The following is a 144,179-nucleotide window of genomic DNA, read 5'->3' on the forward strand; positions in this document are numbered from 1 at the left end:
GTGGCGACCCGCTTTGCACAATTATCCTCAATTTCAATTTCATCCTGGACGACTTCTCGAACCTAGAATTCAAGTGTGATTGTTAACCGCTGTTTATCAATCCCATCTGTACTCCCGTGTCCGTTTGTGCCCCTTACCACCCGCTACTAGTCTGTGCACACTGCATCCCTCCTTGTCTCCACGTATATTCATTTGTGTGTGTGTGTGTGTGTGTGTGTGAACACAATGGTAGTCTCCTCGGTAATCTGTTTCTACTCAAGAACAACAGACCTTTTTTTCCCTGTGTCTGTCCCCGGGAGTGTGTGATGGGACGGTGTGGAGGGACAATCACTGCGTGTCTGACCCCGGGAGTGTGTGATGGAATGATGTGGCTCAATGCCGATATTCCTTCCTCCATCCCTATCGTCCTTGGGATCCAAGTGAAATCACATCTGACATTACAGTCGATTTTAGCTGTTTTAACGATTTTAACAGTTAGCCACGATGGGGGTAGGGTGGAGATGAGATCCTGGGCACCCAGACTCTGAGACGCTGCTTACCAGTGTGAGGAGCTCAGACCCATTATTGCAGTTCATCGGGTGCTGGGGGCAGCAGTAACCCCAGGTCACTGTTTCCCCTCTAAAGAGACTCCAGTCTGACACCAGGACGGAAAGTTACAGCCGTTTATTGATTTCATCATGACAAATGTAAATTAAACAATGTGTGAGCTGCTGACGTGCGGGAATAAATAAGCTGCTCCTGACTCAGTCACAGTCACACACAATTAACTGACCGGCGACAACGAGAGACAGGTTGAATAATCAGTCCAGATTCTCACCGTCACTCTGCATCGGGGATCCAATGATTATAAAATCACACTTCGGGGCCATCAGAGATCGCTGCAGATCCAGGGTTACTACTGAGGTATTTCTCAATTTAACATCATTATATTGGCCACACTGCCAAAAGCACCATCCGCAGCAAAGGGAGCAAAAGGATTCTCTCCCCAGATAATCCCACCCCGGGACACCGGTGTCCCAGACTGAGCTCTTCCTGTCCTTGTCTCACGTGGGGGAGTCTCGAACCCGCACATCCGGTGGAAACTTTGCCGCTGGATAACAGACGGAAATACATCACTGTGGAAACGCTCCGGATATCACAGAGCGTGATACTGGAGCCAGTTCTGTTAGAAACTTTGGGATTTACATCTCACGCGCAGCCATGAAAGGAGAGTGCTGGAATTAAAGGGGAGGGCGGGGAATCGGCCGGAAGTTTACATTTGTCAGATGTTCACAGGTTCACTCTCAGTCCGGGTCTGAATTCTTGCAGAGAGTTCAGTTCCTTCCCTCTGGTGTCACTAAACCGATTGTACCCCAGCCTGAAACAGATGGGAGAATAAAGATGAAATAAACAGATTACACAACAGTGTCAGTAACAGGGGACTGGGGTTAATGTTTCAACAACACTCACAGACAAATATCACCAGAACATTAACACAAACACTCACTTGATCCGCTCCAGACTCGGGAGGGTCAGTATGAGGCGGCGGAGAGTGGGGACAGATCGGTCTGTGAGCAAGTTTGATTCCAGGCTCAGCTCCGTCAGTGATGAGTTTGTACTGAGAGCGGAGGCGAGATCCTCAGCACCAGAATCTGTGAGACCGACATGAATCAGCCTGGAGATGAGAGAGAGTGAGGGTGAAGGACACAGAGAGACAGGAGACCGTACAAATCCCCAGTGTTTATCAGTGACAAAATTACTGATCACATTAATGTTCGTTGTCAGACACCCAGTGACTGTAAACACAATCTCCCACAGTCTGGTACTTACATCAGTTTCTGTATTTTACACTCCAGGTTCCTCAGAGCCGCAGACACCAGTTTCACTCCTGAATCTCCCAGTTTATTACCACTCAGGTCCAGCTCTGTCAGTGATGGGTTTGTACTGAGAGCGGAGGCGAGATCCTCGGCACCAGAATCTGTGAGACCGACACCCCTCAGCCTGGAGATGAGAGAGAGTGAGGGTGAAGGTCACAGAGAGACAGGAGACGGTACAAATCCCCAGTGTTTATCAGTAACACAATTACTGATCACATTAATGTTCAGTATCAGACACCCAGTGACTGTAAAAACAATCTCCCACAGTCTGGTACTTACTTCAGTTTCTGTATTTTACACTCCGGGTTCCTCAGAGCCGCAGACACAAGTTTCACTCCTGAATCTCCCAGTTCATTTCCCCCAAGTCTAAACACAGACAAATTGATGAACAAAGTAATTCAAACCGCGGGTCTGAGGGAATTTCTCTCACTCGGAAACATTAAACCCTTCAGAAAATCACTGATCGGAGTTCCCATCACTGTCAATGTCCCTCACTGACCAGCTCCAGGATATTCACCGAATGTCAGTAATTTAGTCTGTCGGTGTGATCCTGTAAACTCTACATATTCTGTCCCATTCCCCAATGGTTAGAAAACTGTTCCTGTCGTGACAGGGTTGGGAGGGGCAGGGATGAAGGATGGGAGAAAGTCCCACAGTGAGGAAGATTTGTGAATGGGAAAGTGTCGATGAGAGATGGTTAGAAGAGACCCCACCTGAGGAAAAGGGATAGGAAGAGAAAACCTGCAGGAGGAAGTTGATGGGCAAGATAGATCTCTCAGGAGGAAAGGGATAGGGATGAGAGATCCCACAGGATTAAGGGGATGGGGAAGAGTGGTCTCACAGGAGGAAGGGGAATGGGGATGAGTAGTCCCACAGTAGTATACCGATAGGAGAAGGTAATCCAATAAGATGAGATGATCCAGAAATAGATTGCAAGGGAGGGGTGTGTCTGAACTGAGGCCCACAATCGGGAGAGGAGATGTGCCCATGGGATCTGGGTATCTGGTAGTGAACACAGTCATACAGGTGGACTGATGGTGATAGTCACACACGGGGAAAGGCAGGGGAGGACAATCTCACAATGACATTTCTTTCCTTCTCACTGGGACAGTCTGCTGACGGTCTATTGTCCCTCACCGGGAAGGGAGAGTGAATCTCTGACCCACCTGCTGCAGTCAGTGTCGGTCTGGGTGTCAGTGACAGTGAGAAGGAACATTGTCAATGGACGTGTCACAGGCAGCGAGAAACACGGCCATTCCTGTGATTTACTACCATTAAACCAATGGCCGTTGTTCACTGATCTGATGAAGTCTCCAACATCCCTTCACAAGGAACCACAGAAAACTCGTGTCCTCCTGTCCTGTCCTTAGAGAATTGCTGATCTATCCCCTGCGCATTTGTCACAACTCTTTACAATCTGATTTAGTAGAGTTTAACACAAATTCCTTTACATTGAAACAACAAAATGGAACAATTTCACAGTTCAGAGTGAGAGATAAATCAAGTTACCTCAACTCCTGGCACTTGTGCAGCCCGGGTCCCAGCCGCTGGATTCCTTCACACTGAATGTTGCATCTCTCCAGGTCGAGGTGTTTTATTGTATCACAGAGTCCGATGACATGAGACAGGACCGTGCAGTCAATCGGGGTCAGTGTCATTCCACGGAATGAAAGTGTTTCCACAGATCCCAGTGCGGCCTGAGCCAGTCCACGATTCTGAGACTCAAACAGGTAGTGCAATGTGTTCAGGAGGCTCCTTTTACCAGCTTCACTCTCTGCGTTTCCACTCTGGCGTTTAACCTCCTCCTTCACCCAGTCAATCACTTGGCAGGTTGTTTGATTAGGAAATGGACCCAGAAACTCCTCCAGCCACCGAGCTGTCATTGGGTAGGAGAGACCAGCTACAAAACGGAGAAATACTTCAAATCGCCCATCTGTTGTGTTTTGGGCTTCAGTGAGGAATTTCAGGATATCCCCCGCATGTGGATTCAGGAACTGTGCGACTGCAGCTACAAACTCTTGGATGGTGAGGTGTGGGAATGTGTACACCACGCTCCGGGCAGAATCTTCTCTCTCCAAAAGCTCTATCAGGAACCCGGACAGGAACTGGGAAGGCTGCAGGTTATAGTTGATCAGATCTCCATCTGTAAACACAATCTTCCTCTCGGACACTCCTCTGAAGGCCATCTGACCAACCCTGAGTAACACATCACGGGGGTTCTCAATCTGACGGCCGTGGTTTTTCAGGATGTTGTAAATATAGTAGGAGTACAGTTGTGTGATGGTCTTCGGAACTCGCTGCGGGTCCCTGACTCTTTGTGTGAAGAAGGGGCCCAGTGCCAGAGCGAGGATCCAGCAGTAGGAGGGGTTATAGCTCATGGTGTACAGGATTTCATTCTCCTGCACGTGTTTGAAAACAGCTGCTGCCACCATCCGATCTTCGAAATACCTGATGAAATATTCCTTCCGTTCCTCACCAACAAATCCCAGGATTTCAGTCCAGATACTGATCTCAGCCTTTTTCAATAAATGTAACGCAGTGGGACGGGTGGTCACCAGCACTGAACACCCTGGGAGCAGCTTGCCCTGGATTAAACTGTACACAATGTCAGACACTTCACACCACCACTCGGGATCTGGGCACTGGTGTTTGGGTTCTGTTTCTCTCCGACTGTCAGCAAAATCGATTCTGTGCTTGAATTCATCTAAACCATCAAATATAAACAGCAATCCCTCTGGGTTCTTCCAGACCCCTCTCAGGAAATTCCCAAAGTAAGGATACTGATCCAGAATCAGTTCCCTCAGGTTTATCCTGCAGTTAATGGTGTTTAAATCCCGGAATTTGAAACTGAAGACAAACTGGAATTGTTGGTATATTTTCCCCGTGGCCCAGTCATAAACAATCTTTTGTACCATTGTTGTTTTCCCGATCCCTGGGACTCCGGCCACTGCTGCTGAACTCCTAGATTTGGTTTTACGCCTGGAATAGCTGCTCTGGAACAACTGATCAGTCCGGACTTTTTCCAGCTCTGCATGGAGATATTTATTTCTCCATTTTTCATGGGTTTTGCCTCTTGCCAGTAGTTCATGTTCCACCAGTCTCCGATCTCGAACTGTAGAAATGACCGTGAGCTCAGCGTATCGATCAACCAGCTGGAAAACCTTCACCTTCTCCCTCATCAGGATCGTGTTCACTCTCAGTGTTTCAGTTTGTGCACGCAGAGTCTCCTTGTGTTTCTGTTGAACATCTTAAATGGCAAAAGAAATAAAATGATCACCAGATTACACTTGTCAAAGACACAACTGGAAAACTGCAACCGGATCACTGTGCTGATATTGCAAGAATTCAACGTTCCTACGGCTGATGGTGTGGACAATAAAACCTGGTGCAGAGACCAAGAAAATATAAGACTTGTGCAATCTAATATTCAGCGATCACTGAAGCTGAAAGTTCCCACTCCTCATCGTTATCTCCTGGTACTCTAACCTGCCCAAACGCAAAAGCCCACATGTAACCTCTTCTCCTTCAGTTCAGCCATTCTGCCTCTTCACGCTCTCCAAATCTCCACTGATACCCCTGGATCTGAAATATAATATCCATTCCCTTTATTGTTGAATTTGTTATCCGGGGTATTGCACGCATAAATTGGGACAGAATGTGAAAAATATTGCTTAGATTCCCTGTGAAAATCCACATTGAATATGCTGGGCAACTATGCTCACTAGTTCACTGCAAAGGTTCCTGTTGCACTGCAAATATAGACGGATGTATTGCAATGTTATAAATGGAAAATGCTAAACAGGAAAAGAAACCGTCTTACAGACTGGAAAAATATTTTGGAGGCAGTTGAAACTATGTAGCAAGAGGAGGTCATAAGCATGGATGTCCCCCTGTCAATTAGGTTAACGGGACTGTGGTCAACCATGATAGGGTTGATAAAGGGATGTAAACAAATGGAGTTGTTGGGAAGTAAATGCACTTTCATAGATACTGGAGTCTGAGTGTGGCAAATATTGAATTGGATTTCTTCACTTGGACGCAGATTTCATTGGACCATGGCATGTTCTTATTCCCCTTCTGATTTCTGTCTCTGAAACTATACCTGGATCCATAATATCAGTGTTAACCAACGACAAGTTAGAAACATTGAATGCCTACAGCACAATACAGACTGTTCAGTCCACAAAGCTGTTCCGAACATGTCCTTACCTTCAAATTTACCTAGGGTTACCCATAGCCTTCGATTTTCCTAAGCTCCATGTACCTATCCAGCAGTCTCTTAAACAACCCTATCGTATCCGCCTCCAACACCGTCACCAGCAGCTCATTCCACGCACTCGCCACACTCTGCGTAAAATAACACACCACTGACATCTCCTCTGTACCTACTTCCAAGCATCTTAAAACTGTGCCCTCACATGTTAGCAATTTCAGCCAGGGAAAAAGCCTCTGACTATCCACATGATCAATGTCTCTCATCATCGTATACACTATCACGTCACCTCTCATCCTCTGTTGCTCAAAGGAGAAAAGGCCAAGTTCCCTCAACCTATTCTCATAAGGCATGCTCCACAATCCAGGCAACATCCTTGTTAATCTCCTCTGCACCCTTTCTAAATTTCCCACATCCTTCCAGTAGTGAGGCAACCAGAACTAAGCACAGTACTCCAAGTGGGGTCTGCCCAGGGTCCTATATAGCTGCAACATTACCCCTCGGCTCCTAAATTCAATTCCACAATTGATGAAGATCAATGCACCGAATGTTTTCTTAACCACAGTGTCAACCTACGCAGCAGCTTTGAGTGCCCTATGGACTCATACCCCAAGATCCCTCTGATCCTCCACGCTCCACTTCTGCCATCATATTTGACCTACGAAAATGAACCACCTCACACTTATCTGCGTTGAACTGCCATCTGCCACTTCTCAGCCCAGACATCCTATCAATGTCCCGTTGTAACCCTTGACAACCCTCCACACCATCCACAAAACCGCCAACCTTTGTGTCATCGGCCAATTTACGAACCCATCCCTCCACTTCCTCATCCAGGTCATTTATAAAATTCATGAAGAGTATGGGTTCCAGAACAGATCCCTGAGGCACACCACAGGTCACCAACCTCCATGCAGAATATGACCCGTCTACAAACACTCTTTGCCTTTTGTGGGCAAGCCAATTCTGGATCCACAAAGCAATGTCCCCTTGGATCCCATATGTCCTTACTCTCTCAATATGCCTTGCATGGTGTACCTTATCAAATGCCTTGCTGAAATCCATATACGCTACATCTACTGCTCTACCTTCATCAATGTGTTTAGCCACATCCTCAAAAAATTCAATCAGGCTCGTAAGGTACGATCTGCCATTCACAAAGCCATGTTGACTATTCCTAATCATATTATGCCTCTCCAAATGTTCATAAATCCTGCCTCTCAGGATCTTTTCCACCAACTTAAGAACCACTGAAGAAAGACTCACTTGTCTATAATTTCCTGGGTTATTTCTGCTCCCTTTCTTGAATAAGGGAACAACACCGCAACCCTAAAGTCCTCCGGAACCTCTCCCATCCCCATTGATGGAAAGATCATCGCCAGAGGCTCAGCAATCTCCTACCTCGCCTCCCACAGTAGCCTGGGGAACATCTCATCCGGTCCCGGTGACTTATCCAACTTGATGCTTTTCAAAAGCTCCAGCACATCCTCTTTCTTAATATATAAATGCTCAAGCTTTTCAGTCCGCTGTAAATTATCCCTGCAATTGCCAAGATCCTCCCCTGTAGTGAATACTGAAGCAAAGTATTCATTAAGTACCTCTGCTATCTCTTCCTGTTCAATACACAGTTTTCCACTGTCGCACTTGATTGGTCCTATTATTTGATGTCTTATCCTTTTGTTCTTCACAGACTTGTAGAACGCATTGGGGTTTTCCTTAATCCTGTTCACTGTGGCTTTCTCATGGCCCCTTCTGACTCTCCGAATTTCCTTAAGCTCCTTACTGCTAGCCTTATAACCTTCTAGATCTCTATCATTACCTACTTTTTTGAACCTTTGGTAAGCTTTTCTTTCCTTCTTCACTAGACTTATAGTAGCCTTTGTACACTGTCTCATTGGAATGTACCTATTGTTACGTACCCATGGGCATCTTGTACTTGTCACGTAATAGTGGTGTTGAAGCTATACTGGACTGAAGGTAGTGGTCTTGTGATGGTGGAGTGACGTCATTTTCCCGCCAGTAGAGGTCATGAGACAGGTTTTTTTTACACACAGTGTATAAAAGGAGGACCCCTCCCTGTGAGGAGGGGCAGTTCGTGGTTGGATTTGCCATTTTCACTCCATGCCACTGCATGGTCCAATATCATGACGCAGTTTGGTTGAAAGGTGGAGATTTATTTAATGCCTAAAGTTTAAAAGGTCATTGCCAGCAGTTTCTTTATAATACTGCCAGTTAAAAATCAGTGGAGAGTGAAAATCGAAGTTTGGGAGCTAAAAGATCGAGGAAAGTCGATTTCGACGGTGAAACAGGTTCGACCTTGTTTGATCCTCATTCGGAAGGAATTCGTTGGCTGTCCCTGTGGTAACCCCTGCAAATAATAGCAGCAAGGGTTGGGTACAGTTTTGTAAAGGAAAGGTCAGTGCCTTTAAGCCGTTTCATTTTCATCTTCATAAATTCTCCAGGAAAAGTATAGTTCGACTGGAAACCGCAACAACACGACGTGAAAGAGAATTTAAATCGTCTAAAAAGTCTCTCCTTTAATGGACTGTAAGCATTTTGAACTTTTGCAGTACTACTTTGAAGAACTGTTTTTGCAACATCACTTTAAGAACTGTTTTCGCTTTATTCCTTTAAGAACTGTTTAAGCTGCCGCACAGCAGCTGATTTCCGGTTACGTTAGTGGTTTGTTTACTTTTGGGGGTTTGTTTTTCAGTGTTTAATAAATGTTTTATTTGTTATAAAAACCCATGCCTCACTCATATATTTATTGTTGCTGAATCCGTAACAGTATACAGAGCTCCAGGAAAATATCTCCTGAACATTTGCCATATTTCTGCCGTACATTTCCCTAAGAACATCTGTTCCCAATTTATGCTTTCAAGTTACTGCCTGATTGACTCATATTTCCCCTTACCCCAATTAAATGCTTTCCTAACTTGCCTGTTCCTATCCCTCTCCATTGCTATGGTAAAAGAGATAAAATCGTGATAACCATCGCCAAAATGCTCTCCCACTGAGAAACCTGACACCAGGCCAGGATCATTTCCCAATAACAGATCAAGTACCCGCCTCTCCTCTTGTAGGCTTATCTACTTATTGTGTCAAGAAAGCTTCCTGAACACACCTAACAAACTCTACCCCATCTGAACCCCTTGCTGTAAGGAGATGCCAATTGATATTTTGGTAATTAAAGTCTCCCATCACGACAACCCTGCTGTTAATACACCTTTCCAGAATCTGTCTCCCTATATGCTCCTTGATGTCCCTGTTATTATTGGATGATCTAAAACAAAACACCCAGAAGAGCTATTGACCCCTTCCTATTCCTAACTTCCACCCACAGAGACTCCGTAGTCAATCCCTCCATGACTTCCTTCTTTCCTACAGCCGTGACACTATCTCTGATTAAGAGTGCCACACCCCCACATCTTTTACCTCCCGCCCTGTCCTTTCTGAAACATCTTAAGCCTGGCCCTCAGAGTAACCATTCCTGCCCCAAGCCATCCAAGTCTGTGTAATGGCCATAACATCAGAGCTCCGAGTAATGACCCAGGCTCTAAGCTCATCCGCTTTGTTCATAATACTCCTTGAATTAAAATAGACTCATCTCAAACCATCGGTCGGAGCGCGTTCCTTCTCTATCACCTGTCTATCCTCCCTCTCACACTGTCTCCAAACTTTCTCCATTTCTGAGCCAACCTCCCTTTCCTCCATCACATCAGTTCGATTCCCACCCCCCAGCAATTCTAGTTTAAACTCTCCCCAATAGCCTTAGCAAACCTCCCTGCCAGGATAATTGTCGCCCTGTGATTCAAATGCAACCCCTCCTTTTTATAGAGGTCACTCCTGCGCTAAAAGAGTTCCCAATGATCCATAAATCTGAATCCCTGCCCCCTGCTCCAATCCCTCAAACACACATTTATCCTCCACCTCATTCTATTCCTATACTCACTGTCTCATGGAACAGGCAGTAACCCCGAGATTAATACCTTTGAAGTCCTGCTTCTCAAATTCTTTCCTAACTCCCTTTGGCCTTTTCTCAGGGCTTCCTCCCTTTCCCTGCCTATGTCATTGCTACCAATATGTACCACGACCTCTGGCTGTTCTCCTTCCCACTTCAGGATATTGTGGACACGATTAGATTCATCCCGGACCCTGGAACCTGGGAGGCAAACTAAAATCCGCGTTTCTTTCCTGCATCCACAGAATCCTCTGTCTAACCTCGTATCTATAGAGTCCCCTATCATTGCTGCCATCCTCTTCCTTTCCCTTCTCTTCTGAGCCACAGGGCCAGACTCTGTGCCAGAGGCGTGACCACTGCTGCTTCCCCTAGGTAGGTCCCACCCCCCAGCAGTACTCAAGCAGGACTACTTATTGTTAACAGGGACAGCCACTGGGGTACTCTCTAGTATCTGACTCTTGCCCTTCCCTCTCCTGACTATTACCCACTTAACTATCTACCGAGGCCCCAGTGTAATTACCTGCCTATAGCTCCTATCTGTCAGCTCCTCACTCTCCCTGACCAGACAAAGGTCATCAAGCTGCATTGAAGTTAGATTCCCAACTCTTGTCCATTAACGTAATAAACAATACATCTGTTGAAGTAACAAATCTGAGATAAAATCTCAATCAAAACACCTACATTTTGAAGAGAATGTTCATCTCTTTAACAGTGAAATGAAAGCCAACTTATAAACAAACTCTGTCCCTTCCTTGCAGAAAGAGTGCAACCACTTCGATTCAGACATACCGCACACCGCTGAGCAGTTCTCAGGAGATACAGGAGTAGATAAATCATACAGAGCTGTTATGAATGACAGCGCCATCGTAGAAGTGGATTCCGACTTCCCTAAAAAGGAATCTGGATTGCCTTTACTAAGAGCTTGAAGAGGATATAAATTTTAAAGTGTGTTGAGGAGAGATCCTGTTATTTCATGTAGATAAAGCATTTTAAATATGGAAAATGAAGCTAAGCTTCATAGCAGTCATGGAAAGGAGAACAGATGGATTGGACATAGATATCCTGAAGTAGGAGAGGGATGATTTCGATTGTATACCACAGCACTGATTGAAGGTGATTCTTCACCCAGTAGGCTGGAGTCATTCAAAAGTGAACAGTGCGAGTTTGGTGCCAATGTGGGCAAGAAAAGAGTAAATTGTAAGGAACATTGAAAATCAAGGTATATCAATGGTTTTACTGATAAAAGGTGCTGTTCTCGGATTAAAGCATATATAAAAAAAACAAAGAAAATGTTCTGCGAAGAGTAGAGTAGAAGTACTTAAAATAAATTATGAGACCAGTACTGGACATGGCATGATGATGTTAATACAAAAGTGCTTTGTGAATATATTACAGACAAGAGAGGTTCAGTGTATCTGGACACAGCCAGGAGTACATTGGAGTTCACTGTATGAGGAAACCTCCAGGGGCGTATTCAGGGATCGACCATGTATTGGGAAACTCCAGGAAGTGCATGATGCTTCACAGTATGTTAAGATCCAGCCAGGGCTGTCTGCAGTTTTACAGTGCATCAACAAGCTGTCAGAGGTCTGTTCAGTCCATGGTCATAACGTGGAATAAATGAAGTATAGTTTAACATTGATGCGAATTGTGCTGAGTGGGACTCGGCCTGATGGAGCTGCTTCATTAATTGTAGAGATACAGCACAGTGACAGACCCTTCCAGTCCATGCGCCCACATGACCTAATTATACCGATGCGACCAATTAACCGACTGACCGGTAAATCTGGACATGGACCGACTGAGGATAGTTAGCATGGCTTCATGTGTGATAGGTCATGCCTAACCAAACTTCTTCGAGGAAGTTACCAGGAATGTTGATAAAGGCCAGGCAGTGGACGTTGTCTACATGGACTTTGGTAAGGCATTTGACAAGGTCTCGCATGGGAGCTTAGTCAAGAGGTTTCAGTTGCTCAGCATTCAAGATGAGGTGGTAAATTGGACTAGACACTGGCTTTGAGGGATAAGCCAGAGAGTTGCCTCTCTGACTCAAGACAGGTGACGTGTACTGCAGGAATTGGTGTTGGATCCATTGTTGTTTGTCGGCTATATCAAAGACCTGGATTATAATGTAGCTAACTGGATCAGCACATTTCCAATGACATCAATATTGGGGGTGTACTGGAGAGCTAGAAAGTCCATCATGACTTGCAGTGGGATCTGAAACGTTAGGGAAAATGGTTGAACATGGCATATGCAGACAAGTGCGTGATGTTGCACTTTGATATGGCCAACTAGGGTCTATAAAGTGAATGGTGGGTCACTGAAAAATGTGATAGAACAAAAAGATCTGGGTATACAGGTACATAATTAATTGAAAGTGATGTCACAGGTAGACAGGGTCATAAAGAAAGCGTTTGGCACATTGGCCTTCATAAATCAATGTACTGAGTACAGGAGATGGGATGCTATGTTAAAGTTGTATAAGGCAATGCTGAGGTTAGAGTATTGTGTGAAGTTTCGGTGACCTGCAGGAAAGATGGAAATACGGGTCAACGAGTTCAGTGAACATATTGCACGGACGGTGCCAGGTCTGGAAGACCTGAGTTATAACAAAAGTTTGATTAGATTAGGTCTGTAAACCTTGGAACGCAGAAAATCGAGAGGAGAATTGATAGAGGTATACAAAATTATGGGGGGTATAAATAGGAAAATTTTAAGCAAGCTTTTCCACTGACAATATGTGGGTCTACAACTAGAGGCCATGGTTAACTTTTTAAGGGGAATATATGGGGAAACCTCTTCACTCAGATGTTTGTCAGAGTGTGAAACACATTGCCAGCACAAGTGGTGCATTCAACCTCAATTTCAATATTTAAGAAGTTTGGATAGGTACATGGATGGAGGTCAGTTGGAGTAGGCAGATTAAGTGGTTCAGCAAGGAATAGATGGGCTAATGGGCCTGTTTCTGTGTTGTACTTATCTATGACTCCATCTTTAGAATGTGGGAAGAAATCTTTAAATCCAGAAGAAACCCGCACAGTCACGGAGAGACAGTACAAGCTCCTTACAGTCTGCAGCGGGAACTGAACCGAGATCACTGATGCTGAAAAGAAGCACTCTAACAGCAACTCTAGAATGTCGTCCTAACCGTGGAAGAAATTCCTGATTTTTCCGCTCTCAGACAATCTGGGATTTGCTGCTGTATCAACAACCAGCATTGTTGGAATTCACAACACATCGGCAGACTGCCAGCAATGTCTGGGTGTTTCTTGGGCAACACGACCTTGCTGGGTGTAGATGCCTGAGTGACTCTTATGGCTGAAAGGCCGAAATACTGAACAGAGTTATTTGCACAAAATGTCAGAAATGGTCTGAAGTGTTTCAACTCAGATACAAATTCACTGATAGTGATTTCCAGTCAAGACCATCCCTTTCCACAAACTATGACAGCTGGACTCCTACTTTCAGCAGTCTGTGAACAATCGCTGTACAACATCATTTCTGTCAAGTAATCAGTTTGAATCATTTATTTCATCACTCACCCTTCAGTTGCGAGGATAACTCACAAAAGCCTCGGCTGACATTCATATGTTCATATGGATCAGGACCTGTTGACATCAAAAAACTTCCATGAAATTGAATCCAACATGCATTGTTAAATCTGGAAAGTTTCAATCTGATTTAGGGCAGAGTGCGTTATTTCACGGTACCAAGTTCCTGGATTTCCTTCAGTATCCTTTCCAACTTTGGTAATTCCTTCCTCACTTCCACAAAGGATTTCCACATCACCCTCCGGGCCTGGGCGCCTTTCTCCATCACCAGGCTGAGGAAGAGTTTGGAACTCTCTGTCCAGTTTCCCCACTCAGCAAGCTTCTTGACTTCCTGTGAAGAACAACAGTGAAGATCGAACGGACAGACACAGAACGATGAGGAAAATATGCTCATTGATGGGATATTCAACTAGTCTCATTGCCCAAGAGCACCGGGACAACCACTGGTCTGTCTCCTGGTCCATTCTGTAAATCTATGGGGTCAGGAAATGGAACCGAAACACGAACTGAAGACAATTACAAGTCGGTATTATTGTCGCAGAGTGACAAATGAGTGCCACATTTCTTCATAACGCTTGTAGAGCTGTTACATGTTTTTGTTGGTGACGGCAACGTGAGGTAGGCATTGGCCATTAACCAGTGGATTATGGCTCATTACAACTCTACTGTTCCTGCACAATGCATTATCCGATGGACAAAGAGCTCTCTCTCTCGCTGTTCACTGGTCTGGGTCTGTCTCTTTCAGTGTGATGGAAGTGACATGGATATGCTCAGTGAGAACATTTCCTACCCACAAACACTTGGGCTGATGACCTCTGTTGGCCGATACCACAAGTTGGAAAAGTTGACTATGTTTGATTATATTGGATTGTGTCTTGACTGGTCTCTGGGATAACTCAGCAAATTCCTGTTCATGATATTAACTGTCCTAAAGGATCCTCCCGGGTGACCCGGGCTGATGTGGCCTGATCTAAAGTGAATCCCCTGAGTTAGTTATCAGATTCTATATCATGAGTACATTCATACTGTCCTGGAAAAATAGAGCTGGTGAGACACAGCGAAGCTTTACTGGCAGCAAAGAAAACTCTAAATACTCATTCAATAACACATTTCTGTACCACAATTATTGACACATTTTTCATTTGCAAGTTGTTATTTTTGAACCGACCTGGTGTATGTGTGGTGCTGTGGGGAAATTCGGCAAGCTGGAGTCTCGAGTGTACACTTCCGCCACTGTCATTGGTAATGAGAACTTGGGGCCAGATCAAAGTGGCAGGGAACGGGCCCGAAAGCGAGTAATCAGCCAATATTTGGTCGATATCAGTGCTAGACCAAATCAAAAAGGTTTTGATGCCGCAGCTGCATTAGTTTAGTTCACTGATTGGCGAAGTTTACTCACATCTGCGCTACTGGTCTGGGCTCAAGGACCGGCTTCAGTAGTGAATCTGGCTCGGTGGCCGTGGACTCACTTTCCACGTTGGTGGTCTCTGCGGTTCATATTCTCAGAGTTAATTACTTACTTTTAGTGTTCGGACAATCTGTTCTGTTTTTCAAACATTGGGTGTTTGGCGGCCTTTGTTATGTGAGTTTTTATTTTTTAAATGGGTTCTATTGTGTTTCTTCAATTTCTGTAAGAAAGTGAATCACAGGGTTGTATACTCTATACATATTTTGATAATAAGTGTTGTTTGAAACTATGAAATGCCAAAGATAATTCGAGAAACAGGTGATAGGAAAGCTTTAGGGTGATATGGCCCATTTTCCTGTTGTGTGATTCTAATTCTAGGGTCACGACAATTGGCGAAATTCCAGGTAACTGGCTGTGTTTGGGAGTAATGTGACCACTTCGATGTGGTAGCCAGGTGTCCTTCCACACACGGCAGCAGAGAACCGGACATTTGCATCATCCATGAGGAGAAATGAGATTCATCCCAATGTGACCAAAGGCCTTGATAGGTATTTTGATCAGGTTTTCATTTCTAATGCTGATTCATTGAATCACATTTCTCTCACCCCTGTGTTGAGCTCAGCCTATTTGGACTGATGAATTAAGTTTGAATCTGCAGTTCGGATTTTTCTAATTCACTGATTTTAACCCTGGTGCGAAGGTTTTGGTCACAAACTGCTCAGTGATCAATATCATCACTGCAGTGTACAGAAACAAGAGGATGAGCCAGCCTGACTGTTGTCTCTCATCCCTCCTTTCACTAAAATGAACGGTATCCCAACTGTTACTCCCAATCACCTCGTGTTCCTGTTCACTGAATTGTCCCTCCTGTCTCAACGTCCAGCTGAGTCCTTCTACCCATTCTTCAATCGCAGGTTTCAGTCTTTCTCGGTAGAAAGTAGTCAGGTGGAGCAGCTGATAGTCTTCACACTGTGTCAGGAAATCTGAGATCGTAGATTTGGAATCTGGGAATAGAAATATAAAAATGCAGTACTGTGCAACGTGGAGTGGAGAGCGAGTTGGTAAACATGATGGGGAGCAAATTATGTTGGAAAAGGTGATTATGGAGCATGCGCCGCAGGGAGATCATGAGACCCATGGCAAAGATGGTGTGAGGAGTGTGGGACAGGTAGCAGTAAAGGAGTGCCTGGGGTGGGGTGTAGTGAGAGCATGGACACATCCAGCCCTGAGACTCGAGACAAGGTCATTTGATTCCAAACAACTGGCTTATTGATCATTACAGAATATCTCTCTGGTGTTCTTTCCCTTCTCGTTTCCAAACCATGATTCCCCTCGCTCTGCCCTCTTCCAACTTTGTACACAATAAAGACCCATATCAGAGTCAGATTTATTATCACTCACAAGTCCCTTTTTTTTGTTTTGCAGCTGCAGTGCCATCCATTACATAAAATTACTACAGTGTTGCGCAGAAGTGTTGGGGCCATATATACAGCTAGGGTGCCAAAGATGCAGCCAGTTAGAATGCCTTGCATGGTACGTCTAGAAATTTATAGATGGCATTTAAGCTGTACTGGCTACAAAGTCCAATTATCCATAAATCTGATCCCTCCACTCCCGCCTCCCCCCCCCCCCGCAGCAGTTCCTTAGCGATGCATTCATCTGCCAAGTCATCGTATATTTACCCCCATGTTGGACGCCATGACAGTAATCCTGAAATTACTACCCTGGTGGTCCTGTTCTCTTCCTAGCTCCCTGAAATCTCTTACCAGAACCACCTCACCTTTACTACCTGTGCTGCTCACTACTCCCCCCTCCCCTTATTAAATGCTGTGGAACTGAACCGAGTCATCCTTGGCACCTGGGAGGCAACATAACATACGGGACTCTCCATCGTGCCCACAAAATCTCATCTCTGTTCCTCCGACTAAGGAATCTTCCATCATCACTACATCTCTGTTCTTTTCTGAGCCACAGCAGCAGAAACTGTTCGAGATATTCCTGTATTCTCTAGCTAAGCTCTTTTTTTACTGCATATGTAGAAGTGCCAGCAATGATCTTTCAGGAATTAATTGATTCTGGCATGGCTCACGAGGAATGGCAAATTCTAAATTTTGCTACTCTCTTCCATAATGGACTGAGTCAGAAGAAATGAAATTATAGGCTTGTTAGTCTGAACGCACTGGTTGCAAAGGTATAGATGTTGATTGTTAAGGGTACTTGATACCCTTAAGGGTACCAAGGGTAGTTGGTTTCAGGTACTTGGGGGCACATGATAAAAATACGCCGTGGTCAGCATGGATTCCTCAAGGAATAATTGTGCCTGACAAATCTGTTGGAATTCTTTGTAGAAATAACAAACAGGATAGACAAAGGAGAATTCGTGGATATTTTGTGCTTAGATTTTCAGAAGGTTTTTGACAAGTTGCCACCCAAGAGGCTGCTGAAAATGTTAAGTTGCCCACGGCGTTACAGGAAAAGTTCTAGCATGGATTAAGGATTGGCTGATTGGCAGTAGGCAAAGAGTGGGACAAAGGGTTTCCTTTTCTGGTTGGCTACTGGTGACTAGTCGTGTTCCATAGACATCTGTGTTGGGACCGTTATACGTCATTGATTTGGATAACAGAATTAAAGGCTTATTGGCCAGGTTTCCAGATGATATGAGGAGGGGAAGGTAGTTTTGAGGAAGTAGAGAGGCTATCCTCGGAACCCGGAAGAACTTGGACTAATTGGGAGAATGGGCGAAGATATGGCATGTTTAATACAATGTCGGGAAACGTCTGATCATTCACTTTGTTAGAAGGAATAAAAGGGTTGTCCTTTTACTGAATGTAATGAAAATTCAATAACCTGAGGTACAAAGGGACTTGGGAGTGCTTGTGCAGGAAGTCTTCAACGTTAATTTGCAAGTTGAGTCGGTGGTGAGAAAAGCAAATGCAATATTGGCATTTATTTCGAGTGGACTAAAATTTAAAAACAAGTATGTAATGTTGAGGCTTTATAAAGCACTGGTGAGGCCCCACCTTGAGTGATGTGAGGTTTTTGGGTTCCTTATCGAAAAAAAATGGTGTGTTGACATTGGAGAGGTTTCAAAGGAAGATCATGAGAATGTTTACGGGAATGAGTTTCCATATGAGGGGCATATGAGGAGCGTCTGACGGCTCTGGCCCTCTACACAGGAATTCAGGAGAATGAGGGTGACCTCATAGAAATCGGTCGAATTTTGAAAGGCCACGATATAATGGATGTGGAGAGGATGATTTGTATGGTGGAGGAGTCTAGGAACAGAGAACACAGAGTCAGAATACAGGGACTTCTGTTTACAACGGTGATGAGGATGAATATCATTCACCAGAGAGTGGTGAATCTGTGGAATTCGTTGCCATAGGCAGCTGTGGAAACTAAGTCATTCAGTACATTTAAGGAAGAGGTTGTTAGTATTCGTGATTTGTCAGGGCCTGAAGCGATAAGGCTAGAAGGCAGGAGACTGGGGCTGAAAGACAAAATTGATCAGGCATGATTAAATGCTGGAGTGTGCTCATTGAACCAAATGACCTAGTTCTACTATACCTTGTGGATCGATTCAAAGCAGATTAGTGTGAATTTATTCCCTATCGTGACTCCTTGAAATTCTCTTGCACAAACGGTTTATGACTGGAATCTAACACATTCAAAGCAGAAGTATGACAGATTCTAGAAAAAGATCAAAAAAGTCATGGCGAGGACAGGTTTCATTACTTGTGATCTTAATCAATTTGGAAGAGGGTCAGCAGCCATTTGCCCCTCCTAGTTCCTGCTTGCATTCACCCTAAATATTCAAACCCAGAAATGTCGAAAAGTACCCTTGGTTCTTGACAGAAATGCACTGCAGATAGTTGCTGGCCAGATCCCAACAGCATCTCTGAAACCCACAGTCTCAAAGATAACAAGTGCAACGCGTACAGCACTGCCGTCTGCACGAAACACCACTTGGAGAAATAGCCTTTCCTTCCGCATCACCGTCAAAGTTCTGAATCATCTTCGAAACTGCAGCGTTCTCGTGCGGTTTGTCTTGATTGGAACCAACAGCTCACTCACTGCGCAACTGACAGACAATACATGTCATCCTTACCGGAGACACAGATCCCTAAATATTTCAACACACAAAGTTCTGAGAAATAAAGCAAGAATGATCTGATATATATATATGCCAGAGATTCATCAAATGATAGACTCTGGAAGAACAAGGTTTAAGGAAACTGGGGTGGTTTCTTTGGAAATGTGGGATTCTTTGAAGGTATTATTTAGAGCAATTATTTTGAGGTATATGAATTCAGACATGCCAGGCAGAATAACTAGGTGTGAATATCCCTTGGCATTTTGGTCAAACAGCACGAATCGAGAGTTTCAGGCTTTAGTGGAAGGATTAACGAGAAGACGAATATTCTTACTTTCCATTCCTAGGGTAGTACAAGTTTACATCCCTCTCTTCCCAGAATAAACATTTTCTGTCTGATACACAACACACTACAAATGGGAATACATGTCCTATCTGACAGACACCACACTGTAGACGGGAGAACATTCCCTGTCTGACAGATACCACACAGTAGATGGGAGAACATTCACTTTCTGACAGACAGAACACTGTAGATTGGAGAATATACAATGCCCGACAGACACCACACTGTAGATGGGAGTATATACCCTGTCTAACAGACACCACACTGTAGATGGGAGAACAGACCCTGTCTGACAGATACCATGCTGTAGATGGGAGAACACTCTCTGTCTAACAGACACCACAATGTAGATGGGAGAAAAGACCCTGTCTGACAGATACCAAACTGTAGATGGTAGAACATTCCCTGTCTGAAAGATACCACAATACAGATGGAAGAACATTCCCTGTCTGACAGACACCATACTGTAGATGGCAGAACAGACCCTGTCTGACAGATACAAAACTGCACCTTCTCTATTTCCATTCGCTTTTACCCCTCTCACCTAATTTATCGCATCCCTCCGGTTCTCACCCACCTTTTTCTTTCTTCCATGGTCTTCTGTCATCTCCTATTAGATTTTCTCTCTCCAGTCTACCACCAAACGACTTCCCAACTCTTTACTTCCTCCATGCCCCCCGCCACCCGGTTTCACCTACCTCTTTGTGTTTCTCCAGTCATTTCCCCATCCCTCTAACTCTGGCTCCTCTTTTTTTTCCTTTTCTCCTGTCCTGCTGATGGGTCCTGGCCCAAAACTTCAACTGTACTTTTTCCCAAGTGGAGTATATATTGGCTTTCTGGGAGAAGTTAAGTGAGTGGTAGTACATGGTTGCCTCTCTGAGTGGAGGGCTGGGACTAGTGAAATGTCGCGGTAATCAGTTATGGGTCCTTTGTTGTTTGTCATCTGGATGAAAATGGGGTTAATTAGGGTCACAAATGAAAGCATCCTGACTGAATGCATCACTGCCTGGCATGGGAACTGTATTTCCTTCAATCAGAGGACACTGCAGAGTGTGGTGTGGACAGCCCAATGCATCTGTAGATGCGAACCTCCCACTATTAAGGACTTTGAAAGAAACAGGTGTGTAAAAAAGGCCCGAATGATCGTTGGGGACACGAGTCATCCCAATGACAAACTATTCCAGCTGCTACCATCCGTGAAACGGTACCGCAGCATAAAAGCTAGGACCAACAGGCTCCAGGACAGCTTCTTCCACCAGGCCATCAGCCTGATTAATTCATGCTGACACAACTGTATTTCTATGTTACATTGACTGTTCTACTGCACATACTATGTATAAATTACTATAAATTGCACTTTGAACATATAGACAGAGACGTAAAGTAAAGATTTTTACTCCATCTGGCGCATATGTCAAAGGACAAATTAGCACGTATTTTTTCTAATATTAATCCTATTTGTGATAGATTTAATATTGAGGTGGCTACTTTAACATTTATGTTATGCTCTTGTATCAAGTTAGATAATTTTTGGAAAGAAATCTTCAAAACTTTTTCAAAGGTTCTGAATTCAGATTTACAATCAAAATTATTTACAGCAATTTTTGAGATCATTCCTTCGGAAGCAGGAGATATTCCTGCTTCCGCTCAACGGATAATACCTTTTACAACTTTATTGGCTAGGAGAGCCATTTTGCTTAAATGGAAGGATTCTAATTCACTTACTGTTATTCATTGGCTTAACTCCATTATGTCCTGTTTAAGTTCAGAGAAAATAAGAAGCTGGTCATCTGATACATCCTCTAAATTTGAGGAAACTTGGCAACCTTGTATTCAATATTTTCAGATGCTCCGACTTATGGACCTTTCAGTTACCTTTTTGAAGTTCCGGATTTGATCAGAAAGTATTTGTTTTTTTTTTTTGTTTTGTTTTTGTTTTTGGCTTTCACTCTCAGTTTGAGCTGAACTGTTCTTTTCTTTTTTTCTTTTTTTTTGTGTTTTTGTTTTTTTTTCTGTTTATGTCAATTATAAAAGTTTCTTTATCTTTTTTTTCTTTTTATGTATAAGAGGAGAATCAATTACCTTTCTCTTTATTATATACTATTAGATTAATACTTTGTTTGATCCTGATAATGTTTATTTTTCATTTTATTCGAACTGTTATTGATATAGATATTTGTGATAATTCTCTTGCTTATATATATATGTGTGTGTGTGTGTGTGTGTGTGTGTGCGTGTGCGTGTGTGTGCGTACTTTCTTATTTAACTCATAAAAAGATTGATAAAGAAGAAGATTTTTACTCCTTATGCATTTTGAAATTCAGCTACAGATTGGCAAGAATGATGTTGTGACCATCTCTGAAACTTGTCAAAAGGATTTCTGCCATTGGGCGCTGAACATCCAAGGATATACGGTGCATCGGAAAGATAGGTTAGTAGGCAGAGCGGGTGATGAGGTCCTGTGTATAATATTATTTCATTAGAACGGGATGATATAGAATCGGAAGGTGCAGAGTTTCTATGGGTTGAGTTAAGAAATGGCAAGGGTAAAAGGACCTTAATGGCAGTTGTGTACAGGCTTCCAAACAGCAGCCGGGATGTGGATTACAAATTACAGCAGGAGATAGAAAAGGCGTGTAAGAAGGACAACCTCATGTTAATTGTTGAGGGTTTTAACATGAAAGTGGATTGGAAAAACCTGGCCAGCCTTGGACCTCAAGAAAGAGAATTTGTAGATGGCTTTTTAGGACAGCTTATTGTTGCGCCCACGAGGGCTATTCTGGATTGGGTGCTGTGCAATGAACTGGAGGTGATAAGAGAGCTTAAGTTTAAGGAACCCTTATGGAACAGGGATCACAACATGATCGAATTCACTTTGAAATTTGAGAAAGAGAAACTAAATTCCAATCGGTCGGTATTTCAGTGAATAAAGGAATTTACAATGCATGAGAGGGGAACTGGCCAAGGTTGACTGGAAAGGGACACGAGCAGGAAGGACAGCAGAGCAGAAATGGCTGCAGTTTCTGCGAAAAATGAGGTAGGTACAAAACAGATATATTCCAAGTAAGATGAAATTTTCGAATGGACGAAAAGACATCACCATGGTTGACATGTCAGAGCCAAAGTCAAAACAAAAGATAGAGGATTGGAAAGCTTTTAAAAACTTGCAGAAGGAAACTGAGAGGGTCATTAGGCAGGAAAAATTTGATTCCGAAAGGAAGCTGACAACTAATAGCAAAAAATATACTAAAATCTTTTTTAAGTATATAAACGATAAAAGAAAGTTGAGGGTAGATATAGGACCAAATGGAAAATGACGCTGCAGATATGGGAGAAGAACTGAAAGCGTATTTTACATTAGTCTACACAGCGGAAGACATTTGTAGTATACCGGATATTTAAGAGTGTCAGGGCAGTGAAGTTTGCGCAGTGAAAATTACAACTGAGATGGTGCTCAGTAAGCTTAATAGTCTGAGGGTGGATAAATCTCCTGGACCTGATGGAAGTACCCTCGGGTTCTGAAGGAAGTAGCTGGACAGATTGCGGAGGCATTAACTATGATCTTTCAAAATCGATAGATTCTGGCATTGTACCGGATGACTGGGAAATTGCAAACATTACTCCGCTATTTATGAAGGTTGGGAGGCAGCAGAAAGTAAACTATAGACCTGTTAGCCTGACATCAGTGGTTCGGAAGTCGTTGGAATCGATTGCTAAGGATGTGATTATGTAGTACCTGGAGGCACAAGGGAAAATAGGCCAAAGCCAGCATGGTTTCCTGAAAGGAAAATCCTGCCTGACTAACCTACTGCAATTTTTTTTTCTGCAAATTACCAGCAGGTTGGACAAATGAGATGCAGTGAATGTGGTGATCTTGGACTTTCAGAAGTACTTTGAAAGCCACACAGGAGCTGCTTCGCAATATGCAGGCATTCCACCCTGCAAAAACTCATTTCAGGGAGGTACCACCATTAAGTTGCGGGAGACTCCCGGAGGTTCCTGGAGAGTTGGGATGTCTGCTATGGAGTAGCTCCTTAGCAGCCAGCCAGCTAGTTTCAATAACGTTAGCTATGTTAATGAATGAATGACACCTGTTGAACTCATCTGAACATGTCTTTTACAGTCTTAACCCACCATGGGCAATAGAAAATTCAGTATTGCAAACAGTGCAGCGAGCAACACTGTCATTATTTTTGACCCCTATTAGGCAGGGGTCGACTCTAGTGTAGTCTGGTGTGCAGTACGTTTTATATTTTCTTTTTTTTTTGGAGATCTCTCTCTCTCTCTCTCTCTCTCTCTCTCTCTCTCTCTCTCTCTCTCTCTCTCTCTCTCTCTCTCTCTCTCTCTCTCTCTCTCTCTCTCTCTCTCTCTCTCTCTCTCTCTCTCTCTCTCTCTCTCCTCCCCCCCCCCCTCTCCCTCTATATATATAGATATATATATATCGATATCCAGGATATTGCAGATACTTTGTTGGCATCAGGGAGCCGCTGTCAAATTTTGGGAGACTTCCTGACATCGGTGGTGGGGAAAATGCTACAGTCGGTTATCAAAGATGTGATAACAGCACATTTGGAAAGAGGTGAAATCATCGGACAAAGTCAGCATGGATTTGTGAAAGGAAAATCATGTCTGACGAATCTTATAGAATTTTTTGAAGACGTAACTAGTAGAGTGGATAGGGGAGAGTCAGCGGATATGGTATATTTAGATTTTCAAAAGGCTTTTGACAAGGTCCCACACAGGAGATTAGTGTGCAAGCTTAAAGCACACGGTATTGGGGGTATGGTATTGATGTGGATAGAAAATTGGTTGGCAGACAGGAAGCAAAGAGTGGGAGTAAACGGGACCTTTTCAGAATGGCAGGCAGTGACTAGTGGGGTACCGCAAGTTTGTTTACAATATATATTAATGATTTAGAGGAGGGAATTAAATGCAGCATCTCCAGGTTTGCGGATGTCACGAAGCTGGGTGGCGGTGTTAGCTGTGAGGAGGATGCAGGGTGACTTGGACAGGTTAGGTGAGTGGGCAAATTCATGGCAGATGCAATTTAACATGGATAAATGTGAGGTTATCCATTTTGGTTGCAAGAACAGGAAAACAGATTATTATCTGAACGGTGGCCGATTAGGAAAAGGGGAGATGGAACAAGACTTGGTTGTCATTGTACACCAGTCATTGAAACTGGGCATGCAGGTACAGCAGGCGGTGAAAAAGGCAAATGGTGTGCTGGCATTCATAACCAGAGAATTTGAGTACAGGAGCAGGGAGGTTCTCCTGCAGTTGTACAAGGCCTTGGTGAGACCACACCTAGAATATTGTGTGCAGTTTTGGTCCCCTAATCTGAGGAAAGACATTCTTGCCATAGAGGGGGTACCGAGAAGGTTCACCAGATTGATTCCTGGGATGGCAAGACTTTCATATGAAGAAAGACTGGATCGACTAGGCTTATACTCACTGGAATTTAGAAGATTGAGGGGGGATCTTATTGAAACGTATAAAATTCTAAAGGGTTTGGACAGGCTAGATGCAGGAATATTGTTTCTGATGTTGGGGAAGTCCAGAACGTGGGGTCACAGTTTAAGGATAAAGGGTAAGCCTTTTAGGACCGAGATAAGGAAAAACTTCTTCTCCACAGAGAGTGGTGAATCCGTGGAATTCTCTGCCACAGGGAACAGTTGAGGCCGGTTCATTGGCTATATTTAAGAGGGAGTTAGATATGGCCGTTGTGGCTAAAGGGATCAGGGGATATGGAGAGAAAGCAGGTACAGGGTTCTGAGTTGGATGATCAGCCATGATCATACTGAATGGCGGTGCAGGCTCGAAGGGCCGAATGGCCCACTCCTGCACCTATTTTCTATGTTTCTCTGTTTCTATGTTTCCAGAACTTACGGAGAGGTGGGATGTCTGAATATGAGCCCATGGAATTACAGCGAAGCTGCTAGCAAGGGTGAACATTGGTTGATCGGCAGAAAGCAGAGAGTGGGAATAAATAGATCCTATTCTGGCTGACTGCCGGTTACCAGTGGAGTTCCACAGTGGTCGATGTTGGGCCCGCTGCTTTTTACGATGTATCAATGATTTGGACTATGGTATTAATGGATGTGTGGCTAAATTTGCCCATGATACAAACATAGGTGGAGGAGCCGGTAGTGTTGAGGGAAAAGAGAGCCTGCAGAGAGACTAGATAATTTAGGGGAATGGGCAAAGAAGTATAAAACGAAATACTATGTTGGAAAGTGTATGGTCATGCACTTTGGTGGAAGAAATAATCCGGCAGATTATTATTTAGATGGAGAGAGAATTCAAAATACAGAGATGCAAAGGGACTTGGGAGTTCTTCTCCAGATTGAGTCGGTAGTGAAAAAGGCAATGTTAGCATTCATTTCTAGAGGTATAGAATATAAGAGCAGGGATGTGATGTCGAGGCTTTACAAGGCATTGGTGAGACCACACAGGGTACTGTGTGCAGTTTTGGGCTCCTTATTTCAGAAAGGATATACTGACAATGGCGAGGGTTCCGAGAAGATTCAGAATGAATCCAGGAATGGAAGGGTTACCTTATGAAGAACGTCTGGTAGCTTTTGGGCTGTATTCCCTGGAGTTCTGGAGAATGAGAGGAGGATCTCATAGAAACATTCCGAATGTTAAAAGGTCTGAACAGATTAGGTATGGCAAAGTTATTTTCCATGGTGGGGCGTCTAGGACAAGAGGAAACGACTTTAGAACAAAGATGAAGATAAATTACTTTAGTCATAGGGTGGAAAATCTGTGGAATTAGTTGCTACGAGTGGCTGCGGAGACCACGTCATTGGGTGTATTTAAGGCAGAGATAGATAAGATCATGATTAGCCAGAGCATCAAAGGGTATGGGGTGAAAGCAGTGGAGTGGGGATGACTGGAAGAATTGAATCAGCCATGATTGAATGGCGGAGCAGACTCGATGGGCCGAATGGCCCACTTCTGCTCCTGTATTTGATGGTCTTATTATGAAGAATGTGAGTGATAAAGACAATTCCATTCAATCAGCAAACTTGTGGATAGCACAAAAACTGAAGTTGCAAAGGCTACCATGCCTTTCAGCAGCATGTGGACCAGCTGCGAAATGTGCTGAAAAATGGCAAACAGCATATTACACTTCGGTAGGACCAACTAATTTGAGCATAACTTACATGTCTCAGTATCGCAATGGAATAAAGGGGATTACAGAGATATGAGACAGGAGTTTGCTAAGGTGGTTTGGAGAAGGGTGACCGCAGAGCAGAGTTGGCTGAACTTCTGAAGTAGGCAACCGTGACTGACAAGGGAAGTTAAGGGCTGCATAAAAGCTAAGGAAAGAGTATATAAGATATCAAAGGTGAGTGGGAATTTGGATGACTGGGACGATTTTAAAGGTCCAACAAAGGACAACTCCAAAAGTTAGAGAAAGAGAAAAGATAAAACATGAGGACAAAAGTAGGATAATAAACAGTAAAAGGGAATTGAGAGTTGATACTGGACCACTGGAAAATGATGCTAGTGAGGAAGTAATTGGTGACAAAGAAATGGTAGAAGAATTTAATGGGTATTTTGCATCACTGTGGAAGTCACTAACAGTGTGCTTGAGGTCTGTGAGTGCCAAGAGGCAGGAGTGAGAACAATTGCTATCAAAAGCGGACAATCCCAGAGTCCCGAAAGATTGCCAATGTCACTCCACTCTTTCAGAAGGAGTGAAGGTAAATGAAAGGAAATTATCGGCCAGTTAGCCTAACTTCAGTGTTTAGGAAAGTGTTGGAGTCTATTATTAAGGATCAGGTTCCGGGGTACTTGCACTACTACTGATACGAGTACTACTGATAAAATAAGTCGAAGTCAGCATTGTTTCCCTTGAGCGAAATCTTGACTGACAAATCTGTTAGAATTAGTCAAGGAATTAAAACGTTGGGTGGATAAGGGAGAGGCAGTGGGTGTCGTTTACATGGATATTCAGAATGCGTTTGATAAGGTGCCACAAATGAAATCTTATGGCATGGCACGAAATATACTGGTATCGATTGAGGAATAGTTGACAGGCAGCAGGCAGCGACTGGTAATAAAAGTGGTCTTTTCTGGTTGGTTGCCAGAGACCATGTAGCTTTCCACAGGGGTTAGTATTGGGACCGTCACTTTTGACATTGTATGTCAATGATTTAGATCATGGAACTGATGCGTTTGTGGCAAAGTTTGCGGATGATATGAATAGCTGGAGTGGTAGGTAGTGCTCAGGAAACAATGCGATTGAGGCAGGACTTAGACAAATTGGAAGAATGAACCAAAAGGTGATAGATGGAATAGAGTGTTGGGAAATACATGATAATGCATGTTGGTAAAAGGGATAAAAGTCCAGACCATTATATAAATGGGAAGAAGGTCCAAACATCAGAGGTGCAGAGGGACGTAAGAGTCCTAGAGCCAGAATCCAAGAAAGTTAATTTATATGTTGAATCTGTGGTGAAGAAGGCAAATGCAATGCTGTCGTTTATGTCATGGGGCTACTGAATGTATAAAGGACTAGATAGGGTGGATGAGAGGATGATTCCTATGATCCAGAACATGTATCCAGAACTAGAAGCCATAGTCTAAAAATTGAGGGGCGACTTTCTGGAAAAGAGGCAAGGATGAATTTATTCAGCTAGAGAGTCGTGGAGCCCATGTATGCTGATTGTTGCAACAAGGTTTGAGGAGTCAGGGTATTTATAAAGCTTTGAAATTTGCATCACCTCGACTTTCCTAATGATAACTGTGAACAAGCCATAGCCCCAACAAGCTAATTAAGGTCTGACGCCTTGGTAGAAGTTATTTGAGAGCTCAAATCTTTAGGGGTGCCCAAACTTTTGCATGGTGCTTCTTTCCTTTTTTCACTCTAAAATTGTACAAAACAAAAATAATACCCTAATCCTGCTTCAAATGTTGACAAGAATGTGTGATCTTTAACTGTATGAAATTTGGAGATCAGTTCATCTTCTACTCACTTAACTATTCACACTAACAGAAATTTTGCATGCCACTGTATGGGGAGCTTAGGAAAATAGAGGGTTATGCTGTAGGGCAATCCTTGGTATTTTCTAGACTGAGTTACATGGCCAGCACAACATCGTGGGCGCAAGGACCTGTAATGTGCCGTAGATATCTACGTAATCTCTTTTCATGTTCCACAACATTCAATCAGATTTGATTTAATGTGTCTTTTTGACACTAAACAACGTAAAAATACTCTAAGTGAAAATATCTGTTTAAAGTGATCTAAAACAATTCCAAATATAAGTTTCAAAATAATTGATTGTATAAGTATTAAGCCACTTTATATATGACATCAAATCACCACTGCTGCAGCCAATTGGTTTTAGAAGTCACATGATTAGTTAAATGGAGATCTGTTTTTGGACACCTGTGTGCAGTCAAGGTGTTCCAATTGATTGTAGTAAAATACACCTGTATCTGGATGGTCCAACTGATGAAGTGTCAGTATCCTGGCAAAAACCTACACCTTGAAAACAAAAGAACACTGCAAGCAGCTCCGTTAAAGGACTATTGAAAAGCACAAGCCAGGATATTGATACAGGATAATTTCCAAGTTACTGAATATCCCTTGAAGTACAGATAAGTCAATGATCAATAAATGGAAATAATATAGCACAGCTGTAAATCTGCCTAGAGGAGCTATTCTCAAAAACTGAGAGACAGTGCAAGAAGAGGAATGAATTGAATAGAATGATCTTTATTGTCATTATACATAGGTACAACGAAACTCTGATTGGCTTCCTCTCAGGCAATCAAACAAAGCAGTAGGTAAAAATAAGACAGTAATAGAAAAACAGTATAAAATAGATAAGTCGCACAAAATAAGTTGCAGCAGCAGCAGAATATCACAGTAATGCACAAAGTGCCGTTAGTGCAAGTATTTGTCCTTGTGTGTGCTCACAGTTTCAGTCATTGCTCTGTGGGAGTGCTGTGATGGAGGCCACAGTTCTAGGGTAGAAGCTGTTCCTCAGTCTATTTGTCCTGGCTTTTATTATCCTGAACCTTTTGCTGGACGGCAGCGGGTCAAACAGGGAGTGGCCAGGGTAATAGGGCGATTAATGTCCGCCAATGCTTCAGATGTTGTATATGAGGTGTATATATTAGGAAATTCAATTAGCCACGACTGAGGGACAGAATCAAATGCTTTTTGATAGACAATATAACATTGGAAGATTTCTGCTTTCCCCGGGCCTTGAAAGAATTGCATAATCTATTATCAGTTGTTCCTTAAATCCGTTCATACCCAACAGTATTATTTCTGCTGTTCTGTAAGTATATTGAGGTTGTCTAAGTGAGTGGTTATTAGTTACTACATGCACAACGTTGTAATTTTAAACATAAAATTGTCTCATTATTATTAAGAGCTAATAATAACATAGATGGTGGCCATTCAATAGTCTTATAAATGCAGTATTAAAGCTGTCCTTTTGGCCGGCGGTACTTACATTCAGCCTTTTATATCTTCTGCCCCATGGGAGTATCAGAAGAGAGAATGTTTGAGAGACCCTGTTAACTTGATTATGTTCTTCCAGGAGGTGACAAATGTGATGGATAAAGTTACACATGGATATTTTCTACTTGGATGTTAGCCGTGTGTTTAGTCCCACATGGAAGGTTCATACAGAAACTTAACATGCTTGGGAACTGTGGTGAATTGCCTTTTGGATTCATAGACAGATGAATTCCCATAGCAGACAGGTGGTAATGTGGTTTAACCTGGCTGGTGCTCTTTGACCAGTGATGTTCCATAGGGAACTACACTGCCATCGGCCATGTATACACATATGCTCCTTTCCCCAAGAGTGGCCTCAAAACCTACCCAACAATACTCTGGAAATTACTTTGCCAGAAATCACCCCCTCCCACCCCACCGACAAACCTATTCCAATTTAGGATGGGAATAAATATTGGGACTGTCAATAAGGGACACTTCCGAGAGATGCTCTCTCCTTCCTGAGGAATACATTTCCCTTATTTCATATCCCGGAAATTCTTATCTGGACGGCTGCATTTCTCCAATACACGTCCTGAAAATAATTAGAGCAAGTAGTACATTTCCTGTAGTGGGGCAACGGGTGCCCCACTGCACACCATTTACCACACCCACAAGGAATCACCTTTACCCTCCTCCCTGCCACATTATGTGAACACATCACCCTCATATTTCACTTACCAACTCCTTGTTGGGGACTTGACAGTTCCGTTTTTAATGAGCTTCCGAGCCGACAGACAGTCGCCTCACTTGTGCTGGTTCCAGGCTCCTGTTCCGTGACTCTGACGCCACTGTCTCTGGGCTGACAGGCAGTCGCCTCACTTGTGCTGGTTCCAGGGTCCTGATCGGTGTCTATGACGTCACTGTCTCTGGGCTGACTTTGCTCCTCCTCCTCTGCGGCCGGACTGCATTCAACTGGGACATTGTCCTCAATCTGACTCTGCTTTGGTGCATTGTTTCCGGGGTGCCGACCATCTTCCCTCGGTGAGTTGCCTGGTGAAAACCCCTTGAGTAATTCCCGTAACCAATTTAATTTCCCACCTGAAATAATTAACGAATTACAAGTTGTACTAGAGTGATTTAGAGCTCATCAAAACAAGGATTCACAATGGGTGGCTACAATAAGATCATGAGTCGTAGGTGCAGAAGTAGGCCATTTGGCCCATTGAATCTGCTCAGCCATTCATTCCTGGCTGATACTTTCTTTCCTCTCCTCAACCCTATTTCCCGGCCTTCTTCCCGTAACATTTGATACCGTCTCCAATCAATAACCTACAGGTCTTTGCCTTAAATACACTCAATGACCCAGCCTCCACAGCTTCCTGTGGTAACAAATTCCACAAATTCGCCACCTTCTGGCTAAAGAAGTTTCTGTTTAAATGGATGATCCTCTATCTTGAGGCTGTGCCCTCTTACACTAGACTTCCCCACCATTGGAAACATCTTTCAACATCTACTCTGTCTAGGCAACTCAACATTCGAAAGGGTTCAATGATATCTCCCCTCCCTCATCTTTCTAAATTCCAGCGAGAACAGACACAGAGTAATCTAACAATGGAGCCTAGACTCCGGCTGACCAGATTTGGAGTGGAATTCTGCTGGTGAATGTGAACCACACTTCCTGCCAGGTGACCATCCCAATAAGCCGATGACCAGACACATCCACTCCCAGATACAGAACAGGATAGACACAATAATACTAATCACTGGCTTTGCAGTAGTTGAACACACTGATAACCAGGGGTCTTAATGAAATGGTGTCAATTGATACCGGAAAATATCAGTGGGATTATTTTCCACAAGCAAATTCTCCCTAGATCACAAACTGTTCCGTCATCAGCGTCACACACAGATCAGCCTCCGGATTACACACTGCCAGATCCCCTAAATCACATACTCTCCGTCTGCTGTGTCACAGTGTCCTGTCCCCTGGGTAACAGACTGACCATTACCTCGAGGCGCACGCTGTCCTGTCCCCGGGTCACAGACTGACCATTGCCTAGATACGCACGCTGTCCTGTCCCCTGGGTCACAGACTGACCATTACCTAGATACGCACACTGTCCCGTCCCCTGGGTCACAGACTGACCATTACCTCGAGGCGCACTGTCCCTTCCACAGGGTCACAGAGTGACCATTACCTCGAGGCGCACGCTGTCCTGTCCCCTGGGTCACAGACTGACCATTACCTAGATACGCACACTGTCCTTTCCACAGGGTCACAGACTGACAATTACCTAGATACGCACACTGCCCTGTCCCCTGGGTCACAGACTGACCATTACCTAGATACGCACGCTGTCCTTTCCACAGGGTCATACACAGATCAGCCACCGGATTGCAGGAGACAATGTGCCGAGTGGACATTCAGCAGGTTTGCCATCATTAGCTGCAGAGCAGAATACAGACGCAGAGATCTCTTGTGACAAGGTTATTATCTGTTGGTTGGACCAGTTCTGGTACCAATACTACAGGAAGGATGTATTAGTACTTGACAGATTGCAGATTGAATATTCTATTTACAAAAGATTGAATCGGATGAGAACATTTTCTGACTCAGAGAAAATCATTTCAGCATATCAGCACTGAAGCTCCTTAAACGTCTTTTGAGAAAATGACGTTCACCATTTGTCCACAGCCTAGACATTCATTGGGGTGTTAAAATACCGAAACACACCACATATTTACCTACAAATAGCTGTCTGCTGATCGTCAGAAATTCTGAACGTTGGCAATGTTCTTGGCTCGGCTACAGAAAACAGATATCGGAAACTCCCTTCATCTCCTTTGCGCAGCCGTCAACAAAACCAGGGGGAAGTTGACAGCTATCCGACCAAAACCTGAAATGTTGTGTTATCACACAATCCCTGAAATCCAGGAAATGCTCAAATCATCTCGCTCTGAATTTTATAAATGAAAGTTGGAGATGTCTTTCACCTCTGAACAGGCCCTGATGTGCAACAATCCCTGAACCTGGACTTTAACGTAACAAACAACACATTTTTTGTCTGTGTTTTACTCTCAGCCAGCTGATTCAGGACACCCTGCTGCTTCCACTCAGGTGAAGCTTTGCACGGTGACCTGAGTAATTCCACCATTACCCGTGACAGGTCCCTGCACTGGAACTGTTAAATCGATCGATTATTCAAGACCACTTTACCATGGGATTCAAAGACCCTGTTCGATGAAACTTTTCTGTGCCCGTTAGCATCTGTGTAAGTCACTTCATCTGAACTATTGTGCAGAAACACGATGGAAGTTTAATTATAAAGATCTCTGTTATCATACCTGTAGCCATTTTGATTCCGACTGACGAATTCTGGTTGTTGTTTTCTTGTTTACTCTTTGTTCCCGGTGTAGAAAAGCTCCACCTGCGGGTGATGGTCTGAATTACACACAAGCAGATAATGAGTCAGAGAAACGATTACTTTATAAATATGACAGAGCCGACATCCCCTGTATCAGAACAGGAGTTGGCTTAGGGACCAACCATTCCCCTTTCCCATCAACTTCCACACCATGTCTGTATGTCTGTCCAGTGATATCTGGTGCATCCTTCTGACAGAGTCACACAGCAACAGAGCACAGATACAGACCCTTCAGCCCAATTAGAAAGTGCTAACCACATTGCCCACAGAGATAATCCTAATTTCCTGTTTTGAACCCATTTCCCTCCTGGCCTCCTCACTCCATCTTCACATCCCAACTGCTTCTGGAATTATACAATTGTGTTGCCTCATCCACTTCCTCTGACAGGTCCCTCCACATCATCACAAAACTCTGCGTGAAACGCATGCTGCTCGTGTTGATTTTGCAATCTGTTTGCTATTGCTTTACCCAATTAGATCCCCTATAAGCTACAATAATCTTCATCATGAAAACCATCTATTAATTTTGGGTCATCAGTGAACTTACTGGTCAAGCCTTGTGCATTTGCATTCAAATCATTGCTATCAAAAAACGAATATCAAATGTCCCAATTTGTAGCCTTGCAGTCCTTTTTCAACAAAAATCCTTCAACCAGCCCTCTTTGCTTACTACCTTCGAGGCAATCTTGAATCCATCTAACTTTCTCTCCCTGGACCGGATGTGAACTTATCTTCCAGACCGAGCTTTCATGTGGCACCTTGTCAAAGGCTTTGCTGTAGTTCAATGTACAACATCCATTCCCGCACCCTCATTGACACTTATCTTCAAAAAACTTGTTAAACACAATTTTACATGCACAATACTATGGTGTCTCCTGATCAGTCTCTGTCGATCCAAATGTCGGTGCATGACTGTCATCTATTGTGGAAAGTTATTTCTGGCACCTCCCCTATCTTTTTCGCCACTCACCATCAAAACGCCGAAGTGGCAACCCGTAGTAAGATAATATTTCTCCAAATGCTCAAAATTCCTCTTCCCAAGTATCCATTCCAAGAGTTTGCCCAGCACCGATGTGACACTCACTGGTCTATAATCCCCAGGATTGTATATATTACGTTTATAGAATTACAGAACAAGTTATGCCATCCTCTAATGATTACTACGCCTGTGGCCAGAGAGGACACAAAGATGATTGCCAATGTCCTTGTAAACTCCTCCCTCACTTCCTGTCGTAAAGTGGTATATATTGGATGCTTCAACAACACCTCTTTCTGAACACTGCCATGCTACTATGCTACGTCACAATCACTGTCCATCTCATTGGGAACTCTGAAACAAAGCATTCATTAAGCACCTCGCCTATCACCGCATCCTGCAGGCACGTTTCCACCTTTGCTCCTGAGTAGTCCTACCCTCAATCTATTCACCCTCCTCTTCTTCACCTACATGTAGAACGCCTTGGGCTTTCCTTCATCCTACTTCCCAAAGATTACTCAAGTTCACTTTTACCTCTAAGTCAGTTCTTAAGCTACTTCAAGGCTACCTTATAATTCTCTAGAGCCTTGCTTGAATGTTGCTGCTTTTTTCCATTTGCCTAAATGTTCTAATCTCTTGTGAACCACGTTTCTTTTCTCTGAACATTCTTCCCTTTTCTGAAGTGACCTTCACAGTTCCATTGTGCATTTGTCTCTGAAATGTTTTCCCAATTTGGAGTGATTGCAACTGGGTCTGACAGAGGTATAACTGGTACTTCTGGGCACATTCAGTCTGACTCAAACTATTTCCTACCTTCCTTTGTACAGACATGTAATGTCTAAAGGACGAGTATTTGAGTGAATGAGACTCACCAAACTTTTTCCTGACTGAATGAAGGGAAACTCTGAGCCAGCAGGGTTTCTCCAGTTGGTGCTCTCAGTCTTCGGCTCGTTCAATTATTGCTGTTCCCTCATCTTCAGTTGTTCTTTGTTTCCAGTTGTGGGCTTTTCTTCCAATAAATCCCTTAGCACAGGTCTAACTTTAATCAGAAAGATAACGAAGCACGTTAACAATACAAAAAAGAACAAAACATTTCAGTTTAAAGTTCTTGAAAGCAAAACTCTTTGAAATTTAAATCTTGAACACAAATATAATGATCCGTGTGATGAAATCGGTAACTGTCCTGCACATTTTTCAAAACCTCACACGGGATACAAAAGAACACACATAAAGCTGGAGGAACTCAGCAGGCCAGGCAGCTATGGAAAACAGTACAGTTGACATTTCATTTCTAATCCAGCAATTTGTTCTGCACCCTCTCCAGCTGGAATGTATGCATGACAAGTTTTTCACTGTCCCTCGGCACATGAGAATAATAAACGAGTCTCCACTTTAATTGTGTGGAAATATTAGACAGACTGAGCTTCTGCTCTGGAACTTCTGGGGGAAGAATTCGCTGAAGTGTACAAATGTTTGAGAAGCCCGTAAAAATGGAAAGGCTTCCTTCTTGCATTAATAGGGTTATATACCTGGAGACATTTGCTGCTCTTCGGCAATCCGTAACAGTGGAATGGAGTCAAGGGAAAAAGAAAGCCCACCCACAATGCGAGGACATGACATCTACGGATCTCACTCCCTTGTCTGAACGGAAGAAAGATTAAACTGCACAACCACGAGAAACAAACCCTCAGATGCAAGGAACTGCGCATGTGACGTCAGATGGGCCAAATGGCCTAATTCTGCGCTAATATTTTATGTCTTTGTCATCAGTGACATCATGTGTGGGTGAGAGCTTGTATTCAACAGCTGTTTAGTGGAGGTTTTAATGATTTCAGGGGAAGGACGAGGTTTCATCACTGAATCCGATGTTGTGTGATGTAAAGTCCCTTGCCAGGTGCCTTGCTCTGCCATGTTGTCCGTAGAATGGGCGGTGTGGTACTTGTCTCAAGTTGGGTCACAAAACCCAGAATGTTTCTGGGGAAGAGTTTCCAGGGTGATCTGATTTGAGATGGTTCGGTCATTGCTGTGTCTCGTTGTTTAGTATTTTCAAAAACAACAGTTTTACTACTGTAAACTGGAATTGCCAGCGGGGAAACACAGATTCGTATTAGTTAACAGAAGACCTCTCGTCCCTGCTGTCCTTGTCTCCCGGAAATCTGAACACTCCGACAGTGAGCGAATCAATCAGACAGCTGATCGATGAAGTGGATTATATCTCTTGGTCGTTGAAGTTCGCCCAGAGTCGGTTGGATGGAGTTAATGTGAAGTTTGGAGGGTGTCACAGTGAATGAAACGACACCCGAACGCTCTGTGTTGTCCCTTCGACATCTTGCCACAGGTGGCGCTGTGGGGACCTCCTGCAGATCAGAGCACAGTGCCGAACCCAGCGGATACCGGCGATTCTCCTGAGCGGGCGGCGGTGAGGAATGGGCGGATCGCGGGTTTGTGTAAATTGAAGGTCGGTTGCAGTGTGTAAGGCCCGGGACTGAATCAATCATCTGGGGGGTCCGGGGTCACCAGTGCTGCAGGCCTAGTTTCAGTTTTGCGCCCGAGCCGGGAATGTATGATCAGTTAGTTATGATACCCAAGTTGAGAGTGTGGATGTGGGTGAAGGGAATCTGTCCACGGGTTCGATTGTGGGGTGAACGATGGGAAGGATGTGGGGCTATTTGCGGGGTGGGTGGAGGTTGGGAGCTTACGGAGTATCGGACACAGCGTACCGGGAAGGATTGGTCTCGAGGTAAATCAAGTTGTAAACAACGGAGGATCTTTCTCTTTGGATCAGACATGATACGCGTCCTTTCAGGAAGCAGCAAGCTCCTTTTTATATTAGTTACTGTCTAATCTTGCTGTTAACATTGAGTTTGTTACAGGGCCCCAGAGTCTGCAAACAGATGATTGTTAGGAAGCAGAAGTTCATGGTGAGAATCTGTTTCTTGGACTTGAGTTCCGTGCTTAGTGGTGTTCCCGGGGTTACACCCATCCCTACTTGTCGTGTATATCGATAATTTGGTTCAGAAGGTACAGGATATGGTTAGTAAGTCGGCACAAATTAGTTTCAAGCAATTACATTTCTGAAAGACAGTAAGTATAAACAAACCCCTCTGATTCCCTCTCCCCACTCAGAACTGACCAAAATCTACTTCAAAACACACAAAAACTTGAAATGAGCAAATATTGAGGGAATGTGAGTGGCTTTAAAGAGCTGGGCTGCTGACAGCACATTACCAGACTTGGAGTGATTGCAGCTGGATCTGACAGAGGCACATTCAGTCTCATTCCAACTGTTTCCTACCTTCCTTTATATAGATATGTAATGTCTAAAGGACCAGTGTTTGACTAAAAGAGACTCACCAGACTTTCTGCTGACCGAATCAATGGAAACCCTGAGTCAGATGGTTTCTCTCCAGTCGGTGCTCTCAGTCTTTGGGCTGGTTCAATTGTTGCTGTTCCCTCGTTTTCAGTCGTAGTTTCCTTCCAGTGGGGGTTTTTCTTCCAATAAATCTCTCAACGCAGGTCTAACTTTAACTAGAGAGATAATAAAGCACATTAACAATACAAATGAGAAAAAATATTTCTGTTTATCGAAGTTTAAATGTTGAAGACAAATATAACGATCTCAAAGGACAAATCTGAAATTTCCCCTTGCACTTCCCAATGCCTAATATGGGATACGAAGGAGTCATCGTTCAGTTATGGTCAGACACAGGATGTAGGAGGAGAATCAGATGATTCTGTCCATCGAGTCTGCTCCACCATTCAAACATGATTTTTATTCTAACATCATATTCCTGCCTTCATTCTGCAACCCTGAAGCTACTGAGCAATCACAAACATATTTAAGCCTGCCATTAATATACGCAAAGGGCAGCCTCCACCCCTATCTGCGGCAACAGTTTCCACACAGCAGCCGTCCTTTAACTGAAGAGATTTTTCTCAAGCAAGGCTGCAGGCCCGGATGGTGTCAGCCCCAGGGTGCTCAAAGCCTGTGCCCCCCAGCTATGTGGAGTACTTCACCATGTCTTCAACCTGAGCCTGAGTCTCCAGAGGTTCCTGGGCTGTGGAAGACATCCTGCCTCGTCCCTGTGCCGAATATGCCGTGCCCCAGTGGCTCCAATGACTACAGACCCGTGGCATTGACCTCCCACATCATGAAGACCCTGCAGAGACTTGTTCTAGAGCAGCTCCAGCCTTTGGTTAGGCCACACTTAGACCCCCTCCAGTTCGCCTACCAGCCCCGACTAGGAGTTGAGGATGCCATTGTCTACCTGCTGAACAGTGTCTACGCCCACCTGGACAAGCCGGCAAGCACTGTGAGAGTCATGTTTCTTGACTTCTCCAGTGCGTTCAACACCATCCGCCCTGCTCTGCTGGGTGAGAATCTGACTGTGATGCAGGTGGATGCTTCCCTGGTGTCATGGATTATTGATTACCTGACTGGCAGACCACAGTACGTGCGCTTGCAACACTGTATGTCAGACAGAGTGGTCAGCAGCACTGGGGCTCCACAGGTGACTGTCCTGCCTCCCTTATTTTCACCATCTACACATCGGACTTCAACTACTGCACAGAGCCTTGCCATCTTCAGAAGTTTTCTGATGACTCTGCCATAGTTGGATGCATCAGCAAGGGAGATGAGGCTGAGTACAAGGATACGGTGGGAGCTTTGTCACATAGTGTAAGCAGAATCATTGCATCTTAATGTGAAAAAGACTAAGGAGCTGGTGGTGGACCTGAGGAGGGCTAAGGCACGGGTGACCCCTGTTTCCATCCAAAGGGTCGGTGTGGACAGGGTGGAGGATTACAAGTACCCGGGGATACGAATTGACAATAAACTGGACTGGTCAAAGAACACTGAGGCTGTCTACAAGAAGGGTCAGAGCCGTCCCTATTTCCTGAGGAGACTGAGGTCTTTTAACATCTGCCGGACGATGCTGAGGATGTTCTACGAGTCTGTGGTAACCAGTGCTATCATGTTTGCTGTTGTTGCTGGGGCAGCAGGCTGAGGGTAGCAGACACCAACAGAATCAACAAACTCATTCGTAAGGCTAGTGATGTTGTGGGGGTGGAAATGGACTGTCTGACGGTGGTGTCTGAAAAGAGGATGCTGTCCAAGTTGCATGCCATCTTGGACAATGACTCCCATCCACTCCATAATGTATTGGTTAGGCACAGGAGTACATTTAGCCAGAGACTCATTCCACCGAGATGCAACACTGAGCGTCATAGGAAGTCATTCCTGCCTGTGGCCATCAAACTTTTCAAATCTTCCCTCGGAGTGTCAGACACCCTGAGCCAATAGGCTGGTCATGGACTTATTTCCACTTGGCATCTTACTTATTATTATTTAATTATTTCTGATTTTATTTTGCTATATTTCAACTCTATTTTTGGTTGGTGCAGCTGTAACGAAACCCAGTTTCCCTCGGGTTGAATAAAATATGTCTGTCTGTCTGTCATCACAACTTTAAAAGTAGGCGTCTTTATTCTGAGACGGTGCTCTCAGAGCACAAACTCTCTGTTTACTGGAAACATCCTCTCCATGTCCACTGTATCCAGTCTTTTCAGCATTCGGTAGGTTTACTTAACCATACATCCCTCCACCACCCCCACCGTCCCTCTGAACTCCATTGAGCACAGGTCCAGAGCCATCAAATGCTCCTCATGCATAACGCCGATCATTCCTGAGATTATTCATGTGGACCTTGTTAGAAGCAACTGCACTGAACACATTCCCAGGAACAACAGGCAAATTGATACCAGAACAATTTAGTGCGAAAAGTTGTGCTTTCTTTACTGTTCTACTATCACAGAACGAGCTATTTCCATTTCCAGGTTAAATCAGGTCCATTTCAGGAAATATAAACCAGTCCAGGGTGAATGTAATAAAAGGAAACTGGAATTACCAGGAACACTCAGCAGGTAAGGAACAGCTGTGGGGAGGAGAACAAATTTGACGATTCAGGTTTACACCTTTCGTCACAATTACTTCAAACATTTTCAGTTTTTACTGTAGATCTCCAGCATCTTGAGTTTCTGCTAGATTTCCACTGCCTGGCAGGCGTGTGACAGTGAGGGGGAATTTACAAACACGGTTTGAACAATGAACACACAGACCAGAAATACTCGCTCAACACCTCATAAACCTGGGCAGGTTGATCCCCGGGTCCATTTTACTTGAAGCTAAAACTATGATATCCCATGGCCCAGCCTCACAGGGTCACACGGCTGAACCTGTCACTTACCGACGCCAGAAGCCTCGCACATCGTCCCCACATCTCACAGCAAGTGGTGTATTCAGGGATATACCCACAACCAATGTCCAGATGCCCGAGACTTCTGATTCATTTGGAAGGAGGAGCATCATGTCCCATCTGTATAAGTACTAAGGATTACAGCCCAGACCTCAACTCTAGGACTCCTTGTTACCGGTATAATGATGCAGTGTTTCGGCCAATCAGAGTTCAGAAACTAACACTCCATCAACATATGGCCCAACGGGAACCTGATGGTCATCTGAATTGACCAATGATCGGGCTGGATAACCTGGGCGAGAGTCACAAGACACTGGGGATACGTTTTGCATTGTGTCCTGCAGCTAAACTGAACTCAATTTATCATTTTCTTATTGTTAAATGAGGTCTTGCCCAGCACAATTGGTCATCACGTTTCCTGTAGGCTAACAGGGATAAAATGTTTTAGTATAAAATTGAAATAATAGTGCTGGAAACTCTTTTCACCAGATTAGCTTTGAGGAAAGAGAAACTGTGGAAGACCCAGTATCTGAACTGGGACTGTCCAAGATGCTGCCCGATCTGCTGAACGTGTCCAATATTCTCTCTTTTTCTTTAAATTATACACAGCTATTGACTGATTACAAGTCGTTTGTGACGGCCTGAACAAAGTTGTACAAATGTAAGACCCATATTCATTAGTTTTGTCTTCATTCCAATACAGGGATAATACAGTCGAAACAGTCAATGTTTACAACACCCTCCCCACCCCACTATCAGTCTCTTACATCTGCTCCCGAGGCCGCTGTCTCTCACTGAGTGACCGTGACCAGAGAGCGATAAAAATGAGCACCACTCCCTGCAAGTCACATGGGCTGTTACCCTGGCAACAGAGAAAGCAGCTCTCCAAAAATGACAAAAAAATAAAGTACGGTAACTGACTCAAATTTAAATGCTGTCAAGATTAACATTTCGCCATTTTGCAACGTTGCAACTAAGATTGTAATTATTGATTACAGACTGGTCAGAAATTGACGAGAATTTTGAGATATATCATTGAGGTGGTGAAATACAGAATGGACAGGGGTTGAACAAGGTGGTTGATACATATCATTGACCTGGTGGGATACAGGCTGGACAGAGTTTAAACAAGTTACGCAGGGAATGAGCAGATGGAACCAGATGGGACAAGGGATCATCATTAGTTTTCCCTGCATTCCAACACAAGAATTATTCAGTACACACAGTCAATGCTCACAAATCCTCCCCACCACTTCTTTAGTCCGTTACATCTGGTCCTGGGCCACTAACTCTCACTGAGCAACGGTGAACAGAGAGCGATATAAATGTTTACCACTCCCTACTGGTCACATGCGCTGTTATTCTGGCATGCAGAAAGAGGCTCTCCAAAAATGACCGAAAAAGTAAGAAACGGGTTCAATTTTAAATGCTCTGAGTCTCGTTATGACAAGATTAACATGATTCAATTTTACACGTACTTGTTCAAAATAAGTCTGTGAACCTTGGTTTTCAATAATTGGTGCGACCACCCCCCACCCCCACACCCTGTACAGCAATAACTTCAACCAAATGCTTCTGGTAACTGTTGATCTTGAAGCACATCGGCTTGGAGGAATTTTAGGCCATTCCGCGTTACAAAACTGCTTCAACTCTGGGATGTTAGTGGGATTCCTTGCCTGGACTGTTGCTTCAGGCCATACCACAACATCCCTATGGGATTAACGATAGGATTTTGACTTGGACATTCCAAAAACGAAATTTTCTTTTGAAATCACTCTCCTATCGATTTACTCTTGTCTTTCGGATCATTGTCCTGTTGCATTGTCCAACTTGAATTAAACCAGTTGACAGACTGATACCCTGACAGACTCTTGTAAAGTGTCTTAATATAAAATTAAAACAACGGCTATTTTATAACGTTGAAACTAAAATTGTAATGTTTGTCTTTACCTTACCTTATCCTGCATTAAACAAATCCTCTGCTATTTCTGGGTAACAAACACCGATCGTGAGGCAAAATACTTGAGAATGAGGACACGATAGCAGTTTCCAAAGATTACAGTCTAAACAGCAACTCTCCCAGGACTCCTTGCTCCGGTAATATGATGCAGTGTTTCGGCCAATCAGAGTTCAAAAACTAACACTCCATCAACCCATGGAAGAACAGGAGCCTCATGATCATCTGACTGGACCAATGATCGGGCTGTGAAACCAAGGCGTGAGTCAGCAGATACCGGGGATACGTTTTACATCGTCTCCAGCAGCTAAACTGAACTCAATTTATCATTATCTTATTGTTAAATGAGGTCTTGCCCAGCACAATTGGCTATCACAGTTCCTGCAGGCTAACAGGAATAAAACGCTTTTAATATAAAATTGAAATAATAGTGCTGGACTCTTGTTTCATCAGATTAGATTTGTGGAAAGAGACCCGGTATCAGAACTGGGACTGTCCAAGTTGCTCCCCGATCTGATGAACACAACATCCTTCCTGCCCCACTATCAGTCAGTTACATCTGCTCCCAAGGCCACTAACTCTCAGTGGGGGGCAGTGACCAGAGAAAGAAAAATGAGCACCACTCCCTGCAGATCCTGTGGGCTGTTCCTGGCAACAGAGAAAGTGACTCTCCAAACATGACCAAAACAGGAAATAACAGACTCAACTTTAAAAGCTGAGAGTCTCCGTCTGATAAAGATTAACTCAGCGGCCATTTGGTAACCATGAAACTAAAATTGTAGTGGCTGTCTTTACCCTAGCTCATGCTCTATTCAATAAATCCTCTTGTACTTCCAGGTAACAAACACCGATTTCAGAAATAACTCAGTGAGACAAAATACCTCACAATGAAGACTGGACAGAGGTTGAACAAGATGGTTGATACATATCGTTGAGGTGGTGGGATACAGACTGGACAGAGGTTGAACAAGATGGTTGATATATATCATTGAGGTGATGGGATACAGACTGGACAGAGGTTGAACAAGATGGTTGATATATATCATTGAGGTGGTGGGATACAGACTGGACAGAGGTTGAACAAGATGGTTGATATATATCATTGAGGTGGTGGGATACAGACTGGACAGAGGTTGAACAAGATGGTTGATATATATCATTGAGGTGGTGGGATACAGACTGGACAGAGGTTGAACAAGATGGTTGATATATATCATTGAGGTGGTGGGATACAGACTGGACAGAGGTGGAACAAGATAGTTGATATATATCATTGAGGTGGTGGGATACAGACTGGACAGAGGTTGAACAAGATGGTTGATATATATCATTGAGGTGGTGGGATACAGACTGGACAGAAGTTGAACAAGATGGTTGATATATATCAGTGAGTTGGTGGGATACAGATTGGACAGAGGTTGAACAAGATGGTTGATATATATCATTGAGGTGGTGGGATACAGACTGGACAGAGGTTGAACAAGATGGTTGATATATATCATTGAGGTGGTGGGATACAGACTGGACAGAGGTTGAACAAGATGGTTGATATATATCAGTGAGTTGGTGGGATACAGACTGGACAGAGGTTGAACAAGATGGTTGATATATATCATTGAGATAGTGGGATACAGACTGGACAGAGGTTGAACAAGATGGTTGATATATATCATTGAGGTGGTGGGATACAGACTGGACAGAGGTTGAACAAGATGGTTGATATATATCATTGAGGTGGTGGAATACAGACTGGACAGAGGTTGAACAAGATGGTTGATATATATCATTGAGCTGGTGGGATACAGGCTGGACAGAGGTTGAACAAGATGGTTGATATATATCATTGAGCTGGTGGGATACAGGCTGGACAGAAGTTGAACAAGATGTTTGATATATATCATTGAGGTGGTGGGATACAGACTGGACAGAGGTTGAACAAGATGGTTGATATATATCATTGAGGTGGTGGGATACAGACTGGACAGAGTTTGAACAAGATGGTTGATATATATCATTGAGGTGGTGGCATACAGACTGGACAGAGGTTGAACAAGATGGTTGATATATATCTGTGAGATGGTGTGGTACAGGCTGGACAGAGCTTGAACCAGATGGGCAGGGGATGTGGAGATGGAACCAGATAGGAGAAGGAATCAAGGACGGTCGCTGATGGTACTCCAGCAATACACAGTTACTGAATTAATAGTAGATACTACTGTATGAAAGATTCTAAAATGACCAAAACAGAACAACTGGATACTTGACATCTCCCCGAACCAAATGTTATCAACGCACCATGGAAAGGATCCCATCCAGACTTGACACCTTTGTCTGGCCACTGCTCTGCCCAAGAGTGCAAGGAACTGCAGAGAGCTGTGGACACAGCTGAGCACATCATAGAAATTAACCTCCCCTCCATGGACTCTGTCTACACTTCCCACCGCCTCAGTAAAGCAGACCTTGTACTTCAAAGATCCCCACAACCTGGGACATTCTCACTTCTCACCCATTCCGCATCGGGGAGAAGCTGCAAAAACCTGAAACCATGTACCACCAGGCTCAAGGACGGTTTCCATTCTGCTGTTATAAGCAAACTGAATGTCCCCAGTGTGATACGATGGACAGCTGACCTCACTGTTACTTGAAGTGACCTTACACTTTCTGCATGGCACTTTCTCTGGAACCATAATGATTTGTAATACTTATTGTTTTACCTTCTATCACCTCAATGTACTGTTTAATGAATTGTGTGGTTGGTACGCAAGACAAGATTTCCACTGAACCTCTATACGTGACAATAATAAACAGATTTCCCATTTTCATGGAGTGGAAATTATTAGACAGCTTAGGTTGCCGGGTTGGATCTTCTGCAGGGAGAGTTAACTGAAGTGTAGAAATTATTTTTGGAGCCCGGACACATGGAAGCAATTATCGAACGCAGGTATCGATCCAGGTAAAGTTTGGATCTGCTACAGGTTCAGATGATGGGGATAAAGTTTCCGGGATACATCACAATGGATGGGTTCAGTCCCGGCCTCAGCACCTTAACCCACTCCTAGAACCACAGCACCAAGAGCTGAGTGGCAGCTCACCTTGGGAGCTTCGGTGTGAAGGTCCCACAACCCGGACCCACCCAGCAGGTTCTGCCCGGGAAGCGGTGGAAGCCGGCTGTTCAGGGAAATAACGGGAATCACTGCCCAATGTCGCTTGGGTCCGCTCAATTCTCACCTACGGGATCTCTTTGGTCTCGCCCCACAGGGAATGATCTTTCCCCCGGCTTCCTGCCCCAGGAGGCGAGGTCACTCCTGATCGCAACCCCACAAATGATCCGCCGCATCCATCCACAAGAAATCACTGCCCATCCCGGGACTTAGCGTGTTGCAATGTGATCGTGCGTCATAGCGCGGGGGCAGGGCCTCAGAAACAAACCTGCAGATGCTGCCGATCTGCAGTGAAAAGGGAGCTGGAACAGGATCGTGTGATGGGTGCAGGTTCTCTCATTTAAAACAGTGTCTCTGCTTCTCGCTCCTCACACGCTGCCTGATCCACCTGCCACATTTTCCACTGAACTTCTATAAATGACAATAATAAACAGATTTCCCATTTTCATGGGGTGGATATTATCAGACAACCTGCGTTGCCGGGTTGGATCTTCTCCAGGGAGAGTTAAGTGAAGTATGGAATATTTTTTTCTAGGAGCCCAGATACATGGAAACAATTATCGAACCCAGGCATCAATCCAGGTGAAGTTTGGATCCACTACTGGGGCAGGTGATGGAGATAAAGTTCCCAGGATACATCTCAACGGATGGGTTCAGTCCCAGCCTCACCACCTCATCCCGCTACTAGGACCACAGCACCAGGGGCTGAGCGGCGGCTCAACTCAGGAGCTTCGGTGTGAAAGTCCCACAAACCGGACCCACCCAGCAGGTTTTGTCCGGGAAGCGATGGGAAGCCGGCTGTTCAGGGAAATAACAGGAATCACTGCCCAATGTAGCTCGGGACCGGCCTCAATTCTCACCTGCGGGATCTCGTTGGTCTCGCCCCACAGATAATGATCGTTCCCCCGGCTCCCCACCTCAGGGGGCGTGGTCACTCTCCTGATCCCAACTCCACACGACCCCCCACATCCATCCAAAAAAAAAAAAAATCACTGCCCGTCCCGTGGCTGAGCATGCGCAATGTGATCGTATCTCATAGCGCGGGGGCAGGGCCTCAGAAAAAAAAAACCTGCAGATGCTGCCGATCTGCGGTAAAAAGGGACCGGGAAACAGGATCGTGTGATGGACCCATGGTCTCTCATTTAAACCCGTGACTCTGCTTCTCGCTCCTCACACGCTGCCTGATCCACCTGCCACATTTTCCACTTATCAAATTAACATCAGCTACATTTTTATTTTTTTCTCTCTGTATCATTCCCATCCCATCCCTGTACCACCTAGGTCACAGAAATACGGATTTGATTCCCATTACTGTCTAACAGATGATTCAGACCCAAAAAGGAATTGTGCAGTTTTCATTCAAATCACTTCTATGTTTACAAACACTAATTTCTATTCACATCCTCTGGGCTCACTGGACAGGAACACTGAAACATCAAGTGAGAAACGGCAGGAGAAGGCCATTCAGCCCCTTTAACCAATGACAATATGGTAGCAGCTCTCCCATCTCAGCCACATTTCTTCCCAATCCTCATTGACTCGATCTTTTCAGTCTCCACCCATCTCCCAGCCTCTTTATTCAGTGAGGGTGATCATTGAGTCTTCACCGCCTCTGTGGTGGGGATTTACAAACATTCACTAACCCTGGAGTGGAGACATTTCCCCTCATCTCAGTCCGGGAGAGTCCACCCCCTTTTTCAGAGACTGGGATCCCTGGTTCAACCGGTAATGATGTTGTGCATTTCAATGTGTTCACCTCTCAGTCCTCGATTCTCTAAATGAATCACTGTCCATAACAAATACTCTCTGACGTCTTTGTTAATCCTCTGTGGAATTAAGTTCCATTGACTGCAGTCCGAATCACTCACCTCCCACTCCTGTCCACTTTCCCACCTCCCCCTTCACCTGGATCCACCTCTCACTCCCCAGCTCTTGCCCCATCCCCACCCCTCACCTCTTTTCTCTGACTATTTCCCGTCTACTCTCAGTCCAGAGGGAGGGTCTCGGCCCGAAATGTTGACGGTCCATTTCCCTCCACAGATGCTGCCCGACCCATTGAGTTCCTCCGGCAGTTTGTCCTTTGGTCTGTATAACCTGTGTTAGTATGGGGAGCGGGGTTTTACACCATATTCCAGGTACAATCTCAACAAAGCACAAATAATTGTTAAATTCATTTTCATTCTTATACCCAGTAACTCTTGCAATAAATACAACGCACCTTTGTCCTCTCTCCCTACCAACTGCACATCAGTCCATCCCCATTGAATCACACTCAGGATTTTGGTTTGTCCTACAGAAGTGTGTGATTTCACATTTCCCACATTGGGCTCCAGCTGACCTGTTGTTCCCACTCACTTAGTTTGCCTCCATAACCCCGAAACCTTTCGACAAGAGACACAGAACTTAGAACAGTACAGCACAGGAAGAGGCCCTTCGGCCCACAATGTTGTATTCAAACTATTCAGTTAATCAAATTGCCAACTAAACTAATCCCTTCTGCCTATACAATTTCCCCTCACATTCATGTGTCTATCTAAACAACTCTTAAAAGTCCCCGATATACCTGCCACTATCATCACACCAGGCAGCACATTTCACCAAACCACCACTCTGTGTAAAAAAAACACTTTCCCCTCACATCTCCTTTCAAACAACCCCCCTCACCTTAAATGCATGCATCTTGATCTTGACATTTCTACCCCGGGTAAATAGTTATTCTCTCTCTACTCTACCTATGTGTCTTGTAACCTTATTAACCTCCATCCTCTTACCCTAGCCTGCGTGGGTCCAGAGAAAACTGTCGAAGAAATCTCATAATCTTATACACCTCCATCGTCTTATTCCTGCGCCGCTCTGGAGAAAACAACACAAGTTTGTCCAACCTCCCGTTATAGCTCATGCCCTCTAATCCAGGCAGTGTCCTGGTAAACCTCATCTGCGCCTGCTCCAAATCCCCGACATCCTTCCGAGAATGGGGGCGACCAGAACTGTATGAAACACTTCAGATGTGGCCTAACTCAAATTTTATGAAGCTGCAACATAACTTCCTGAATTTTGAATGCAATACCTTCACTAATAGAGGCAAGCATGCCATTTGCCTTCTTAACCACCGTGTCAATAGCCACTTTGACGGAGCGATGAACTTGGGACTCCAAGATCCCTCTGCTCATTGACACTGTTAAGGGTCTTGTACTTAACAGTATATTAACTCTTTATAATTGACCTACCGAGATGCCAAGATGATCTTCACTATTCAAATCTCAGAGTTTTCGCAGGGACTGTTGAAGTTATTGACAAGTGTGCATGTACAGGAAGATGCAGGTACAGAATAGCACTGACTTGCAGCAACATCACAGGCAAGTACATTCAGATAACACATGGAACATAATTTATACAATTCTATGTCATTATCAATATAGTAATACAAGTTTTATATCATTAACAATATACAAATATAAATATGTTGTGTCAATAATCATAAATATACATTCTCTGCCATTAACAATGTACAAATATACATTTTTTTCAAGAACAGACTTGGAAATGTTGAATTTGGTCCCTCAGCCAAATTGTTGACACAGTTTGGGAAAAACTAGGCTCCAAGCAGCGGTCCCTACTACACCCACTGGGACATCCTGCAGACCCAAGAAGAGTCTGGTTATTCCTTCTCATTAAATACACAAACAACAAGAATAGGAGCAGGCCACTCAGCCCATCCAGTCCATCCTGTCATTCAATAGGACCCAAGAACGGTCCTTCCTTGCCCCCAACACCACTCCAATCCACTTTGCCCAGACCATTAGACCCACTTGCAGCTCAGTCTGCCAGTGCTGCCCCCCCCCCCCACCCCCGAAGTGGTGAACATCTCTGCTCGCCACCACCGTGGACTCAGACATTTCCACAGACGAGCCCCTCCTGTCCCTTCCCCAATGTTAATGGGCTCCTTCCCCTATCCTGCTCCTGGATCCAGCTCTGGAATAAACATCCTCTCGGACTCCACCCTGTCCACCCCCTCACACACCTTCTTTATCCTCTCAGCAAAATCCCTCACACTCGCCCTTCTGCCGAGAACCCTCCCTATGGGGCCAGCATCAAGCCGATGAACCGAGCGGTATCCTCCTACCTCTCAGCAATACATCAGACTCCGGCCGCAGGAGTCGCTTCACAAACGCCACCAACTTCCCTCGGAGTGAAGTGGAAATAAATCAAAAAGCAGGACATTTACTTGAGGTTTGTTCCGCTTTGACGGGGAGTTCGATGCGAGAGCGGGAGATGAAAGCAGCGGTGGTAACGTCCTCTCAGCTGCTCTGCCTCCGCTATTGGGTGTAACCAGTGATAAACATGGCTTCACACCTATGTGAAGAGTGTAACTCCTCTGTTGATTGTAGGGTGGGGTGGGGTGGGTGGGTCAGGGAATTGTTACCTTAGCTGGTAAAGTTCGACAGTCTCAACGCCAGTGTGACGTAAGGAACTGCTCACGTGACTTCAGATCACGGTGGGGGGAAACCCACACGTGACATCAAGCATGTGGCGGGGTTATTAAACTTGAACATAAAGTGGACAATGATTATATCATAAACAGAATACATGATAAATATAGATGTTTTCAGTCAATATCAGACTTGTAAATATTGCATTTTGTCCCTCAGATAAATTGCTAATGCAGACAAGGATCAACCATGCTCCAGGTGTCTGTCCCCACAGCACCCAGTGGGACAGCCTGCTGGCCTAAGGTGGGTCTGTTTACTCCGTTGTTTAAACCCAGACACGTTAAACAAAAGACAACCACTGGGTCCCCCCAGCCCATTGTGTCATATAGTATGATCGTGACTTGCTCTCAAAATCACCCCCACAGCGCACTTGCAGGGTAACACTTTACCAGTGTCCGCTACAAATATACTGAAGCCTTCTTCATCCTCGCCACTTCAGAGGAGATAACCCCCCTGCACTCTCACTTCAATGCGTCACCCTTGCAGCTCCGCCAACTCCTTGGCGAGGAAAAGTGACATTAAAAAAACGACTTATTGTATCTTTCCCGGGAGTCGGGTTAGGAATGCCCATATCCCCATTGGTTGGTATACTAAATTGGCATTTGCTATCACCAATGAGAGACAAGTAAATTTCACGTCACTTCACGAGACATACCGGGCACACTCAGCATGCTTGAATCGTATCAACGTCAGCCCGGGAGAGCGAGGGAGACGAAGCTCTGCAAGAGGGCCCGCGTGGGGCAGTGGGCGGGGCGGTGACCTGTTGCGCGCGGTAGATGGGGAGACTGTAGAGTCAGTAACAGGGAACGGGAAGCGCGTCCCTTGGTCCCGTACCGCGCTGGCCAGCTCACCGAATGAGTTATGGTCGATCTGCAACCTGCTGGGGTACAACATTAACACACAAATCTCGATGTATAAACTTAATCAAGGTAATATTTCTTTTCAGTTCCAAAATATAAATGATATGCAGAAGTTGTATTGGCTTGCACTAATTAAACTGCCAGAACTTTTCTAATCAACACGACAAATGCATAACTGGACCACTCGGCCCTCAGAAACTACTACTGATCTGATTTAAACTTTATTTACGCATTCCCCCATGTTCATCTCGATAAACTTCAACCCCACTCTTTATAAAGAAACTGGACTTTGAATGGAATCACAGGCTTTACTTTCCCTGGTCACTGAGTATAAAGAGAGCACAACTCCCGCAATTAAAAGCGGCAAAAAATAGGAGGGTGAGAATGGGAGTGAGGGAGGAAGGGGAAACTGTTGCTACATTTCACTACATGATGCCCTGTCCACAGCCAATCCTTCCAAAATGTCTCTTAACATTGCATCCACCTTAACATCAACTCCTCCATCACCTGACCGAGCACGGTGCTTCCCATCCCGAAATCACAGAGTTTAAACCGACCCCGGCAGCTCCAGCAGTCCTGGCTGCAAGGACATTCGTTCATCTGAAGTAGAGATATAACCCGCGTCTTTGATCCATGGTCAGATGGGAACATTGCAAAACCTATTTCTGCTTAATCACATATTCATAGTTTCTGACAATTTATTCGTAGAAAAATACTTGATGACTAGAGGGTATGTAAATTTAAATTATTCGTTGACATTTGCTAGTTAGGACTGAATGCAATGTGGTGCCGGGACATTTGGTTTCAAGAGGGTTTGCTCTTAGCAGAGGCTTGCACGACGATATACTCGAGGACAAGTATATCATTGCAGCTTGCAATAGACAGAGGAGTCAATGACATGTTGCTGTAGTTCATGGTAATTCCACATTTCTGCAATCACTACAGCAGGAAGCAGTTGCAACGACTTATAAAAGGAAGAAATTCTCAATGCGTTTTGAGATTATTATGACCTAACACAGACAAGCAAAGATACATCAGGAGTGACACGTTTGAATTGAATTGTTTGTACGTGTTAATACGAGGAATGTGCGTAGCTTCACGGAGCTGATGCTGACAGTACATTAGTAGATCTGGAGTGATTGCAACTGGCACTTCTAGGTTTATTCAGTCTCCCTCCAGCTATTTCCTACCTTTCTTTGTGCAGGTATATAGCATCTAAAGGACTAGTGTTTGAGTAAATGAGACTCACCAAACTTTCTCCTGACTGAATCAATGGAATCTCCGAGTCAGAAAGGTTCTCTCCAGTTGATGCTTTCAGTCCTGGGGTTGGTTCATTGTTGCTGTTCCCTCGTCTTCATTTGTGGTTTGCTTCCAGTCGTGGAGTTTTCTTCCAATAAACCTCTCACTGCAGATCTAACTTTAACCAGACAGATAATGAAGTATGTTACTAATACAAACGAGAACAAAGCATTAACCTAACATTTAAATATATCATGATGCGAGTGAAGAAATCTGGAACTATCCCTCACACTTTACAAAGCCTGACATGGGATACAAAGGAACACACACGAAATGCTGGAGGAACTCATCAGGCCAGGCAGCATCTCTATGTCGACTCTACTCTCTTCCATCGATTCTGCCATGCCTGCTGAGTTCCTCCAGCATTTTGTATGTGCTGCTTGGATTTCCAGCATCTGAAGATCTTCTATTGTTTGTGATGGGATGCAAAGAAGTCATCACTCAGTCTTGGTATAAGATACAAGTCATAATATATAGGAGTAGAATTAGGTGATTCGGTCATTCTAGTCTGCTCCATAATCAATCATGGTGGATTATTTTCCAACACTGTATTCTTGCTTCCCTGCTATAATTCTCAGCCTATTTAGCAATCCAGAACATGAATATACCAAACGATCAACTCCATCACCCTTTATAGACAATAAACAATAGACAATAGGTGCAGAAGTAGACCATTCGGCCCTTCGAGCCTGCACCGCCATTTTGAAATCATGGCTGATCAACTACTATCAATACCCCGTTCCTGCCTTGTTCCCATATCCCTTGTTTCCCCTATCCATAAGATACCTATCTAGCTCCTTCTTGAAAGCATCCAGAGGATTGGCCTCCACTACCTTCCGAGGCAGTGCATTCCAGACCCCCACAACTCTCTGGGAGAAGAAGTTTTTCCTTAACTGTGTCCTAAATGACCTACCCCTTATTCTCAAACCATGCCCTCTGGTACTGGACTCTCCCAGCATCTGGAACATATTTCCTGACTCTATCTTGTCCAATCCCTTAATAATCTTATATGTTTCAATCAGATCCCCTCTCAATCTCCTTAATACCAGCGTGTACAAGCCCAGTCTCTCTAACCTCTCTGAGTAAGACAGTCCAGACTTCCCAGGAATTAACCTCGTGAATCTACGCTGCACTTCCTCTACAGCCAGGATGTCCTTCCTTAACCCTGGAGACCCTTTGTGGTAACAAATTCCACAGATCAACCAACCTTTGACTGAAGTAATATCTCTCATCTCACTTTTAAAGTGAAGCTTCTTTATTCTGAGGCAATACTGGCAGATCCCAGACTCTCCGCCTAATGAAGGCATCCTCTACATTCCCGCTGCATCCAGACTTGTTGTTATTCAGTTGGTGTAAATAATCATCCCCGCCCTAACTCCACATCCCCCACAACCAACCCCCAACCACCATTCCTCTGAACTCCACTGAACACAAGCCCAGGGCTATCAAATGCTCCTCGTGCATAATGCTTATCATTCCCCAGATTATTTTGTGAACCTTGTTAGCAACAACTGTACTGAATACATTTCCGGGAAAAACGGGACAATTGGGACCAGGATAATGTACTGGGAAAAGCTTTAGTTTCTTTACTCTTCTATCAACTCAAACGAGCGCTGGTGCACTGGTCGATTTAAAATGAGATTTAAAATGTTACAGGGTGAGTGTAATAAAGAGAAACTGGAATCACTAGAAAAGCTCAGCAGGTAAGGAACAGCCGTGGGGAGAGGGACAATATTAGCGATTCGGTTTCCTGACCTTTCGTCAGAATGGATTCAAACATCATCCAGGTTTTAGTGGAAAATCTTGGGTTGCTCTCCATGGAGCGGTGGGGACTGAGGGAAGATCTGGTAGAGGTTTATAAGATTATGAAAGACATAGATAGAGTCGACAGGGAGTATCGTTTCGCTGTTTTGAAATCTCTAATACCAGAGGACATGCAATGAACGTGTGAGAGAGTAGATGCAAAGAAAATGTGAGGGTAAGTTGCTTTACTCAGAGAGGTGAGGATATTTGGAATGAGCTGTCTGTTATGGTGGTGGAAGCAAATACAATGGACGCTTTTAAGAGACTTTAGATAGGCAGATGGGTGTGAGGAATATTGAGAGGATATGGACATTGTGTAGGAAGGAGTCATTCGTTTTTTTTGTGGGGCGGGGGTTGATTTACTTTTCAGCTGGTTCGGCACACCATTGTGGCCAAAGGGCCTGTTCCTGTGATGTACTGTTCCATGTTCTGTTCCATCTTCAGCATCTCGAGTTTCTCTTTGACTCCCACTGGCAGATAGACAGGTGACAGTGAGCGGGAATTTCCAAATGTGAATTGATTTCTGAAACCACGGTCTATTTCTGCTGGTGCAAACACAGAACAGCGTATTTCACCACAGCCTCTCCCTGTGAGGGATGGAATGGGAATTCATTCTCTGCTTTGCTTCCAAAGGAACTTCAGAACCAAATATCTGAGCACAGAACAGAAATACTCGCTTAACATCTCATAAACCCGGACAACTTGATCCCCTGATTCATTTTATCTGGGTCAAAACATGTGAGGTATCCCAAGATCCAACCTCAGAGGGTCACAGCCCACACCGAAAGCCTCGCACATCTTTTCCACATCTCACACTGAGAGATTCACGCTACCAATATCCAGCCACCGGAGACGTCTGCTTCTTTGCGGAAGGAGAAACATCCAACACCGACGTAGACCTGAGCCCAAACACTGACAGTCCCATCCTCCTGGAGACCACATACCAAGATTGTATCTCAAGCATCAACTCTCCCAGGGCTCTTTGCTGCCGGTAATATGCGGCAGTGTCTCAGCTAATCCAAGTTCAAAAACTTACACTCCCACACCAACCCGTGACAGAACTGGAGACTGATGATCCTTTGTCTGGACGGGGATCGGCCGGGAAACATGGGCATTGGGTCACAAAGAGGGTGCTGATACATTTCAACTTGTTCCCACAGTTACATTGAGCATATTTGTTCATTATTTTATTGTTGAGTGCTGTGCAGCCCAGATCAATGAGCCGGCACTTTCCCCATCGTGTAACAGGAACAAAATATTTTAAATATAAAATTGAAAATATAGCATTGGAAACTCAGTGCAGGAGATTTCATTTTGTTCTTTAGATGCAGAACCGATTGACTGACTGCAAGATGTTTGACACCCAGAACAGAATTGCATAAATTCAATCCCTACAATCTTCTTCATTGCATCCCGCACAGTAAATGCTGAAAACATCCTCGTATCTGAGGCCACTCTCTCTCCGCTGAGAGTCAGCAACTAGAGAGCGATAAACATGTTCAACACTCTCTGCAGCTCTGGCGAGCTGTTGCCCTGGTGACGGAGGAAGTGGCTCGCAAAGACAACCGAGCGGGGAAATAACAAGCTCAGTGTGACACGTTCTCGGTTTCATTGTGACAAAGATGAACTGAACATTCAGCCATTTTGTAATGGTGGTACTAAAATTCCAGCGGTTGTTTTTACCCTGTCGAGGTGCATTCAGTAAATCTCATGGTAGTTCCAGCTCTACAGAACTCTCAGCAGTGCAGACGCTGGTCCAAAAATAAAATCACGTTGTTGGATTCGACCTGTCTGCAATAAATGTTGATTACGTATAGAAGTTTCAATTGAGATTCGCAGAACCCTTGGAGCACAGACACAGGACTGTTAGCCCATCCAGTCCGTGCCATGTTCGGTGTGGTCCCATCTCCCTGCACCCAGACCATAGCCCTCTATACCTCCCTCATCCATTTACCTACCCAAATATCTCTCAAATACTACAATTGAGCGTCCATCTCTTACTTCTGCTGGGAACTGGTTCCCCATTCGCACCACCCACTGAGTGAAGTAGTTCCACCTCAGATTCCCCTTAAATGTGTCACCTTTTGCCCTAAATCCATGACCTTACCCAACCTGAGGGGAACATTCCTACCTGTATTCACCCTATTTATACCATCATAGATTTCTGTATCTCTAGCGGGGGTTCCCAACCTGCGGTCCATGGACCCTTGCTTTAATTGTAGGGGCAAATGGCATAAAAAAGTTGGAGCCCTGCATATACCCCATCACTTCTCTGTATTCCAGGTAATTAAGTTCTAACCTGTTCAACCTAACACTATTATTACTTTCTGAAACACAAGCAATGTCCGTGTAATTTTCCGTGCTCTCTTTCACGCTTATCGATATCTTTCTTTCCAGCAGCTGACCGGAACTGCGCACAATTCCGCATATTTTGGAATCACGGTGTCTTTTGCAACTTCAGCATTAATATCCCAACCCCTCTTCTTAATAGCCAGCGTTATAAAGGTCAATATGCCCTAAACTCTCTTTACGACTCTGGTGCTGCCTTAAAGGAATTGTGGATCTGTAATACCCACGCCGGGACAATCAGGCTCAAAACAGTCATTTCCCCCAAGCAGTAAGCCTGATCAACACCTATACTCACTAACCCACTACTAGTTTCCTGACAGTTCTAGGCACTCCTGTGCATAAACTAACTTTATGGACAGAAAATCAGTATCGGTTTCCGTATGTCCAGACGCTCCTGTACCTAACGTCACTTTAGGGACATAGAATCAATGTCAGTCTCACATGTCCAAACTCTCCTGTGCCTAACGTCACTTTAGTGACATAGAATCAATGTCAGTCTCCGTATGACCAGACTCTCCTGTGCCTAACGTCACTTTAGGGACATAGAATCAATGTCAGTCTCCGTATGTCCAGACTCTCCTGTGCCTGACGTCACTTTAGGGACATAGAATCAATGTCAGTCTCCGTATGTCCAGACTCTCCTGTGCCTAACGTCACTTAATGGCAGGACAATCAATGTCAGTCTCCGTATGTCAAGACTCTCCTGTGCCTAACGTCACTTTAGGGACATAGAATTAATGTCAGTCTCCGTATGTCCAGACTCTCCTGTGCCTGACGTCACTTTAGGGAAATAGAATCAATATCATTCTCCGTATGTCCAGACTCTTCTGTGCCTAACGTCACTTTAGGGACATAGAATCAATGTCAGTCTCCGTATGTCCAGACACTCCTGTGCCTAACGTCACTTTAGGGACATAGAATCAATGTCAGTCTCCGTATGTCCAGACTCTCTTGTGCCTAACGTCACTTTAGGGACATAGAATCAATGTCAGTCTCCGTATGTCCAGACACTCCTGTGCCTAACGTCACTTAATGGCAGGACAATCAATGTCAGTCTCCGTATGTCAAGACTCTCCTGTGCCTAACGTCACTTTAGGGACATAGAATCAATGTCAGTCTCCGTATGTCCAGACTCTCCTGTGCCTAACGTCACTTTAGGGACATACAATCAAAGTTTTTAAGCTATCATATTTTATGTATTGTGTTTTGTTTATTATTGTGGTCTCTGTCATTTTGTTGTTTTTTTTTCTCTCCCTGTCCTGCTTCGAACACAGAGTAACAATTATTTTGTTCTGCTATACTGGAATGACATTCCGCAAGCTTGAATCCTGAACCCTGAGAAAAATACAATGACCAACCACATTATCTATACTCCCTCTTGATTTTATAAACTCCTACAATGTCATCTCCATTCTCCTCTGGAATGAAGATCCAGCTTGACCAACCACTTCCTATGACTCGGCACTCTAGTCCAGGCAGCATCTTCAGCAATCTGGTCTGCACCGTCTCCAGACTGATAATATCTGTACTACAGTAGGGTGAACACAACTGTACATAATACTCTGTGTATCCGCACCAAAAAATTATATAACTACAATACCATGCCCATAATCCAGAACTCAATGCCCTAACTGATGGCCAGCATTATTAAAGCCTTGTTGTTCACCGTCTATACTTGCACGTACACTTTCAGTGAACTGTACTCTTGTCACCCCAGGTCGCTCTGTTCCACAACACCCGATGTGCTCTCGTTCACTATACCAGTCCTACCCAGTTGACTGTCCAAAATGCATCATCTCTCACTTGTCCAATTAAAAACCATTTGACATTCCTCAGCCCATCTCAAAAACTGACCAAGATGTCTTTGAAATTCAATGTCACCTGTTGCCTTAACAACCAATCTCCCGAATTTAGTCTCCCTGTATACTCATGACTGTGTTGCCACCCACGGCTCTAATCTGCTAATGAAATTTGTCGAAGACACTACATAGATTGGCCTCCGCTCAAGCAATAACGAGGTGGCCTACAGGGAAGAGGTAATCTCCCTGACACAGTGATGGCAAAATAACAGCCTTTCCCTCAATATCGCAAAAACAAAGGAGCTAGTTCTGGACTACAGGAGGAACGGAGACGGGTAAACCCCTATTGACATCAGTCGATCTGGGGCTGAGATAGTGAACAGCTTTAAGTTCCTCGGCATCCCCATCACCGAGGATCCCTCACTGTCTGTTCACATCATCTGTGTGGTGAAAAAGGCACATAAGCGCCTCTTTCACTTCAGACGGTTGAGGAAGTTCGGTATCGTAGAACATAGAACATAGAATAGTACAGCACATTACAGGCCCTGCGGCCCATAATTTTGTGACGACCATCGAACCCTGCCTCCCATATAACCCCCCACCTTAAATTCCTCCATATACCTGTCTCGTAGTCTCTTAAACTTCACTAGTATATCTGCCTCCACCACTGACTCAGGCAGTGCATTCCACGCGCCAACCACTCTCTGAGGAAAACACCTTCCTCTAATATCCCCCTTGAACTTCCCTCCCCTTACCTTAAAGCCATGTCCTCTTGTACTGAGCAGTGGTGCCCTGGGGAAGAGGCGCTGGCTGTCCACTCTGTCTATACCTCTTAATATCTTGTACACCTCTATCATGTCTCTCCTCATCCTCATTCTCTCCAAAGCGTAAAGCCCTAGCTCCCTTAATCTCTGAACATAATCCATACTCTCTAAACCAGGCAGCATCCTGGTAAATCTCCTCTGTACCCTTTCCAATGCTTGGACATCCTTCCTATAGTGAGGCGACCAGAACTGGACACAGTACTCCAAGTGTGGCCTAACCAGAGTTTTATAGACCTGCATCATTACATCACGACTTTTAAACTCGATCCCTCGACTTATGAAACCTAACACCCCATAAGCTTTCTTAACTACCCTATCTGCCTGTGAGGCAACTTCCAGGGATCTGTGGACATGTACCCCCTGATCCCTCTTCTACTCCATGCTAACAAGTATCGAGCCATTTACCGTACTTTGTACTCTGCCTCGGAGTTTGCCCTTCCAAAGTGTAACACCTCACACTTCTCCTGGTTGAACTCCATCTGCCACTTCTCAGCCCACTTCTGCATCCTATCAATGTCACTCTGCAATCGTCGACAATCCTCTACACTATCTACAATATCACCAACCTTTGTGTCGTCTGCAAACTTGCCAACCCTCCCTTCTACCCCCTCATCCAGGTCATTAATAAAAATCATGAAAAGTACAGGTCGCAGAACCGATCCTTGTGGGACACCACTAGTCACAACCCTCCAATCTGAATGTAATCCCTCCACCACGACCCTCTGCCTTCTGCAGGCGAACCATTTCTGAATCCACCTGACCAAACTTCCCTGGACCCCATGCCTTCTGATTTTCTGAATAAGCCTACCTTGTGAACTTGTCAAATGTCTTACTAAAATCCATGTAGATCACATCCACCGCACTACCCTCATCTATATGCCGAAAACCCCTAAATCCTAAGAAGATTCTATTGGGGCACAACTGAGAGCATCCTGACTGGCTGCATCACTGCCTGCTATGGGAACTGTACATCCCTCAAACGCAGGACTCTGTAGACAGTGGTACGGACAGTCCAGCGCATCTGCAGTTGTGAAATTATCATGATTCAGGACCTTTACAAGGACAGGTGTGTAAAATGGGCCCGAAAGATCATTGGGGACCAGAGTAACCCCAACCACAATCTATTCCAGCTGTTACCATCCGGGAAACGGTACCGCAGCATAAAAAAACCAGGACCAACAGGCTCCGGAACAGCTTCTTTCACCAGGCCATCAGACTAGTTAACTCACGCTCAATTGAGTGTACTCTATATTATATGGACTGTTCAATATATTATAAATTATTATAAATTACTTTCATTGCGCATTGCACATTTAGACCGAGACGTAACGTAAAGATTTTTACTGTTCATGTATGTGAAGGATGGAAGAAATAAAATCAATTTAATTCAATTTATGCAGATTTGCTGATCGTGCCTTGTACATTCATGTGCAAATCAATGACACACACATCCCACTCGTCACAGGCCTCCATTAGCTAAAACCATCTTCAATCATCTCCTTCTGCTTCTTGATCTCGAGCCCGGAGTGAATCCTCCTCGTCAGATCCCCGTGAATCCCACGTGACCGAACCTTCCCGATCAGCTGCCATGCGGGATCTTGTTACAGACTTTACCAAAGTCCAGATGAATATCACTGCCTAATTTTAACTAACTCCCTAGTTTCCTCGAAAATAATCTCCAAAACATTTGACAAATATGATGTCCTATTGGGCAGTGTAGATGGTGATTTCCCCATAACCAATGCCCAACCGCCCGGGATTTCAGCTTCACTGCAGACTGAGGAAATTCCGATCCCAGCTGTCGAATTACCAACCTGGACTGAAGCCCGTAAACTGCCAGTTCCATATCCTCAGAGTCACCAGCCCAATATCATCACCCATACAAAGATGCTTTGATGCCGGCGATTTGTCGTGGAGTTCCTGCCATTTCCGATACACAAACTGAGGTGTAATTGGAAACTAATGACCCTCTGCCGGTGCCGGTACTCAGGCTGGTTCCCCGGTCTGTATAGAGGATGCGGATACACTTCAGCCTGACCCCAACAGCTAAACCGAGCACATTTGATCACAATCTTCTTGCTGTGTGGGATCTTGCCCAGCACAGCTGCCTGCCATGTTTCCTGCAGTGTAGCCGGAACAAAATGTTAAATTATAAAGTAGAATATACTGGGAACTCAGCACATCAGACTACATCTCTGAAAGGAGAAATGGTGGAAGACCCAGTTCCAGACCTGAGACTGTCCAAGATGCTGCCGATCTGCTGAACGTTTCCAGTATTTTCCCCTCCTTACTTTAAATTTCCTGCAACTGTAGTATGTTCTCCCTTTTCATTTTAATGCACAGATTGTAACCGATTGCCACCCTGAACTGTAAATGCCACCCCACCCCGACCAATTTGTTAGTTCTGAGTTTGTTCTGACCCTGGTGTAACACATCCCACACAGTCAATGCTCACAGCATCCTTTCCTCCCACTATCACTCTGTTACATTTGCTCCCGAGGCCACTGTCTCTACACTGAGAGGCGGTGACCACAGAGCGATAAAAACTGCAACACTTGCTGCAGCTCTGACGGGCCGTTACCCTGGAAACGGAGGAAGTGGCTCACCGAAAATAACCGAAAAGGGAAATAACAAACTCAACATCAGAAGCTATGAGTTCCGTTATGATAAAGAATAACACTGTAGCCATTTTGCAACGGTGAATCTAAAATTGAAATGGCTGCTTTTTCCCTGCCACGTGCTGTATTCAATTAAACCTCTGGTGTTTCTAGTTATAAAAAAAACACACAATCCTGGAAAAGAGGCAAAACAAAACTTCACAATGAAGGCAAAGTTTGAAAGAGAGATTGTTGAAATATATCATTGCAGCAATTGGGTACAGACTGGACAGAGGTTGAACAAGATGGTTGATATATATCATTGAGGTGGTGGGATACAGACTGGACAGAGGTTGAACAAGATGGTTGATATATATCATTGAGGTGGAGGGATACAGACTGGACAGAGGTTGAACAAGATGGTTGATATATATCATTGAGGTGGTGGGATACAGACTGGACAGAGGTTGAACAAGATGGTTGATATATATCATTGAGGTGGTGGGATACAGACTGGACAGAGGTTGAACAAGATGGTTGATATATATCATTGAGGTGGAGGGATACAGACTGGACAGAGGTTGAACAAGATGATTAATATATATCATTGAGGTGATGGTATACAGACTGGACAGAGGTTGAACAAGATGGTTGATATATATCATTGAGGTGATGGGATACAGGCAGGACAGAGGTTGAACAAGATGGTTGATATATATCATTGAGGTGGTGGGATACAGACTGGACAGAGGTTGAACAAGTTGGGCAGGGAATGAGCAGATGGAACCAGGTGGGAGAAGGAATCAAGTGCACTCTCTGATGGTCGCCCAGGAATACAGATACTGGAATAATAGTACTCACTAGTAGATAACAGATTCCAATATAACAAAGCCTGAACATGCAATATGAATTTCAGTATATGTCCTTTTCCACTCTGCAAGCTGTATCAATGCTCCCAGAGGATATCCCATCCCGATATTTCACATCTTCATACGACTACTGCTCTTCATTTAACTGAATGAAATAGCGGAGAACTGTGGACACAGCTGAGTACATATAGAAGCCAGCCTCCCCTCCATGGACTCTGTCTACACTTCCCACTGCCTCAGTAAAGCAGCTAACATAATGAAAGATCCCCACAATCCTGAACATTCTCACTTCTCACCCTCCCATCGGGGCGAAGATAAACATGCCACCGGGCTCAAGGACAGTGTCCATTCTGCTGTCAGAAGCGAACAGCGTGATGAGTGGACTCCTGACCTCACAGTCTAAATAGATGTGACATTGCACCACATATCTACCTGCACTGCACTTTCTCTGTAACCAGAATGATTTGCTATACTCTGGTGCTGTTTTACCTTATATCAACTGAATGTACTGTTGTAATGTATTGATCTGTGTGGATGGTACCGAAGACAAGATTCACTCTACCTCTGTACATGTAAAAACACTGATTCCCCATTTCAATCGTGTGGGAATATTAGACAGCCTGGGTTGCTCCTTTGGAAATTCCGGAGAGAGTGTACACATTTCCGAGAAACCCAGATAAATGAACAAGACTTAATTCTCTCATTAATAGGGCCAGATATCGGGAAACACTGTCAGCATTTCGGCAAGTCGTAGTAATGGAAAGAAGATGGAAATAAACTTCCCAGTCCCCCGAGAGGACGTGAGAGATCTGGAACTCACTGTCCTTTCTGAACGGGGAAAGATGAATTTCTCATACACGTGGAGCAGTGTCCCGAGGGTGCGATTACTCTGTTTAACCCTCGAGTCTGCAAGAACACAACAAGCCGAACGGCCGCTTTCAGTGTGCTGGAAATATGTAAAACCATTATCGACCCCAGGCGTCGATCCAGGTGAAGTTTGGATCCGATACCGGGCCGAGTGATGGAGGTAAATTTCCCCAGGTACATCTTAATGGATGGGTTCAGTCCCGGCAGCACCACCTCATCCCGCTCCTGGGAGTCGAGCAACAGAGACTGAGCGTCGGCTCATCTCAGACTGTTCGGTGTGAAGAACCCCCGACCCGGGCAGGATGTGTCCAGGAAGCCGGACGAGACCGCCAGTTCGGGGAGGTTAACGAGACTCACCGAACAACATGAAGTTTTCCCCCCTCGGCATCGGCTTCAGTACTCACCGATGGGTAATTCTCGGTCCCGTTCCTTCTCAGGACCTGCCTCAATATTCACCAATAGGAACTTAATCAATTTGCCCCGCAGACAGTGATCTGACCCCCGGCTTCCCGCCGACGATCCGCTTCGACACAGAAAGGAAAGAAAACCACCGCCCATCCGGGGACTGAGAGAGAGCGGGGGCGGGGCCTCGAAAAGCCACAGATGCTGCAGTTCTGCGTTTGAAATGGGAGCGAGGTGGATCACGTGACGGGTGGAAGTTCTCCCAGTTGAACCAGTGTCACACCCTGCCCGACCTACCTGCCGCATTTTACACATTATTTCGTAATTACACCAGCTTAATTTTTCCCTCAGTACCTTCGCTGTCCCATTAGCTCCACTTTCCTGTTCTCAGAGAATTGTGTTGTTTTCATTCAAATCACTTCTATATTTACAAACACAAATTTCTATTAACATTCCTCCGGGACTTCACAAGGCAGGAACTCTGAAACATCAAGTGGGAAACAGCAGGAAGTGGCCATTCAGCCCCTCAAACTATCAGCAAGATGGCGACTGCTCTCTCATCTCAGTCACATCGTCCTGCCCGATTCACATCTCCTCGATCCATTCGGTTTCCACACATCTGCCGGCCTCCGTTTTAAGTGAGGACGATCACTGATCTTCATCGTCCTCCTGGAATCAGTCTGGTGAATCTCTAAAATAGATTCTCTCTAACCTCTCAGATAATCCTCCATAGAATTAAATACCATCTTCTGCAGCCCTGTGCTGCCCCAAACACTCGCTGCCCACACCTGTCACTATTTTCACCTTCCCACCTCCCCCCTCACCTGGATCCACCACTCACTCCCCGGCTCTTGCCCCATCTTGCCCCTTTTCTCTGACTATTTCCCGTCCACTCTCAGTCCAGAGGGAGGGTCTCGGCCCGAAATGTTGACGGTCCATTTCCCTCCACAGATACTGTCCGACCCACTGAGTTCCTCCGGCAGTTTGTTCTTTGGTCTGTATAACCCGTGTTAGTCCGGGGAGCGGGATTTTACACCATATTCCAGGTACAATCTCAACAAAGCCCAAGTAATTACCTCAAACACGATATAGCTTGCAGATGCTGGAAATCCAAAGCAACACACACACAATGCTGGAGAAACTCAGCACATCAGGCAGTATCTTTGAAAAAGAGTAAGCAGTCGACATTTTGGGCAAAGAGTCTACTTCACTACTAGGGAGGGGTGAAGCTATCTGAATAAAAATGCTGGAGCAGAAAGAGGCGAGCTGAAGGTTATAGGTGAAGTCAAATGATAGACATGACAAGGGCTGGAGAATAAAGAATCGGAGAGTTGTCAATAGGGGAAAGGGAAGGAGGGTCTTGGGGGAAATAATAGGCTGGTGAGGAGTGATGCAAGTTCAGCTTTGGGAATTAGTTGGGGGTGGGATTTGTTTACTGGAAGGAGAATACAATATTCATACAATCAGGTTGGAGGGTACCCAGATGGTGTTGTTCCTCCACCCTGAGGGCGGTCTGGTCTTGGCACAAGAGGAGGCCGTTGATCGAGACGTCGGAATGGGAATCAGAATTAAAATCTTTGGCCACTGTGAAGTCCCCCTTGTGGCAGATGATACAGAGATGCTCGACAAAACTGTTCCCCTGTTTATGGTGTAATGTAAAGGAGGCTGGATCGGGAGTACGGGACACAATAGATGGCCCCAGCAGACACGCAGGTGAGGTGTTGCTGAAAGGACTGCTTTGTGTCTGAGTGGAGATGAGGGAGGATGTGTACGGGCAGGAGTAGCAATTAGGCCGCTTGCTGGGATAAGTGACTGGAGGGAGATTAGTGAAGAGGGATGAATGAACAAGGGAGTTATAGAAGGAGTGATCCTGTTGAAAGAAGAGGGCGGAGTTGGAGTGAAGAATGTAAAGATATGTTCAGTTTTAAGATCTGTTTGGATATGATGGAAGTTGCAGAGGCTGAAGGACAAGAGGAACTCTATTATTCTCTGCTACCTTTCATTGAGCCCGGTGTGAAACTACCTCTCCAGCTCCCCGGGAATCCCACGTGACCAAAACTTGCTGGTCAGCTGCCATGCGGGTTCCTGTTCGAGGCTTAACCAAAGTCCTTATAGACAGCATCATCTTCATCTATCGCCATAGTTACCTCCTCAAAAATCTCCAGAAAACTTGCCTGTTAATTTCGATCCCCGCTGTGGAATTACCAACCTGGACTGAAGGCCGTATATTGCCAGTTCAATATTCTCAGAGATTCCATCCTCATATTATAACCCACTCACAGACGCCTTGTTGTCGGCGATTTGCCATGATGTTCCGGCCATTTTCAATTCTCAAACTGAGGTGGAACTGGAATCTAATGACCCTCTGCCTGCGCCGGTGCTCTGGCTGGTTAACCAGGCTGGAGCTTGTGAGAGGATACGGACACACTTCAGCTTGCCTGCGGAAGCGAAGCTGAGCACGCTTAATCACTGTTCTATCGCCGTGAGAGAGGGTAGCAGAAGCAAAATGTAAAAATATAAATTAGAAAATGCTGGGAATTCAGTACACCAGGCTACACCTGTGAAAAGGGAAATGGTGGAAGACCCAGTATTAGATCTGGGACTGCCCGAGATGCTGCCGATCTGCTGAGCGTTTCCAGCATTCTCTCTCTTCTTTACTTTAAATTTCAGGCAACAGCAGTTTGTGTTTATTTTTAATGCACAGGTCGTGGCTGTTTCCAAATTGTTCAATCCATTTGTGTAAATATCACCCTCACTCCTCCGGTTAGTTCTCAGTTCATTCTGACCCTGGTGTAACACATTCCACACAGTCAATGCTCACAGCATCCTTTCCTCCCGCTATCATTCTGTTACATTTGCTCCCGAGGCCACTGTCTCTACGCTGAGAGGCTGTGACCACAGAGCGATTAAATGTGCAACACCTCTTGCAGCTCTGGCGGGTGGTTACCATGGAAACGGAGGAAGTGGCTCACTAAAAGTAACTGAGAACGGAAATAACAAACTCAATATAAAATGCTATGAGTTTCATTGTGACAAGGAACAACACTCCAGCCATTTTGTAACGGAGAAACTAAGATTGCAATGCCTGCGTTTACCCCGCCTCGTGCTGTATTCAATTAGACCTCTGGTTGTTCTAGCTAACAAAGGGGAAAAGCAACAAGAACACACACAAAAAAAAACAGAAAACAAATAAAACAATAGCGATTTCTGGAAAATTCGATGAGGTAAATGGTGAAAGAGAACACTTTCGAATGAAGACGTAGGTCAGAAGAGAGATTGCTGATACTTATTGATGTATCCTAAAATGACAAAGCTAGAACAAACGATAAGGAATTTGGCAGATGCCCTTTGCCCCTTACCAGACTGTATCACTGCATTATGGAAAGTAACCGATCCGAGTACTTCCCGGCTTCGTACGGTTATTGTTCTGCTCATGACTACATGAAACAGCAGGGAACTGTGGACACGGCTGTGCACAACATAGAAACTGGCCGCCTCTCCATGAACTGTGTCTATATTTCCTGCTGCCTCAGCAAAGCAGGAAACGCAGTTAACAAACGCACAAACCTAAACATTCTCACCTCTCACCCACCCACCTGTTCGAAGATTTCAAAAAATAGAAAACCTACCACTGGGCTCAAGGATGGCCTCCATTTTGCTGTTATATCAAATTGAATGCTCCCAGTAGAATAAGACACAGCTTAATAAGATGGACTCTTGACCTCGCTATCTAAATCAATGTGACCTTGCACCATATGTCTACCTTCACCGCACTCTCTCTGTAACCATAGTGATTTGTTACCTTCTGTTGTTGTTTTACTTTCTGCTACGAGAGACGCAGGCTCGTTTTACTGTGAGTGTTACTTTAAGAAAGCCTGAGTGAGGCGGGACTATGACGTCAGTCACAGGTTGTGACTGCTTGCTGTGGACTGATAGAGAGAGAGAGAGAGAGAGAGAGAGAGAGAGAGAGAGAGAGAGAGAGAGAGAGAGAGAGAGAGAGAGAAAGAGACAGAGACAGAGACAGAGACAGAGAATGTGAGAGGGACGGGGTGGGGGGGGGGGGGAAGCCGGTGGCACCACAGCTGGTCCCTGTGGTTTGGAACTCTCCTCAGCCCAAAAGGTTGGGTTGATCATCGATTTAGCAGACTCTGGAGTGGTGGTGCACTGTTCTACTGTGCAGCGACATATGCACAGATATGACCTTCATGGAAGAGACATCAGAAGAAAACCTTTCCTGCATCCTCACCACAAAATTCAGTTTGAAAAGGAACATCTAAACAAGCCCGATGCGTTTTGGAAACACGTCCCGTGGACTGATGAATTTAAAATAGAACTTTTTGGCCACAATGTTTGGAGAAAAAAGGGTGCGGAATTTCATGAAAAGAACGCCATAAAAGAACACCTCTCTCCAACTGTTAAGCACGGGGGTGGATCGATTATGCTTTGGGCTTGTGTTGCAGCCAGTGACACGGGGAACATTTCACTGGTAGAGGGAAGAATGAATTCAATTAAATACCAGCAAATTCTGGAAGGAAACATCACACCGTCTGTAAAAAAGCTGAAGATGAAAAGAGCATGGTTTCTACAACAGGATAATGATCCTAAACACACCTCAAAATCCACAATGGACTACCTTAACTGGCGCACGTTGTAGGTTTTGCCATGGAACTGACAGTCCCCCGACCTAAACATCATCGAAAATCTGTCGATGGACCTCAAAAGAGCAACACATGCAAGACGGCCCAAGAATCTCACCAAACTAGAAGCATTTTGCAAACAAGAATGAGCAAAAATCCCCCAAACAAGAATTGAAAGACTCTGAGCTGGCTACAGAAAGTGTTTACAAGCTGTGATAATTGCCAGATGTGGTGTTACTAAGTACTGACCATGCAGGGTGCCCAAACTTCTGCTTCGGGCCCTTTTCATTTTTTGTTATTTTGAAACTTTAAAAGATGGAACATAAAAAAAGTAATCTTGCTTCAAATATTAAATAAATGTGTCATCTTTACCTTTATGCCTTTTGGAAGTCAGGATATCTTTTACTTGCTTAGCCTTTCACAGTAGCTGAAATTTTGACCAGAGTGCCCAAACTTTTGCACGCCACTGTATATCGCAAATGATAGAGACCGTTCCTGTATCCTCACGTGGAGCTCTTGTGAGTTATTACTCCAAGCGTCACGGTGATACCAGGAACTGTCATAATGTGGGCGTTAGGAGTGGACCCAAAAGCAGGACACAGACACTGAAATAGCAAGAACAGGACTGGGCAGGAGAAGGAAACAAGGGAAGTAAGGATGAAAGGATGCTGGACATGACAAAGGATCCAGACGAGACAAGGATTCCGGGCCTGGGCTAGGACTTGACGAGGATAGGGAACCAGGACATGGAACTGGGGCTAGGAGCCTGGGCTTGGACTCCGAGCCAGAGACTGGGCAAGGACACAGAAACTGCGTCTTGACTCGGGCTTGGACTCCAGAACCAGGCGAGGACAAGACGTGGCTACAGGACGAGGAAATCACAGGACTGGACGTGAGACTCCTGGACAGGACAAGGGAACCCCAGCACAGGCCGAGGGAATCCCAGCACAGGACAAGGGAACCCCAGCACAGGACAAGGGAACCCCAGCACAGGACGAGGGAATCCCAGCACAGGACAAGGGAACCCCAGCACAGGACGAGGGAATCCCAGCACATGCTGGGCAAGATACTCCAGGGCTGGGCGAGGCACATCGACAAGACGAGAACAGAAAGCCCTGGTCGAGGGAGAACAGGAACGCAGAACACAGAGCCTGGGTCGAGGGAGAACAGGAACGCAGAACACTGAGCCTGGGGCGAGGGAGAGACAGGAACCTGGAACACAGAGCCGGGACCCCTCCTTGGGTACAGGACCGTAAGACCATAAGACAAAGGAACAGAAGTCTGCTATTCGGCCCATCGAGGCTGCTCTGCCATTTCATCGTGAGCTGATCCAATCTCCCCTTTAGCCCCACCACCCCGCCTTCTCACCATAACCTTTGATGCCCTGACTACTCAGATACCTAGCAGTCTCTGCCTTAAATACACCCAATGACGTGGCCTTCACTGCCGCCCGTGGCAACAAATTCCATAGATTCGCCACCCTCTGGGTAAAAAAAAAAAATCCCATCTCTGTTCTGAATGGGCGCCCTGCAATCCTCAAGTCACGTCCTCTCGTACTAGACTCCCCCACCATGGGAAACAACTTTGCCACATCCACTCTGTCCATGCCGTTCAACTTTCGAAATGTTTCTGCGAGGTCCCCCCTCATTCTTCTAAACTCCAAGAAGTACAGACCAAGAGCGGTCAAACGTTCCTCATATGTTAACACTCTCCAATGTCAGCACATCCTTTCTTAAATAAGGAGCACAAAACTGCACACAGTATTCCAAGTGAAGTCTTACCAATGCCTTGTAGAGCCTCAATATCACATCTCTGTTCCTATGCTCTATTCCTCTGGAAATGAGTGCCAACATTGCATTCGCGTTCTTCACCACGGACTCAACCTGGAGGTTAACCTGAACGGTATCTTTCAAGAGGACTCCCAAGTCCCGTTGCATCTCAGAACTTTGAATTCTCTCTCCATTTAAATAATAGTCTGCCCGTTTAGTCGGACGTAGGGTCTGGACTCATTGCACAGAACAGAGCCGGGACCCCTCCTTGGATACAGGATGTAGCGCTTGGGCTCATTACACAAAACGCTGACCACGACGAGACAGTTCTCAACGCTAGGTAACGGAAAACGGCCGGACCTACCTTGCGAAGGCGTGGACACGGACAGACAGTTCCAAAAAGGGCGAGGCTCCAGACCCAGGCAAGGCGAGGCGAGGCTCCAGACACAGGTTGCAGGGCCGGGCTTCGGAGGGAAGGAAAGGAACAGTCCAGCCTCAGGGTAACGGCAAGGACGGCCTGACTTATCCCACAGAGGCGAGGACAGGATACCGACGGGACAACCCCAGACAGAGGCAAGGACATGATACTGACGAAACGAACCCCACAGAGACAAGGACAGGATACTAACAAGCCGAACCAGCAACCAGCCTCGAACCCAGGTTCACTTATATTCCCGGCCCCAAGACGAGAATCAGGTGCCTACGATTAAGCTCAAATGGGACAAGGGAAAGACGGAAGACCCAGAGTCTGAAGTCCACGGACCTGGCCGTGAGCCGGACCGCGGACTTCACGGACCGGGCCTTGACAGGAACTGTAAGTGGTAAAACTCCCTTTGTGGGATACGACACCGGGAGTTCTCGGTGTGGGAAATACGCACGTTGAAAATCGTGGGATATGGAGGCTCGGAACCATCCCTGGCAAAATGTCCAGTGTGAGGCTACGGAAACCGTAGACTCTTCTCTCTCTCTCTTTCCCTCCCACGACTTCAGGAAGACCTGCCGAAGGTCTTTGACTCCGACCATATCCAGCGTCTTCGCTTTCGATTTGGGCCCCCTCGGATCCACAAAGTCGTCAGCGTGTACACGATGCACGACAGTGGGAAGGAGTGCGGGTTGAGAACGCGAGCGTTGTGAATGAAATTATTGGGGAGAGGGATGGGAAACGGGGGGAAAAGAGGGGAGACAGAGAAGGAGAGGAGAGCTGGTAGAAAGAGACAGGTAGAGAGAGGGTAGGGAATGGCAAAGAGGGAGAGGGGGTTATTGTGGTAGGGTGGAAGGGAAGGATGCGGAGAGGGTAATATGAACAAGTGAAGAAAGTTTGGGTTAGGGATAGTGATGGGAAAGCGAAGGGGCTAGAACAAAGTGGACATATATACGTATCCCAGGAACAACCGCTGTGCACACTGGGGATAAAGAGGTGGATGGGGGAACACTCTGTTTGGGTGGTGTAGATACAGCTCTGCTTTACCCTGACGCGCGTCCTGGAAGCGCCCAGTGCCAACATTGAGGATGCAGCGCTTGGGGGGTTCACTATGGCGGTGACGTAATGGGAGCTCCACACTGTGTCTGTTCTATATCCCGGTAGCATTCGCTGGCACACTGAGGATAAGAAATTTGTATTTATTGTAGGGGTGATGTAAAGGAAACTTAACACTCTGTCTGACTTGTGTCCTGGGATGCTCAATACTCAACTGGGGGATAAAATAAGTTGTGTGTGACACACGGCCGGGGTGAGGGTGTCGAGGGGGCTCCAGAGTGATCTATGTCCCAGGATTACACTCTTCATACACTGGGGATAAAATGAGGCATCGGTTCACAATCTGCTGGGCAAATGTGGAGGGAGATTTGATAGCAACATGCCAGTAACGATGGAGATGGATCACAACCATTTCCGTTGGCATATATCTCAACAAACACATGCAATGCCCGAAGTCCTTGTAAATATTAAACTCTTTGTCCAGTCAGGCCTGAGAAGTTGTGTGGTCAGCCCTAGGAAGTTGTGGGGTTACACTGGGGCTGCGAGCGATGGGATTGAATGGGAAAGGGTGGTGTTCAGTTGGGAGTCCGGTCGGTGAGAGTGGACGGGAACGAATGAGCACTGGTTAGGTGTACGAACGGTGGCAGAGATCGGAAGGGCTGGGGTCACGTTATTACCAAATTATCCACATCATGTTCAGCTTGGAACTGGGGTACAAGGAGCATCCAGCCCCATACCCCTCGACCCCCGCCACAAGCACTCACGAGATAAATTTTAGTAAATATTGACCCAAGAATTCGAATGAGATTGCAAGCCGCTATAGATCTAAGATACACCTGTACGCCTCTGCCAGTCTCCTTGTCCTCCTCCATCCCTCCCGATTTTCGTGCATCCTCTTTCCCTTCCATTCCTCGACCTCTCCGTGGCCCCTCCCTTCCTTACATCCCTCTCTGAGTCAGCAATTCCTTCACTTCTCTACGCCTCTCCCCGTCTGTGCAAATTCATCACTGCTTGCCTGTCTCCATCTCTGCAGTCTCCCCTACTAAAATCAATCTCGTGAGTGCTTGTGGCGGGGGTCGGGGGGGGGGGGTGTGGGGTTGGATGCTCCTTGTACCCCAGTTCCAAGCTGAACACGATGAGATTTTTTTGGTAACATCTTTTAACTCTAATACCCAGCTAATATATCTGACTTTAAGACATTTCTCTGTGCTTGGGCCCTGAACGGCGTGGATGGAACGTCAATCTGTGCGACCACGGGAGTGTGTGGACGGGACGTTGTGGAGGGAGCTTCACAGTGTATCCGAACCCAGAAGTCTGTTATGAAACTGCGCAGGGAGCTTCACTCCGTGTTTGATCCCGACCGGGTGTGAAGGGACGATGAGGACGGGGTTTCACTCTGTGCTTGACAACGGAATTTTGTGATGGGATCATGTGGAGGGATTTCCAGTCCTTCTCTGACCCCGTGGGGGTGTCATGTGACGGTGCAGTGGGAGCTTCTACCTGTGCCTGACCCTGGGCATGTGCGATGGGGACATGAGGCTCACCCCGTGTTTACTGCTGGGAGTTCGTCTCTCATCCCTTTCCTATTCGGGAAGTTAGTGGGCACACTTCAGATATTCGCTGGTCTTTGCTCGTTTGCAATGGAGCGCGCGGGCGTGGGAGGGCAAAGACAGTGCACGGGGACATTTTAAGCACGTGAGTGGTGTAGAAGGAGAGGGCACGGGTGCAGGGGTCAAGGACAGCGGGCGAGGGGGTGGGGCATAGACAGCGCGTGTGGGGAGGCGTTGATAGCGCAGGCGGGGCAAGCCACTAGAGCGCAGGAGGGGGAACGCGGTGATCGCAGGAGGGGTAGTGAGCAGAGCCCGGGAGGAGCAGCGAGGACAGCGCAGGGTGGGCAGGAGTGTGGACGGGGGACAAGCTCTTGAGTGCCAGTGTTTGTGAGACCGACATTCCTGAGTCTGGATGTGAGACGTCACTGAGCCTGTGTACGGAGCTCTGGAGCGCTGTTGCATTGCACAAGGTGCGCAGGGCAGCAGGAAACTCAATTCACTGTTCTCCTCAAATAAATGTCAAGTCCGACACCAGGACAGAACGTTACAGCAGTTTATTAATTTCATCAAGACAAGTGTAAACTAAACATTCTGTGACCCGCAGGAGAGCGGGAATATATAAGCTGCTCCCGATTCATTCAGAGTCACGCACAATTGACAGACCGCCAACAATGAGTGACAGTTTGAATAATCAGTCCCGTTTCTCACCGTCACCCTGCCTCTGGGAACCGATGATTATAAAATCTCACATCCGGGCAGTGTCCAAGTGTCCGAAATCGCTGCCGACTCAGCGTCGCAAATGAGGTCTTTGTCAATTTTACATCATTTTATCGACCACACCGCCACGGGTTCAGCATAGTGAGCAAAGAGATTCTCTCCGCCGGATAATCTCACCCCGGGACAATAGTGTCACAGACTGAGCCCCGCCCTGGGTTCTTCCTGTCTGTGTAATTCCTCAGAATCCCCCTGGATAACCTGCACAAGGACATTCGGCGGAATCAGAAGCCCTGGACAGGAGACGTAGACACGTGGCTAAGGGATCACCTCTGACGTCAGAGAGCGCTCGGCTAAAGCCGGGATCTGTTAGCACCGTTGGGAGTTAAACCTGAAGCGCGGCCATTAAAGGGGAGGACAGCCGTTAAAGGCGAGGCCGTGGAATGTCCACATCCCGCGGGCTAGGTTGCTCACAGGATCACTCCCAATCGGGGTCTGGGTTCCTGCACACAGTTCAGTTCTTTCTCGCCGGTCTCGCTGAACCGATTGTGCCGCAGCCTGAAGCCAACGAAAGAATAAAGATGAAGTAAACAGATTACGCAGCAGTGTCAGTGACAGGGGACTGGGGTTAATGTTTTAACAAGACTCACAGACATAGAACATAGAATAGTACAGCACATTACAGGTCGTTCGGTCTACAATGTTGTGCTGACCCTCAAACCCTGCCTCCCATATAACACTCCACCTTAAATTCCTCCATATACCTGTCTAGTAGTCTCTTAAACTTCACTAGTGCATCTGCCTCCACCACTGACTCAGGCAGTGCATTCCACGCACCAACCACTCTCTGAGTGAAAACTCTTCCTCTAATATCCCCCTTAAACTTCCCTCCCCTTACCTTAAAGCCATGTCCTCTTGTAATCTGCAGTGGTGCCCTGGGGAAGAGGCGCTGGCTGTCCACTGTGTCTATTACTCTTAATATCTTGAACACCTCTATCATGTCCCCTCTCATCCTCCTTCTCTCCAAAGAGTAAAACCCTAGCTCCCTTAATCTCCGATCATAATCCATACTCTCTAAACCAGGCAGCATCCTGGTAAATCTCCTCTGTATCCTTTCCAATGCTTCCACATCCTTCCTATACTGTGGCGACCAGAGCTGGACACTGTACTCCAAGTGTGGCCTAACTAGAGTTTTATAGAGCAGCATCATTACATCGCGTTTCTTAAACTCTATCCCTCGACTTATGAAAGCTAACACCCCATAAGCTTTCTTAACCACGCTATCTACCTGTGAGGCAACTTTCAGGGATCTGTGGACATGTACCCCCAGATCCCTCTGCTCCTCCACACTACCAAGCATCCCGCAATTTACTTCATACTCTGCCTTGGAGTTTGTCCTTCCAAAGTGTACCAGCTCACACCTCTCCGGTTGAACTCCATCTCCCACTTCTCAGCCCACTTTTGCATCCTATCAATATCTGTCTGCAATCTTCGACAATCCTCTACACTATCTACAACACCACCAAACTTTGTGCCGTCTGCAAACTTGTCAACCCACCCTTCTACCCCCACATCCAGGTTGTTAATAAAAATCACAAAAAGTAGAGGACCCAGAACAGATCCTTGTGGGACACCACTAGTCACAACCCTACAATCTGAATTTACTCCCTCCACCACGACACATTGCCTTCTGCAGGCAAGCCAATTCTGAATCCACCTTGACAAACTTCCCTGGATCCCATGCCTTCTGACTTTCTGAAGAAGCCTATCGTGTGGAACCTTGTCAAATGCCTTACTAAAATCCATGTAGGTCACATCCACTGCATTATCTCATCTATATGCCTGGTCACTTCCTCAAGGAACGCTATCAGGCTTGTTAGGCACGATTTGCCCTTCACAAAGCCATGCAGACTTACCCTGATCAGACCATGATTCTTTAAATTCCCATAGATCCTATCTCTGAGAATCTTTTCCAACAGCTTTCCCACCACAGATGTAAGGCTCACTGGTCTATAATTACCTGGACTATCCCTACTACCTTTTTGAACAAGGGGACAGCATTCGCATCCCTCCAATCCTCCGGTACCATTCCCGTTGACAACCAGGACATAAAGATCCTAGCCAGAGGTTCAGCAATAATCTCTTCACTTGCCTCATGGAGTAGCCTGGAGAATGTTCCGTCAGGCCCCGGGAACTTATCCGTCCTAATGTATTTTGACAACTCCAACACCTCCTCTCCCTTAATATCAACATGCTTCTGAACATCAACATCACTCATATTGCCCTCTCCCTCATCAAGTTCCCTCTCAGTGGTGAATACCGAAGCGAAATATTCATTGAGGAGCTCGCTCACTTCCACAGCCTCCAGGCACATCTTCCCACTTTTATCTCTAATCGGTCCTACCTTCACTCCTGTCATCCTTTTGTTCTTCACATAAATGAATAATGCCTTGTGGATTTCCATTACCTTACTCGCCAAGGCCTTCTCATGCCCCCTTTTTGCTCTTCTCATCCCCTTCTTAAGCTCCTTTCTTGTTACCTTATATTCCTCAATAGACCCATCTGATCCTTGCTTCCCAAGCCTCATGTATGCTGTCTTCTTCCACCTGACTAGATTTTCCACTTCACTTGTCACCCATGGTTCCTTCACCCTACCATTCTTTATCTTCCTCACCGGGACAAATTTATTCCTAGCATACTGCAAGTTATCACCAGAAATATCACCAGAAAACCCGCGGATCCGCTGATATGTTATCACATTGAACGTTAACACAAACACTCACCAGATGCACGCCAGATTTGGAAGTGTCAGAACCAGGCGGCGGAGAGCAGGGATAGATCGGTCTGTCAGCGAGTTTGATCCCAGGATCAGCTCCGTCAGTGATCGGTTTGTACTGAGAGCAATGACAAGATCCTCGACACCAGAATCTGTGAGACCAACCTTGTCCAGACTGGAGATAAGAGAAAGCCAGGGCGAAGGAGATAGAGAAATAGGAGACGGTACAAATCCCCAGTGTTAATTACTAACACAATTACTGATCACATTAATGTTCAGTGTCAGATGCCCAGTGACTGTAAACACAATCTCCCACAGTCTGGTACTTACCACAGCTTCTGTATTTTACACTCTGGGTTCCTCAGAGACGCGGACAACAGTTTCACTCCTGGATCTCCCAGTTCATTCCGCCCAAGTCTAAACACAGACAAATTGATCAGCAAAATGATTTAAACCGTGGGTCTGAGCAAATTTCACTCTCTCTCTCGGATAATTCAGGAAATATTAAACCCTTTAGTAAATCACTGATGGGAGTTCCCATCACTGTCAATGTCCCTCACTGACCAGCTCCAGGGTATTCACGCAATGTCAGTAATTTAGTCTGTCGGTGTGACCCTGTAAACTCCACATAATCTGTCCGATTCTCAGATGGTTCAAAGTGTTACTGACATGAGAGCATCGTAAGGAGCAGGGCCGGAGAGTCCCACAGTGAGGAAGACTTGAGGTGGTCGGAAGAGAAGGTCAGTTAGGAGTTGTGTATAGGAAATTGTCCATGGGAGCTGACGAAAGAACCTCCCACCAGGGGACAAGTGATGGGAAAGGATACCCCACAGGAGGAAGGTAGCTGGGAAAAGGAGCTTCCACAGGACGAAGGAGCATGGGGAAGAGAGATACCGCAGGAAGTGGATGATGGTGAAGAGAGACTCCTCAGGAAAAAGGAATACGGGACGGAGATACCCACAGGAAGACAAATAGAGGAAGGTACGCAAATGTTAATCGAACGGGAGGGATAGTGTGAACTGAGGCGCGCAATCGGGAGAGGAGATGCCCACATGGGGTCAGTGAGCGAAGTCACACCGGAGGAGTGATGGTAATACTCAGACACAGGGAAGGGCAGGAGGAGGACAATCTCACACAGCTATTTGTTTCTCTCTCGCTGGGACAATCCGCTAATCCTCTCTTGTCCCTCACCGGGAAGAGGGTGTAAAGCTCTGTGGCAGTCAGTCTCGGTCAGTAACAGTGAGAAGGAACATTGTCAATGGATGTGTCACAAGCCGTGAGAAACACGGCCATTCATGTGATTTTCTGTCATTAAACCAATGGCCTTTGTTCACTGATCTGATGAAGTCTCGAACAGCCCTTCACAAGGATTCACAGAGCACTCCCCTCCTTGGGGGAGAGACAGTTTAAAAAGAAGGAAGCATATCCAGCGGGCAGCGGAGTGAAAGGGCTTTGGCTCCACGGGCTTCGGCAGTAACGGGACGAGGTGAGGCAGTTGTTGATTGCAAAAGGCGGTAGTATGTGTGTGAGGCCAGTTTTCTGTGGTCGGTGTCAGATGTGGGAGGTCCTGGAGTCCCCCAGCGTCCCGGAAGGCCACATCTGCATCCGGTGCAACGAGAGGCAACTCCTAAGGGACAGTGTAAGGGAACTGGAGCTGCAGCTCGATGATCTTCGTCTGGTCAGGGAGAGTGAGGAGGCGATAGAGAGGAGTTACAGGGAGGTGGTCACATCGGTGCAACGGGAGACAGGCAAGTGGGTCACAGTCAGAAGTAGGAAGGGGAAGATTCAGGTACTAGAGAGTACCCCTCTCTACCTACCTGGGTGAAGCGACAGTGGCCGTGCCTCTGGCACAGAGTCTGGCCCTGTGGCACAGAAGGGTAAGGAAAGGAAGAGGAAGGCAGTAGTGATAGGGGACTCTATAGTCAGGGGTTTAGACAGGCGATTCTGCGGACGCGGGAAAGAAACTCGGATGGTAGTTTATCTCCAGGTGCCAGGGTCCGAGATGTTTCTGATCGCGTCCAAGATATCCTGCAGTGGGCGTGAGAACAGTCAGAGGTCGTGGTACATATTAGTACCAATGACATAATAGGAAAAGAGAAGAGGTCCTCAAAGAAGACTACAGGGAGTTAGGAAGGAAGTTGAAAAGCAGGACCTCAAAGGTAGTAATCTCGGAATTACTGCCTGTGCCTCGCGACAATGAGAATAGGAATAGAATGAGCTGGAGGATAAATGTGTGGCTGAGGGATTGGAGCAGTGGCCAGGGATTCAAATTTCTGGATCATTGGGACCTCTTTTGGGGCGGATGTGACCTGTACAAAAAGGACGGGTTGCACTTGAATCCCAGAGGGACCAATATCCTGGCGGGCAGGTTTGATAGAGCTGTTGGGGAGGGTTTAAACTAGATTGGCAGGGGGGTGGGAATCAGAATGTGAGTGCAGGGATTAAGGTAGAAGGACAGGCAGATGCTAAGAGTTCAGAGTTGATGAGGAAGGACAGGCAGGGGACAGAACGTAATTGTAGCCAGCTAAAGGGGTTGAAATGTGTTTATTTCAATGCTAGGAGTATTAGGAACAAGGTGAATGAACTTAGAGCATGGATTAGTACATGGAACTACGATGTTGTGGCCATTACCGAAACTTGGTTGGAGGAAGAGCAGGATTAGATGATGATAGATAGATAGATAGATAGATAGATACTTTATTCATCCCCATGGGGAAATTCAACATTTTTTCCAATGTCCCATACACTTGTTGTAGCAAAACTAATTACATACAATACTTAACTCAGTAAAAATATGATATGCATCCAAATCACTCTCTCAAAAAGCATTAATAATAGCTTTTAAAAAGTTCTTAAGTAGTTTACTTAAATACATTAAATACAATCAACCCCGGCACTTTAACATATCTTACTCCTGGCGGTTGAATTGTAAAGCCTAATGGCATTGGGGAGTATTGACCTCTTCATCCTGTCTGAGGAGCATTGCATCGATAGTAATCTGTCGCTGAAACTGCTTCTCTGTCTCTGGATGGTGCTATGTAGAGGATGTTCAGGGTTTTCCATAATTGACCGTAGCCTACTCAGCGCCCTTCGTTCAGCTACCGATGTTATCCTCTCCAGTACTTTGCCCACGACAGAGCCCGCCTTCCTTACCAGCTTATTAAGACGTGAGGCGTCCTTCTTCTTAATGCTTCCTCCCCAACACGCCACCACAAAGAAGAGGGCGCTCTCCACAACTGACCTATAGAACATCTTCAGCATCTCACTGCAGACATTGCAGGTCCCGGGGTTCAGGTGTTTTTAAAAGGAATAGGATGGGAGGTAGAAAAGGGTGGGGGAGTATCATTGCTGGTCAGGGATAGTATCACGGCTATAGAAAGGGAGGACGCTGCAGAAGGAGTGTCCACGGAGTCAGTCTAGGTGGAAGTCAGAAATAGGAAGGGATCAATCACTGTGCTGGGAGTAGGCTATAGGCCCCCAAATAGCCCTCGGGACACCGAGGAGCAGATAAGCAGGCAAATTTTAGAATGGTGCAGGAAATACAGGGTAGTAGTTTTGGGTGATTTCAACATCCCTCTTATTGACTGGCACCTCCTGAGTGCAAGGGGGATAGATGTGGCTGAATTTCTCAAGTGTGTTTAAGAAGGATTCCTGACACAGTATGCGGATCAGCCGACGAGAAGAGAGGCTATCCTGGATCTAGTTCTGTGTAATGAACCTGGTCAGATGACAGACTTCTTGGTTGGGGAGCATTATGGTGAGAGTGTCCACAACACCGTTAGCTTCAGCATAGCTGTGGAAAAGGGCAACATCAAACGAAATGGTAAAGTGCTTAACTGGGGAAGGGCTAACTTTGAAGTGATGAGGAAGGAACTAGCGAGAGTAAATTGGAAACAGATGTTCAAAGGGGAAAGCACAGAAGTAAAATGAGAGAAGTTTAGGGAAACGAGCTGGGTTCAGGATAGGCTTGCCCCACGGAGGCAAGGAAAAAATGGTAGGAAAAGGGAACCGTGGCTGACGAAACATGTGAGGCAACTCCTCAAGAGGAAAAAGGTAGCATATTTTAGATATAAGAAGCAGGAAGTAGGAGGGCCTCATGAGAAATATAGGGTAGCCACGAAAGAGCTAAAGAAAGGACTTAGGAGAGCTCGAAGGGGGCATGAGAAGGCCTTGGCATGTAGGATTTAGGAGAACCCCAAGGCGTTCTATGTGTAGGTGAAGAATAGGAGGATGACGAAAACGAAGGTGGGACCGCTAAAGGATAAAGAGGGCAACATGTGCCTGGAAGCGGAGGAGGTTGGGGAGGTCCTAAATGAATACTTTGCTTCAGTATTCACAAGTGAAAAGGATCTTGATCAGGATGAGGTCGAAGTAGAGCAGGACTGTGTGCTGGACAATGTGGAGATTAAGGAAGAAGAAGTGCTGGATCTTCTTAAAAATATTAAGATTAATAAATTCCCAGGGCCGGATATGATACACCCCAGGTTTTTGTGGGAATTCAGAGAAGAGATCGCAGGAGCATTCGCTATGACCTTTGAATCCTCTTTGGTTGCAGGGGAAGTGCTGGAGGACTGGAGAATGGCAAATTTAATTCCCTTGTGTAAAAAAGGTAATAGGGAGAAACCTGGGAACTATAGACCGGTGAGTCTTACGTCGGTGGTCTGCAAACTACTGGAAAGGATTCTTAAGGATAGGATCTACGAGCATTTGGAGTACAGTCTACTCATGCATAGTCAACATGGCTTTGTGAATGGAAAATCGTGCCTCACGAGCCTGATTGAGTTTTTTGAAGAGGTAACAAAATAAATTGATGAGGGTAGGGAAGTGGATGTGCTCTACATGGTATTTAGCTAGGCATTTGACAAGGTCTCTCATGAGAGACTCATCCAGAAAGTCATGAGTCATGGAATAAGTGGAACCCTGTCTGTTTGGATAAAAAGTTGGCTTAAAGAAAGAAAACAGAGGGTAGCCGTGGAAGGAAAGTATTCTGCCTGGAGGTCGGTGACTAGTGGAGTGCCGCAGGGATCTGTCCGGGGACCCCTGCTATTTGTGATTTTTATAAATGACCTGTATGTAGAGGCGGAAGGATGGGTGTGTAAGTTTGCGGATGACAGGAAGATTGGAGGAGTTGTGGATGAAACTGTAGGTTGTCGAAGGTTACAAGAGGATATAGACAGGTGCAGAGTTGGGCAGAAAAATAGCAGATGGAGATCAATCCGGACAAGAGTGAGGTGATGCATTTTGGAAGGACATACCAGAAAACTGAGTACAGGATTAATGGTCAGTCATTTAAGAGTTTGGAGAAACAAAGGGACCTTGGGGTTCAAATCCATACATCCCTCAAGGTCGCTGCACAGGTTGACAGTTTAGTTAAGACGGTCTATGGGAAGCTAGGTTTCAATAACAGGGGTATTGAGTTCAAGAGTAGAGAGGTCATGTTGCAATGCTACAAATCACTGGTGAGACCGCACTTAGAGTATTGTGTTCAATTCTGGTCACTTCATTATACGAAAGTTGTGGAAGCTATGGAGAGGGTGCAGAGGAGATTTACCAGGATGTTGCCTGGTTTTGAGAACAAGTCACATGAAGCAAGGTTAGCAGAGCTGGGACTTTTCTCTTTGGAGCGTAGAAGAATGAGAGGGGACGATAGAAATCTACAAGATTATGAGAGGCATAGCTAGGGTGGATAGTCAATACCTGTTACCCAGGGCACCAGTAGCAAACATCTGAGTGCATATGTACAAAATTAAGGGAGGGAAGCTTAGGGGAGACATCAGGGGTAAGTTGTTTTTTACACAGAGGGGTGTGAGTGCCTGGAATGACTTGGCAGGGATGGTGGTGGAGGCTAAAACATTAGGGGTATTTAAGAGCCTCTTGGACAGACACATGGATGAAAGAAAAATGGTTATGGGGTAGTGTGGGGTTAGTACTTTTTTAAGGATTATATGGGTCGGCACAACATGGAGGACTGAAGGGCCTGTACTGTGCTGTAGTGTTCTATGTTTCTGTGGTTCTATTATTGGGGTATTACTGACCGATCCCCTGGCATTTGTCACAATTCTTCACAATCTGATTTATCACAGTTAAACCCAAATGCCTTTACATTGAAACAACACAATGGAACTGTTTCACAGTTCAGAGTGAGAGATTAATCAAGTTACCTCAACTCCTGGCACTTGTGCAGTCCAGGTCCCAGCCGCTGGATCTCTTCGCACTGAATGTGGCAGTTCTCCAGTACGAGACGTTTCATTGTATCACAGAGTCCGATGACATGAGACAAGACCGTGTAGTCAGACGGTGTCAGTGACATTCTGCTGAATGAAAGTGCTTCCACAGATCCCAGAGCGGACTGAGCCAGTCCACGATTCTGAGACTCGAACAGGTAGTGCAATGTGTTCAGGAGGCTCCTTTTACCAGCTTCACTCCCTGTGTTTCTACTCTGGCGTTTAACCTCCTCCTTCACCCAGTCAATCACCCGGCAGGTTGTTTCATGATGAAATGTACCCAGAAGCTCCTCCAGACACCAAGCTGTCATTGGGGAGGAGAGGCCAGCAACAAAACGGAGGAATACCTCAAATCGCCCATCGGTCGTGTTCTGGGCTTCAGTGAGGAATTTCATGATATCCCTGGGATGTGGATTCAGGAATTGTGCGAGTGCAGCTACAAACTCTTGGATGGTGAGTTTGGTGCTTCTACAGGAAATCGGTGTCTCCTGATAGGCAGAAGATCGCAAGCAGCAAGTTGGCTGTTGGCTGTGTGCCTAGAAACCCGAGTTCTTTGGGCAGAAAAAGTGAAGCAACAGATTATTAACACCCTAAATCAGAGAGTGTTTAAGTCTCGGGGCCAACTCTTTTACCCTTATTAGGGAGAGAGAGAGCCTGTGGTATGTCGAATCAGCGGGTGAACAAATTGTATTTGGGGTACTGCAAGTCTGTGACTTTATTGATGTTTTGCTGCACGTTTGAATGATAGCTGGGGGGCGCCGATCATTTTTTTTTTGCTGATGGTGTAGGGTAGGATCTTTGCTTTGCTGCTGCTTACGCGTGGGAGGGAGGAGCTGCGGGGAATGTTGTAACATTTTACTGTCATTCACTCTTTGGGACACTCTACTGTTTTCGTGGATGGTTCTGAAGAAAAACAATTTCAGCATGTATATTGTACACATTCCTCCGACGTTAAGTATACTCTGCTTTTGAAACTTTGAAACTTTTGACTTTTCTAGGATGTGCTCTCACTTAAATTTAGTAGCTTACTCTTCTTATCAGAATTGCAATGCTCTCAAGGAGGGCCTATATTATTCTTATTATTTACTATGTTTGTATTTGCACATTTTGTTGTATTTTGCACTCGTTCGCTTAGCGTTGTTGGTGCGGACATTCATTGATTCGGTTATGGTTACTGTGTTTATTTGAGTATGCCCGCAAAAATGCGGCTAGTCGTTTTCACCCATATGTGACATGTGGCAACTTTCGTAATAAATTTACTTTGAACTCTGAATATGGCCATCCCTGTTTAAATTGATCCGACAGGACCAGTTGTTCGTCGCCTTCAAAGTGAAATCATCCCTGTCAACTACTGTCATGTTCGCCACAGTCGGTGGTACAACTCTCTTCCTCACTTAATTTCCTCTTTAGCAGCGCATTCGAACCCGGTAATCCTGAGATGGTAATCGTACTCATACGTCAAACACATTTCCATAACCAAGTGTCCATAATACTGTCATTCACAACCACCTGCAGATTTTACGGGATTCACTAGTCTCAGAGATGAAGAAAATAGAGTTAGTAATTTAAATAAGTCCGCTAAAGGACTATAAATACTATAATTATATGATATTATAATATTATAATAATATTAAAATAAATATAGATAAATATTAATATCACTCCCACGTCACAGCGTATCTACCTTGTAGATATCAACCCGGAAAGATTGTGAAAAGAAGTATTTAAATATTCAAAACGGCTTCTCATTGTCCGCACTCTTGCGAAGTGCGCTTGATCAAAGTCACAATATCTGGGAAGAAGTAGATGAACGATATATTGTTACACAGACAAACAGACAGAGAAACAGGCAGGCAGAGGACAGGCACACCGGCAGACGGCCAGATAGTTAGAGAGAAAGATGGATAGATAGGTAGATGTGCAGACACGCATATTGACAGACGAACATATATGTTCTCCAGAAAACTATAATCTGCAAATCAGTGAACAGAAACGAGGCAAAGGCAATGGAAATGGACAAAGGAGATGCTTTTGTTCTTGCCATGTGATCGCAGGAATGGAGGTCTGTTCTCAGGGATGGCTTCATCAAAGCAACTACAGGTGGACACAATGAGTTGTTTTGTTTTTGATGATCGAAAGCAAACCATTTTCACATGAGAAGGAACAGCCTGTGACCTGGTGGTCTGCGCCGAGTGTCTGGCTTGAACCAGTCTGAGTTGGGAAGGACAAAATCAGTTACCAAGATCACATGTCGGGGGAAAGGGCCATAAAGTTTGAGTGAACGAAATTGAAAGCTATTAGATTAATGTAATAAGGGAAAGAGAGGAATAGAGGTTTTCAGAAGTACATGCAGCGTCAACTCTGTGGAGACCAGCCATCGCGGAAGTGAATGACCCAAAGTTGGGATCTTGAAGGTTATATCAGGATGACGAGGAGCGCCCGGCCAGCGTGGATTACTTTCCCCCAGTATTACCTTTCCCATGCGCTGACTCTTTGCGTCGGGTACAAACTTACTGGGCGCACACACAGGTATTTACTCTTCTTTTATAACACAGTCGCTATCCACAATGTGCATTTCATCCTCGAGGAACTCTCGCGATTTTTTGGATGTGATTCACCTGTCATTACACGACGTCAACCAGGGTCTCGGCCCGAAACGTCGACAGCGCTTCTCACTATAGATGCTGCCTGGACTGCTGTGTTCCTTCAGCATTTTGTGTGTCTGGTTGTTTGAATTTCCAGCATCTGCAGATTTCCTCGTGTTCGCACGTCAACCAATGCCTTCACTTTACCCACTTCCATAGATCGGCCTGGATTGGCCTCAGGCATTTGACAATGCACACCACATTACTTTTCCCAAAACTGTGTATCGCTACGATGTCATTCCAAGGTGTGAAACAGAAAAAAATTGTTAGAACACCTCCAAAGTAGCAGAGTCTGTAGAAAGTGAAACCCCGTTAACCCTAACCCACGGGATTGAGTCAAGTGTGCAAGTGTGCCAATTTTCAACATGGAGATGACAGGGCGGTGAAAGATCAATTAGACCATGGAACTTTATGCGAAATACTGGCCGTTATTTAGGATTATATGGTACCGGGGCAGGAAGGGGTCGTGGGCATCATCGGAGTAACAACGAAAGGTAATTCAGCCGGAATAAGAAAAAAAAACAGCAGTGTGTTCCCTATCGTTGTGAGGTGTCTAGTCGGAAGACGAGATGCCGTTCTCCTCATTTATGTTATGCATACGATGGCAGTGGAGAAGGCCCCAGACAGAGGAAAGAAGTGCGAATATCAGTGGATTAAGCATTAAATTGTGATGAGCTCAGGATCAACCATGCTCGCAGTCCGAGCAAATCCAGGTTGTGTTTTATTTTCCAATGTAGTGGAGACATCATTGTGAACCCTGAAAGTGCAGTAGGCTCGGTCGGCAGGGCACAGCCCTAACAAGCTAATTAAGGTCTGAGAACTTGGTCAAATTTATCTCAGAGCTCAAATCTCTTGCGGTGCCCAAACTTTTGAATGGTGCTCCTTTCCTATTTTTCACGCTAAAATTGTACAAAACAAAAATAATATACTAAACTGGATTAAAATGTTGAAAAAAAAGTTTCATCTTTAACTTTCTGACTTCTGGAGATCATTTCAACTTTTCTTCACTTAACTGTTCACAATAACATAAATTTTGATTAGGGGTGCCCCGAAACTTTTGCAAGCCACTGTACGTCGCTAATAATAGTTTAGCTTCTGTGTGAAACACCTCCTGGTCCTCCGCTTCAAGGAGAGAATGACAGATTCTCGGCTGATGTCGGAAATGTTCCATGTTCGGAAATTTCCTGGTGAAACACTTGTGCAGCGGCTCCACAGCAATCAAGTCCATCACTCACGGGGAGCAGAAAATCAGACTACTGTTATATATTATTGCATCATGACTTTTCCCGTCCGTGACGGCATCTGTTCAGAACGTATTGGATGCCCCATTGTAAATCTGCTTCCATACTTTTATTGATGTTTGGACTTCCATTTCTTTCTTCGTGTCCACATCAGCACTCCCGAAAACCCCGTCACTCTTTGTGAATATCCCAGCCATTCTCACCCATGGAAGGTCACCTCGTACCTCAATATTGACCCCTGTCTGCCCTTCGCTGACTAGCTGATAAAATGAGTAATTTAATCCCACAACCGACGACCCATTGGATATTTATTGCAACGAGTATCTAGAGAGAGTGAAGGAGTCTTCTCATGAGCCATTCTGTTCAGACCATTCAATACATACGTAAATCGAAGTGGCATATTAGGAACATAAAAACAATGTTGTGTTTAAAATGGAAGTGTCAAATAGGTAAATGCCATTGTCTACAACACTATCCACAACGCTAGCAATTTAGCGCATCTGCCAAACAATTGTTGTTACAGATGTAATGAATGCAGATGCTATGTCGGTTTAAACATATACACAAATTCGAGGGTCATGTGTACGGCGGTTGAATTACTTTGCTTCATACCGGTGCGAGCATTGGTGGCCGCTGGTTTACTACACGAAAAACTGCATGTATATCAATTGTATTCACATATAAAACGCTGAGGGTATATCCGCAGGTCAGGCAGGCATCTATGGAACTGAACAAACAGACGACGTTTCGGGCCAAGACCCTTCATTAGGGGGTAGAAAGGAAGGAGGAAGAGGGCAGAATAAGAACCTTTTGGGGAGAGGGAAAGGCAAGCTAGAAGGGAATGGGTGTTGCCAGGTTGGCGAAATAACAGTCTGGGTGATGATAGGTGAACAAGGCAAAGGGCGGCAGAAGAAGGAAGCTGATAGGAGGGAGAGTGGATCCAAGGAAAAGGGAAGGAAGAGGGGCATCATGGGAAGGTGATAGGCAGATCAGGCGGAGAGATACGAGGCCGAAGTGGGGAAAGGAAGGAGGGGAAAATACCGGAACTCAACGGAAATCGATGTTCTTGCCATGAGATTGCAGGCTACCTGGACGGAATTTGAGGTGTAGCACATCCGGCCTGAGAGTAGCCTCATTGTGGCACGAGAGGAAGCCACGGGTCGACATATCGGACGGTGAACGGGGATCGGAAAGAAAATGGTTTGCCACTGGGAAATCTCGTTTCTGTTGATGGAGGTGAGGTGCGACGAAGTGTTAAATAACTTGAAGAAAGGTCTTGGTCAGAAAGGTCGACAGATTAATCATTTCCAAAGATGCTGCCGAACCTGTTGAGTTCCTCCAGCATTTTGTGCGTGTTGCAGTAAATCTGATTAAACGTTTACGTGCATTCAGTATCTGCGTGAGCCTGAATATGTTTAAGGTTCTTCAGTATGTTACAGGAACGTACAAACATCTTATTCTTTATTTTATATTTCTATTGCAAGATCTATAACCGAGACAATTCCCAGAGTGAAACAGAACAGCCCATTGACAGTATAACATTGGTCTATGGTGACAAAGTCCATGGATCCTCGGAATGGACAAGATCAACAATAACAATCATAGAACCGAGAGGTGAGCCTGAGAGTGTTTCAAACCAACATTCACTGACTTCTTTAATCGTAATTTCTTCATCTTTGAGATGTTGCAATTTCTTGTCAAGCTATTCATACCTCAACACAACTGGGAGTTTACTTGAATGACTTCATGTTTATTTTAACCCCAGCTTTTGGAAAACACGTCAGGCTTGTGTGATATTAAATAGTTCGCGTGATGGAGCGAGTATTAATTAATGAGCGTGGAGATTCGTCAGCTCAGAGTTTCTCCAGCGAGATCGCGGACAGCTAGAAGACAGGTTGAATCTCAGACAGCATGCGTGAAACCATTTACCTTGTGAGGAAGATATGGTACTTGGTCATTGCCGTGATCGGTGTTCCTGGTAAGAACACAAGCAAATTAACATTTTAAGTTTTGTGTGCGCGGTCCGTGGACTCGTTCAGTGACTGACAGCGCTGTGATGTCGGAGTGTCAGAGAGTGCGGTGTTCACATTGCGACCAATCTCTACGTTCGTTCAGAAATTCCCTTGCTTTTTAATTCATGGCTTCTGCTGGATGTAAACCGGCAGCTGAAGCGGCCGTAGAGAGGAAGATCGGGTAGATGGATTCATTTTGTAGATTCATAGCAGGCAGTTGTGATTTCTCAATGCAAAGCCGCTGTCAAGTAAACCCCGATAATCCAGCGCGCTCGCCACCTTTACGGCTATTTGGTTGTATACCGTTTCATTAGAGCAACGTGCTTTAAATTCAAATTTCAAGGTATTGTGCTCTGATTAGAGAAATACCTGCCAATTTGAAGGGAACGCGGGAAGCGAATGGACTTTGAGATTCTGGGGAGAGTGGTCCATTGCATTTGTAAGTCAGACTCCGAATATAAGTCAAGTAAGGGCCTGTGTGCGTGTTTTGTACCAGGGTTTATTACCACGCCCTGTTATCCGTGAAGTGAAGCAGGAGTTAAGAGCAAGCCCAGCGGCTGTCCGTTAGGGGTCAGATGGGGTAAGGTGCACGCGATACTCCGTTCTTGTACAATGTGCTTCGGAACATTTAGAATAATGCTGAAGTAATTCGGAGCGGCCCCAAAAGAGGCAGATCTCTTGAAGTACCGACACTGTCTTTGATGATATAAGCACTAGCGCGCTAAATACTTTAAAGTTCAGCGGGTCAAGCATAAACCTCAAAACCGAAAATTGAAACTTTCTGATCGGATTCGTTGAGAGAGTGTGAAGGAACCCCTGCCAAGGGTAGTTGCGGAATTTAAAAGAAGCCATCCAAGAGGAGGTGGGGTGGGGGGGGGGGGGTGGGCTGCTGTGTGCGGGTGTTAAACGGGGGGTCAAGAAGGAGACGCAGGTATTGGAACGGTGGAAATGAATTTGCTTTGAACTTTGTGGATGGACAGAGGTGGAGGGAGCGGGACTTCGCTGCACAGTGAGAGTGCCAGGACATAGGTGACAGGAACGCGGTAATCAGCATCGCTAAGAAAGTTGCCGGGGTACCCAGGTTTTACACATCAATCCAAAACCTGACGGGGGGAGATTTATATTGATTTCTCAAGCGGTCTCGGCGATACGTTGATAACGCCTCCTTCCCAAACCCTGTTCCTTTTCCACTATCGAGCACCTTCTCCGTTCACCCCGCATGCATTCGTGAGAGGGATCTGAGATTCTCGCATTACTCCTTTTAAACCCCCAGAAATGAGTTGTCTGCGCAGTTTGATTGTTCTCAATTTCCAGCTTGTCTCTGCCCTGAGACCCACTGATCGGCGAGACAGTAATTCACTCATTCTGTTTGCTGTTCTCCCAGTGAATTTAGTGGCGATTGTGATCCTGTCCCGGGGAAAGTGCGGCCTCTCCACCTGCACCACTCGCTACCTGGTGGTCATGGCAACGGCGGATCTACTAACCATCCTCTTTAGTGTCATATTGTGGCGGATCAGTTATTATTACATCCCTGGGACTTTCCTGGACATCACTCCCGTGTGCAGTTTTATCTCTGTCCTGACAGAGGCAGCTACTGACTGTTCTGTCTGGTTCATCGTCATGTTTACATTTGATCGGTTTGTCGCCATCTGTTGTCAGAAGCGGAAAGAGAAGTATTGCACCGGGAAAACTGCGGCTGTGGTTCTGACAACAACCGGCGTTCTGTGTTAAAAATGTGCCCTACTTCTTTACATTTATCACTCTGTGAAAGTGATTGACAATACACCCTGGGACTGTATTATAAAGCCGGGCTACTATACGGATCCCGGATGGGTGGGATATGACTGGTTTGCAACAGTTCTAACGCCATTACTCCCTTTCCTGTTAATACTACTGTTCAACGCTCTGACAGTCAGACATATTTTAGTGACTAGTCGCGTCCGTAAGGGGCTGGGGTGTCAGAGCAAGGCGGAGAACCGCAGTGACCCGGAGATGGAGAGCCGGAGAAGGTCTGTGATCTTACTTCTCACCATCTCCGGAAGCTTCATCATCCTGTGGTCGGTGAATGTTGCCGAATTCCTTTATTGCAACATCGCCGGATTGGATCCAAATAATTACAACGATTCGGAATACATACTTCAACATTCTGGAATCATGCTGATGATATTAGGTTACTGCACAAACACGTTTATTTATGGGGTAACTCAGTCCAAGTTCAGAGACCAGTTCATCAGCGCAGTGAAATATCCGCTCAAGTCAATTATTCAACTGATTAATGAATAGAATATCTAAGATCTACTCAGAGGCCGTCGCAGTGTTTTCACATTGTTACTATGGAACTGACGGTCACCGTAAACACAGTCTCCCACAGTCTGGTACTTAACCCAGTTTCGGTATTTTACACTCCGTGTTCCTCAGAGCCGCAAACACCAGTTTCACTCCTGAATCTCCAAGTCCATTCTTCCCAAATCTAAACACAAACAGACAAATTGAAGAGCAAAGTGATTCAAACGGTTCGTCGGAGGGAATTTCTCTCACTCGGATAGTTCAAGAACGATAAACACTTCAGTAAATCACTATTCGGAGTTCCCATCGCTGTCAATGTCCCTCACTGTCCATATCCAGGTTATTCACGGAATGCAGCAATTTAGTCGGCAAATGTGATTTTGTAAACTCCTCATGTTCTGTCTCATTCCCCGATGGTTACAAAAGTGTTCCTGATGTGAAAGGCTCAAAAGGGCAGGCCCACGGTGAGGAAGATTAGCTGACTAGCTGACAAAATGACTAATTTAATCCCACAACCGACGAACCATTGTATATTTATTGCAACGAGTATCTAGAGAGAGTGAAGGGCTCTTCTCATGAGCCATTCTGTTCAGACCATTCATTACGTAACTAAATCGAGGTGAATATTAGGAACATAAAAACAGAATAAACAATGCTGTGTTGTGTTTCCAATGGTAGAGTCAAATAGACAAATGCCATTGTCTACAATACTATCAACAACGCTAGCAATTTAGCGCATCTGCCAAACAATTGTTGTTACAAATGTAATGAATGCAGATGCTATGTCGGTTTAAGCATATACACAAATTCGAGGGTCATGTGTACGGCGGTTGAATTACTTTGCTTCATACCGGTGCGAGCATTGGTGGAAATTGTCAGTATTCTGTCCTTTTCTCTGTGGGGTTTCTGCCGTCAGTATCCTGTCCTCGCCTCCGTGGGTTAAGTCAGGCCATCATTGCCGTTACCCTGAGGCTGGACTGTTCCCTTCCTTCCCTAGGCTTGAAGCCCTGCCCTGCAAACTGTGCCTGGAGCCTTGCTTCGCCTCGCCTTGTCTTGCCTTAATAATATGATTATTAAGGGATTGGACACGCTGGAGGCAGGAAGCATGTTCCCGCTGATGGGTGAGTCCAGAACTAGAGGCCACAGTTTAAGAATAAGGGGTAGGCCATTTAGAACTGGGATGCGGAAAAACTTTTTCACCCAGAGAGTGGTGGATCTGTGGAATGCTCTGCCCCAGAAGGCAGTGGAGGCCAAGTCTCTGGATGCATTCAAGAGAGAGTTCGATAGAGCTCTTATAGATAGCGGGGTCAAGGGATATGGGGAGAGGGCAGCAACGGGGTACTGATTGTATATGATCAGCCATGATTACAGTGAATGGTGCTGCTGGCTAGAAGGGCCGAATGGCCTACTCCATCACCTATTGTCTATTGTCTATTGCCTCTGCCTGGAGCCTTTTCCTCACCTAGCCTTGCCTCATCCTGGAATTTTGCTTCGCCTTGCCTGTGTCTGGAGCCCCGCCCTGTTTGGAGCTGTCTCTTTAAGTCCACGCCTCCGCTAGGTAGGTCCGGCCGTTTCGCCGCTATCTAGCGTTGGGACCTGTTTCGTTGTTTTCAGTGTTGTGTGTAATGTGTCCCGGCCCTACGTACTGAACCCAAGGAGGGGTCCCGCCTCGGTATTCCTTGTTCCTGTCTCTCCTTCGGCTCTGTGTTCTGCGTTCCTGATCTTCCCTGATCAAGGCTCTGCGTTCCTGTCTCTTCCTCGACCAAGTCAAGGCTTCGGAGTCTCGTCCAGTCCCAGTCACGTCCAAGATCCTTGTCCTGTCCAAGCCAGCGCTTTGTGTTCTCGTCTTGTCCATGTGCCTCGCCCAGCCCAGGAGTACCTTGCCCAGCCCGGTGCTGGGGTTCCCTCGTCCTGTGCTGGGGTTCCCTTGTCCTGTCCATGAGTCTGACGTCCAGTCCTGTTGCCTCTCCTCGTCCTGTAGCCTCGTCTTGTCCTCGCCTGGTTCTGCAGTCCGAGCCCGAGTGAAGACCCAGGTTCTGGGTCCTTGTCCAGTCTCTGGCTCGGAGTCCAAGCCCAGGCTCCTGGTTCCCAGTACTATGTCCTGGTTCTGCTATCCTCGTTATTCCTAGCCCAAAGTAGCAGAGTGTGTAGAAAGTGAAACCCCGTTAACGCTAACCCACGGGATTGGGTCAGGGGTGCAAGTTTGCCAATTTTCAACATGGAGATGACAGGGCGGTGAAAGATCAATTAGACCATGGATCTTTATGCGAAGTACTGGCCGTTATTTAGGATTATATGGTACCGGGGCAGGAAGGGGTCGTGGGCATCATCGGAGTAACAACGAAAGGTAATTCAGCCGGAATAAGAAAAAAAAAACAGCAGTGTGTTCCCTATCGTTGTGAGGTGTCTAGTTGGAAGATGAGATGCCGTTCTCCTCATTTATGTTATGCCTACGATGGCAGTGGAGAAGGCCCCAGACAGAGGAAAGAAGTCCGAATATCAGTGGATTAAGCATTAAATTGTGATGAGCTCAGGATCAACCACGCTCGCAGTCCGAGCAAATCCAGGTTGTGTTTTATTTTCCAATGTAGTGGAGACATCATTGTGAACCCTGAAAGTGCAGTAGGCTCGGTCGGCAGGGCACAGCCCTAACAAGCTAATATAGGTCTGAGAACTTGGTCAAAGTTATCTCAGAGCTCAAATCTCTTGCGGTGCCCAAACTTTTGAATGGTGCTCCTTTCCTATTTGTCACTGTAAAATTGTACAAAACAAAAATAATGTACTAATCTTGCTTAAAATGATGAAAAAAAAAGTTTCATCTTTAACTTTATGACTTCTGGAGATCATTTCAACTTTTCTTCACTTAACTATTCACAATAACATAAATTTTGATCAGGGGTGCCCCAGACTTTTGCAAGCCACTGTATGTCGCTAATAATTGTTTAGCTTCTGTGTGTAACACCTCCTGGTCCTCCGCTTCAAGGAGGGAATGACAGATTTTCCGCTGATATCTGAAATGTTCTGTTCGGCAATTTCCTGGTGAAACACTTGTGCAGCGGCTCCACAGTAATCAAGTCCATCACTCACGGGGAGCAGAAAATCAGACTACGATTATATATTATTGCATCATGACTTTTCCCGTCCGTGACGGCTTCTGTTCAGAAGGTATTGGATGCCCCATTGTAAATCTGCTTCCATACCGTTAATGATGTTTGGACTTCCATTTCTTTCTTCGTGTCCACATCAGTACTCCCGAGAACCCCGTCACTCTTTGTGAATATCCCAGCCATACTCACCCATGGAAGGTAAACTCGTACCTCAATATTGACCCCTGTCTGCCCTTCGCTAACAAGCTGACAAAATGACTAATTTAATCCCACAACCGACGAACCATTGTATATTTATTGCAACGAGTATCTAGAGAGAGTGAAGGGCTCTTCTCATGAGCCATTCTGTTCAGACCATTCATTACGTAACTAAATCGAGGTGAATATTAGGAACATAAAAACAGAATAAACAATGCTGTGTTGTGTTTCCAATGGAAGAGTCAAATAGACAAATGCCATTGTCTACAATACTATCAACAACGCTAGCAATTTAGCGCATCTGCCAAACAATTGTTGTTACAAATGTAATGAATGCAGATGCTATGTCGGTTTAAACATATACACAAATTCGAGGGTCATGTGTACGGCGGTTGAATTACTTTGCTTCATACCGGTGCGAGCATTGGTGGCCGCTGGTTTACTACACGAAAGACTGCATGTATATCAATTGTATTCACATATAAAACGCTGAGGGTATATCCGCAGGTCAGGCAGGCATCTATGGAAATGAACAAACAGACGACGTTTCGGGCCAAGACCCTTCATTAGGGGGTAGAAAGGAAGGAGGAAGAGGGCAGAATAAGAACCTTTTGGGGAGAGGGAAAGGCAAGCTAGAAGGGAATGGGTGTTGCCAGGTTGGCGAAATAACAGTCTGGGTGATGATAGGTGAACAAGGCAAAGGGCGGCAGAAGAAGGAAGCTGATAGGAGGGAGAGTGGATCCAAGGAAAAGGGAAGGAAGAGGGGCATCATGGGAAGGCGATAGGCAGATCAGGCGGAGAGATACGAGGCCGAAGTGGGGAAAGGAAGGAGGGGAAAATACCGGAACTCAACGGAAATCGATGTTCTTGCCATGAGATTGCAGGCTACCTGGACGGAATTTGAGGTGTAGCACATCCGGCCTGAGAGTAGCCTCATTGTGGCACGAGAGGAAGCCACGGGTCGACATATCGGACGGTGAACGGGGATCGGAAAGAAAATGGTTTGCCACTGGGAAATCTCGTTTCTGTTGATGGAGGTGAGGTGCGACGAAGTGTTAAATAACTTGAAGAAAGGTCTTGGTCAGAAAGGTCGACAGATTAATCATTTCCAAAGATGCTGCCGAACCTGTTGAGTTCCTCCAGCATTTTGTGCGTGTTGCAGTAAATCTGATTAAACGTTTACGTGCATTCAGTATCTGCGTGAGCCTGAATATGTTTAAGGTTCTTCAGTATGTTACAGGAACGTACAAACATCTTATTCTTTATTTTATATTTCTATTGCAAGATCTATAACCGAGACAATTCCCAGAGTGAAACAGAACAGCCCATTGACAGTATAACATTGGTCTATGGTGACAAAGTCCATGGATCCTCGGAATGGACAAGATCAACAATAACAATCATAGAACCGAGAGGTGAGCCTGAGAGTGTTTCAAACCAACATTCACTGACTTCTTTAATCGTAATTTCTTCATCTTTGAGATGTTGCAATTTCTTGTCAAGCTATTCATACCTCAACACAATTGGGAGTTTACTTGAATGACTTCATGTTTATTTTAACCCCAGCTTTTGGAATACACGTCAGGCTTGTGTGATATTAAATAGTTCGCGTGATGGAGCGAGTATTAATTAATGAGCGTGGAGATTCGTCAGCTTAGAGTTTCTCCAGCGAGATCGCGGACAGCTAGAAGACAGGTTGAATCTCAGACAGCATGCGTGAAACCTTTTACCTTGTGAGGAAGATATGGTACTTGGTCATTGCCGTGATCGGTGTTCCTGGTAAGAACACAAGCAAATTAACATTTTAAGTTTTGTGTGCGCGGTCCGTGGACTCGTTCAGTGACTGACAGCGCTGTGATGTCGGAGTGTCAGAGAGTGCGGTGTTCACATTGCGACCAATCTCTGCGTTCGTTCAGAAGTTCCCTTGCTTTTTAATTCATGGCTTCTGCTGGAAGTAAACCGGCAGCTGAAGCGGTCGTAGAGAGGAAGATCGGGTAGATGGATTCATTTTGTAGATTCATAGCAGGCAGTTGTGATTTCTCAATGCAAAGCCGCTGTCAAGTAAACCCCGATAATCCAGCGCGCTCGCCACCTTTACAGCTATTTGGTTTTATACCGTTTCATTAGAGCAACGTGCTTTAAATTCAAATTTCAAGGTATTGTGCTCTGATTAGAGAAATACCTGCCAATTTGAAGGGAACGCGGGAAGCGAATGGACTTTGAGATTCTGGGGAGAGTGGTCCATTGCATTTGTAAGTCAGACTCCGAACATAAGTCAAGTAAGGACCTGTGTGCGTGTTTTGTACCAGGGTTTATTACCACGCCCTGTTATCCGTGAAGTAAAGCAGGAGTTAAGAGCAAGCCCAGCGGTGTCCGTTAGGGGTCAGATGGGGTAAGGTGCACGCGATACTCCGTTCTTGTACAATGTGCTTCGGAACATTTAGAATAATGCTGAAGTAATTCGGAGCGGCCCCAAAAGAGGCAGATCTCTTGAAGTACCTACACTGTCTTTGATGATATAAGCACTAGCGTGCTAAATACTTTAAAGTTCAGCGGGTCAAGCATAAACCTCAAAAACGAAAATGGAAACTTTCTGATCGGATTCGTTGAGAGAGTGTGAAGGAACCCCGGCCAAGGGTAGTTGCGGAATTTAAAAGAAGCCATCCAAGAGGAGGTGGGGTGGGGGGGGGGGGTGGGCTGCTGTGTGCGGGTGATAAACTGGGAGTCAAGAAGGAGACTCAGGCATTGGAACGGTGGAAATGAATTTGCTTTGAACTTTGTAGATGGACAGAGGTGGAGGGAGCGGGACTTCGCTGCACAGTGAGAGTGCCAGGACATAGGTGACAGGAACGCGGTAATCAGCATCGTTGAGAAAGTTGCCGAGGTACCCAGGTTTTACACATCTGTCCAAAACCTGACGGGGGGAGATTTATATTGATTTCTCTCAAGCGGTCTCGGCGATCCGTTGATAACGCCTCCTTCCCAAACCCTGTTCCTTTTACAGTATCGAGCACCTTCTCCGTTCACCCCGCATGCATTCGTGAGAGGTATCTGAGATTCCCGCATTACTCCTTTTAAACCCCCAGAAATGAGTTGTCTGCACAGTTTGATTGTTCTCAATTTCCAGCTTGTCTCTGCCCTGAGACCCACTGATCGGTGAGACAGTAATTCACTCATTCTGTTTGCTGTTCCCCCAGTGAATTTAGTGGCGATTGCGATCCTGTCCCGGGGAAAGTGCGGCCTCTCCACCTGCACCACTCGCTACCTGGTGGCCATGGCGACGGGGGATCTACTAACCATCGTGTTTAATGTCATATTGTGGCGGGTCAGTTATTATTACTTCCCCGGGACTTTCCTGGACATCACCCCCGTGTGCAGTGTGATCTCTGTCCTGGCAGAGGCAGCCACTGACTGTTCTGTCTGGTTCACCGTCATGTTTACATTTGATCGGTTTGTCGCCATCTGTTGTCAGAAACGGAAAGCAAAGTATTGCACCGGGAAAACTGCGGCTGTGGTTCTCACAACAACCGGCGTTCTGCTCTGCTTTACCAGTGTGCCCTACTTCTTCATATATCACTCTATGAAAGTGATTGACAATATACCCTGGGACTGTATTATAAAGCCGGGCTACTATACGGATCCCGGGTGGGTGGGATATGACTGGATTACCACAGTTCTAACGCCATTACTCCCGTTCGTGTTAATACTACTGTTCAACGCTCTGACAGTCAGACACATTTTAGTGGCTAGTCGCGTCCGTAAGGGTCTGAGGGGTCAGAACAAGGCGGAGAACCGCAGTGACCCGGAGATGGAGAGCAGGAGGAGGTCTGTGATCTTACTTCTCACCATCTCCGGAAGCTTCATCATCCTGTGTTCGGTGAGTGTTGCCGAATTCCTTTATTACACCATTGCCAGGCTGGATCCAAGTAATTACAACGATTCGGAATACATACTTCAACAGTCTGGACTCATGCTGATGATATTAAGTTGCTGCACAAACACGTTTATTTATGGGGTAACTCAGTCCAAGTTCAGAGAGCAGTTCCTCAGAGCAGCGAAATATCCCTTCACGTCAATTATTCAACTAATTAATGAACAGAATATCTAAGATCTTCTCAGAGGCGGTCGCAGTGTTTTCATCTTGTTACTATGGAACTGACGGTCACCTGAGAACGAGGCAGAGGTGAGAGATAAACTGTTTTTTAGCCTGAGATAGACACAGCACGGGAATAGACTCTTCGGCATCCGCAGCCCGCGACCTCCACCTCCTAACAATTACTCAACTCATTCCAGCATTTTCTTTACCATACTCCCGCTCTCGTTACAGCCACACCCCTTTAGACAAGGATAGGGCTGTTCAGGTTCTGAGGACATTTAAGACCAAATCGGCAGATATATAAGCCATTCGTTACTTTTGCACAAGAATAAAACGAAAATGAAAGTCAACATTCCGCACGAAATTACAGTAAACCTTACACTTGTCCTTCGCGTTAGAAAACCCTGTTGTGGAGAAATATTTAACACCACAGAAATCATGCATTCTGATTGTAATTGTGCAAATTCCTATGGAAAACACAGATGACCACTCTGCTCCAGGGAAAGAATGTCATCTCACCTGACGAGTTCGATTAAATTTCCATCCGAGGAAACTGCATGTCGAATCTCCTCTGCATTCACTCCAGTACAGTCGCAAGTTTATTATCACTTTTCTCAGCTAAAACTGGTAAAGCCTGAGGTATGGACATGGAAAGCCTGTGTAAGAAATCAGACTGAATTAAACTGTTGCAGGATTCTGCAATGTGTTGGATAGCTTTTGTGTTTTCCTCGGCATTTTCTGGTTTTATCGTCATGAATTTGTTGGCCTTTTATTGTGTAATTTTGATATTGTTGTGCTAACCACCTGACACACTTTTACCACAAGCAACCACTCCGTTTCTGGAAGGAGGTCTCCAACATTGAAACAGGCATTGGACGCTTCCTGTCGACATCTACTCTGCTCCCATTGAGGGGATGTCGATAGAAGGTCATGTTCATCCATTGGTTAATCATGTCATCAATGGCGACGCTGTAGAAGTAGCTTCACTGTTTCTGACATGTGGAGAGTGTGATGGGACAGTGTGGAGTGAGATGTACACTGTGTCTGACCACGGGTGTGTGTGATGGGACGGTGGGGAGGGAGCTTCACCCTGTGTCTGACCCCAGGTGTGTAATGGGACGGTGGGGAGTGAGCCTCACTCTGTGTCTGACCCCGGATGTGTGTGAGGGGACGGTAGGGAGTGAGCTTCATCCTGTGTCTGACCCCGGGACTGTTTGAAGCGAGGATGCGGAAAGAGCGTTACTTAGTGTTTGACCCCGTGTGTGAGTGATTGGACGGTGTATACGGAATTTCACTCTGCGTCTGACCCTGAGGAATGTGTGATGGATGATGCGGATGGAGCTGCTCTCTGTTTTGGACACAAGGAGTGTGGGATGGGAAGGTGCGGAGGGAGCTTCACTCTCTGTCAGGCCCCGGGCGTGTTTGATAGGATGATGCGGACCGACTTTCATTGTGATTGTGATCCCCGGAATGCTTAATGGAACGTGCAGGGAGTTTCACTCAATGAATGAGGAGACGTGGTCGAATCAGCTTCACTGTGTGTCTGACCCCGTGAGTGATGCGAGGATGAGGAATGAGCCTCACTGCGGGGCTGTCTCAATGTCACAGCGTTCGGCTGGAGCCGGGTCCGATGGAGCAGGTGGGAATGAAACCCGGAGCGCGGCAGTTAAAGGGGAGGATGGTTTTAAAGGGGACGGCGGGGAAGCGGCCAAAATGTCCCAATCCCAAACCACGGTTCACACATTCAGATTTTCACAATCTCACTCTCGGTCCGGGTCTGGGTTCCTGCAGAGATCTCAGTTCCTTCTTCCATTTCTGACTGAACTGATTCTACTGCAGATTGAAACAGATGGAAGGATACTGATGTAATAAACATATTACACAGCAGTGTCAGTAACAGGACAGTGGGTTAATGTTTCAATAACACTAATTGAAAAGTATTGCCAGAAAACCCACGAATCGGCTGAAATTTTATCACATTATTAACACAAGCACTCATCCGATCGGGAGGGTCGGTATGAGGCGATGGAAAGCGGGGACAGATCGGTCTGTTAGCCAGTTTGATCCCAGATCCAGCACCGTCAGTGATGGGTTTGTACTGAGAGCGGAGACGAGATCCTCGGTACCACAATATGTGAAGCCGAAATTGTGCAGCCTGGAGATGAGAGACAGTGAGGGTGAAGGACACAGAGAGACAGGAGACGGTAAAATCCCCAGTGTTTATCAGTAGCACAATAACTGATCACATTAATATTCTGTGTCAGACACGCAGTGACTGTAAACAAAATCTCCCACAGTCTGGTACTTACCACAGTTTCTGTATTTTACACATAGTGTTGCTCAGAGCCGCAGACACCAGTTTCACTCCTGAATCTCCCAGTTTATTATCACTCAGGATCAGGTCCGTTAGTGATCCTATTGTACTGAGAGCGTAGCCGAGATCCTCGGCACCTGAATCAGTGAGACCGACTTTGAACAACCTTGAGATGAGAGAGAGTAAGGGTGAAGGACACAGAAAGACAGGAGATGGTACAAATCCACAGGGCTTATCAGTAACACAGTTACTGATCACATTAACATTTAGTGTCAAACACCCAGTGACTGTAAACGCGATCTCCCTGTCTGGAACTTAACACCAGTGTCTGTATTTTACGCTCCGGGTTCCTCAGAGACGCAGACACCAGTTTCAATCCTGAATCTCCCAGTTTATTTCACTCAGGTTCAGCGTCATCAGTAACCCAGTGGGACGGGTGGTCACCAGCACTGAACACCCTGGGAGCAGCTTGCCGTGGATTAAACTGTACACAATATCAGACATCTTGCACCGGAATTCAGGATCTGTGCATGTGTATTGGGGTTCTCTGTCTCTTCGGCTGTCAGCGAAATAAATTTTGTCATTGAATTCATCAAAACCATCCAATATAAACACCACCTCTGGGTTGTGTTCTATTTGAAGGCTACAGATCTGTTCATTAATTATACGCCGTCTCTGAGACGGGTATCAGTAATATCTGATAACATAACATGCCAACACCGTCAAGCTGTATAAACGTTAAAGTGACAGATTCAGTCCAGATTGCGTGTACAAAGAAATGTGCAAAATCTTCATGAAGCTAGTCATTCCCCGTGACGCCGCTAGTTACTCCATTCTGTAGATACTGAACCGGGTCAAAAACTTTACTGGGTGTTTTTTATAGGCGGCCCAATAGTAACAGGGATATCGAGGCGCAGATAGGGAAACCGATCCTGGAAAGTTGTAAGAAGAACAGAGTTGTCGTGATGGGAGATTTTAATATCCCAAATATCGATCGGTATCTCCTTAGAGCTAGGAGTTTAGATAGAGTGGAGTTTCTTAGAGCACAGAACATAGAATAGTACAGGACATTACAGGCCCTTCGGCCCACAATTTTGTGCCGACCCTCAAACCCTGCCTCCCATATAACCCCCCACCTTAAATTCCTCCATAGACCTGTCTAGTAGTCTCTTAAACTTCACTAGCGTATCTGGCTCCACCACTGACTCAGGCAGTGCATTCCACGCACCAACCACTCTCTGAGTGAAAAACCTTCCTCTAATATCCCCCTTAAACTTCCCTCCCATTACCTTAAAGCCATGTCCTCTTGTACTGAGCAGTGGTGATCTGGAGAAGAGGCGCAGGCTGTTCACTCTGTCTATTCCTCTTAATATCTTGTACCTTTCTATCAAGTCTACTCTCATACTCCTTCTCACCAAAGAGTAAAGCCCTAGCTCCCTTAATCTCTGATCATAATCCATACTCTCTAAACCAGGCAGCATTCCGGTAAATCTCCTCTGTACCCTTTCCAATGCTTCCACGTTAGGTGTGATCAGGAAGGATTCTTGACACAATATGTAGAAAGCCTATGAAGAAATGTGGCAAAAATTAAATTTGTTAGACATCACCTTCCACGCACTAATCTATGTTGATTGTTCCTAATCAGACCCTGTCTGTCCAGAAAATTACATATACCCTCTCCAAGAATAGTTTCCATTAATGTACCGAGTCTGTGACGTCTGATGATGTCAAATACGTCCCAACCCCCGAGTGTTCCGACTTCCTTGAGGTGTTTAGTAAATAGACGGCAACCACACTACTGCCCCATCGGTGCCATGACAATGCTATATAGTGAGGGTATCTCGATGACAGTTTGATCTTTTCTAACCGGTGTGAGGAACATATAACATGTGTAAGGCTGATTTTTCGGAGACTGTTAAGACTCGCCTGTTTGTGAAATTAGACTAAGATCCGCGTCCCCGAGGTCTCTTTGGGATTTGTCACTTATTGATTTCTGTATTTTATGTGTGTTTGGAATTGCTAGATCTATTAAATCAGTTGCCCTTGCTTGTTTATCCTGTACTACTGCACCGACCAGTTATTATGGATTGTCCAGTCTGCAATAAGTTGATCTGACATAATATAATTTGTGGTATTTTGACTCTAAAAATGGATCAAATTGTATGCCTGTAAGGTGTGACTTCATTTCCAGGTTTGCATTTTAAAGCCAGATTTAGATGAATGATGTTTGCATTTGATTGTGGCTGTGTAACTATTCAGATTGTGTTGAGCGGTTACAGGGTCCTGTAATGCTTTCGATTGTCTATGTTTTTTTTCTTGTCATTTTTTAAATTTATCGAGCTTGCTTAGATCGTGGGGATGTCTTCCATGAAGAACCATGCTCTTCCATTGGCTCACTTTTTCTTTATTAGTGGTAATTACGGGGCTGTAGTTTAGGAGAAAATGGTGTCTACGGCGACTCATTTGTTTGCATCTTCGGAAGCAGCTCTATTTCTGACTTTAATATCTCTCTTGTTCCCTTTTAGGTTTATTTTGAAGATCCTGGCCTGGCGTTACACGCTGACTTCGATTATTCGCGGGAATGGACCCGCCATCGGGGTCTCACGACTGGCCGTTCTTCCACTCGGCCTAGAAGATTAGGGCGCCTTGGGAGCTTCCGGATTTCGTGGCCCTGGAAGCCAGCGGACTCGAGATTGGTGCTTCTACAGGAAATCGGTGTCTCCTGATCGGCAGAAGATCGAAAGCAGCAAGTTGGCTGTTGGCTGTGTGCCTAGAGACCCGAGTTCTTTGGGCAGAAAAAAGTGAAGCAACAGATTATTAACACCATATATCAGCGAGTGTTTGAGTCTCGGGGCCAACTCTTTTTCCCTTATTAGGGAGAGAGAGAGCCTGTGGTATGTCGAATCACCGGGTGAACAAATAGTCTTTGGGGTACTGCAAGTCTGTGACTTTATTGATGCTTTGTTGCACGTTTGAATGCTAGCTGGGGGGCGCCGATCATTTTTTTTTTTTGCTGATGGTGTAGGGTAGGATCTTTGCTTTGCTGCTGCTTACGCGTGGGAGGGAGGAGCTGCGGGGAATGTTGTAACATTTAACTGTCATTCAACCTTTGGGATACTCTACTGTTTTCGAGGATGGTTCTGAAGAAAAACAATTTCAGCATGCATATTGTACACATTCCTCCGATATTAAGTATAATCTGCTTTTGAAACCTTTGAAACGTTGGACTTTTCTCGGATGTGCTCTCACTTAAATTTAGTAGCGTACTCTTCTTATCAGAATTGCAATGCTCTCAAGGAGGGCCTATATTATTCTTATTATTTACTATGTTTGTATTTGCACATTTTGTTGTATTTTGCACTCGTTCGCTTTGCGTTGTTGGTGCGGAAATTCATTGATTCGGTTATGGTTACTGGGTTTATTTGAGTATGCCCGCAAACATGTGGCTAGCCGTTTCCACCTGTATGGTGACATGTGTCTACTTCCGTAATAAATTTACTTTGAACTCTGAATATGGTCATCCCTGTTTAAATTGATCCGAGAGGACCAGCTGTTCGTCGCCTTCAAAGTGAAATCCTCCCTGTCAACTACTGTCATGTTCGCCGCAGTCGGAGGTACAACTCTCTTCCTCACTTAATTTCCTCTTTAGCAGCGCCTTCCTTTTTTAAATCATGGCTTCTGCTGGAAGTAAACCGGCAGCTGAAGCGGCCGTAGAGAGGATGATCGGGTAGATGGAATCATTTTGTAGATTCATAGCAGGCAGTTGTGATTTATCAATACAAAGTCGCTGTCAAGTAAACCCCGATAATCCAGCGCGCTCGCCACCTTTACGGCAATTTGGTTTTATACCGTTTCATTAGAGCAACGTGCTTTAAATTCAAAATTCAAGGTATTGTGCTCTGATTAGAGAAATACCTGCAAATTTGAAGGGAGAGCGGGAAGCGAATGGACTTTGAGATTCGGGGATTGCGGTCGATTCATTTGTAAGTCAGACTCCGAATATAAGTCAAGTAAGGACCTGTGTGCGTGTTTTGTACCAGGGTTTATTACCACGCCCTCTTACCCGTGAAGTGAAGCAGGAGTTAAGAGCAAGCCCAGCGGTGTCCGTTAGGGGTCAGATGGGGAAAGGTGCACGCGATACTCCGTTCTTGTACAATATGCTTCGGAACATTTAGAATAATGCTGAAGTAATTCGGAGCGGCCCCAAAAGAGGCAGACCTTTTGGAGTACCGACACTGTCTTTGATGATATAAGCACTAGCGTGCTAAATAGTTTAAACTTCAGCGGGTCGAGCATAAACCTCAAGAAATAAAATTGAAACTTTCTGATCGGATTCGTTGAGAGCGTGTGAAGGAACCCCGGCCAAGGGTATTTGCGGAATTTAAAAGAAGCCATCCAAGCGGAGGTGGGTGGTGGGGGGGGGGGTGTGGTGCTGTGTGCGGGTGATAAATGGGGAGTCAAGAAGGAGACGCAAGCATTGGAAGGGTGGAAATTAATTTGCTTTGAACTTTGTAGATGGACAGAGGTGGAGGGAGCGGGACTTAGCTGCACAGTGAGAGTACCAGGACATAGGTGACAGGAACGCGGTTGTCAGCATCGCTGAGAAAGTTGCCGAGGTACCCAGGTTTTACACATCAGTCCAAAACCTGACGGGGGGAGATTTATATTGATTTCTCTCAAACGGTCTCGGCAATCCGTTGATAACGCCTCCTTCCCAAACTCTGTTCCTTTTCCAGCATAGCGTACCTTCTCCGTTCACCCCCCATGAATTCGTGAGAGGGATCTGAGATTCCCGCATTACTTCTTTTCAACCCCCAGAAATGAGTTGTCTGCACAGTTTGATTGTTCTCAATTTCCAGCTTGTCTCTGCCCTGAGACCCACTAATCGGTGAGACAGTAATTCACTCATTCTGTTTGCTGTTCCCCCAGTGAATTTAGTGGCGATTGCGATCCTGTCCCGGGGAAAGTACGGCCTCTCCACCTGCATCACTCGCTACCTGGTGGCCATGGCAACGGCGGATCTACAAACTATTATCTTTGAGGTCATACTGTGGCGGATCAGTTACTATTACTTCCCCGGGACTTTCCTGGACATCACCCCCGTGTGCAGTGTGATCTCTGTCCTGGCAGAGGCAGCCACCGACTGTTCTGTCTGGTTCACCGTCATGTTTACATTTGATCGGTTTGTCGCCATCTGTTGTCAGAAGCGGAAAGCGAAGTATTGCACCGGGAAAACTGCGGCTGTGGTTCTGACAACAACCGGCGTTCTGCTCTGTGTTAAAAATGTGCCCTACTTCTTTACATTTCATCCTGTGAAAGTGATTGACAATATACCCTGGGACTGTATTACGAAGCCAGGCTACTATACGGATCCCGAGTGGGTAGGATATGAGTGGCTTTCTACCGTTCTAACGCCATTACTCCCTTTCCTGTTAATACTACTGTTCAACGCTCTGACAGTCAGACACATTTTAGTGACGAGTCGCGTCCGTAAGGGACTGAGGGGTCAGAGCAAGGCGGAGAACCGCAGTGACCCGGAGTTGGAAAGCAGGAGAAGGTCTGTTATCTTACTTCTCACAATCTCTGGAAGCTTCATCATCCTGTGGTCGGTAAAAGTTGCCGAATTCCTTTATTACACCATCACCGGATTGGATCCAAATAATTACAACGATTCGGAATACATACTTCAACACTCTGGAATCATGCTGATGATATTAAGTTGCTGCACAAACACGTTTATTTATGGGGTAATTCAGTCCAAGTTCAGAGAGCAGTTCATCAGCGCAGCGAAATATCCACTCATGCCAATTATTCAACTAATTAATGAAAAGAATATCTAAGATTTTGTCAGAGGCGGTCGCAGTGTTTTCATCTTGTTACTATGGAACTGACGGTCACCGGAGAACGAGGCAGCGGTGAGAAATAAACTGTTTTATAGCCCGAGATAGACACAGCACGCGAACAGACTCTCCAGCGTCCGCAGCCCGCGACCATCACCTCCTAACAATTACTCAACTCATTCCAGCATTTTCTTCACCACACTCCCGCTCCCGCTACAGCCACACCCCTTTAGACAATGTTAGGGCTGTTCAGGATCTGAGGACATTTAAGACCAAATCGGCAGATATGTAAGCCATTCGTTACTTTTGTACAAGAATAAAACGAAAAAGAAAGTCAACAGTCCGTACGAACTTTCAGTAAACTTTACACTTGTCCTTCGCGTTAGAAAACCCTGTTGTGGAGAAATATTTAACAGCGCAGAAATCATGCATTCTGATTATAATTGTGCAAATTCCTATGGAAAGCCCAGATGCCCACTCTGCTCCAGGGAAAGAATGTCATCTCACCTGACGATTTCGATTAAATTCCCACCGAAGGAAACTGCATGTCGAATCTCCTCTGCATTCACTCCAGTACAGTCGCAAGTTTATTATCACTTTTCTCAGCTAAAACTGGTAAAGCCTGAGCTGTGGACATGGGAAAGCGCACTCAGTTCTCAATTGCTAGCAACTTTCGGACTATTCTGGTGGTCATTACCATTGTGGCTTTCGGGAGATTTACATACATTTTGCCGGGTAGTAGTTCTATGTCATTGTGTGTTGACTGAGAGATAATACCAGTTGTAGGTATTTATATTGGGACAATGTTTACCCTGTTCGTGTAATATGGACTTTCTATTTCCTCCTTCAAGTCAACATATTTCGGGTATCTTCGCTTTTCGATTTTCTGTAAGTGGTGCGTTATCTGGAATGGTTGTATCTATTAAGTACGTTGTTCTTGCTTCTTTATCCTGTAATATTATAACCGGAAGGACATCATGTATTGCAATGCTCATGGACCAGAATCTTTCATTTCCCTCTTTCACGCCAGCATAGTTCAGATGAGTCTCCCTTACTGATTTCTGTGGTGTTCTCCGTGTTTTGGATAGCCATACCTCTTTATAGGTTGACTTTACTGGTTTAACCAGCAATATTATATCCAGACGGGTATCGGGTACTGCCCTATCTGCAATGAACGACCAGTCGTAATATAATTGTAGGACTCGACCTCTGAAACTGTATTTATACTAATGTATAGTACCTTTTGTATCATGCGTTTGTATTGTAAAGCATGGTTTTGGCGAATAACTCTTACCGCTGCTTTCTGCCTGTGTAAGAAATCAGACTCAATTAAACTGTTGTAGGACTCTGTAATGTGTTGGATAGCTTCTGTGTTTTCCTCGGCATTTTCTACTTTTATCGTCTTGAATTGTTTGGACTTTTATTGTGTAATTTTGATATTTTTGTGCTAACCACCTGACACCCTTTTACCACAAGCAACCACTCCGTTTCTGGAAGGAGGTCTCCAACATTGAAACAGGCATTGGACGCTTCCTGTCGACATCTACTCTGCACCGATTGAGGGGATGTCGATAGAAGGTTATGTTCATCCATTGGTTAATCATATCATCCATGGCGACGCAGTAGAAGTAGCTTCACAGTTTCTGACATGTGGAGTGTGATGGAACAGTGTGGAGGGAGATGTACTCTGTGTCTGATCACGGGTGTGTGTGATGGGACGGTGGGGAGGGAGCTTCACCCTGTGTCTGACCCCTGGACTGTTTGAAGCGAGGATGTGGAAAGAGCGTTACTTAGTGTTTGACCCTGGGTGTGAGAGATTGGACGGTGTATACGGAATTTCACTCTGCGTCTGAACCCGAGGAATATGTGATGGATGATACGGATGGAGCTGCTCTCTGTTTCGGACACAAGGAGTGTGGGATGGGATGGTGCGGAGGGAGCTCCACTCTCTGTCAGGCCCCGGGCGTGTTTGATGTGATATTGCGGACCGACTTTCATTGTGTTTGTGATCCCTGGAATGCTTAATGGAATGTGCAGGGAGTTTAACTCAGTGTCTGAGGAGACGAGGTCGAATGAGCTTCACTGTGTGTCTGACCCGGTGAGTGATGCGAGGATGAGGAATGAGCCTCACTGCGGGGCTGCCTCAATGTCACAGCGTTCGGCTGGAGCCGGGACCGATGGAACAGTTGGGAATGAAACCCGGAGCGCGCCCGTTAAAGGGGAGGACGGTTTTAAAGGGGACGGCGCGGAAGCGGCCAAAATGTTCCAATCCCAAACCACGGTTCACACATTCTGATGTTCACAATCTCACTCTCAGTCCGGGTGTGGGTTCCTGCAGAGATCTCAGTTCCTTCTTCCATTTCGGACTGAACTGATTGTACTGCAGACTGAAACAGATGGAAGGATACAGATGAAAGAAACATATTACACAACTGCGTCAGTAACAGGACAGTGGGTTAATGTTTCAATAACACTAATTTACAAATATTGCCAGAAAACCCACGGATCGGCTGAAATTTTATCACATTATTTACATAAACACTCATCCGATCGGGAGGGTCAGTATGAGGTGGTGGAGAGCGGGGACAGATCGGTCTGTTAGCCAGTTTGATCCCAGATCCAGCACCGTCAGTGATGGGTTTGCACTGAGAGCGGAGACGAGATCCTCGGCACCACAATCTGTGAAGCCGAAATTGTGCAGCCTGCAGATGAGAGACAGTGAGGGTGAAGGACACAGAGACAGGAGACGGTAAAATCCCCAGTGTTTATCAGTAGCACAATTACTGATCACATTAATATTCTGTTTCAGACACCCAGTGACTGTAAACACAATCTCCCACAGTCTGGTACTTACCACTGTTTCTGTATTTTACACACAGGGTTACTCAGAGCCGCAGACACCAGTTTCACTCCTGAATCTCCCAGTTTATTATCACTCAGTATCAGGTCCGTTAGAGATCCTATTGTACTGAGAGCGTAGGCGAGTTCCTAGGCACCAGAATCAGTGAGACCGACTTTGAACAACCTTGAGATGAGAGGGAGTGAGGGTGAAGGACACAGAAAGACAGGAGACGGTACAAATCCCCAGTGTTTATCAGCAACACAATTACCAATCACATTAATATTCAGTGTCAAACACCCAGTGACTGTAAACGCGATCTCCCAGTCTGGTATTTAACACCAGTGTCTGTATTTTACGCTCTGGGTTCCTCAGAAACGCAGACACCAGTTTCAATCCTGAATCTCCCAGTTTCTTTTCACTCAGGTTCAGCGTCTTCAGTAACCCAGTGGGACGGGTGGTCACCAGCACTGAACACTCTGGGAGCAGCATGCCCTGGATTAAACTGTACACAATGTCAGACATCTTGCACCGGAATTCAGGATCTGTGCATGTGTATTGGGGTTCTCTGTCTCTCCGGCTGTCAGCAAAATCAATGTTGTCATTGAATTCATCAAAACCATCCAATATAAACAGCAACACCTCTGGGTTGTGTTCTATTTGAAGGCTACGGATGTGTTCATTAATTATACGCCGACTCTGAGACGGGTATCAGTAATATCTGACAACGTAACGTCCCAACACCGTCAGGCTGTATAAACGTTAAAGTGACAGATTCAGTCCAGATTGTGTGTGCAAGGAAATGTGCAAAATCTTCATGAAGCTAGTCATTCCCCGTGACGCCGCTAGTTACTCCATTCTGTAGATACTGAACCGGGTCAATAACTTTACTGGGTGTCTTTTATAGGCGGCCCAATAGTAACAGGGATACCGAGGAGCAGATAGGGAAACCGATCCTGGAAAGGTGCAAGAAGAACAGAGTTGTCGTGATGGGAGATTTTAATATCCCAAATATCGATTGGCATCTCCTTGGAGCTAGGGGTTTGGATGGAGTGAAGTTTGTTAGAACACAGAACATAGAATAGTACAGGACATTACAGGCCCTGCGGCACACAATTTTGTGCCAACCCTCACACCCTGCCTCCCATATAACCCCCCACCTTAAATCCCTCCATATAGCTGTCTAGTAGACTCTTAAACTTCACTAGTGTATCTGCCTCCACCACTGACTCAGGCAGTGCATTCCACACACCAACCACTCTCTGACTGAAAAACCTTCCTCTAATATCCTCCTTAAACTTCCCTCCCATTACCTTAAAGCCATGTCCTCTTGTACTGAGCGGTGGTGACCTGGAGAAGAGGCGCTGGCTGTTAACTCTGTCTATTCCTCGTAATATCTTATGCCTCCCTATCATGTCTACTCTCATCCTCCTTCTCTACAAAGAGTAAACCCTAGCTCCCTTAATCTCTGATCATAATCCATACTCTCTAAACCAGGCAGCATTCTGGTAAATCTCCTATGTACCCTTTCCAATGCTTCCACTTTAGGTGTGATCAAGAAGGATTCTTGACATAATATGTAGAAAGCCTATGAAGAAATATGGCAAAAATTCAATTTGTCAGACATCACCTTCCACGTACTAATCTATGTTGACTGTTCCTAATCAGACCCTGTCTGTCCAGAAAATTATATATACACTCTCCAAGAATACTTTCAATTAATGTACCGAGTCTGTGTCGTCTGATGATATCAAATACGTCCCCAACAGCGAGTGTTCCGACTTCCTTGAGGTGTTTAGTAAATAGATGGCAACCACACTACTGCTCCATCGGTGCCATGACATGCTATATAGTGAGGGTATCTCGATGACAGTTTGATCTTTTCTAACCGGTGTGAGGAACATATAACACGTGTAAGGCTGGTTTTTCGGAGACTGTTAAGACTCACCTGTTTGTGAAATTAGACTGAGATCCGCGTCCCCGAGTTCTCTTCTTTGGGATTTGTCACTTATTGATTTCTGTATTTTATGTGTGTTTGGAATGGCTTGATCTATTAAATAAGTTGCCCTTGCTTGTTTATCCTGTACTACTACACCGACCTGTTATTATGGATTCTCCAATCCGCAATAAGTTGATCTGACATAATATAATTTGTGGTATTTTGACTCTAAAAATTGATCAAATTGTATGCATGTAAGGTGTGACTTCATTTCCAGGTTTGCATTTTAAAGTCAGATTTAGATGAATGATGTTTGCATTTGATTGTGGCTGTGTAACTATTCAAATTGTGTTGAGCGGTTACAAGGTCCTGTAATGCTTTCGATTGTCTATGGTTTTTTTTCTTGGCATTTTTTAAATTTATCGAGCTTGCTTAGATCGCGGGGATGTCTTCCATGAAGAACCATGCTCTTCCATTGGTTCACTTTTTCTTTAATAGTGGTAATTACGGGGCTGTAGCTTAGGAGAAAATGGCGTCTAACGGCGACTCATTTGTTTGCACCTTCGGAAGCAGCTCTGTTTCTGTGTTTAATATCTCTGTTGTTCCCCTTTAGGTTTATTTTGCAGATCCTGGCCCGGCGTTTCACGGGAATTAGCGGGAATGGACCCGCCATTGGGGTCTAACGACTGGCCATTCTTCCACTCGGCCTAGAAGATTAGGGCGCCTTCGGAGCTGCCGGATTTCGTGGCCCTGGAAGCGGGCGGACTGGAGTTTGGTGCTTCTACAGGAAATCGGTGACTCCTGATAGGCAGAAGATAGAAAACAGCAAGTTGGCTGTTGGCTGTGTGTCTAGAAACCCGAGTTCTTTAGGCAGAAAAAGTGAAGCAACAGATTATTAACACCATAAATCAACGAGTGTTTGAGTCTTGGGGACAACTCTTTTTCCCTTATTAGGGAGAGAGAGAGCCTGTGGTATGTGGAATCACCGGGTGAACAAATAGTCTTTAGGGTACTACAAGTCTTTGTCTTTATTGATGCTTTGCTGCACGTTTGAATGCTAGATGGGGGGCGCCGATCTTTTTTTGTTGCTGATGGTGCAGGGTGGGATCTTTGCTTTGCTGCTGCGAGGAATGTTGTAACATTTAACTGTCATTCACACTTTGGGACACTCTACTGTTTTCGTGGATGGTTCTGAAGAAAAACAATTTCAGGATGTATATTCTACACATTCCTCCGACATTAAGTATACTCTGCTTTTGAAACCCTTGAAACTTTTAACTTTTCTGGGATGTGCTCTCACTTAAATTTAGTAGCGTACTCTTCTTATCAGAATTGCAATACTCTCAAGGAGGGCCTATAGTATTCTTATTATTTACTATGTTTGTATTTGCACATTTTGTTGTATTTTGCACTCGTTCGCTTAGCGTTGTTGGTGCGGACATTCATTGATTCGGTTATAGTTACAGGATTTATTTGAGTATGCCCGCAAAAATGTGGCTAGTCGTTTCCACCTATATGGTGACACTTGGCTACTTTCGTAATAAATTTACTTTGAACTCTGAATATGGTCATCCCTGTTTAAATTGATCCGAGAGGACCAGTTGTTCGTCGCCTTCAAAGTGAAATCCTCCCTCTCAAGTACTGTCATGTTCGCCGCAGTCGGTTATGCAATTCTCTTCCTCACATAATTTCCTCTTTAGCAGCGCATTCGAACCCGGTAAGCCTGAGATGCCAATCGTACTCATACGTCAAACACATTTCGATAACCAAGTGTCCATAATTCTGTCATTCACAACCACCTGCAGATTTTTCGGGATTCACTAGTCTCAGAGATGAAGAAAATAGCGTTACTAATTTAAATAAATCCGCTAAAGGACTATAAATACTATAATTATATGATATCATATAAAAATAAAAAATAAAATAAATATAAATATTATATAAATATAATAAATTATAAATATCCCTAAATAATATTTAGGGAAGACGATTGCAAAACATCGATTTGTCTTCCAATAGACTGTACCATAAAGCACGTCGTCATTCAAAAAGAAATTTATAATTGAAACGTTGTGCTAATAATGTAAATATTGCATTTCATTTTGACAAGGTGACTGACGTGTTTTTAGACTCGGGGATATTTATTTACTCCCCATGAAGCTGCATCGGGGTAGAGCAACAAAATTTGTATATCTTATCCGATTAAAACGGAATCTTAGCGTGTCGCTGCGTTAAGTCTTCGTGATTATGGATTCGATTAAGCAAAAACGTGCATTTGATGGCAAGATTAGCATCTTACTGTTGGTGAATGTGTAAAAATAATTCAAGTCCAACATTATTGATAATCATTGCTAGTGGAGACAGGATGTCGAAACGTGCAAAATTACGAACATATAGTTTCAGCTATCACATTAGATCTTGACCTCAATATTTTACTGTGCAGCGTATTCGACTTGCAGTAGTCTGTGTTTCTCACGGGCATTTTATTTTCCTCCAAAATTCAAAAGACTTTGGGGGAGCCATTCAAGGTTGCTTCGTTCGCGGACACTAGTAGTTTGTTGATTAGGTTCCACTTAAAAGTCCTCCACTTCCTGTTCAAATTTTATATTGGTTATTGGACGAACGACACAGCGATCTTGAGACAGAATGACATAGTCATTCACAGTCAATCACAGTATGATCTTGTGAACGTAACGAGAGAGGTTTGGAACAGGAAGAACTCAAATGCAGAGTAAAGTCTGGAATTAGCTCAGACTCAGACTCAAAATTATCAAAACGATACAAACACAATCCGTTGGCGAAATCTCAAAGAGTAATACGAAAAATGCAACTCTTCCGATTGAGCCCTGAGCGCTCAGTACGAGGACTTCATGCAGGGACTTTCCATGAATAAATATGACAGCAATAATAGGCAATCTGATAAGGGAGAACGGCATTCATTCTTTTACATTATCACGTTGTAAGTCCAGACACCATATTAGGGCTGAGAACATGTATTTTCATTTGAGCTGATTGTCCACTCACTGTCCTTCATTTTCTCAGCCAGTTCACGTGAACCTTCACTTCATTGTTGTACTCCATGTCCAACAAACAATATATCATCAATACAGTTAAAACTGGGACAGCAAGAGAGGGATTACATTCTGCCGACTCGCGGTCCACTGGATCATGAAATTCAGTCGGCCTTTGTAAATACCCTTGAAGTGACAATTGAATGATGAACTGACATCACTCCCATGTCACCGCGTATCTACCTTGTGGATATCAATCCGGTAAGATTGAGAAAAGAAGTATTTAAATATTCAAAATGGCTTCTCATTGTCCGCACTCTTGTGATGGGCGCTCTATCAAAGTCACAATATCTGGGAAGAAGTAGATGAACGGTATATAGTTACACAGACAAAGAGACAGAGAAACAGGCAGACAGAGGACAGGCACACCGGCAGACGGCCAGATAGATAGAGAGATACATTCATAGATAGGTAGATGTGCAGACACGCATATCGACAGACGAACATATATGTTGTCCAGAAAACTATAATCTGAAAATCAGTGAACTGAAACGAGGCAAAGACAATGGAAATAGACAAAGAAGATGCTTTTGTTCTTGCCATGTGATCGCAGGAATGGAGGTCCGTTCTCAGGGATGGCTTCATCAGAGCAACTACAGGTGGACGCAATGAGTTGTTTTGCTTTTGATGATCGAAAGCAAACCATTTTCAGATGAGAAGGAACAGCCTGTGACCTGTTGGTCTGCGCCGAGTGTCTGGCTTGAACCAGTCTGAGTTGGGAAGGACAAAATCAGTTAACACGATCACATGTCGGAGGAAAGGGCCATAAAGTTTGAGTCAACGACACTGAAAGGTATTAGATTAATGTGATAAGGGAAAGAGAGGAATAGAGATTTTCAGGAGTACACGCAGCGACAACTGTGTGGAGACCAGCCATCGCGGAAGTGAATGACCCAAAGCTGGGATTCAGCGTGGATTACTTTCCCCCAGTATTACCTTTCCCATGCGTTGACTCTTTGTGGTGGGTACAAACAAAAATAATATACTAACCTTGCTTAAAATGTTGAAAAAAAAAATTAATCTTTAACTTTATGACTTCAGGAGATCATTTCAACTTTTCTTCACTTAACTATTCACAATAACATAAATTTTGATCGGGGTTCCCCCAAGCTTTTGCAAGCCACTGTATGCCGCTAATAATTGTTTAGCTTCTGTGTGAAGCACCTCCTGGTCCTTCGCTTCAAGGGGAGAATGACAGATTCTCGGCTGATATCGGAAAAGTTCTATGTTCGGCAATTTCCTGGTGAAACACTTATGCAGCGGCTACACAGCAATCACGTCCATCACTCACGGGGAGCAGAAAATCAGACTACTATTATATATTATTGCATCATGACTTTCCCGTCCGTGACGGCATCTGTTCAGAATGAGAGGGATACTGATACATTGCAGGACTCTGCTAGATTAGCTGATATGTACGTTTTGATCCATAAGAATAAATTCCCTCAGGGCAGAATTTTTAAGATGAAAAGTAACACAGAGACTCAAGGTAAATCAGAAATTAAATCAGAAGTTAATGAGAAAAGTAAGGAGGAAGGAAAACCTGTGAAGGAAAGACGGTTTGATCCTATTTGTAACTATTCTTTGAAACCTGGCCATGTCATAGCTAACTGTTTCCGATTGAAAAAGAAAGAGAAGGAAGCAGTCCCAGATGCTTGTGTGCAACATACTGAAGCACCTGTAAAATCATAGGGTTCGATAAACACAAATGAGGTTTTATTAGAGTCTGACCAAGTAAAAAAGGATTATGATCATTTTATCACTGAAGGGTTTGTATCCTTGAAAGTAGGATTTACTCTGGTGCCAATAAAAATCCTTAGAGATACTGGAGCATCTCAATCACTGATGTTAGACAGTGTATTGAAGTTTAATGAAGAGTCTGATACTGGTGAGGTAAATTATATACTGGGTGTTGGGAGTGCTTTTATGCCTGTACATTTACATAAAGTAAATTTAAAGTCAGGGTTAGTTATAGGATTTGTTAAAGTAGGAGTACAGCCTAGCTTACCTGTGAAGGATATTTCTTTATTATTATGTAATGACTTGGCAGGTGGACAAGTTTTTCCTGAACTGCATTTGACAATGGAGTTAGAGGAACCAGAGATTAATTCTAACACAGATTCTTCTTGTGTTGTGACTAGACCTATGGCTAAAAAGATTGATGCGCAGAATGAGTTTGTTACTCATGACTGTTCAACTCAGGATTCGAGTTGTGAGGATGTGTCAGAGACTTTCTTACCTTCATTATTTGAACAAGATTCTTGCAGTAAGTCTGACTATGAAGATTTATCTCTGTCTCTGAAGGAGATGATAGCAGAGCAGAGTTGGGACACTGAGATTATAAAATTAAGAGAACAAGCTCTACCAGATAGTGAAATTGAGAAGGTGCCAGTAGGGTATTACTTGGAAAAAGGAGTGTTGATGAGGAAGTGGAGACCACCTACAATTCCTGCAAGTGATGAATGGAATATTGTTTACCAGGTAGTTGTCCCTAAAATTTATCGAAATGAGATTTTGACTTTAGCTCATAGTGTGCCCTTAGGTGGACATCAAGAGATAAGGAAAACTGTGGACAAGATTTTAAAACATTTTTACTGGCATGGTCTAAAAAAAAGATGTGGCGATATTTTGTAAAACGTGCCATACTTGTCAAATTGTGGGTAAACCAAATCAAGTTACACCAGTGGCTCCATGACAACCTATTCCAGCATTTGGTGAACCGTTTTCTAAAGTAGTTATAGATTGTGTTGGTCCATTACCAAAGACAAAAACTGGTTATCAGTACTTGTTGACTATCATGTGTGCTTCGTCTAGGTTTCCAGAGGCAGTACCACTTAGAAATATAACAGCTAAAACTGTGACAAAGGCTCTTATAAAATGCTTTACTTATTTTGGATTACCTGAAGAAATACAAACTGATCAAGGTAGTAATTTTATGTCTGGATTGTTTCAACAGATAGTTTATAAATTGGGAGCTAAGCAAATTACTTCGTCTGCATACCATCCGGAATCGCAAGGTGCCTTGGAGGGTTTATTCTTCCCTCAAGAATGTGATTAGGAGATATTGTGTGGAAAATGAAAGTGATTGGGATGAGGGTATAAATTTGCTTTTATTTGCAGTAAGGGAGTCGGTACAAGATTCTTTAGGTTTCAGTCCTTTTGAACTTGTATTTGGGCATAGAGTTAGAGGACCTTTAGCTTCATTAAAAGAAAAAAATTGTTGGACTATGTTTTGAAATTTAAGGACATAAAGCTTGTAGCTTAGCCAAGGAAATTTTAAAATTGACTCAGGAGAAAATGAAAACTTGGTATGATAAAGAAGCTAGAATGAGGATGTTTAAGCCTGGAGATAAGGTGCTGGTTCTTTTCCCAGTGCAAACGAATCCTTTACAAGCTACATTTCATGGTCCTTATGAAATTGTGTCTAAAATCAATGATGTGGATTACGTGATTAAAACTCCTGATCGTAGAAGGCCAACACAACCTTGCCATATAAATATGATAAAGCCATATTGTGAGAAACAATCTGATACTGTAACTGTTGTGGCTAATGATAATGAATGTGATTTAACTAGGAGCATGATAGATGATTCATCTGAATTTCATTCTAAATCCAACATTGTTTCTGTCAGGTTACCAAATTCAACCATTCTGGTAAATATTTATGAGAAATTAGCACATTTACAGCCAAAGCAGAAGCAGCAGATGAAGAAATTAATTTTTAAATATAAGGATTTGTTTCCAGATGTTCCGAGAAGGACTACTATAGCTTCACATGATGTAGATGTTGGAGATGCCAAACCCATTAAACAACATCCATATAGGATGAACATAGAAAAATTTGAACTTGCTGAGAAAGAAATTAAATATATGTTAGAGAATAATATTATTAGACCTTCTAACTCGAATTGGAGTGCACCCTGTGTTATGGTGCCAAAACCAGATGGTAGTATTAGGTTTTGTACGGACTATAGGAAGTTGAATGCTGTTAGGAAAACAGATGCATATCCAGTTCCTAGAGTAGAGGATTGTGTAGATAAAGTTGGAAAAGCAAAGTTCCTTAGAAAGATTGATTTATTGAGAGGGTATTGGTGTGTTCCATTAACGGACAGGGGTAGGGAGGTTTCTGCATTTGTAACTCCATCTGGGCTATATGAATATAATGTTCTTCCATTTGGGATGAAAAATGCCCCAGATACTTTCCAGAGGATGATTAACTCTGTGATTCAGGGATTGAAAGATACAGAATCTTATATTGATGATTAGTGACAGGAAATGATACTTGGGAAACACACATTATTGCAGTGGAGAAATTGTTTGAAAGGCTTTCAAAAGCTAACTTAACTATTAATTTAGCTAAGAGTGAATTCGGACATGCCACTGTGACTTACCTTGGTTATGTTGTGGGTGAAGGTAAGGTAGCTCCTGTTCAGGCAGAAGTTCGGGCAATTTTGGAGATTCCCAGTCCAACGGGGAAGAAATCTCTCAGAAGATTCTTGGGAATGGTAGGATATTATCGAAAATTTTGTAAGAATTTTGCTAATGTTGCTCTTCCATTAACTAACCTTTTGAAGAAGAATGAGAAGTTTGTGTGGACTGTGCCTTGTCAAGAAGCATTTGAGAAATTGAAAACAATGATATGTCAACAACGTGTGCTTAAAGCCCCTGACATTGAAAAACCTTTTTCATTAGCTGTGGATGTTAGTGATGAGGCTGCAGGAGCAGTATTAATGCAAAATAATGAGGGTGATGTGGTTGATCATCCAGTAGCTTACTTTTCTAAGAAATTTATTAAGCATCAAAGAAACTATTGGACAATAGAGAAGGAATTGTTATCGCTTGTTTTAGCTTTAGAACATTTGGATGTATATGTTGGTACAACTCAAAAACCACTTATTGTTTTTCACTGATCCTAATCCGTTAGTGTTTCTGAGTAAGATGAAAAACAAAAACATAAGGTTATTAAATTGGAATTTGATGTTACAGGAGTACAATATTGTGATAACTCATATTAAAGGTAAAGATAATGTGGTTGCTGATTGTCTATCTCGAAGTTGAATGTACAATGTGATTTTTTTTATTATGGAGGGAATTATTTTTTCAATTGTAACAATCCTACTGTATTGTAAGTTGTAAGATTTTAGATGATGATACTATGTATACTGTGTATGTTATAAAATTTATACGTTTGTTTTTTTTTGTAAATAATTGTTAAAATTTTGTTCTTGATAGACCAATGTTTTTTTGGGGGGGAGGTGTTACGTACCCGTTGGTATCTTGTACTTGTCACGTGACAGGGGTGTTGAAGCTATACTGGACTTAAGGTAGTAGTATTGTGATGGTAAGGTGACGTCAGTTCCCGCCTGTAAAGGTTATGTGAGAGTTTTTTTTAACATGGTATAAAAAGAGGTCCACTCCCTGTGAGGAGGGGCAGTTCGTGTCTGGATTTGCCATGTTGGCTCCATGCCGCTGCGTGGTCCAATGCTATGACGCAGTTTTGTTGAAAGGTGGAGTTTTATTTAATGCTTAAAGTTTAAAATGTCTTTGCCAGCAGTTACTTTATAATACAGCCCGTTAAAAATCAGTGTAGAGTGAAGATCGGAGTTCGGGAGCGCAAGGATCTTGGAAAGTCGATTTCGACGATGAAACAGGTTCGACCTTGTTTGATCCTCGTTCGGAAGGACTTCGTTGGCTGTCCCCGTGTTAATCCCTGTGAAATAGCAGAAAGGGTTGGGAACAGTGTTGTAAAGGAAAGGTCAGTGCCTTTAAGCCGTTTCATATTCATCTCCGTAAATTCTCCGGGAAAAGTATAGTTCGACTGGAAAACGCAACAACACGACATGTACGAGAACTTAAATCGTATAAAAAGTCTTTCCTTTAATGGTCTGTAAGCAGTTTGAACTTTTGCAGTACTACTTTGAAGAACCGTTTTTGCAACATCACTTTAAGAACTGTTTTCGCTTTATTCCTTTAAGAACTGTTTAAGCTACCGCACAGCAGCTGATTTCTGGTTACGTTAGTGATTTGTTTATTTTTAGGGGTTTGTTTTTCAGTGTTTAATAAATGTTTTATTTGTTAAAAAAACCCTGCCTCACTCATATATTTGTTGTTTCTGAATCCGTAATCTCAAACAGCGATCTTGAGATTGGATGACAAAGGAGCCGTATGATCTTGTGAACGTAACGAGAGAGGTTTGGATCAGGATGAACTCAAATGCAGAGTAACGTCTGGAATTAGCTCAGACTCAGACTCAAAATTAACAAAACGATACAAACACAATCCGTTGGTGAAATCTCAAACAGTAATACGGAAAATGCAACTCTTCCGATTGAGCCCTGAGCGCTCAGTACGAGGACTTCATGCAGGGACTTTCCATGAATAAACATGACAGCAATAATAGGCAGTCTGATAAGGGAGAACGGCATTCATTCTTTGACATTATTACCTTGTATGTCCAGACACCACATTAGGGCTGAGAGCTTGTATTTTCATTTGAGCTGATTGTCCACTCACTGTCCTTCATTTTCTCAGCCAGATCACGTGAACCTTCGCTTCATTGTTGTACTCCATGTCCAACAAACCATATATCATCAATACAGTTAAAGCTGGGACAGCAAGTGAGGGATTACACTCTGCCGACTCGCTGTCTACTGGATCATGGAATTCAGTCGGCCTTTGTAAATACCCTAGAAGTGACAATTGAATGATGAACTGACATCACTCCCATGTCACAGCGTATCTACCTTGTGGATATCAATCCGGTAAGATTGAGAAAAGAAGTATTTAAATATTCAAAACGGTTTCTCATTGTCCATCTGCTTGTGAAATGGGCTCGATCGAAGTCACAATATCTGGGAAGAAGTAGATGAACGATATATACTTACACAGACAAACAAACAGAGAAACAGGCAGGCAGAGGACAGGCTCCTCGGCAGACGGCCTGATAGTTAGAGAGATGGATGGATAGATAGGTAGATAGGTAGATGTGCAGACACGCATATCGACAGACGAACAAATATGTTGTTCAGAAAACTATAATCTGCAAATCAGTGAACAGAAACGAGGCAAAGGCAATGGAAATAGTGAAAGAAGATGCTTTTGTTCTTGCCATGTGATCGCAGGAATGGAGGACCGTTCTCCGGGATGGCTTCATCAAGACAACTACAGGTGGACGCAATGAGTTGTTTTGTTTTTGATGATCGAAAGCAAACCATTTTCAGATGAGAAGGAACAGCCTGTGACCTGGTGGTCTGCGCCGAGTGTTTGACTTGAACCAGTCTGAGTTGGGAAGGACAAAATCAGTTACCAAAATCACATGTCGAGGGAAAGGGCCATAAAGTTTGAGACAACGAAATTGAAAGCTATTAGATTAATGTGATAAGGGAATGATAGTAATAGAAGTTTTCAGGAGTACACGCAGCGACAACTCGGTGGGGAGCAGCCATCGCGGAAGTGAATGTCCCAAAGCTGGGATCGTGGCGGAAAGAATGTTGTAGCTGGGAGCTTAACGTCCAAGGATACAGATTGTATCGAAAGCACAGGAAGATAGGCGGAGTGGATGGGATCTATTGGTAATAATAATAATAATAATAATAATAATAATAATAATAATAATAATAATAATAATAATAATAATAATAATAATAATAATAATAATAAAACACAACCATGGTGAAGAGGTGTTACTGTATTAAAAGGAGTAGAATCGTTGTGGGTAGACCTGCGAAACTGCGAGGGTAAAAGGACCTTGATGGGAGTTACACACAGAATTCTGAACAGCAGCAAAGATATGGTCTACACGTTACAAAGGGAGAACGGGAAACGCACGTCAAAAGGGCGATGTTTGTGGGTTCATAGGGGATTTCAAAAGATAGGTAGTACAATAATCTGCCTATCTTCTGTAGACAGACATGGCATGTTGGCTAGCAACACGTGGTACCACCTCTCACTCACAGCTGTGCTAAGGATGGGCTCAAGGATTGTTATAGCTAATCCCTATGACTCAAAATGAGAGTGAGAGTTCATCATCCAATTTGCAATACATTCAGATGGTGCATTAAATTCAAGTTTGCGAAAAACAGTTTGGTGCTGGATCTGAAGTGAGAGAACTTGTAGAATACCTGCGAGATGGTATTTCAGCGCAGCACGTGGCTGACCCACAGGGGGCTCAGTTAATCCGGATAGGGTGTGCATACTGAACCGGATTTGCTTCGGGAGCTTACGGTGGCGGAACTCTTCGGAGACAGTGATCAAAATACTAGGGATAGGCAATAAATGCTGGCTTAGCTGGCGACGCTCACACCTCATAAATGAAATTGAAAAATAACGCCACAGAATGCACCCCGCAATTTGAGAGGGAGAAGGGAAAGTCAGAGCGTTCAGTATTCCAGTGGAGGGAAGGAAATTACACCGGCATGAGAGAGCAGCCGGGCAAAGCTGATTGGAAGGGGACATTCGCAGGAACATAAGCTAAGCGGCAATGGCTGGAGTTTCTGTGCGTAATTCCCAAAATCCACACATCCCGAATAAGAAGAAGTATTGACGACGAAACCATGGCTGACAAGGAAGTCAAGGCTAACATTAAATCAAATGAGAGGTCATATAAAAGATCAAAAATTGTTGGGAACTTAGAGGATTGTAAAACTTTTTTTAACAAATCACCAGAACGTAACTAAAGAGGCATAAGGGGAAATATGAAATAGGAAGGAAAGCTAGCAACAATATCAAAGATTTTCCAGATATATGTATTGCCGTTGTTCAGATTTCCGCGAGCGCTGTAGATTTCATTTTGTAGCTTTCTGTAGAAACGGCGTGCTCGGTTGGTAGTGTGTATGTTTCAGTTACAGATAAGGGGACGGTGATGATCACCTAATGTGTCAACCATTCAGGATGGTGGAATGGGAGAGTTTTCTGGAGAAAGCTGGGCTGAAAGCAAATTGTGAGGGACACTGCTGGGTTTTGGGGTCTGTTGATGGGAGCTGAGTAGAGGGGAAGATCAGGCGAGACGGCCATAGGGTTCCATCCGGCGCCAAGAAGTGATCCGAAGGAGGTCAAGATGGGAAGTTTTACCGGTGACGGTGATGTGACTCGGCGGCATGAGTGAAGGACACACCAGGCTTTTGGAAGATATGAGCTCCGACGCTGTGTGCATTTTGCCTGGTTTAGTTGTTGATGGGTTTTTGATTTTTTATCTTTTCCTCTTAATAACTGTTCTCTAAAGCTGGAATTAGTAAATATGCTCACGTTATAATTGTATGTGGTGTATAATTTGCTATTCCCTGCCGACGGATAACTGCATATGGGTAATATTTATACAGCATTCGCTCAAACAGCTGCCTTCTCACTCTGACTCTGTCTGTCATCCTACAAACCCCAATGTCTCAGCGATATTCCTCCCACAGATGTTCCTCTGGTTGACCTCAGTGACGAGCGGAGAACTAAGCGGTTTAGACCTGGGCCCACAACAGTTCACTCTCCATATCATCGGTTTGGACGAGGGGACACAGCGAAGCGAATTTCATTTTACAGATCACACTCAGCTGAAAAGTAGATTCAATTTTGGATATGAATAGTCTTCACAGTGATATGTACACGTTCGGAGAGAGCGCAAAAGTATTGCAGATGTATTACTACGTTGGGAGTGCGAAATTCTTTGAAGGGGAAAACACAACTGATTATTTAAACGGTGGAGGATTGCTGAGCGCTTTTGCGCAGAGGGACTTGTGAGTTGCTTTGGCTTGAGTCGCAAAAGGTGCAACTGCTTCTGAGAAGGCAAATGGAATGTCGTCCTTCGTGGCTGGAGGGATTATGCTGCATATTTTCAGGGTAGTGCCGGTGTACATTATGCAGTTCTGTCCATCTTACTTGAAAAAACACCGAACACAGGCCGGGCTTTTTAAAATCGAAGCAAGGGGCTGAGAATGAAGGACGAAAGACATCTCAGAGAGAAGCCATTTTTTAGAACCTTTTTTTGTTAATTATTATTGAAGATTAACAAAAGAAAATCGATTAAGGTATTAATGACAATACGTCATTATGATCAATGAAGAATTAGATTAGCAAATAACTGATTAACAAAGCTAAGCATTATATTAATAATAAGAAGAAAAAAAACAAAATATGAAGAATATTTTTGAAAGAAAGTAAAGAAAAAAACTCTACTAAGAAGTAAGACTCTACTAACTAAAAAACAATATAAATAAAAACAATTGGGAACGCAACCCCGGAGCTATACATCATAAAATCTTCCATTGAAGCAAGATATCAATCCGCCAACTCAAATGCATTTGAACAAAAATCGGAAGGAAACCATATTAATTAACTCAAATCAGGTGACAGTAGCTGGCACATAAACCCCACCTTTTCTCAAATTCAAATCGAGGATCAAATGTTTGAATTCTGATTTTATACTAACTAAGACATCACATCCCTTGAGAGAAGCATTGCGTCAAAGTAGGAGCAGAAGCATCTTTCCATTTCAACAAAATAACCCTTCTGGCCAATAATGTAACGAATGCACTTACATGTTGTCTGATGGAGACATAACATGAATATATTGAGGGATTATACCAAACAATCTGTCAATTTATTAGGTTGTAAATTAATTTTTAAAACTTACGACCTTGCATAGAAAATAGATTTCCAAAAAGGTTTCAATACAGAACACGACCAAAACATATGAGTCAATGTGGGTTTACATCTATCACACTGACTATGAACATCAGGAAACATTTTAGACAGTCTATCCTTTGTCAAAGAGAAATAACGTAAAAGTTTAAATTGAATTAAAGTGTGACTAGCACAGATTGATAAAGAGTTAACCAACTTTAAATCCGCAATCGATCCTCTGTTACCAAGATCATGTTAAGTTCTCTCACACAATCCTGCTTAATCTTAAGTGAAAGGTTATTGTGCTTTTGCAACAATAAGTTATAAATTTCCCCAATAAAACCTTTCACAAAAGGGTTCATTTTTACAATGATATCTAACAGGTCAGAATCCTGTAAATATGGAAAATTACTTAATATTTTTGTAAGAAATGCCTGACCTGAAGATATTGCAGGAAATGTGAATTCGAGAGAGAGTATTTAGTTACTAATCTCTCAACAGACATCAGTCAGTCGTTTTGGAACTGATCCATGAAGGAATCTGACGCCGAGACATCAACCGTCTCGATTTCACCACCCCTCTCTCCTATTCTAACCTCACTCCCTCTGAACGCACTGCCCTCCACTCTCTCTGCACTAACCCTAACCTCACCATCAAACCCGCAGACAAAGGTGTTGCCGTAGTAGTCTGGCGGTCGGACCTCTACCTCACTGAGGCCAAACGGCAGCTCTCCAACACCTCCTCGTACTTACCCCTGCCACAGGACCCCACCAAAAAACTCTCCCGCACCATCTCCACCCTCATCAACTCCGGACACCTTCCTCCCTCAGCCAAAAAACTCATAATTCCCACACCCCGCACAGCTCGGTTTTACCTCCTCCCCAAGATCCACAAGCCTGACTGTCCCGGCAGACCCATAGTTTCAGCCTGCTCCTGCCCCACCGAACTTGTGTCTGCCCACTTCATGTTATCCCCCATAGTTCAGACTCTCCCCACCTACATCCAGGATACATCCCATGCCCTTCACCTCTTCAATAACTTCCAATTCCCCGGCCCCAAGAGCTTCATTTTCACCATGGATGTTCAATCCTTTTACACCTCCATCCACATCAAGAAGGCCTCAAAGCCCTCCGCTACTTTTTGGATAACAGACCTCACCAGTTCCCCAGCACCACCACACTCCTCAGTTTGGCGGCGCTTGTTCTAACTCTCAGTAACTTCTCCCTTGGTTCTTCCCACTTTCTCCAGATCCAGGGTGTCGCCATGGGCACTCGCATAGGCCCCAGCTATGCCTGCTTCTTTGTGGGTTATGTGGAACAGCCGATGCTCCAAATCTATACTGGCACCACTCCCCAACTTTTCCTCCACTACATTGACGACTACATTGGTGTTGCTTCCTGCGCCCGTGCTGAGCTCGTCAATTTCATTAACTTTGCTTAAAACTTTCACCCAGCACTTAAATTCACTTGGTCCATCTCGGACACTTCTCTCCCCTTTCTTGATCTCTCGGTCTCTATCTCTGGAGACAGACTATACACTGATATCTTCTGTAAACCCACTGACTCCCATAACTATCTTGACTATACCTCTTACACCCTGCACAATGAAAAAATACTATTCCCTATTCCCAGTTCCTCCGTCTCCGCCGCATCTACTCCCAGGATGAGGCTTTCCGTTCCAGGACTTCTCAAATGTCCTCTTGTTTCACGATCGTGGTTTCCCTTCTGGTTTCATCAAAGATGCCCTAGCACTCATCTCCTCCACCACCCGCACTTCAGCCCTTAACCCATCCTCCCGTCACCACAACAGGGACAGGGTTCCCCTTATCCTCAGCTACCACAAAACCAGTCTCAGGATCAAAGCATATTATCCTCCACAACTTCTGCCACCTTCAGCAGGACCCCACCATTAAACACATCTTTCCCTCCCTACCCCTGTCAGCTTTTCGCAGGGATCGTTCCCTCCGCGACTGCCTGGTCCACACGTCCCTCCCCATAGATCTCCCACCTGGCACTTATCCCTGCACGCGCAAATGCTACACCTGTCCCCACACCTCCTCCCTTACTACAATTTCGGGCCCCAGACAGTCCTTCCAGGTGAGGCAACACTTCACCTGCGAGTCTGCTGGAGTTGTCTATTGCATCCGGTGCTCCCGGCGCGGCCTCCTCTACATCGGCGAGACCCGACGCAGATTGCAGGAACGCTTCGTGCCGTCGATCTTCCCGTTATCCTCCGAAGTTCTGTCGTGGTCACCGACTACGACCTTGATACGTACGACCGTTCTTCAGTGGTGGAATTATCACCCAGGCAAGGATGGACATACAAATAATTCCCCACTGGTCGCAACTTTTCACACTGAGTCACTGATTGATTTCCCCGAATCGATCCTCTGAACCCTCCGCTTCGTGTGGGTGCAACAAAGCTCAGTCAGTGTTGGTACTGTGCGCCTCGTGGTGTGTCTCAGTGCGTCTGTCTGTGTAACGACGGACGTAGCTTTTAAGTTTCCATGTTGGACACCAGCTGTCCATCAACCTGCTCCGCCCTTCGCTTTCGGCAGGAAATCTACAGGCAGGCAAGTGACCTCGCAGAAAGGTAAACAATCGGCAGAGGAATCATAACATAATTCTTTGAATCTCTCTCTCTCTCTCTCTCTCTCTCTCTCTCTCTCTCTCTCTCTCTCTCTCTCTCTCTCTCTCTCTCTCTCTCTCTCTCTCTCTCTCTCTCTCTCTCTCTCTCTCCCTCTTAATAGCAGCACATTTCATATAGTCTATTCTGGACCCCTTTTCAAGCTAGGGTGACCCTTAACACAAGGTTAAGTGAAACTGCTTCAGAGAATTCAATTCCAAAATCAGCCCAAGGTGGTCGTTCATTTTTATCAGCCCAATATAACCAAAATCACATAGAACGTATATTAACTGCCCAATAATACATTCTTAAATTAGGCAAAGGAAGACCTCCATCCTTTTTGATTTTTAGTAAATGATATTTACGAATTCTTGGCCTTTTATTATTCCAACCAAAAGATGAGATAATAGAGTCAACCTGATCAAAAAACTTCTTAGTTAAAAAAATACGGATATTTTGAAATTCTTTTAAAAATTTTGGTAAAATCATCATTATAACTGCATGAATTCGGCCGGCTAACGAAAGTGTAAGTGGATTCCATCTACAAAATAATTGCTTCATAAAATCCGCTAAAGGAGCCAAATTAGCTTTTTAAAGGTGTTTATAATTTTTAGTAATAATAAAACCAATATATTTAAAAGAGACCGTATCTTTAAAAGGAATGTCATCATATATAGAAGCAGAATCACTTAGGTTAAATAATTCACTAACATGAAGGTTTAGTTTATATCCCGAAAACTTTCCAAATTCGTTTAATAGTTTCAATAAATTAGGAATGGATTCTTCAGGATTCGAAATATATATTAAGAGATCGTCAGCATAAAGGGAGATCTTATGAATAGTCCCATTTATGAAAATTCCATGAATATCTTTAGCTTCACGAAGTGCAATAGCCAAGGGTTCCAGCATCAAATTAAATAACAAGGGACTTAACGGACATTCTTGTCTCGTATACCGCAAAAGTCAAATACAAGGAGATCTGCAATTGTTAGTAATAACAGTAGCAATAGCGCTTTTATATGTCGTTCTGATCCGCTTATTATAATTAATACCTATGCCGAATTTCTCTAAAACGTTAAGTAAGCATTTCCATTCAACTCTGTCAAATTCCTTTTAAGCATCCAGAGAGGCAACACATTGGGGAGTCTTAGAAAAGTATGAACGTATAACATTTAACAGTCTCCGAACATTAGAGAAGGAATAACGGCCCTTTACAAAACCTAAAAATACAAAAATACCACCGCAGATGCTGTGGATCAAAGAATACGTTGTGTACGTATTCCGTTACAAAACCTGTTTGGTCTTGAGAGATAATTTTAGGTCTAACATTCTCGAGCGATTAGCCATTATTTTTGAAAGAATTTTAGCATCCACAATTAATAATGAAATAGGTCTATATGAAGCACAGTCAGTAGCGTCTTTATCTTTCTTAAGAATTAAAGAAATAGAAGCTTCATAAAATGTGGAAGGTAACACTCCTATCAAAAAAGAATCTTTAAGCATGTCCAACATATATGGAGAAAGCAACTTTTCATTTTTTAAAATAAAATCCTACAGAATAACCATCCATTCCAGGAGCTTTGCCAGATTGCATTGAAAAATAGCTTTCTAAAATTGGTTTTCTGTAACATGCGCATCAAGAGTTTGCTAACCTTCAACAGAAATTCGAGGAAAATCGATCTTTTGTAAAAAAAAAAAGGCGTTCATTTTAGGAGAATCAACTTGAAACTGAGATTTATAAAGTTCAATGTAAAAGTCTTGAAAATTTTTACTAATATTTTCATAATTACATGCTGAACTGCTATCTCCCTGACGATTTTTTGAATGTGTCTTTTGGCTCTAGCAGCTTTTAATTCTGATGCTAATAGCTTACTATTATTTATCCGCAAACACATAAAATCGACTTTTCAATTTAAGCAAATTTCTTGCAATAGAATAAGTTAATAATAAATTATATTGTGATTGAAGTTCAACTCTTTATTTGAATAAATCAATGTTAAGAGAAATTGCATAAATATTATCCAAGTCTTTAAATTGTTTTGAAATCTTATATAACTCAGTTTTTGCTCGTTCTTAAGCTTAGCTCAATAGAAGATTATCTGACAGCGCAGAAATGCTTTAAATGTATCCCATATAATCAATTTCGACACATCTCCCGTATTATTAAGATGAAAAAAATATTTTATCTAATTCTCAATAAATTTGACAAAGTCCGAACTTTGAATTAATTTTCTGGAAAACACCAAGGCGAATTTGCAATAGCAACATCATTTAACTCAAAGGCTAAGCTTAAAAGCGCATGATCCGAGAGAACGATAGCATCATATTGACATTTCGGGACTTTGGACAAAAATCGGGGATCAGCTATAAATTAATCAATTTTCGAATAAATTTTGGTGAACATCTTGAAAAAAAGAACAATCTCTATCATTAGGATGTAAATGTCTCCAAATTTCAACCAGGCCAAATTCAATTTAAAAAGAGTTTTTACGTGATGCAGAGCAACTCGGAAGCAGCTGATTGGTCGAACTCTTGTCAATCAAACGATTTAAACAACAGTTGAAATCACCCCCCATTAACAACATATATTCAAGCAAATCCGGCAATACAGCAGATACATTTTTATAAAAAAAGAACGATCATCTATATTAGGTCCATATAGATTAATCAGGACAATTTTTCGGTTACAAATTGTTCCTTTAACAATCAAAAATTTACCATTAATATCTGACACAATATCTTCTTGGGTGAATAAAATATTAGATTTAATAAAAATAGATAACCCCTTTGTTTTATTTTTAGAAGTAGCGTGAAATTGAAGGTCACTCCACAAAGTAAAAGATCTATTTTGATCGCCAGTTCTGATATACGTTTCTTGAGCAAAAGTTATATCGGGTTTGAAGCGATTAATGATTTTAAATGTCTTCTTCCGCTTAATAGGATGATTCCAACCACGTACATTCCAACTTATAACGTTTATATGTTTAGTTAACACAAAAAATATTTTATTTAGCCCATAAATACACGCTAACTTCGCGGGCTAATCAAAACCGGCCGTGATAAACATAACCATATACAAAACATATATGCTCCGGAATTTCGTAATGGGAAAGATATTAAAAAAGAAAACTAAAATGCATCCTACAATTAATCTTATTACTCAAAACTAACCCCAGTCCTCCCACCACCGAAAAGCCCGAAATTCCGCAAAAAAAAAGCCGAAATGCGTTCCCAGAGAAGTAAAAGAAGAGAAAGACTCTGTGAGCTGCCCATTTTTATAATGTTAATTTTAAAGGCTTTCTTTGTTCATGCCCCCAGTTACAAAAAGAAAAATACACAGCCCTGAAATAGGGAAGTCCTTCAGAGGAAAAGAAGTTTGCACTTAATTCTTAAAAATAATCTGGGGAGACCCAAACAGTTTTCGGAAAAGTCATTCATCAGTCACACCAAAAATTTTACATCTTCGTTAAATGGTCCATCGATCAAAGGACATCCTAATCAAATCAGAAATCTTCAAAGCTTATCTTCTTTCCGAAATAACAATTATTCAGCAGACCTAAAACCATTCAAACCTCAGCTGCAACCGAAGTAGAATTAATATAGGCCAGTGCCTCTTTGGTGTCCAGAAAAAACATGTTCTGTCAAATCTCTGGAAATAATTTTAATCGGGCTGGATAGTGAAGTGATGGGAATAATCCCTTATCATAGGCTATCTTCCTGGTTGGAACGAATTTAGACCGCAGGTCCATAACTTCCCGTGGATAATCTTCATAAAAATGAATCTTGGAACCCTTGAATTAAAAACTGTGTTTCCTTGCATATTCCATGATTTCGTCTTTAACTTTAAAACGAAGAAAGGAAACCAAAACTGAGCTTGACTTATTGGGATCCGAACATTTCGAAGTGAAAATTTTATCCACTCTTTCGATATCGGCAGGTTGAGGTAAAATACCCGGAAACAGAGATTGAAACAAGTTCGCAAACTAGTCCAATTTATCCCCACTTTCAGATCCTTCCTTCTTTCAGACCAACAATTCGAATATTATTCCGACGAGATCTTGCTTTCAAATCGATAATCTTGAGACTTTTCCAAGCAGGCTAAAATATCCGCTATCTGACACTTCCTCTCTTTAAGTTCAGAATTCAGGGAAATAATATTTTATTGCACAAACGGAAAACTCTCTCGCATTGAGTTCATCTCAGAAGAGGTAGCATCAAGGAGAGGGAGGGATGAAATATCGTCTATACTTCTTACTAGAGACGAAAAAAACACCATCCCTCGCCCTCCTGTCTTCTCCAAACATTTCGGATCTCCCCCCCCTCCCCCTCCCGCTTTCAAATCTCTTACTACCTCTTCTTTCAGTCTCGGCCTGAAACTGCGACTGTACTTCTTCCGATAGATGCTGCCTGTTGCATTGCCACCAGCATTTTGTGACTGTTTGCACATTTGTTAGTTTGAGTTACTGTCGTACGTCAGAATCCCAGGAGATTATTCGTTTCAGAGATACTCAAACCACCCCGTCATGCAGCACCATTCATTCACGGTCCTGACCTACATTTTTTCCTTTTCTGAAGTTCCCTCTCAAGAAGAACTGAACCTCCTGACCCTGTCTACATACATTTATGCATTGAGGTGCTGCCACATAATTGGCTGATTCGATATTTGCATTAGCGAGCAGGTGTACAGGCGGAGTCTGCGTGTATTTTAGAGACAGGGCAGATTTCTGGGAGATGGGTGAAAGGCAGGGTCGTGTCACTGTGGTCACTGGCCCGATTTGAGCCAGGTGCGGAGGATTTGCAGACTCTGCCCCTTTGAGCGGGGGCAACGAGTCAACACAGGAGAGCAGGTAGTGGCAGATTCCCACGTAGAGACGGAAAACATGGTTGGACATGGGAATACCGAGACCATCCGAGGCATGACCCGAACGGTACGTGAGGCAAATCATGCTCCCAAGCACAAGGACTCCACTACAATAAAGGAGAGTCCTCTCTAAATAATCGTTGTGTCCTTAGACACTCCCTGCCTGCTCTCTCTCCCCTTTGGTTTGCAGACCTGAGCACTCGCTCCCATATCTCTCGCCGCCCCACGTCCATCAATGCCAGTCCCACCTCACCAGCTCAGCCTCTCACTCTCCCCTCTCTTCGCTTCCCTACCCCTGCCCTCATGTGTATACTCTTCCTCCTCACCCCTTCCGTCTTTCCCCGCAGCTGCAGACCCTCCAACTCTAGCAGCAGGTCAACGCACCGTTTACTCAAGTCCCGCCCTCTGTCTTCCTCCACGTCTATATCGCATCCCCCACACACCCTTATTTTCCCCAGCGTCACTCCCTCCTTCACTCTCCCCCACACCCCTACCTCTCTCCTGCTCTTCTCTGCCCCCATTTCCTCTGGCTTTTCTTCCTCTTCTCCCCTGGTCTTAGTCCCTGTTCCCCAATCTCTTCCTCGCACGTTCCTCCCTCCTCTCTCTATCCCATGCCATGCTCTATCACTGGCCCTTCGTTCCAATTCTATCACTTCCCATCCTTCACCTCTTCTTTCCCTCACACTCCCTCCCCTATGTACTACGTTCACTCTCGCCCATCTCGTTCACCCTCTCTCGACCCGCTGCTCTCACTCTCCCCTTCTTTCCCTCTATCACCCTATCACTCCACCGTCTCTCTTTCGCTTTCTGTCTCTCCACATCTCTCTCTCTGCCCTTTCATTCCCCCTCTACTCTTCCCCCACTCTCCCCAACATTCATCCCTCTTTCTTGCTCCCTCCGCACTCATCCTCCCTCCTTCTTTCAAATTTTCTTCCTCCGCTGTCCTCTTCTTCCCGCTGCTATCTCACCACTCCTGTTACCCTGCTCCTGCTACCGTCCCGCTCTTCCTCCCAGCTCTGTCTCACGCTCTCTGCCCTCCTCTCTCTCTCTCTCTCTCTCTCTCTCTCTCTCTCTCCCTCTCTCTCTCTCTCTCTCTCTCTCTCTCTCTCTCTCTCTCTCTCTCTCTCTCTCTCTCTCCTCTCTCTCCTCTCTCTCTCTCTCTCTCTCTTCCTTTCTCTCTCCCTCTGTCTCTCTCTTTCACTTTCGCTTTCACCCCCTCTCTATCCCTCACTCTTTCTAACTCTCTCTGCCTTCTATCACTTTCACTCCGGACTCCCTTCTCGCCTCCTACACCTCCACTCTCCCCGACGCACGACGCAGTTTTGCCAATCTTTCCGCAATTTTCTCTTTGCCTCTGCGCCTGTGCCGAGTGAGAGTGTTTCGACTGTACTGTATTTGGGGATTGTCTCTGGGCTGTCGGTACCGAGAGGAGTGATATTATTTTGTCCATCGACATGCGCCGAGAAGACAGCCCAGTGCAGTGGGATGAGTTTGGGGACTGATACAGTGCTGTGGGGAGCGAGGGGGAAGGAAGCGGGATACAGGTTAACTGTAGATACAGAGTGCTGTGGAGAAAGAGGGGGCGGTTGGGTTAGTTAAGGGGCTGATGCAGTGTAGCGGAGAAAGATGGTGCTGTGGATATAACTTGAGGGGCCGACACAGTGATGTGGATACAGCCGGTGCGGTGGGATTCTGATACAGTGCTGTGTTGAAGAGGTGGCAGTGGGATTAGTATAGGGGTTGATGTAGTCCTGTGGGCAAAGACCGGCAGTGGGATTAGTTCAGGAGCTGATACAGTTCTGTAGATAAAGAGGGATATTGGTTTTAGTTTAGCGGCTAATAAAGTACTGTGGAGAAAGAGGGGCTGTGGGATTCGTTTAGAGACTGATACACAGTTGTGTGGAAACAAGGGGCAGTGGGGTTCAGTTAGTAGATAATATAGTACTGTCGGGAAAGAGGGGGAAGTGGGATTAGTTGAGGGTCTGATTCAGTGCTGTGGAGAAAGGAGGCAGAAAGATTAATTTCGCGGCTGATATAGCTGTGGAGAAAATAGGGGGCAGTGGGATTAGTTTAGGGGTTGATACAGTGCTGTAGATAAAGAGGGATATGGGTATAGTTTAGCGGCTAATACAGTACTGTGGAGAAAGAGGGCTTGTGGGATTAGATTCGGATCTGATACAGTACTGTGGAGCCAGAGGTGGCAGTGGGATTAGTTTAGTGTCTGACACAGTGCTGTGCAGACCGGGTATCGTGGGGTCACTTTATGGGCTGTTACAGTGCTGTGAGGAGCTGGGGGAAGTGGGAATAGTTTAGAGGCTGATACAGTGCTGTGGAGACTTTCCAATTTAAACTACGTCAAGAGTCTATAATCCTGGTGACAATGGTAGCAACAGGCGATTCAATACAATACCACAAGCTACACCTTTACAATTCAACTTGCTGTGTCTGATAAACGGTTCGTTTGAAGTACAGATTCACAGTGGAAGCATTTTGCAATTGATGAGGTACTTCTGGTGGCTCCAACTAATCCACACAGATGGTCAAAAAGCTTCTGAGAACTGAGATCCCAGAAGCCCAAGATTACTGTTGTGAGGGTTCACACACGGGTAGTCAGGGTATGTAGGGGGACTGATCAAGTGTTGGTAGGTGTGTTCCGTTTAATACGACGTCATGGTTGGCAGAGTCACTGTGGACCGAATGGTTGGTTCCCGTTCTTTACCTTTCTCTGTTCTATTTAGGACAAACAGAAGGCAGAAGTTTATTTTCTCAGAGCAAACATTTCTCTTAGTGTTGATGAACGTTGACATGTTTACGACGCAGGACAAAGTTTGGTACACTTTACCCGAACAAGCTGAGGATGGTTTCTCGTATCGGAAGGAGATAAGGTTACAGTGAGATGAGCTGTGATTACAATTGGTGGAGAATCAGAGTGGAGAGGCCGCATTACTCTCAGTCAATCGGCTCAGCCGATGGACAAGAGTCGCACTGACACAAGGTGAGGTGGAGAGTTGGGTCTGATGGTGATTGAAACAATATCCCCTTTTCCCCTTTGCTGGAGGAATGCCACTCGCAATTTACACCCCTTAGTAACATCACAATTTCCATTGTTGGCAGTCTCACAAATAATTCACTGAGGTATTCATGGAGTTGCATATGGCTGACGGAATCGGATTGTAACAAAATTACAAACCGTTTATTTTTAAACCTGTTGAAACTTGTCCCTGTGGAATCCGTAAATGGTATTAAAACCCCAGGTATGTGCAGCCTTGACATTTCATTCCTGGAGATCGCCTGTGGCACACGGGGACAAATCACTGATCAGAGAAAATGCCTGCATCGTTTGATAGTTACATGCGTGTGGACAAAATACTGAACGTGTTCATTGTCGTCATTGGAGTTCCTGGTGAGTGAGCACAGTTGTTCGTATTTCACACTTCTGTCTGTTAACCGGTGGGAGCCTTTTTGGGGTCATTTTACACGCTTCCCGCTTGATGCTCGTGGCAGTAATATCCGTTTGAGATATCCATCCTGTCCATTCCATATTCTGATTTTTTGTATTTCATGAGAAACCGAACTAAACCCCTGTCTCTCCTCTAACTTACGGAATCGACTCGAACGTTGTTCTTGCATTTGATGGAATTTTGTTCAGAGTGGTACCAATTCTGGGGACAGGCAGCTCTCCGGGAATGTGAGACTGGGAATGTTATACATTGTGGCCTTGAGTGTTTTGTGAACTATTGACGGGAGTGCATACTTGGTCCTTTAATGACACCCTGTTATTAAACTGTTCCAGTTTTGGGAGCCGGGAAGGTGTGCAGCGAAATTTTAATGGCATCTTGTCCATGTTGTCCCTGTGCTGGGAGGGCACTGAAGTAAATAGTGGTCGCGTTTTTTTTCCAGAACAAAGGCTTCGGCCGCATACTTTAAGTGTCTGGTCAAAGTGACGAGTGGTGCTGACTTCCCCCAGCATTTTGGATACCATATGACCACAAGACATAAGAGCAGTATTAGTCCATCCGGCTCATCGAGTCTGCTCTTCCATTCAATCTTGGCTGATCCTCTTGTTTTTTTTTCTCCTCCTCAACCCTATTTCACCTCCTTCTCCCCACAATCTTGATGCCATGCCCAATCAACATCCTATCAATCTCTGCCTTAAAAGCACCCAACGACCTTGGCTTCCACAACTGCATCTGGCAACAAATTCCATAAATTTACCACTCTCTCGCTAAAGAAATCACTCCGTGTCTCTGTTTTGAAATGCCGCCCATCTATCCTCAGGCAGTGCGCAGTTGTCCGAGACACTCCCACCCTGGGAAACATCTTTTCGACATCTTCTCTGTCTAGGTCTATTAACATTCGAAAGGTTTCAGTGATAGGCACAACCCCCCCCCCCAACCGATCCCCGGATACCCTTTCGGCCCCGTCAGATGTTGAGTTTCCAGCGGCCTGGACGGTCAGGTTACATCAGTGACTGGAAACGGGATGAGCACCGATCGTTGTTGTTCATGCCGCTCGTGTTTAACCCCGACGATTACCGACACATCGCCTTATCTCCACATTGAAGAAGGCAGGTCGGAGACAGTATGACCCATGTTTGGTGTTAGATAAGCAGTCGTTCACCGCATCTAGCACTCCTGACCTCTGGCTGAAACCCGCACCAGTGTCCATTCCCGGAGAATGAGTTTAATAATGTCCGATGTCTGTTCTCTTCTCTCCCCCTGCAGTGAATTTAGCGGCGTTTGTGATCCTGTCCCGGGGAAATTGAGGCCTCTCTACATGCGCCACTCGCTACCTGGTGGCCATGGCAGCGGGGGATCTACTGATTGTAGTCACAGAGGTCCTTATCCTTTAGATTATTACTTTCCGTGGAATTTTCTGAAGATTACCGAAGTTTTCTGAGGATTTTCTGCGTGCAGGGTTACCGAAGTTTTGAGGGTCACAGCCACATACTGTTCTGTCTGGTTCACCGTCACCTTCACTTTTGATCGGTTTGTCGCCATCTGCTGTCAGAAGCTGAAAACAAAATATTGCACCGGGAAAACTGCGGCTGTTGTTCTCACTACAACCGGCGTGCTGTCCTTTCTGAGAAGTGTTCCCCGCTACTTCCTCTGGGAACCCTGACAGATAATCAACAAAGTGCCGTGGCTCTGTGAACTCACATGACTGACACCCAGTCCAGATTTGTCCCACGGATCGGAGAAGCAAATCTTCGGGAAGGTGTGACTGGGAGGGGTTTGCGTTTTGAATTTCACAGTCTCTGTGTCACTGATCAGATTGAACCCTGGGTCCTGTGTTTCACTTCTCCTGGTGGAACCTGTCACTGGCGGATTCTATTGCCTGTTTTTTCAATAATTTGGTCTGATCTCCTGAACCTGAGGCCACGGATCTACTGACGTGGGTTGTGGAAACGAGCTGCGCTGTAGCAGTAATCCATTAACGGAGCCACTCAGCGTCTGGTTACTATGTTGTCCCGGCTTTCCCTCAGAGATCCGACCTAATCTGAGGCCGCGTTCTGCCAAGAAGAAAGGCCTCGCCGGATGGTTTGAGTGTCTCTTCAATACGGCGACTGCTGCTGAATTCCCAAACACTTTGTGTGTGTTGTCTCCCTTTCGATACCATAAGACCATCAGACACCGAAGCAGAATAAGGTCATCTGGCCCATCGAGTCTGCTCCGCTGTTCAATCATGGCTGATTTCTTTCTTTTCCTCCTCCTCAAACCATTTCCCGGCCTTCCCCCACCGTTATCTTGGTGCCATGTCCAATCAAGAACCTATCAATCTCTGCCTTAAATACACCCAACTACCCAGCCTCCACAGCTGCATGTGGCAACAAATTCCACAAATGCACCACGCTCTGGCAAAAGAAATTACTCCGCATCTCTGTTTTGAAATGCCGCCCCTCTATCCTGAGACAGTGCCCATTTGTCCGAGACTCTCCCAGCACGGGAAACATCTTTTCAACACCTTTTCCCTCTGGAAAGGCATTAATGAGATTCCCCCCACCCCCACCCCCTCTGATCCCCGCATACCTTTCCGGCCCCGTCAACAGTTAAATCGGAGACTGGAACCGGGATGTGCAGAGATCGCTGTTGTTCGTGCCGCTCGCATTTAACCCCGACGATTACCGACACATCACCTCATCTGCAGATCAGAGACAGTGTGACCCGTGCGTGGTGTTGCATGAGCATCCGTTCACCCGCATCCAGTCTCCTGACTTCTGGTTAAAACCCGAACCAGTGTCCATTCCCGGAGAATGAGTTTATAATGCCCGGTGTCTGTTCTCTTCTCTCTCCATGCAGTGAATTTAGCGGCGATTGTGATCCTGTCCCGGGGAAAGTGCGGCCTCTCTACCTGTACCACTCGCTACCTGGTGGCCATGGCAGCGGGGGATCTGCTGACCGTAGTCATAGAGGTCCTTATGCGTCAAATCTTAGATTATTACTTTCCGTGGAATTTTCTGAGGATTACCCCTGCGTGCAGGGTTATCGAAGTACTGAGGTCCACAGCAACATACTGTTCTGTCTGGTTCACCGTCGCATTCACATTTGATCGGTTTGTCGCCATCTGCTGTCAGAAGCTGAAAGCAAAATATTGCACCGGGATAACTGCGGCTGTGGTTCTCACAACAATAGGCGTGCTGTCCTTTCTGAAAAACGTACCCCGCTACTTCCTCTGGGAACCCAGACAGATAATCAACAAAGTGCCGTGGCATTGTATAATCACGGCCAACATTTTCACTGACTTCGGGTGGGTAGTATACAGTTGGCTCGGCATATTTTTAAATCCGTTCATCCCTTTCGTTGTGATTCTGCTGCTCAACGCTCTGACGGTCAGGCACATTGTTGTGGCCAGTCGTGTCCGTAAGGGGCTGAGGGGTCAGAGCAAGGGGGAGAACAGCAGGGACCCGGAGATGGAGAGCAGGAGGAGGTCTGTGGTTTTACTCTTCACCCTCTCCGGCAGCTTCATCCTCCTGTGGATGACGCTGGTTGCAAATTTCATGTATTATGAGATCAAAGGATTACGATTCAATTTCAATGATTCTGAATGGATCTTTCATTACGTCGGAGCCTTGCTGAAGAATTTCAGCTGCTGCACGAACACATTTATTTACGCGGTCACTCAGTCGAAATTCAGGGAGCAGGTGTTCAGCGCGGTGAAATATCCGTTCACCTCGGTGATTCAGTTCCATAATTAAGCCACGCAGTGAGCGGAGTCTGGAGGCGGCAGCAGTGTCTCCAGTCCGGGCCGAAGATCCTCACATTCACCGCCTGATCTCCCTTGTGTTATTTCCTGGAGGACTTTGTGTGTGTGTGCGAATGAGAGAGAGAGAGCAAAATATGGTTAAAGTACAAGAGTATCGAAAATATTAACGAGGATGTTGACAGGAGACGAGGGACTGTGCTATCGGAGGATTGGCCAGGCTGGTCCTTTCTTGCCCTACTGGATTGATCTGCCGTGTTTCACAGCGGGGTTGGAGTTGATACGCCTTTTTATAGCTTTGCAATCGGTACATCGTGCACCGTGCGACTGCGGTGGCCATGGTCCGAATTCTGGGATGAGTGCACAGTTAATGTACGCTCGTAGGATTTTGTGAATAAAACGAGTCCGAGTTATTTTAAGTGTTTAACCAGAGCAGCTGCCCATTGCTTCCATTACGAAGAAACCAAATGCAGTCGCCCTAACTCTCTACACTTGATCAGGCCCCACCTTGGAAAGCGAACACAATTCAATGACGGAATTTGTGAATGATGTCGAACATTTCCTCCGACGAACAGGTTGTGTCATTTGCCCCACTTTACATTGCCCTACAAATGTTTCATGATAGTCGACCTTTTAGCGGCGGAGTCGACAATCGCGCTGACATTTGTGATCAGAGCACACTCACTATCCAGTCTCCTCCTGACTCGAGTCCTCCCGTCCCAGCAACAAAAGTCATGAATCCTTACCGCGCCTGTCTGGGTTAATTACGTCCTTTCTGAGGCGGGCGACCAGATATTCACACGGTTCTCCAGCTGTGGTCTCACCAAACCAGAAAGGGACAGAACGGGAACAAGCCTTTCGGATCACTGCGTGTTCTGAACCAATTGAACTGGTGAGTTCCACATCCCTCCACTCTCCCCATATTCATGACTGTATCCTCCATCACCTCTGCCTCCACCATCGCTACCGGTATTCATTCCAGACACTCATCACTATGAGAGTGAAAAGAAAGACTTGCAACGTACGTCCCATGAAAAATTATGGGTCAGGTTTGACATTACTGTGTTATGCAGGTTGATTTTTTTTACCGCAGTAGTCTAGGGAAAAGGTACAAAATGACACAAATTAAAAACAAATAGGAAATAAGGAGAGTCTGAAGGGGCCGAGAAAAAGCCTTGGCGGACAGGATTAAGAAAAACCCCAAGGCATTCCACAAGTATGTAAAGGGCAAGAGGATAAGACGTGAAAAAATAGGACCTATCATGTGTAACAGTGGGAAACTGTTTATAGAGCAAGAGAAAATAGCAGAGGTACTTAATGAATACTTTACTTCGATATTCACTATGGAAAAGGGTCTTCATGAATGTAGTGATACCTTGCAGCAGACTGAAAAGGTTGAGCATGTAGATATTAAGAAACAGGAGGTGCTGGAGCTATTGGAAAACATCAAGTCGGATTAGTCGCCTGGACCGGATGGGATGTACACCAGGCTACTGTGGGAGGTGAAGGAGGAGTTTTCTGAGTCCGTGGCGATGATCTTTGCATCATAGAAGGGGACGGGAAAGGCTCCGGGAATTGGAGGCTTGAGGACGTTGTTCATTTATTCAAGAAAGTGTCACGAGGGAGACGTCACGTGATGACGTAGGATCGAGACGCTGGAACCCAGCTCTTCCGTAAAAAAACAGTAAATTAATGTTTAAGTGAAGAAAAGTTAGTCAATACTTTCTAAAAGTTACGGATGGATTCTAACACAGATTCCTCCTTTGTTGTAACTCGAGCTATGGCTAAAAAGCTTGATGTGTAGAATGGGGTTGTTACCCGTGACTCGCGTTTCGAATTTTGAGGATGTGTCAGAAACTTTCTTACTAGCATTGTTTGAACAAGATTCTTTGAGTGCGTATAACCCTACAGATTTGTCTCTGTCTCTGAAGGAGATGATAGCAGAGCAGAGTAGAGACCCTGAGATTATCAAATGTAAAGGAACAAGCTCTTCCGGATAGTGAAGTTGAGGTGCCATTAGGATACTCTTTTTAGAAAGAAGTTTTAATGAGGAAGTGGAGATCGCCTACAATTCCTGCAAGTGATGAATGGAAGGTTGTTCACCAGGTAGTTGTTCCTAAAGTTTATCGAAAAGAGATTTTAACATTATCCCATATTGTGCCTTTGCCATATTGTGCCTTTGGGTGGGTATCAAGGCGTGAAGAAAACTGTGAACAAGGTTTACAAACATTTTACGGGCCTGGATTGCGAAGGGATGTGGCGACATTTTGCAGAGGGTATCATACTTGCCAAATTGTGGGTAACCCTAATCATATTATTCCAGTGGGCCCACTGCAACTTATTCCCGCAATTGGCGAACCACTTTCCAAATTGCAAACGTATTATAGATTGTGTAGGCCCATTACAGAAACAAAACCTGGCCATCAATATTTGCTGACTGTCATGTGCACTGCGTCTAGGTTTCCATAGGCAGTACCACTTAGAATCTTTACGACTAAAACTGTAACAAAGGCTCTTAGAAAATTCTTTACTTATTTTGGGTTGCCAGATGAAATAGAAACTGATCAATGTAGTAATTTTATGTTAGGATTGTTTCAACAGATAGTGTATAAACTGGGAGCTAAGCAGATTAACTCGTTTACATACCATTCAGATTTGCAAGGAGCTTGGAGAGGTTTTAATCTTTCCTCAGGACTATGATTAGGACGTATTGTGCAGAAAATGGAAGTGAGTGGGATGAGGGCATACACTTACATTTGCAGTACGGGAGTCAGTCCAGGAATTTTTAGCTTTTAGTCCATTTGAACTTGTATTTGGGGATAGAGTTAGAGCACCTTTGGCCTTATTAAAAGAACAATAAATTAATAAAGATATACACACTAATTTATTGGGTTATGTTTTAAATTTTAAGGACAGATTACATAAAGCTTGTAGATTAGCCAGGGAAAATTTAAAATAGGCTTAGGTCAAAATGAAAACCTGGTATGATAGAGAAGCTATGATGAGATCATTTAAACCTGGAGATGTTGGTTCTATTCCCGGCGCAAGCGAATCCCTTAAATGCTAATTTTCATGGTCCTTATGAAATTATGTCTAAAGTTAATAATGTGGATTGTGTGATACAAACTCTAGATCGAAGAGGGCCAACACATTTATGCCATATAAATATGGTCAGCAACATATTATCAGCAACAGTCTGCTTCTATGACTGCTGTGGTCTATAATACTGAGTCTAATCTCACTAGGAACATGATGGATGATTCATCTGAAACTAATTCTAAACCCAACATTGTATCTGCCAGATTACCAAACTCAACAAATCTGGAAAATATTGATGAATAATTAGCTCATTTACAGCCAAAGCAGAAGCAGAAAATGAAACAATTATTTTTAAAATATAAGGATTTATTTCCTGACTTTCCTAGAACAACCACACATCATATAGATCATATAGGTATAGTTTCACATCATATAGATGTTGGAGATGCCAAACCCATAAAGTAACAGGCATATAAGATGAACATGTAAAATGTGAGCTTGCTGAGAAAGAAACTGAGTATATACTAGAGAATAATATTATTAGACATTTTAATTCAAATTGGAGTTCACCTTGTGTTATGGGGCCTAATTTAGTCGATAGTATTCGGTTTTGTACTGACTGCAGGAAGGTGAATGCAGTAATGAAAACAGATGCGTATTCCATCCCTAGAGTGGATGATTGTGTTGAGGAAGTTGGAAAAGTAAAGTTTCTTACAAAGTTTGATTTGTTGAAAGGGTATTGGTGTGCTCCATTGATGGATAAAGGTAGAGAGATTCGTGCATTTGTAACCCCATCTGGGTTATATGTTTATACTGTTCTTCCAGTTGGGATGAAGAATGCCCCAGGTACTTTCCAGCAGATGATTAATTCCGTGATTCAGGGGTTAAAAAAATACAGCTGCCTATATTGACTATTTAATTACAGGAAATAATACTTGGGAAGCATATACTATCTGAAAGGCTTTCAGGAGCTAACTTAACTGTTAACCTAGCTAAAAGTGAATTCCGTCGTACCACTGTGACTTACCTTAGTGATGTTGTAGGACCGAGCTTGGTTAAGGAAATACATCAGACTCCAATTTAGCAAAAAAGGTTTGATATTACAGGGGTATAATATTTTGATAACTCATATTAAAGGCAAAGATAATGTGATTGCTGATTGTCTATCGAGACGTTGACGCACAATGTAATGTACTTGGGGTGATGTTTTAATATTTGTACCATCCCTGCTGACTCGTAAATTGTAAGGTGCTCTATTACAATGCAACAGATGCGGT

At 44.6% G+C, this 144,179-nt stretch overlaps 1 protein-coding gene across 2 annotated transcripts; it reads right to left on the reverse strand.

The window, feature by feature from the left end:
- Positions 1-648: 648 nt before the first annotated feature.
- On the reverse strand, positions 649-63,952 carry LOC140724420 (NACHT, LRR and PYD domains-containing protein 3-like). Of its 2 annotated transcripts, XM_073038870.1 has the most exons (14): positions 63,837-63,952; positions 52,275-52,442; positions 37,658-37,831; positions 35,176-35,342; positions 33,248-33,344; positions 30,641-31,000; positions 15,830-15,996; positions 13,744-13,915; positions 13,576-13,641; positions 3,366-5,103; positions 2,136-2,222; positions 1,810-1,980; positions 1,487-1,654; positions 649-1,357 (listed from the first exon to the last, which is right to left on the reverse strand). In XM_073038870.1, the coding sequence occupies exons 5-14, from the start codon at positions 33,255-33,257 to the stop codon at positions 1,270-1,272; spliced, it is 3,027 nt and encodes a 1,008-aa protein (XP_072894971.1). In that variant the 5' UTR covers positions 33,258-33,344; positions 35,176-35,342; positions 37,658-37,831; positions 52,275-52,442; positions 63,837-63,952; the 3' UTR covers positions 649-1,269. The 2 variants fall into 2 exon arrangements, with proteins under 2 accessions (XP_072894971.1, XP_072894972.1); XM_073038871.1 differs by lacking the exon at positions 2,136-2,222.
- Between the last annotated feature and the right edge of the window lie 80,227 nt (positions 63,953-144,179).

The sequence above is a fragment of the Hemitrygon akajei genome, unplaced genomic scaffold (genome assembly GCF_048418815.1).
Source record: "Hemitrygon akajei unplaced genomic scaffold, sHemAka1.3 Scf000209, whole genome shotgun sequence".
Lineage (NCBI taxonomy): Eukaryota > Metazoa > Chordata > Chondrichthyes > Myliobatiformes > Dasyatidae > Hemitrygon > Hemitrygon akajei.

Coding starts and splice junctions, on each gene's coding strand:
- LOC140724420 (XM_073038870.1), bottom strand. Junction 13,642..13,743: donor GAAGGAAATCCAGGAACTTG/GTACCGTGAAAT, acceptor TGATGTCAACAG/GTCCTGATCCATATGAACAT. Junction 2,223..3,365: donor CACAAGTGCCAGGAGTTGAG/GTAACTTGATTT, acceptor GTCTGTGTTTAG/ACTTGGGGGAAATGAACTGG.